Below are 144,179 nucleotides of genomic sequence, written 5' to 3'. Positions count from 1 at the left end.
TGTAATTTTCACCATAATATCAAAACAGAAACTTGATATAGCCTGTAATTTTCATTCCGCAGCTGCCTGCCTGTGCAGATGTGTGTTGTATGTTTTTCAAGCGATGAAATGCTCTGAATTTTTTTTTTGTTTTGGACAGGCTCGGTCTACACACAGGTGGTGGTGGGAGATCTCTCTCAGACCTGCGTCAGGCTGGGTGGTGTCTGACAGCAAGCTGTCTGCTTTTTGTTTTTAGCCAAATGATTGCTGTGGATTTAATTTGGGGCCTAATTGTGCCCTGACTGTTTCACCTTTCTTCCATGCATCGTTCCAAGAGGCCAATCAGTGGCTGACTGACTGTATAATCCTGGGGTTGAGTTGCATCCTCTATCTCCCTCCAATTTGGGGGCTGACCAGCTGATCTTGTACTAAGTGATGTTAAACCTCACCATGTAGATCCCAGTAAATTTGTGACTGGTTCCTCCTGCTGTAAATGAGCAGTAGTTAGCCACTTTAGATAGCAGTATTTCATGCCCTTCAGCATAGATCTAAAGTAGAGGGCCTTTCCTTCATATGGGCCACGTAACAGATGGAAACTAAACATTCCCATCAACTCCCTGGTGAATTTTGGGGCCAGAAGTCTAGCTCAGGTCCCTTTAAGCCACTTAAAAATGGCCATTAACTGCATTCGGTGCTGCTGGCTTTAATAAGGAGATCACTAATGAGAGAGACTCTGCATACTCAGCTGAATTGGTCTTCCCTGCACATGCAAAGATCGTGAAATTTGACCCAAAATCCTTTGGAAACAATGCAGCCCTGGCATTGTCTGGTTCGCACCTGTACTAAGCAGACTGCACACTGGGGAGTGTGGAATACCCAGTCTGTTCCACGCGTGAGTGACCAGGCCTTCCTCATTCACCGTACCTCACTGTATATCATCTTCTATAAATAAAAGAATGACGGATGGTGAATAATCAGATCTGTGCACTTGTCACGCTTCCAGTTGGTTTCGGGCCAGTTGTAAATCCCCAGCGGATGGTTCAAAACATTGAGCTTGACTCTAGCCCGCCCCTCACCATCTGCCTCATTACAGGCGAGGGAGGAGGATCCACACACCTCCGTGCAGGGAGCAGGAAGACGCACTGCTCTGCAAGGGTGGGGGTGAGGCAGACCACAGGAGGGAAATCCAGTTATCTCTGGGGGAGAGGCCCTGCAGTCAGGTGAAGGGAAAATGAGATGTGTGCACTATTGTCAGTCAAGCTCAGAGCATTGACTGGGGGAGGGGTGGAGCATTTTCAAGTGAACATTATGGAGTTGGGGAAGAGAATGATACCACATGGAAGCAGGACTGATAATATAACCTCAAACAATTGCCACTTTTCCTCCATTGAATGTTTGACATAAAATGAGTTTTTAAAACAATTAACCTGGATTTACATCTTTCCTGATTCTGCAGTGGTGGATTTGCAGCAATAGGACTTGCCCTGAAATCTGTTCATTTTGTTGCAGGTTGATTCACTCGGTAGCCTGGATATCGTCCGAGTGACTGCAATGTATGAGGAAGCGCTGACCCTGTTTATGACCAAACGCAACTGTTCCCTCACTGGACCCATGTTCATTGATCTCTTCAGTCGTTTCCCAGTAAGTGTGCGAGGGAGCTTGCCCTGTGCTTTAAAGCGGGTTTTAAATGAGTGGCATTACAAACAATATCAAGAAGGGAATATATGTGCATTATCTTCAGTATTTCCTCCTCCTACTCTCCTGAAACAACAGACACTCACCGGGGGTACAGTTCCACAAGTGGCAGTTACCCACCAGCATCTTGTCCGACTGCCCCTTAAGTTAGATTCGGGAGCAAGTGTCGGTGTTAGCGTCTGACCGCATCACTCCCGAGCTCACTCCTGTCCACCCTCGCACTCACATAGGCTGGTCTGTGACCAGGAGTAGGAATTCTGGCTAGTTGTTATGCCCCACCGTTGCAATGGCCTGTTCGCCTCAGTTACAGCAGCAGGTGTATTTACCAACAGGCCTACCAGGTTGCCTGGAAAGTCCACTCTTAATGTTTGAGAGTAAGCAGCAGGTATTGGCAGGCTGTTTTACCATCGGAGGCCTTGGAGCTGAGCCTGATCCTGCCCTGGCCTGGTCCAACAGTCCTTTAATGTCTGGAGTAGGAATTGTGGCTCTATTCCAAGGACATTGTGACATGTAGCCTAGCAACTGATTCAGGACAGACCACACTGAACCATACCTGCACCTTCCTGCTTTGAGTCCATTTGGTGCATTTATTGAGCCATGCACTGGACAGGGACCTGTTCATAGCTGTTGTTGGGGTCTCAGCTGGGTGGGATAACCCCTGATGCATGCTCCCCATTTTGTGGTGCAAGTAACCATTTGATCCCAGCTGTTGAGCTCTCCCTTTTCCCTACATCAACACACTTTTGAATGCCAGTCAATGTCAAAGTATTGCCTGCTTTGGCTGTGAATACTCCATGTGGTATGTGAAGTGTAAGCACATCCCACAGTGAAGCAGCTTCACGGCATGTTGCCCATCTGTGTGCTTAGGTTATACTCAGACTGCCTGTGATCATACTGTGGAGCTGACAGTCACATTGTAAATATGAACTTGAGCGTCGCCTGTGGGGAAATCCAAGTGGTGAAAATGAGCTTGCAGCAATTTTTATAGAGTGCACGGAGGGCAGGTTGGAATTGTGAATGTTTTTTACTGCAAAATGCACCCCTGCTTCCCTCGCTGCCAAATTTTTAGAACATAAATTTGAACAGTTGTACAAAATAAATGATACGTAATTATAAAACTGAGTATTGACTGTAGGATAGAAGAACCAATATCTGGGGTGTGTTATATAAAAATGTGTAAACTGCATTTTAACGTTTTTATTATTTCACCTCTGACCTCACATTCATTGTTCTGTTTTCACTTGTGATGTCACATGCCTTTTATTAAGTGCTAGCAACTCTTCTCACTGCCCATTGCCCAACCTGAACTGTGCAGTTGCCTCACTCCGGTATGATATCAGCCAGTTCCACTGTGTGTCTTGTGTAGCCTGTAGAAGATAGTTGTTTAGGAGGACTTGCAGCTGTATGTGAAACCTATAAAGTGACCCTTCCTCTCTACAACGCTCATTCTGTTCTCAGTGATTCTGCTGTGGGTGAGGTTATTAACACAGGTGATTCTCCCCATCTGTTTCAGGTCATGTGTGGTCGACTACTGCCGACTGCTATCGGGTACATCACTGGCGGAGTCCGACAGCACCAGCAGGTAAGGAACCAGACGCCATATCTGCTCATTGAACCTTTGTAGAACACGCTCTGATGCCAGCTGGCTGGTTTCATCCTGGGAAGTGGTTGGGAGGGGGAATGTTCCTCAAGGGGAGGTTGCTTTTATTGAATCATTGCATCTTGTGATGAAAAGAGGCCATTCAGCCCATTGTGCCTGTGTTGACTCTTTGTAAGAGCGATCAAATTAATCCCACTCACCCGCTCTTTTCCTGTAGCCCTGAAAATTTTTCCATTTAAAGTATTTATCCAATTTAAAAGTTACTATTGACTCAGTTTCCACCACCCTTTCAGGCAATGCATTCTTGTACTCATAACTTGCTGTGTAAAACAATTTCTCCTCATCTCTGCTATTCTTTTTCCAATTATCTTAAATCTGTGTCTTCTGGTTGCTGGCACTCCTGTGAGTGAAAACTGTTTCTCCTTAGTTACTCTATCAAAACCCCTCAATTGCAAACATCTCAAATAAATCTCCCTTGACCGTTTCTGCTCTAAGGAGAACAATCCTAGTTTTTCCAGTCTTGCCACATACCAGAAGTCCCACAATCCATGGTACCATTCTCGTAGATCTCCTCTACACCCTCTCCAAGGTTTTGATGCCCTTCCTGAAGTGTGATCAGAATTGGCTGCAGTACTACAACTGACCAGTGATGTGTAAAGGCTTAGCGTGGCTACTTTGCTTTTTTACTCAATGCGCCTATTTATAAATCCCAGGATCCTGTATGTTATTTATTAATTAATCTGTTTGAGTAAAATGATGAATATTCAGTTGAATTTTTCACTTAGCACAGTTCTCATTGCTGAGCAGCTTTCTTTGGCCCCCGCTGCATTATGGCAGCTTTCCACTGCTAACGGGATGTCACACACATGTACCATGTCTAGTTCTGCTGAGGGGTTTGATGGCTGCCAACTGGGTGACAGGAAACCCGTGCTTGTCGCAATAAGATACTCTGGTTTTGTGCCACCTGGAATGCCAGCCTTGCCCAGCATGACGCCTGCTCCCCAGAGGCCAGGATCTGGCATGTGTGGGGTTCAGGCTGTTGGCTCAGGCTTATCCACCTCTCCCTCTAGCCTGTGCTGCTCCTCGTAAATCTGGTACTGATTGTACAAACTCTGCAGGCCCCAGTTTGTGAGGACTCTCGGGCCTGTATAGTTTGTACAATCAGTGCTACAGTTTGAAGAGAAAGACTTTAATTAGTGCATAGTCCCATGTTCCAGAATGTAATCTGCACAATCATAAACAGCAATCATAGCCAAGAGTGCAATCGTTTTAAAGAGGGTACCTCCCTATCAAAGTATTATAAGAATTCCTTTCATTTCCTCTCTTCATCATTTGTCTCCTGAAGGCATTCAGCTGTAATGGGGTACAATTCCGCAAGTAACTAGTCTTCAGATGTGAGCCTAGTTAGTGAGTGGCTGCAAAATATTCAGCAGTGGTGGGCATCGTAGCTGAGTCCAATTTTACCTTTGCTTGTATACTTTCTAGCAGGAATTGGTGAGCAGTGATTGGGTACAGAAGCAGTCATCAGCACATCTGAACAACTCTTTTTTTTTTGTTGGAATAATAAATTGCCTACTAAGGAAATGAACCAGGAGTGCTGACTGCATTTAGAATAGTGTGTTTTGAGAAACGTCTGCAGTAACACTTATTAAAAATGCCATCGCCCTTCAGGATGAGACCTCAAAATGGGTTGCCATCCACTGGCTGATACAATTTGTGTTCTTTTACCCCTTAACCATTAATAGTGCTGTTGTTATCTAAGTGTGTGGCATTATTCAGTCAAGGTAATCATTTCTGCACTAATTAGCTCTGACTGAGTCTGTATGATCCAAGACCGTGCTGAGTGCATGGAAAGAGAATGCAGCTTTCTGCAACTCCATTGTCCTGATGTCTGACTGACGAGTCAGACTTTCCTACGTCACTGGTGTTTTTAATTCTCTGGTATCCCATGGTTTGAAATTGTTTGTGCGCTGTGATCGTCCTGGATTAATGAACTCGCAGCAAGAATTCAGACACTCAGCCCATGTGCAGTGCAGCTGTTGCAGTGGGTTTCAGAATGACGCCAACAAAGGAAAGCCATAGGAGATTGGGGTGGGGGAGGGGGGCCGATGCTGTATTTATTTATTTACATTGTGACAACGCTGCATCTGATCAGCTGGTCGCAAACCCTTCCATTATTCAAAGGCATCTCCACTCCTCTGCCGTAACAGAGCTAGGAAGGTTAAGCTTCATCACTTGCTGTGCAGAGTATCCATCTTTCATTGTACCTGACTGCTGTTAGTTAACCAAATGCACATCTGATAGTGACAAGGGAGGTGGACTATGTTTAACTGCATCCTTTGCTCCATGCAGCTGATGCGAGAGGGACAGCCACTTATGATACAGGGCTGTCTTCCCTGAAGAAGGTTGGAGGCTTACACCACACGACTGATGGGTCGTGCCCTGACGGAACTGAGTAGTAGAGAGAGGGCACTGTTACAATCTTGCCCAGCCCTACCTGGCTTTATTACCCGAGATCTCCCCCAACTGATGGTCATTCTAGCTACCTCATATAATGTGTTGGATAAAGATCTTTAGGCTTAATTTGTTTCTGGCACTGCAAGCTCAGTGCATGCCAAGTATTTTATAATTAACCATCCCTGGTAATTATTGGGAGGCATCACAGCTTTGATTTGTGAGCATGCTTTGCTACTGATGTACTGAAAACGTTTATTAATTTCAATTGTATCTCACGTCTCCAGCTGGGAGGAAGCCAGGTACCCTTTACCCCACACCATGCCTTCTCTTCAAATGTTTCTGTTGATCCAATCCATAAATTCAAGTTACTTTTTCCCCTCTCTGCTTGTGTCTTTAGGAACATAAGAAATAAGAGGGGGAGTAGGCCATTTGGCCCCTCAATTCTGCTCTACCATTCAATAAGATCATGGCTGATCTGATCTTGGCCTTAACTCCACTTTCCTGCCTGTTGCCCATAAACATTGGGCTCCCTTATAGTTCAAGAGGTCTTTGCTCTCCCGGAGTCAGGTGAATGGGTGGTGGATGCTGGGGGCAAGTAAACAGTCATCAGTAACAACCTTCATACGTATGTGCGAGTGTGTGTTGTTTTGTGCCCATGCTCTGATTTGTTTTAAAAAAAGAAAGATGCCTTTCACGACCACCAGACATTTCAACTCGTTTTACAGCCAATGAAGTACTTTTTTGAAGTGTATTCACTGTTGTAATGCAGGATAACTACAATACTTTAGCTCCATCATAGGTGTTAGCATATTTACCTGGTAATTATTGGAGTAATGTATAGAGTAAGAGAGGCTGTGACTCATGTTCACTAATTGTACACTGGTTATTTCTGGGTGCAGGAAGCTGTCCAGTCACGCTATATAATACCTGGCTTTGTACCTGTGTGTGGTAGTAGGGAATGCAGAGAGAATGTGTACAGTCATTAGTGGTGTGTGAACGAGCAGTGAGAGAAAAGAATGATGACTAAATTGGAAAACATTCCAGAGATATATCCAAGTTGATCTTACAGTCAGTTTAATATATATGTAACCATGGCTGGTTTGTTTGCAGAACAAAGACATGAGTTCCTCGTAGCTTAACCCTTCAATGCCTCCTTGCTGACTTGAGTCCATAGTCTAGTCTCACACTTCAGTGCGGATACCAACGTTGTGCTGCGCTGTCAGAGGTACTATCTTAGGACTTTAAACTGAGGGCTCATCTGCCTTCAGGTGTACATAAAGGATCCCAAGGTACTATTCGAAGAAGCACAGGAAAGTCTCCCAGTGTCTTGAGCAGCATTTATCTCTAGGCTAACATCACAAAAAATAAATGATCTGGCTTATCCTAAGGGGTTACCATTGACCAGAAACCAAACTGGACCAACCAAAAAATATTGTGGCTACAAAGGCAGGTCAGAGGCTGGGAATTCTGTGGCGGGTAACCCACCTCCTGCCTCCTGAAAGCCTGTCCACCATCTACAAGGCACAAGTTAGAAGTGTGAGAATATACTCTCCACTTGCCCAGTTGCATGCAGCTCCAACAACACTCAAACTTGACACCGTCCAGGACAAAGCATCCCGCTTGATTGGCACCAAATCCATCACCTTAATCATTCACTCCCTCCACCACTGGCGCACAGTGGCAACAGCGTGTACCATCTACAAAATGCATGGTAGCAACCTGCCAAGGCTTATTCCACCGCACCTTCCAAACCTGTGATCTCTACTACCTAGAAGAACAAGGGCAACAGACGCATGGGAGCACTATCACCTGCAGATTGGGGAGGGGCTTTGGTGTGGTGTTGAGAATGTCCAAGAATTGGTGCTCATTTTGGATGTTAAGCTGTACTAATTCTGAAATCCAGATCAGAACGATAAAGTCTCCCATTAAGCATCATCAGATACTGATTCTAAAATAGAAACAAAAACTGCTGGAAGTACTCAGTAAGTCAAGCAGCCACTGTGGAGAGAGAAACAGCATTAAAGTTTCATGTCTGACTGTTGATCAGAACTTATTTCTGATTAAAGGTCATCGATCTGAAACATTGACTCTGTTTCTCTCGCCACAGATGTTGCCTGACCTGCTGAGTATTTCCAGCAGTTTCTCATTTCAGATTTTCAGCATCTGCAGTATTTTGCTTTTATAATTATAAAGTAAGTTGCTTTTACATTTGCGATCCATCAATGTATGTGATGAGCCTCACAGCTCCAGCAACCTGGGTTCGATTCTTGGTATTGCCTGTGTGGAGTTTGCAAGTTCTCCCTGTGTCTGCGTGGGTTTCCTCCGGGTGCTCCGGTTTCCTCCCACAGCCAAAAGACTTGCAAGTTGATAGGTGAATTGGCCATTATATAAATTGCCACTAGTATAGGTAGGTGGTAGGGGACTATAGAGACAGGTGGGGATGTGGTAGGAATATGGTATTAGTGTAGGATTAGTATAAATGGGTGGTTAATGGTCGGAGCAGACTCGGTGGGCCGAAGGGCCTGTTTCAGTGCTGTATCTCTAAATCTAAAATCTAAACATATTCTCCCCTCCGTTCAACCTTTCTGAAGGAGCTGCCTTTTGTGGTTTCACATTTTCCTGCTACCTGTTGTGCTTAACCCAGGTTTACTTTAGAAGAAATTTTGGGAGGTGGGTAACGTTGGCAGGTCTAAATTTATTGCCCATCCCTAGTTACCCTTGAGAAAGGTGGCAGTGGACCATCTAGAATCACTGCACTCCTTGTTGTGATGGTGTGCTCTCAATTCTCCAAACGAGTAAATATTGCTTCAACACTCCCAGGTCAGGTATAGTATGGGTTGAAAACAGAGTATGGGTTGAAAACAGAGTACAACTCCCTCCGCTTCTTACAACAATGCACTTAAACCCAACCTTGATAAGATGTAAATTTATACTTTTTAACTGGCCATCCTGTAGTGCCTCATGCCAAATTGCAGGCAGCTTTATGCTGTTTGCCTGTTGTGCACTAGATTGACGCTGCTAATTTCAGTTCAAGTAGGAGGCAGGAGAGTTCACCCAATCAATCTGACCTGGATTTGAAGCCAGATCTGAGAGGTAAAAGGCCAGTGACCTGTAGAGGTAAAAGACTAGCTGGTCCACTGAGCCTGTCCTATACTTGGCACGGTGTTACTTCTGCCCAGGATCACTCCCATTGACCCTTGCCTGCGCACGCCACATAGACAATTTCCTGGAAGAGGTAAAAGAGAAAAACCTTACAGCAGTTAACCAGTCAGCTTGGAGTCTTGTTAGAAATTATATACAAGAAATTAATTGTTGACAAAATATTAATTACCATTAGTGTAGAATTAAACAGCAATAAAATAATAGCTGTTTCGTTAAGGAATGCCAAGTTTGGAATATGCTTCCTGCTTAAAGGACTAAATCAGATTAAATCGTTTGAAATGGGGTATGGGAGAAGTTTGCAGCCTTGCTTTGATATTCACAAGGTGAATTCCAGTGATCTTATGAAAATGTTCAATTTGATTGCAGACACATACAGACATGAACGTGCACATTATGCTGGCCCAGAAGTGATATGCATCATAGGATTTCTAAACCGTGTATTTTCTGTGCCCTTTCAAGGCAGTCAAGTTACATTCTACATCAGATCCCAATGGGCATGAGTTTACTGCACAAAATTCCTGCCAGTGCTGCTTGTCGCTGAATTGTAACAGTGAATGGTATTTACTCCAACTGGATATCGGAGTTTAGAAGAATTGAGGATAGATGATGTCATGCTGGGACCTTAGAGGTTTGGGATAAAGAATGTTGTTTGCATTGCATAGGTCTCTTAATTTACCATGCACTGTACCTGGTGTTAAATAGCTTCAGCACCTCAATATCTATATTTGCAATTTTGATGGACAATACACATATGACGTGCATTCTGTATCCATTAAAGGGAACGGACAGGTTTGGGCTGTTCTGCAGGAAAAAACTCTGTTTAAATTACTGCAAAAGTCAGGAAGCGAGTTACAGCTTTACATACATGGGAGTGCTGTTCACATACCTATACAAATGAACTTTTGTCACCTCGTGTGAATGCAGTATTATGAGCTGTGCATTAGTTAAGGTAGTTCACCATATTTGGTTTGCATTTTATACTGCCTTTCCAGATAGTGTTTTTTAAAACAGAAGTACCATTATACAATTAACACCTTTTGAAAAATGTGTCCAACGCTTTGCTATATTGAGCTGCTGTACTTTTACATTAAGCAAACTTTCTGAAACATTTCCATCTGTAAGTGGTTGATTATTGCCAGGCATCTCGTTGGGTATTATGATTCTCATGACAGATGTCACTCTGCCTCTGAATTGGTCTGATCATGACTAGGTACTGCAGAGGGCAGCTGGTCAGAGGCTGGGACTTAATGCAGGACCCACTAATTCAGTCTCCTGGCTGTCAGAGGTCAGTTTTAGGCTGATTTCTAGTGAGATTTAACCTATAAATTTGTATGTAAAGCTTGTATACTATTATTAGGGAGGATATGTACAGTGTTGTGATACAGGACGGGAGTTATAGCATGGGAGTTTGGGAATTTCATTTTAATGCCATTGTGCTTGTAGGCTCTTGTGTACTCTGGGTGTAATGTTGATCCATTTATTACTTCCCCACCCTTCTCTTTGAGAAGCACTTTGAGACATCCGGTGGGTGTGAAATGTGCTATATAAATGCTATTTATTTTAGTCATATAGACTCGTTTACAGCCATTTGGCCCATCGAGTCCAAGCTGGCTCTCCACGGAGTAATCAAGTTAGTCCCACTCCCCTGTTTGATCCCTGTAGCCCTGCAAGCTTATTTCAACAAAGTGCCCATCCCATTTCCTTTTGAAATTATTGATGGTCTCTGCTTTCACCAACCTCTAGGGCACCGAGTTCCAGGTCACAAAGTTCTTTCTTGTATTCCCCTGCATCTCTTGCCCAAAACCTTCGATCTGCATCCCCTAGTCCTTGTACCATCAGTTAATAAGAACAATTTTTCCTTGTTTAACTTATCTAAACCATCATAATCTTGTACACTTCCATCAAATCTCCCTTCAATCTCCTTTGCTCCAGGGGGAGCAACCCCAGCTTTTCCAACCTAACCACACACCATCCTGACTTGGAACTATATCACTGTTCCTTCACTGTTGCTGGGTCAAGATCCTGGAACTCCTTCCTAACAACACTGTGGGTGTACCTACCCCACATGGACTGCAGCGGTTCAAGAAGGCAGCTCACCACCACCTTCTCAAAAGGCAATTAGAGATGGGCAATAAATGCTGGCCCAGCCAGCGATGCCCGCATTCAGTGAATGAATTTTTAAAAACCTTGTAACTAAAATCCCCCCCCATCCCTGGAACCATTCTGGTAAATCTCTGCTGCACCCTCTAAAGGACCCTCACATCCTTCCTCAAGTGTGGTGACCAGAACTGGATGCAGTACATCAGTTGGGGCCTAACCAGAGCTTGATAAAGATTCAGCATCATTTCCCTGCTTTTGTACTCTACTTCTATTTATGAAATTTTGCTAACCACTCTCTCAATATGTCATGTCACCTTCAAAGATCAATGCATATGCACCCACCTCCCGCTCCCCCACCCCCCCAGGCCCCTCTGTTCCTGCACACTCTTTAGAACTGTGTCATTTAGTCTATTTTGCTTTTTTAAAAAATTCATTCATGGGATGTGGGCGTCGCTGGCCAGGCCAGCATTTATTGCCCATCCCTAATTGCCCTCGAAGGTGGTGGACGGCTGCCTTCTTGAACCGCTGCAGTCCATGTGAGGAAGGTACACCCACAATGCTGTTACGAAGTGAGTTCCAGGATTTTGACCCAGCGACAGTGAAGGAATGGCGATATAGTTCCAAATCAGGATGGTGTGTGACTTGGAGGGGAACTTGCAAGTGGTGGTGTTCCCATGTACTTGCTGCCCTTGTCCTTCTAGTTGGTAGAGGTCGCGGGTTTGGAAGGTGCTGTCTAAGGAGCCTTGGTGCATTGCTGCAGTGCATCTTGTAGATGGTACACACTGCTGCCACTGTGCGTCGGTGGTGGAGGGAGTGAATGTTTGTAGATAGGGTGCTGGTCAAGCAGGCTGCTTTGTCCTGGATGGTGTCGAGCTTCTTGTGTGTTGTTGGAGCTGCACCCATCCAGGCAAGTGGAGAGTATTCCATCACACTCCTGACTTGTGCCTTGTAGATGGTGGACAGGCTTTGGGGAGTCAGGCGGTGAGTTAGTCGCCTCAGGATTCCTAGCCTCTGACCTGCTGTTGTAGCCACGGTATTTATATGGCTATTCCAGTTCAGTTTCTGGTCAATGGTAGCCCCTAGGATGTTGGTAGCGGGGGATTCAGCGATGGTAATGCCGTTGAATGTCAAGGGAAGATGGTTAGATTCTCTCTTGTTGGAGATGGTCATTGCCTGGCACTTGTGTGGCATAAATGTAACTTGCCACTTATCAGCCCAAGCCTGGATATCGTCCAGGTCTTGCTGCATTTCTACACAGACTGCTTCAGTATCTGAGGAGTCACGAATGGTGCTGAACATTGTGCAATCATCAGCGAACATCCCCACTTCTGACCTTATGATTGAAGGAAGGTCATTGATGAAGCAGCTGAAGATGGTTGGACCTAGGACTCTACCCTGAGGAACTCCTGCAGTGATGTCCTGGAGCTCAGATGATTGACCTCCAACAACCACAACCATCTTCCTTTTGTGCTAGGTATGACTCCAGCCAGTGGCGGGTTTTCCCCATGATTCCCATTGATCTCAGTTTTGCTAGGGCTCCTTGATGCCATACTCGGTCAAATGCTGCCTTGATGTCAAGGGCAGTCACTCTCACCTCACCTCACCTCTTGAGTTCAGCTCTTTTGTCCTGGCGGAACCCAAACTGAGCGTCACTGAGCAGGTTATTGCTAAGCAAGTGCTGCTTGATGGCACTGTTGATGACACCTTCCATCACTTTACTGATGAGTGAGAGTAGACTGATGGGGCGGTAATTGGCCGGGTTGGACTTGTCCAGCTTTTTGTGTATAGGACATACCTGGGCAATTTTCCACATTGCAGGGTAGATGCCAGTGTTGTAGCTGTACTGGAACAGCTTGGATAGGGGCGCGGCAAGTTCTGGAGCACAGGTCTTCAGTACTATTTCCGGAATATTGTCAAGGCTCATAGCTTTTGCAGTATCCAGTGCCTTCAGTCGTTTCTTGATATCACGCAGAGTGAATTGAATTGGCTGAAATCTGGCACCTGTGATGCTGGGGACTTGAGGAGGAGGCCGAGATGGATCATCAACTCGGCACTTCTGGCTGAAGATTGTTGCAAATGCTTCAGCCTTATCTTTCGCACTGATGTGCTGGGCTCCCCCATCATTGAGGATGGGGATATTTGTGGAGCCACCACCTCCACATCCCTTCTGCCTATCCCTTCTGCCAAAATGCATTACCTCGCACGTCTCTGTATTAAATTCCATCTGCCACTTGTCTGCCCATTCTACTAGCCTATCTATGTCCTGTTGCAGATGGTTTGTATCATTCTCAGTTTGCCACTCCAAGTTTGGTATCGTCGGCAAATTTTGAAATTCTACTCTTCCTTCTATTTTACAATTCCCCCACACAGAATAGTAGATATTTTTCCACTTTAAGATTTTCTGCTTGAAACTCATATATAAAAACAGAAAATGCATGGCATGAGCACATGTCGAAGTATTAATGATATGGGGGAGTGTGAAAGACCGGACACTAACTCATTTAGCATGTGTCACTGGCAGGATTAGTTCCGGTAGCTTGAAATCTGCACTGAGGCTGCTTCTGGAATATGGACTGTGCCTTTAATTGAAGTCCGGCATATCACAGTTCAACATTCATGTGAAGTTCGTTGTTTCTGACGATCTTTGGTAGCAAAGTTTCAAATCTTCTCTAACCCTCAAACCCTCCCATTTGTAGCAACTATTAAAATGGCTGGAACTTAATTGGAAGCATTGTTAAAATAGTTTGCTGGATTGCTTGGAGGTTTATGAGCAATCGATGGTATTGAGCAGACCAGTTGGGAGTATGCCAGAAGTTAGTTTATATTTATTTTCATTTCACTAGCACACCTTGACTTCCAAATGAGGGTGAGCTGAGTCCATTTGAATTAGGGAGCTTGATGTGGAAACTAGAAGCGCACAATTATTATGTGTTTAGTGACTCATTGATACAGGAATGTGCCCTGTCATACAGTCTTAACATCAGTTGATATCCTTCCAGACCTTTCTGTCTGGTTCTTAGTTCTCATGAGTTTCCTTGCCTTGCTGTTGAACTCTTTCTTGGTTGAAGATTTTGCTGTCCCCTTTCTCTTTCTGCAGCCCCACACTGACCAGTCTCTTTCTTCCTTTCTGGGTCTTTGAGAATTCCTTACTATCAAAAGGGAGACTTGCTTTTATTTAGCACCTTTCATGACCTCGGGGTGTCCTAAAGTACTTTACAGCCAATGAAGTATCTTTGAAGTGTAGTTTCTGTTGGAATGTAGGAAAAGCAGTAGCCAATTTTTGCACAGCACACTCCCACAAACAACAATGTGATAATGACCAGATAATTGTGGGGTTTGTTTTCATGGTGGTTGAGGAATAAATATTGACCTGGACACCGCAGAGAACTTTCCTGCTCCTGTTCAAAGTAGTGCCATACGATCTTTTATGTCAATCTGAGAGGGCAGTTGGGCCATCTGTTTAGCATCTCCTCTGAAAGACCGCATCTCTGACAAGGCAGCACTCCCTCAGTACTGCACTTGAGTGTTAGCCTGGATTTTGTACTCAAGTCTTTGGACATCTATGTACCGTTGCCCAAAACCAAAGCAGTACTGTTGTGTAGTTGGTACAATCTTGCCTCCTAACACTGTTTGTTCTTGCAGAAAGGTATCAGTTTCCATAAACAGATCAGTATCACTCTTGAACTGAAACTTGTACTCCTGTGCATGACATTAACGAGATAGCCTGACAGCATCTCTGTACAAAGGTTTGGGCACCAGAGGCTCTTGTCAATGGTCCATTCCAAAGGACAGTAAATAGCTCCTTGTCCAATCGTTCCGTTGAGGCTAAATAATAATGTATTCACAAGCAATCTAATCATAGTGTCAGCAGACACATACAGCGGGAAACTTCATTGTGCAAAGGTCTGAAAAACAAAGATTGAATCAGTGCACGAATTTAAATAGCTCCTTCAGAATGTATTTCGTACACCATCCAATAGCTGTCAGCCATTTGTTTGCAGCAAGGCTGCATTTGCTGACAATGCTACCGCTAGGGGGCGCTGTTGTGGCACATACGCAAATGCAGCGTGTGCCACTAAAACGTCACAGACTGCGACTTTAGGCAGCTGCCAGGACTAAAGATGGCACTGCTCAAATAATCACACGGAGGCAACTTAACAAACACATGTTAGCACACAATGGCAGAGTGAGAGAGCGAACGAGCTGGTGGGGGGTGGAGCGGAGCGGGCCGGTGGGGAGCGGAGCGAGCCGGAGCGGGGAATGGGGGGGAGTGGAGCGGGCCTGCGGGGAGTGGAGCAGCCGGCGAGTGGGCGAGCGAACGGCCCAGTGACGGAGGGAAACGGAGCGGCCGGAGACAGCAGCGTGAGTTGGAGGGTGTGCGTTTTTCTACGCATGCGTCATAAATTTGCAACGGCAAAAGAAATACCTGCACCCGGCGAAACCAAGGTCTTCGGCCGCTCGCTCCCCACGGCTCTCTGCGGCTTCGCGCTTCCGGCCCCCTCCATCCAGCCGTTCTCTCCAGGTTCAGATCCCCCATCCAGCCGCTTTCTCCCCTACTTCTCAACTGTACTTCAAGCATTGCAGCTGTCTGGTCCCTGCCTTTTGCATCCCCCTCTTCAGGAGCTTCTGAATTTAACTCCCTCCTACTACCCACCACAACCCCTCTCTCTCTTCCCCCTCACAACCCCCTCCCCCCTCACAACCCCCCCCCCTCTCCCACCCCACCCCTTCACAACTCCCTCCCTCTTTCCCCCCCCCCCACCCCCAAGGACCACACCGCAGTTGAATATCTGCAGTTGCAAAGTCGGGAAAATAACATCAAAAACCTCAACAATTCCAGGTTTAATTATTGAGAAATTTTATTAAGTGCATTAAACATTCGAAGCACTGCTGTGCATGGATACATGAGTGTTGTGTTGCCAGCATTCCCGTGAGACAGACAGGCCGAGTCTCTGCTATGCAGAACTAAAGAGATTGTTCCTGGAGAGCCTTGTGGTGAATGAACGCGTGGCTCTCTATTCCACTACTGTATTGTCCATGTGAAGAAGGCAAAGTCACAAGAGTCTGAGCTCAGTCTATTCTTGGTGAATGTTCCCCAAACGCATCCCAATGTGCGCTCCCACTTCATCCAGAAATGCAAGGTTCCTTTCTGTATCGTGACAAGCTCCGCAGCATGATCCTGTTGCCTTCATTGCTTGGATGCTGACCTTAAGTCTCGAGGATTGTTTTCTCAAGGGCATGTTTTACGTGAAAAGAAATAAGGAAAGAACATCACTGTCAGAGCTTCCCTCCTCCAATGAAATTACTGTTGAGCATTATGTTCTGCAGTAAAGGCATGTATTGATAACACCGCCAATGAATCACTTAGTACCCAACTCAGCTGTAGGAGTCAGGATGATGTTACTGCCCCAATCTCGTGATGGTTCAATGCTGCTCTCAGGGAAAACATGAATGATGTGAGGGTGCTGGAAAAAGAAGCACATTTCTTTTGGACTATGAACATAAAGCAGGCCATTTAGCCCAGCTGTTCCCTGCTAGTGGTTATGCTACTCGTGCGCCTTCCCATCCGCTCCCATTTAATCCTGCCTACTACTATCAGCATCACCTTCCATTTCTTTCGCTCTTATCCACCTTTGCCTTCAAGCAACACTGAGGATAGAGAACGGTGTGGCTGCACTCCCACCTCACCAGTTGTGTACTCAGCAAGAGCATTCACATTTGTGCTACCACTGGACACGGCATGCTTGTTTCTTTCAGTGCTCAGTCTCTTCTTTCTGAATGTTCCCCAAGTGCTTGACCGCTTTGGATGCCCTCTCTGCTTGACGGGCAGCAGCTGGCAATTGCAGAGTCTCACAAGGCTCTGCATGGTTGTTTCAAGGGCGGATGGGGAAACGTGGCTGTGTGTCCATGTGCACGGCTCTGATGGATGCAGGAACAGAGCAACTTACAACAGGGACTGGAGCACATGTACTGCCTGCACACAGCCCCAGACAATGGAAAGGATTTTAGTGCAGTGCAGTGGACTGGAGCACATGCTGTGCCCCAGACAATGGAAATGTTTTCAGAGCAGCTTACAACAGCAGAGCAACTTACCTTGGAGGAATCTCCTCTTTCTAATAAAAATGAAGCAGACTGAAATCTCCAAAACGACTAAATAATTGCGAGAAAATGCCCGACGAAACCTCTCCTCCTTCCACTTTCAGAAACTCGCACCGAAGCTTTGACGCATGCGTGAATACCTGTTGGCATTGCATTTAGCGCATGTGCAGAGGCCGACAAGGCGCGTTGCCTGAAGAAGCACATGTCACGCGATGACGTCATCGGCGCATGCGCTAACCAGTCTTGGCAAGCCTGAACGCAGCAGGAGACCGTCTGCACATGTGCGCACCGCGGCGCAGCCTGATGATGTCAGTGGCAGGCTGCGTTGTCAGGAATCACTTTGTTGCAGCAAAGGCTACAGTATATCAGTGGGTCACTGAATAGCTAAACTATTAATTAAGCCTCATCAAAGGTACAATGAAGCTCAGGATAACATGGCATTTTCGATTCATCCCTCATCTAGACTGCGCAAACTTCAATTATGCTGCAACCACGTTCAATCAGTTAGTCCTAGGATGAAACTTTAGCATCCTGAATACCCTGCAAATTGAAATCCTTTCAAATGTCTTGTCATTGGCTTCTGTCATACAGTCAGAACTTCCATGTAACTTCCATCTTTCCAGAACAAAATATAATACAGAATGTCCCTGTCTGAAGCATGACTACTACCATCCCATTAGTAAACTCATGGACTGGCCTCTCTACAGTTTAACCCTGTCCCACTGCTTTACTGCTCTAGGTCTGTTTGAAAACTTTGAGACATAATTCGTGGTTTATGGAAAAATAAGCTCCCAGTGGCATAACACACGCAAATTTTCAGATTTACCATTTTGAGGACAAATTTCTCGAGTCATAGAGTTATACAGCACAGAAACAGGCCCTTCGGCCCACCGTGTTCGTGCCAGTCATCAAGCCTATCTATTCTAATGCCATTTTTCAGCACTTGGCCCGTAGCCTTGTGTGCTATGGTGTTTCAGGTGCTCATTTAAATACTTAAATGTTGTGAGGGTTCCTGCCTCCACCACCCCTTCAGGTAGTGTGCTCCAGATTCCAACCACTCTCTGGGTGAAAAACATTTTCCTCAAATCCCCTGTATATCTCCTGCCCCTTACCTTAAATCTATGCCCCCTGGTTATTGAAGCCACCAAATCCTATCCTGGGTTCTGTATACATGACCTGCAGTGCATACTTGGATAAAAGTCATCTATTTTGAAGACCTGGTGGTACTGTATCAATGAAGGGTAACTGTGCTTGTCATGGCCACTTTCCAAAAGGGAAACCCTTACTCTAAATATGAGCCCTGATCACAAGACGTAAGCTCATGAGTAGCTAAAACCCACATTGTGTAGGTTACGGTAATGACCTGATTTAAAGTTGGCCATTCGTCTTCAACATGTGATTGGTATTTAAATTGATAAGCAATGTTGAATGTCTGTCACTGCACAATTCACATTAGTAAGCATCAAGATCCCAGACCATTTAATTTCATAGTTAGTGGTAGTATGATGATCCATTTTCTACCTCTTTAATCTCTATTTGCAATGTTTGGGATTCATTTAATTCCATTGTTTGAAACATTGTGTAATGTTGACATTGGTCACATCTTGCACTCTACAGGTGTGTTGAGGATGAAAAAGAGGGACCATTAATAGTGACGTTTCCTTTCCGGTAGCCATACTTATCGTCAACATAGTCGCTTTTGCTAACTGGCGTAAATCTACTGAATAGATTGGATTTTACTTGAGGCATAGTTGAGGGTAATTGGAAGGAAGGATGTGTGGGATTCTTGCCATTGATGAAAGCTTTTTTTTTATCAATACCTTGTGTTGTATTAACCAATCCCATTTTCCTGTTTTGTAGGGTCAGGCCTGCTCCCTTGTCCTGAAGGCTCTGCAAACCCAGGAGTTGAGAGAGTCCTTGATAGACACCAAGGGAAAAAGTCTCATCACTCAAGTCATGGACCAGGTTAAGCAGGTGACTGACTCACTCCAAAGGTTATTACTTAAGAAAGAATGACAAATAATTCAAATTGAGATTCATGTAATACAGTGGGCCTGAATTACTGCAATATTAACGGTGTAGCTAACAGCACTCATTGCTAATGCATGAATCTGATAGTAACTTAAAGCAAGTGCAGATGTGTAGTTAAACTCAAAAATCTGGTGTTGCTGTTCAAGGTGCGCTGCTCCGCCATAATCCACATAACAACAGCATTTGGCTTTCCATTTGAATGTATTGAATGTCAAGAAGTTCCTGTCCTTGTAGCTACGGACTAAACCCGCCACTAAAAGCTACTTGTCCATTTCAATCTAAGTATCCTTTTTAATGACTTGATAAGTCTCAGTTATTGTCAAACAATTTGTCTGACACTGAAAATTAACTTTTACATGCATTGGGTCTCACTCCTTCAGATTTTAATTGTTGGAGGACTTAATGAAAAAAAATCAAATTTAGTTTACTTTGTCTTTTCCTCAATCCAATTTTTGCCTCTTTATTTTGCTTTTTTTTTTTACTTGATTTGATGTTGAATTCACTGTTCTTATACTTCCTGCTTCCGACTCCGCTGTTGGTTAACAATTCTTCAATCTGACCCTGGTCTCACAGGCCCTAAATGTTCTGCAGAGGGCACCGCACCATTTTGATTTCCCACTTGCAGCACTTTGCTGTGCAAAAGCTCATGGAAATGAAGTGGGCTGTGGCAGGCCTAGTAAAAAGGCAGGTGTAGATTGTCACTGGTCACAACAAATTCTGACGCTTTGTTCCAATTCAGCATCTTATTATTCCTCTGTGTCCCATTGAAGTTGAGGCTTTGCTCTCTCCCACTGGAAAGGATAAAATATGACTGCAGTGACCAAAAGCATGACCTAGTTCCCTGTACATAGCATGAGAAAGCAAATAGGCTATCAGCCTGTTCTCTTATAGACCTTGTACATTTTGCCTTCTCATGGACTCAACCTAGCTTATTTCATCTCCTGAGGAAATGCTCTACAATACAAGCTTTCTTGCTTCCCTTCAAAATAATTCAGGAAAGCTGCAAAATATTTATCTCTGTTCTCCCAAATATTTATCTGAACTTGGTTTTCTATTGTCAAGTAGGCTTTGAGCCCTTTCAAGTACATTGTTCAAGGATGTTTATTGCAACAATTTGAGTACAGGCAGAAAGTGCTTTAAATCATCTGAAATCTTGCCAGTTCTGGCTTTACCTTGGCTAACGTGCAGGCCTGATATGTTCCCACGTACGATCTTTGAACTTGATTGTATGGCACATACCAAACTACCTGTTCTGTGCTACCTGATTGGCTGGATTGTCACGTAGCAGTGGAACCCAGTGCTAGTTTTGCTTCATGATGCGGTTGTAATACTAGGGGAAGAGATTGGAGAAGGGGGAAAGTAGAAATGTATTTTAAATTTCTCCAATAACCTCAGTGGTCTTAAGCAATACAAAGATATCAGGAATGTCATAAGTGCACAGTTGACCTCATGATAGGAAGAGGAAGCATCAACCAGGATTCCTAAGCTTGGTTGCTTACAGGAGGCCTCTGCCGAAAAGTGCACGTATGAGAATGAGATCGTGCTCCGCTGTGTTACCTCCCGCAGTTGGATAGCCTGCTGGTGCTCATTGTTGAGTGTTGGCCTGTTGGCTAAGGTACCAGATAGCAGCCAGTGCTTGTCAAGGAGTACTCCAGCACAAGACTGGTGCTTCAGCAGTGTTGGTGGGTTTGCCAGGGCTATGTACGTGACAGAAACTGGTGCCCTTGGAACCATAAGTTGACAACAGCACCAGCAACTTGTATTTATATAGCATCTTTAATATGGTAAAACATCCCACGGTGCTTTACAAGGGCATTAGCAAACAAAATTTGACACTGAATCGCATAAGATATTAGGACAGATGGCCAAAAGCGTTGTCAAATAGCTAAATTTTAAGGAGTGTCATTAAGGATGAGAGAGAGGTCGAGGCGGCGAGATTTAAAGAGGCAATTCCAGAGCTCAAGGCCTGGTTGGTTGAAGGCGCGGCCACCAATGGTGGGATGAAGGAAGTTGGGGATGCACAGGAGGTCAGAATAGGTTGAAATGGGCTCAGATGAGGAGTGAGACCATGGAGAGATTTGAACTCAGAATACTAAAAGCAACGCATGAAGCAATGTTATCAGTAGAGGTATGGACAGATGAGGTAGCTGGTGTCATTGGTCACTAATATTCCGACACAGGAGAGTGCTTCAGCAGGGACAGGGGAGCTGAGGTATTGGAGAGCGGCTGATCCTTGTAGAACCATACCCTGGTCAAGCAGCAGAGGAAACATGTTTAGTAATCGTGTTTGGAAGGCAGAATGTTTTGTTTTCTGGATGAGTTAGAAAGTTTTATTTTGTTTCTTTTTTTCTCTTCTGCAGTGTTTGAAGTCTGTGACGCAAGTCAAACTGAAGGTGGACCAGGAAAAAGTGATAAAATGCTTGGAGCTAACACGCTTTCTTATCAAAATTGTGGCTGAACAGGTAAAAGAGGGGAAAGCAGGATACTGAAAAATGTCCTTTATGTTAATGAAAAATGGACAGCTTTCACAAAGCAGATGTACCAGAGTTTGTTTGAGTTTAATCACAGAGCCCTGTACATTATGGGCAGTGAATGGTCTGGTGGACGAAGGGAGTGTCTCATTGGAGTTGGAGTAAGTGGGCATTCGGGCCGTGTGACTTGATGTCAAAGAACCACTGAAGTAGCATTCCACTATGGGAAAGCTCAGACTTGGCCAGATTCTCCAGGTTGCTGCCATAAATCACCAGCCTCCAGTGGATGAAATGCACGTGCCAGTTACAGGTACCATAAAGTCATTTATTGTGCAGCAGGAGGCCATTCAGCCCATCGAGTCCATGCTGGCTTTCCATGGAGCTCTTCAGTCAGTCCCACTCCCCTGCTCAATCCCCGTAGCCCTGCAAGCCTATTTCCTTCAAGTGACCATCCAGTTTCCTTTTGAAATCATAGATTGTCTCCACTTCCACCACCCTTGAGGACAGCGAGTTGCAGTTCATTACCACCCACTGTGTAAAAAAGGTTCTCCCTTATAATCCCCCTAAATCTCTTGCCCAAAACCTTCAATCTGGACCCTAGTCCTTGCACCATTAGTTTTTCCTCTTCTAACTTATTTGTGCCTGTGACCACCTTGTACATTTCTATTAAATCCCCCCTCAATCTCCTTTGCTCTAAGGAGAGCAACAGTTTTTCCAACTTAACCGTGTAACTAAAATCCCCCATCCCTAGCTATACAAAAAGTACAATTAACTACATTATTCTTTGTTTTGTATGAGTAAATGACAGCAGGTATTCAGGAAATACAGGGAAAGCAGGATGTCACAAGATGGGTCAAAATAAAGTGGTCATGTGAATATCAGAAGCTGTCCCATTCCAAGTGTTCTCGTCATCCCACCTCCCTTCTGCACCTGCACAGCTACTCTAGTCAGCTGTAGAAATAGAAGAATGAAGACAAAACATTCCAATAAGTGGATAAATCGAAGATTGAGCCCTTGAATTGCCTCAGCTTTTTCCCATTTGCAGTTAACTCTCTCATCACTGAGTAAGTTGGCCGGGGTGAGTTTGGATGAGTGTAGAAAGGTTTATAGATTTGCTGACGTAGCTTTGTGAGAGCACTTTCGCTTTTGGATCAAAATTCATGGTTCAAGCCCCACTCCAGAGATTTTAGTATATAATCGAGCCTGGTAATTCTATGTATTACTGACGGAGGTGCTGTCTCTTAGATGAGACATTAAAACAAGGCCCTTTCAAATGGATGTAAACGATCCCATGGCACTATTTGAAGGAGGGTAAGTGTCCTGACCTACATTTATCCCTCAATCAACACTAAAACAGATGATCTGGTCATTATCATATTGTTGTTTATGGGACCTTACAATGTGCAAATTGGCTGTAAAGTGCTTTGGGAAGTCCTGAGGTCATGAAAGGAGGTATATAAATGCAAGTCTTTAATTCTCTTGATGGCCAGATCTTTTGCAGTGGCACAGTTTTGTAAGCACATTGCTGCTGTAGCACAGTGTGGATGTGAAGAGGTGGGATGCTGCTTTTCATTTTAAATTAAGTTGTTGGGCAGCACTAAACTAGGATGGAAATTATGATTTTTGTTTTTAGAAGCTCTTAGCATTTTGCCTGCAGTTAGTTAGTTTTGGCACAGACTAAATACACATGGCAATCTGATGAATGCATTAAGTCACTCTGGTACCTGAGAGACTGCCATGGAATCTGTAATATCTGTCTGAAACTCTAGAACAAGTAGATAAGGCTTGGCTTTAAGGTCTTATCCAAGAATATTATATCTCTGATTATGAAGTATGCCCCAGTAGTGCACTGGAGTGTGAGCCTAGGTATAGGCACAAATTTTGGAATGAAGATTCCAGCTTTTGCCACTCCAGTGAGAGTACTACATTACAACAGTGACAACATTTCAGAAGTATTTCACAGGCTGTAAATGGCTTTAAGACATCCTGAGGTAGTGAAAGGTACTTTTTCTGTTTGCTACCTGTTGAACCAAGCTGGCACTTACTCAACTTTTGGTGAGTGATGGGTCAATTCCTGTATTTAAATGGTTGTTTTTTTCCCCCTGGGTTCCCACTTTTCAAGTTCAGTTAAGGATTCTGTTAAATGTCAGCACCTGATTCCTGTGTGGGTTTTGTTCTGCAGAAGCTCAACATCTCAGTGAGCAAGCTGGCCCCTGTCCTGCAGTCACTGGGACAGCTGGAAGGGTTTGGCAAGACCTCGCAGGTGGACCATTATTACTGGCACGTGATGAAACTGCTCGGATTCAAGTAAGTACCTTGCCTCTTTCACTGGTCAGTTTCTGAAATGGGCGTCTTCCCAGTGTCAAATGGGCAACCTCCAAGACTGTAGTCAGTATCAAACGTGGTGTTTGGGCAGTTGTCAATAAGTCTGTTGCCCTACAATTTATTATATGAAGGCATATAATAGGAGCAGGTGGAAGGGGAAAGTCCATACACAAGTTTAATTGGTGTGATTAAAAGACCAACAAGGCATATGGGAACTGATACCCAAATAAAAGTCCTTTACACAAAAGCGCGTAGCATAAGTAATAAAACAGTTGAGTACAAATTCAGCTTAAAGGACATAATGTAACCATTACAAAGACCTGGCTGCAAACGAGGCATAGCTGGGAGCTAAATATTCCAGGCTTTAAGATCTTAAGGAAGGATAGAGAAATTAGGAAAGGAGGGAGAATAACAAGATTAATAAAGAGAGACAATTTCAGCAATAGAGATTTCAGTAAGGGTGAGCAGGCAGTTGAAGTAATATGGGTAGAGTTAAGGAACAACAAATGTTAGATCATGGCAGGAGTAATCCACAGATCTCCTGCTGATTAGTAACATGAATAAGTGAGCATGGAATTGGAGGTAACCTTGTAACATTGGTCAGTAATTGGTTGGGAGTTAGGGCATCGAGAATGGGAAAAAGGGACTGTTTTCTGGTGCAGTGTGACAAGTGATGTTCCCCAGGGATCTGTACTGGTCTCAGCTTTTCACTATATATTAATGACTTGGATGAAGATATAGCGAGTTGTATGTCCAAGTTTGCAGATGACACTAAGTTGAAAGGCACAATAAGTTGTGTAAAGGGGGAGCAGGAAGTTAGTGACATAAACAGGTTAAATGAGTGGGGGTATGGGAGTATGGCAGATGGAATTCAACATGGGGAAGTGAGGTCATCCACTTTGAATCATATAATGATAAATCAGAGGATGCTCTGGAGGAGCAAAGGGATTTAGGTACCATGTATGCAAGTTGCTAAAATTCTCAAGACTGAGATTGATAGATTTTTGTTAGTTAAAGTTATCAAAGAATATGGAGCAAAGACGAGCAAATTGAGTTAATGCACAGGTCAGCTATGGTCTAGTAGAATTGGGGAACAGGCTCAACGTGCTGAATGGCCTACTTCTGTGCTAATTTTTGTTTGTGTATTTCTGTACCTTGACAATGTGATGTCCATTTTTAATAGTTACTGTCATTTTCAATTGAAGTTCAGCAGTAGCAAACCTCATCCTTGCACTGGGGCCCTCTTGCCTGCCCTGGGCTTGGCAGAGGTTGACAGCTCTTGGATTCCACACTCTTGTGTCTTGTGGTGTTGTCCGACTTCTGGTTTAACGTGTTTTCTGTTCCTGCATTTTGTTGACAGGCAACCAAAGAAGACGAAGGTGAAACCGCAGGTACAAAACCCAGTGCCTGCAGAGAGAACCCTGAAGAAAAAGAAAGGCTTTCTCCCAGAAACCAAGAAGCGGAAGAACTGGAAGAAGAAGAAAGGACCGGCCCAGGATAATGAGCAGGAGGGGAAAGAAAACTCCACCGGAAAGTCTAAAGAGGTTCCGACAAGCGCAGGGGTTAGTCAGGGGAAAAAGAAAAACAAGAGGAAGAAGAAGCCAGAGAGTGGGACAGTGAGAAATCCAGGGATAAACCCAGGTCCCCTGGCTAAAAAGGCCAAAACAAATACAGCGGAGATGGGTCAAGGTGATAAGGTGGGCAAACAGGTGACTGTGAAGCGGAAAAAGCATGGAAAACAAGGAGGTGGAATGGCAGAGTAATCAGAAATGTAAACAAATGGGGGGCAGGGGGGAAGGATCATTCACCGGTTTAGATCCAGGTTATCCAGATCTCCCCTGACTCCATCGTGCGTGACAACCTGGATTACAGTAACTGGGCTGTGAATGAACTCAGTGACTGAAGGCTGTGACATTTTTTTATGAGTGAAAAGGACACACAATTATGTTATTATGCAAGTGACCCAATTATTTGGGTTGAATGGTTTGAGCCCCACAGTCCAGGAGGTGGAATCTAGCCTTTCCTGCACTTCGTCAAACTGTAGGTTTTACATCCACCCATCCCCCGATTTAAAAAGAAAACTCTTAAACTGTATCTGTTATTTTTATTGGGATCCTGTATCATAACACAATGTGCCTTTGATCATATTAGATACAGAGTGAGTCTGTACCACAGGGGTGAGGGGCATGAACTATGTTGATATTTCCCCCCAAAAGATTGTTTTGTTCATGTTGGACTTTTAAATAAAAAAAAATGGTCTGTAACTCTACTGGCTGCCAGTTTTAGGTAAGGGTGTTGGGAGATTGAGAGATAAGGAGCAAAGGTGGGTAAATGGAGTTGAGGCACAGATCAACCTCAGTCGGAGGTGGCTAGAGGGACTGAATGGCCTCCTCCTGTTCCTTTGTAAGAGGCTTGAAGGGCTGAATGGCCTCCTCCTGTTCCTATGTACATACAGCTATCCTCAAGCCTGGAGGTCTGCTGTTTTGTATCCACATTGAATGGTATCACTGGTTGGGATACATTCCCAGGAGTTGGGTCAACTACTGCCAGCACTCCACCCAGCCTGATTCTGTACTGAGACTGTTTGCCTGTGGCTTCTATAGATGACTCCTGTGGTGTAAAGGGCACTTCAGGCGATAGATCTATGTTTTAGATATTGGCGTTCCTGTTGGTTCAGAAATGACCCAAGTGAGGTTTGAATGGAGAGAAGTGTCTAAACCACACTGAATACCATGCTCTGTATATATTACTGAATATATCCCTGGTGGCCAATGATGTACAAATTATCTGATCCAACTGCAGCTGCACTGACCTTTCACGCCATTGCTGTCAGAAGCAGGGTACTTGTGCTGCAATGGTTTACTTGCTGGCCCCTAGAGGATGTTATGAGCTTGGACCTTGTTGATTCAATGATGATGGATTCAATCAACACTCAGTTTTGTGAGAATGCAGCCACAATTGAAACAGTCCTTTACAACAACGAAAATGCTGAAGAATGTCAAGTTTAATTGTATCTTTAAATCTGGTAAAGGAACCAAGTTCTGAATTACAGGCTGCAGTGCCAGTGTGCAGCGATGTGGGCCAATAATGTCAGTTGTCTTTTGCTATATGTGGAACAGCTGCAGGCCTGCCTGGAGTTCTGAGGAGGCAATTGTTATCACACAGCATGTGTGCACTGCCTCCCATTTCAATCCTAAAAGGGCACTGTCTTTGTGCAGCAAATGTTTGACACTTGTTTCTTGATAGAAAACCCATTTTGCCCTGTGACAAACCTGGGGGGAAAAAATTACATGTGTCCCTTCACATTAGCAGATAAGTATTAGTCAACTAGATACTAGTTAGTGAAGCCAGTAAGCTGTGACCTGCTTCAGGTGGAACTGAGTTGTTGAGGCTGAGGTGTCTTTACATAGCACAGAAGCAGGCCATTCGACCCAACAGGTCTATGCCAGTATTTATACTGCACAGGAACCTCCTTCATCTAAACCTATTGGCTTATCCTTTTATTAATTTCTCCATCATCTAGCTTCCCCTTAGGTTTAATGCCTGTTTGATTTTAAATGTGGTGCAATTAGGGATGCTACTGTTGGTCTCAGCACCAAACGAGCTCTGAGCCTATTTATATGGATTTCACCTGGGTTGTCACAGCTTGAGACATTCAGTCCCCTCCATATTCACTGGGATCTGCTGCCTACAGATGTGCCATAACAAAGCTACATGTCTGATTTCATCACTACTGAATGTCCCATAACTGCTGCAGTATGAATGGAATGTGTGTCCAGGTGACAGAAACTGTCACAAACACGCACTCACACATAATCTGCTTACAGCATTGATGTCCATTGCACAGCTGGAGCGTTAGGACTGTTTTCCATATGGCAACAGCTGGACCTCTTTCTTGCTGGAGTGGCGATTACCTCATGCAAGAGGTAGGTACCAGGTAACATTGATTGAGGCCAGAGTGGTCTCCTGGGTTAAGCTTTGATTGCCTAAGGAGATCGGTGAGGAATTTTCAGATTTTATCCCTTAATTGGCCTGTGTTTTATTTGGGCTGCTCTTGAAAAGTGTCTTTTCTTGGCTCCACATTTTGTGAGCACCAAGTGACATGCTGACTGATGTGCATTGCCATTTTTGGGGGTGCCCTTTGACCTGGAGGAAGTGTGCTGTGTTTTCTGAGGCAATGTTAATTATTCCAACAAAAACAAAAAGTGCTGGAAATACTCAGCAGGTCTGGCAGCATCTGTGGAGAGAGAAGCAAAATTTCAGGTCTGTGACGATGTTTTGATGAAAGGTTAACTTTGCTTCTCTCTCCACAGATGCTGCTAGACCTGCTCAGTATTTCCAGCACTTTTTGTTTTTGTTTCAGATTTCCAGCATCTGCAGTATTTTTCTTTTAATTATTCTAGCCCTTTCTGAATTTATTCTACTGTCACCTTTTTTGAAAGTATATAGTTTATCGGGTTGACGTGTTGACTCAAGTTTGTGTGGATGAGCTCTAAGCTCTGCTGGTGTTCTGGAGATTCAGGCACTGTTGACATTCAGAAGTGGCAGCTTGTGTTTTGATCAGATCCAGTTAAAAGATTCAACTGCTTATAAAGAGACTCTCCCAGGACTCAGCAGAGTCTATTATCAGAACGGCTGAAATCTTTGTCATGTTAATGTATTCCACGTTGGGCGTCGTCTTCTGCCAATTCATGTTTGACTATCTGACAACCCCACACCACTAACTTGAGCGACTGAGTTGAGGTGTTTCCTTTATCTTTCTAGGCACAGGACTCCCTGCATGTGTTTGGTGCTGATTCAGATGTAAGCCACTATAAAGTGGAGCCAGCTTCACATACACCTGCCCCTCCCACCCCAAAAAATGGTCACATCAGTGCCAGTGGTGCTTGGAACCTGTCTATCTCTCCTCACCCCTTGCCAAAAAGAACTGGGCACACACTTTGCTGTTTTCCCATTGAAGTCACTTGGCACATATCCCAGGCTGGCACCACGTCCTGCTTTGTCTCGCATCTTGTTAGTAGGAGCATTGGGCGCAGCTCGCACCGAGTTAACACAGTAGCGCTCTGAGCGGATGTCAGACCTCTAGTGCTCGCAGCATGAAAGTCTATCCAAAGATAGTCATACAGTGGCACAGGGAGTGGAGTAACCCGACAATCTAAAGGTAGATAGGAAAATCAGGCACTATTGTAAATGCTTTGCAGGTTAGTCAGCATCTGAAAGTGATGGGTAGATCACATTAAAGGTGGTGCTGTTCAGAACTAGTGATGTTTCAGTACTTTGGAGACATCGCTGTCCTAAAGTGCAGCTGAGAGGTCCGTCATATTCGTGCATACATAAGGAAAGAAGAGACAAATTTCTGAGACTTGGGGGAATCTCCCAGTCAGTTTCACCATTGCCTGGGATCCCCTGTTCACTCGTGGTGGAGCACATGATAATTCCAAACCACAGCCTAGTGTAAACAATTAATCTGATCTCAGACATGCACTCTGGCTGTGGTCCACTTCTATTTATGGAAAAGCATTTATCCTGTCTGTGTAGACACTTCCTGGTGCCCCTCTGGTGCCGTGCCAAGTTGTCCAGAACTGCAATGAAATCGAGGGCAGGGTTTTTATTTCAAGTGAAATCAGCTTTTTGCCGACATTGGGGGCGAGCTGTGAGCCAGTCTAATGGGAATTTAGCCGCTAGGTGGAGTATGAGAGTGAATGAGTGATTGTTCCACCCACCCCATACTGCTAAATGCTGTTCAAAAAAACTGAACACCAAGAACTTATTGAATTCATTTTTCATATTTGTATGTGCCTTTGGTGGCTTACAGACTTTCATTATATCTTACTGTTGAACCGTTTTGTTTGGGTAATGTAATTTGATGTTGGAGTTGAGGTACTCTGCCGACCTACCCCACTTCATTAAAAACATGCCCTCAGTTTCTGTCACTACCTTGAGCTGAGCTCCAAAACACCATGTTCACATTTATAGAATCTTATAGCACAGAAGGATGGCCACCCAGCCCATCATGCCTCTGCTAGGTCTTTACAAGAGCTGTCTAATGGCTCACTCCCCTGCTCTTTCTCCATAGCCCTGTAAATTTTTTCCATTCAAGTATACAATTCCCTTTTGAAAGTTACTATTGAATTTGCTTCCAGCACACTTCCAGGCAGTGATATCCAAATCATAACTTGCTCAGTTTTTTTTAAAAACTTCTTGATTTTGAACAGCTCTAAAAATCTCTCCTTAGCTTTGTCTGCTCTCAGGAGAACAACCTCCAGCCTCTCTCATTGGTGCACATAAAACATCAGTTTGAGTGAATGGAAACATCTCCCAGGCAGTAAGGAGCAGTGTGCTCCCCATTTCAAACACAGGCATTTAATAGTAGTGGATGCAGTTTTAATCCTGCCGGTATAACTCCGCCTCAAAATACAAACATACAGAGGTGGAGAGAGGGTCTGACGGCGCCTCTAGTTTAAACGCCAGTGCCTGTTTAGACATCTGCCAGCTTTCTTTTGGAAGGAGATGAAAAAGGCCTCCCTTAAAGAAGCTTATTAAGGGGATCTGCGTGCCTGCAGTAATCCTGCTTTTATATTGTGTAAAACTTGTGTCTGTATCCCATTTCCTACAATTGTGGGTAAAATTACCTGCTTGACCGTAAGCTGTTGAATGCAGGGTTATGGAGACTGACTCAGTAATTGCTGTTCCACACACACCATTGGAGAGTTGATTCATACAAGGGTACGATAACCTAATTATACAATTGAAGACCAGAACTATACTAAATGGCACTTCTGCTGGTTTCTTTCCAGGTTTTGAGTGGCTTTGTGATCATATTCTGCAGAATAGCCGTGTTGATGACTTTCCCAAGTGCAGTGTAGCAGCCCCTGGTCCCAACATTATTGAGGGCGATTGGTGTTTTTAGAAGAGAGAAATTAGCTTCCTGAGACATTCACAACACAAACTGGGTGACCGATGTTGCAGCAATTCCTGGTGACTTTTCAGAGTGACTTTGGGCGGCACAGTGGCACAGTGGTTAGCACCGCAGCCTCACAGCTCCAGTGACCCGGGTTCAATTCTGGGTACTGCCTGTGTGGAGTTTGCAAGTTCTCCCTGTGTTTGCGTGGGTTTCCTCCGGGTGCTCCGGTTTCCTCCCACATGCCAAAGATTTGCAGGTTGATAGGTAAATTGGCAATTAGCAATTGCCCCTAGTGTAGGTAGGTGGTAGGGAAATATAGGGACAGGTGGGGATGTGGTAGGAATATGGGATTAGTGTAGCATTAGTATAAATGGGTGGTTGATGGTCGGCACAGACTCAGTGGGCCGAAGGGCCTGTTTCAGTGCTGTATCTCTAAAAAAAAAAAGAGTGGTGTCATGGATCTCTTGCTAATGAAACATAACTGCAGTCTGCCTCGCATAGAATTGGCAGTTTCTGCTTTATCAGTAATTATGTCTTCACATTAGTGAGGTTGAATAATGAGTGAATTACTGTTTACTGCTCTTCCTCCTCAAAGTGCGAGCTCTAGCTCTAGCACCCTCAGCTCTGAGTCAGAAGGTTGTGGGTTTAAGTTCCACTCCAGGATTTCAGCACAAAAATCTAGGCTGACACTCCAGCTCAGTACTGAGGCAGTGCTGCACTGTTGGAGTGCCGTCTTTCAGATGAGAAATTGAACTGAGGCCCTATCTACCCTCTTAGGTGGACATAGAAGATCCCACAGCACTATTTTGAAGAACTGGGGTGTTATTCCCAGTGTCCTGGCCAATATTTATCCCTCAATTAATATCACCAAAACAGATTAACTGGTCATCATCACTTTGCTGTTTGTGGCAGCTTGCTGTGCACAAACTGGCTGCCATGTTTCCCACATTACAACAGTGATTACATTTCAAAAGTACTTCATTGTCTGTAGGGCTCTTTGGGATGTTCAGTCATTGTGAAAGGTGCTACATAAATGCAAGACTTTCTATTGAAGTGTTGACTCACCAGGTTCCTACCACTCATTATATGATGATGGGGATAAATTCAATATTAGAGAATTTCAGATGGACACATCCACTATTGCACAGTGTAATTTGAAATACGATGGGAGATTGATTTGGGGAATGAGCTGTTGTTGTAGAGTTAGTTTATTGAGGGGGGATGAGCTTCAACAGAGTAGATCTCAAGACCCATGTTGCTCCTTACCTTCCTCGGTCTTTGTTTCATCAATCCACAACCGTTGAAAACCAAAATCTAGAATCATCTAACCATTCATTCTTGGTTTTTCTACTTTTCAATTTTGCTAGTGCCCTGGATTGTTTTTTCAATCCATTTTGAGTAATTCACACATTTAACAAATGCTGGCATCTCAAATTGTGAAGTGCACTTGGATAAAATATTCGACTCCTGGGCAGTGGTGCTGTTTTGATGGAGTTATATAAAGAATATGAAATAACTGAACATTGCTGCATTCAAATAGTTTATTAATTTACATGACTATAGATACATTTGAGCTATAACCTTGTGTATAATTTATATACTTTGGCTTTAAACAATAAAATATACCTGAAATAATCAGATAAAATAGATTTTCTTTTTTTAAAAAAAGGGTTCTTGTTTGACAAGAAATCTCAAACACTTGAACAGTGCAGGTAGAATTTATACAGGAACAAATGCATATTACACAAAAAGTAAGATTCAACACACGACCAGGCATTGTATAGGGGTTCAGTTACTGAGAATATCAGGCAGCAGCAATTGGGAGTCTTGCAGGAGAGGGAAAAGACTGTTACTTTAAGTGAACGAACTGCTTTCGGCATCTGATGGTACTTTCAATTTACAATTTGGTAAACTCAATCATAAAAATTACATAATTCCCTATGTGGAAGGTGTGAGTAATGAGCACAAATTATGTAGGACGGAAAGAAAGCAGTCTCTGTTGAGGAAAGTCTTGTTAATAATAAACATTAACATCACACCACATAACATTTTAACCCACAACTGGGAAATTGCACTTTGATTTGATGCTTGCAATAATGGTACTGGCTATATGATTGGGTGGTTTAGATCAGTGTTGCCCAATACTTTAGACACTAGCCAGATGTGGCTAATTGCATTTTTAAAATCAGTAATTAAAACGGTCAATGATCGCAATACTTGTATTTGCATGGTATCGGCATGTGAACTTCTGGCCTTTTTGTCAATTTGTTCGGAAACGGTCAAAAAGCAGTTTTCTTGATAGTGCTCTGCTTCCTTGGTTACTGAATGGTAGTAGATGTTTAGGCAAATATCCACATGAAGTGCATTTATCTGTAAAGTGTAAAGCATTTTCTACAAAAGCTAAAGCATGTGGCTAAAACACTGTTGTCGTAGCAACATCTGTAGGTTAGTCAGCAATTTCTATTGGACACCACCAGTTTTGATTATACCACCTAATCTCATGCCTGTATTTTCCTGCATCTACAATCAGTTGATGGGCCACTGTGATATATGGTAGGACATGAATCTTTTGGGTGGGTTCTGAAGCTGTTTTGTTGGTGAGGCGTGTCATATCCTTTCAACTATTAACTTATCCCTACTCTCAAGAATTCCTCAGCACCATGGACCTTGAGTTACCTGCCTGTAGTATAATAACTTTCTTGAATGCCTAAGGCTAAATTCAATGCAAGTTATATGTCTCTCAACTTCCATATATATTTAAATATAATCACTTTTAGCTCTGAGTGCAAGCGATGGATTGACAGGTGCCTCCTCTCCACAATCTCACACAGTACCAGGTTTCATTGCCAAAGCGGCTTGATTCCGCTCAACTGCAAAACCCTCGAGTGGTAGACTGTTTTCCTGATGCATTTTGAAAATTAGTTAAACTTTCACATAATGTGTTGAGGAAGGAATATCAAAAGATTTGGTCAATTTTACCTTCAGAGATGTATTTTAATTTAAGCTCTTGGTGTTGCTGAACCAAGGCACAGGGTGGGATGAGGCCTAATAGGCCGGCCGCTCAGGTTAGTTAAGAAACTAGGCTGAGTATTGAGGAGATTAGGGGCAGCTGTTGGAGAGAGGACCTTTTCATAAATCAGCCTGGTGGACTCTCATTTCTGCCATCTTTGTTAATTTTAGTGAGTGGATGCCATTGCTATGGTATGTGTAAGTGTACGGGAAGAGGCTTGTGCTGAAGCAGGATTGTGCACTAGGCATTCGGTGCATGAGAAACAACTACAGTCATGTGAACAGCACATTCCAGAGAGGCAGGTTTTGCTAGAAAATTATTCTGGTGATCTATTTATTTCTTGTATGCATTTGGTTAATTTGCAGATATTACAGTTGGTGACCAAATACACATGTGCAACTGCACCTGTACATGTCTGAACCACTGCGTATTCACTGCAGCAGCATCAACACTCATGGAGACAGTGGGAGATGGTCAACAGAAGACACTTCAGAAGTGGAAGGAAGAACTGGGAGGCAACTGGAAACTTTAAAAAAAAACTAACAGCTGCTTGAATAAGGGAAATTGGTTGATTCTAATATGGGTGTCAGTAAGTTTGCAAAACAGTGCAAACACACTTGGATTTTGCAGTTTTTAAGCTACAGTTGCTATAATTTTTAGGTATAGAAACTAATATATTTACTTCTAATTGTTTTAAATTAGGCTTTTATCTGAACCAGGATATAAACAGACCTATCCCAATATTGTTAATCCATTGCAGTGAAACAGTAGATGGTGCAATATTCAGCCACACAGCCTGGGAGATCCCAGGTTTGATCTGCTGCATTGGCTGATCTCAAACTGAGTGGCATTCGACCTAGTCCAAGTGACCTCAGTCTCCCCAGGCTAGGGAAGAGGAAAATCAGCCCGGATATAATGATACTTCATGGGACAGTAGAGGTAGCAAACACTGGGAGAGGACTTGGTTGTGATGTTCGCTCCAGTGGAAATAGATTGCTAATGGGAACCTGATGGACAGCTGCTTGAGCAAAGATGCCTGAGAGAAATGGAGAGGAAATTGTGGGGAGATGCACAATCCAGTTGCTGTGATGGGATTCATCGCTTGCACGTTGAGAGTTGAGGACTGGGAGAAATTACTTAATGGAACCCGTCTTAGAGAGAGCAACGAAAACGAGACCAGCAGGTCGAAATGGTTGCTGCAATTACAAGGTCAGACATCACATACTGCCTACCGCCCTCCCCCCCCCCCCCCCCCCACCCCTTGACAATTTCATCTTTCCAACGGCCTCAATGCAATATAACTTTAGAAAAGTAGGTGGGGAAGGCAGTTGTTAAATATTGCTTAAAGTATCTCGATTCACTTCAGGGGATTTTTAGTGCATATTCATTAACTAGTGGTTGCATTGTTATCATGGGGCATTGGTACAAAAATCACAGAATCCAATACACCTTAAAGCTGTCTGATACTCTTAATTCGTTGGCTCACATTATTCCTACTACTGCCACCTCTGCAAACAACAGGTGTGTCAGCATCACTTCATCCTAGTGTATACAGCTCAAAGTGCTCTTTCATTTAAGGGAAATATATACACTATTAGGTGTTCCTGTGCAGTTGGCTCATCCCACTGGGTTTTAACTCATCCCCAATGACAACTCTGTACTGGAACAATATAACTAATGTCTCAGACACTGACTGGAGTGCTTGCCTTATTTTGATCACACATAGCCCCACAGCACTGAAACAGAATTCCTTGTTTGGAGCTGAAGCATGACTCCAAACCCTGAGGGCAGATCTTGATACACAAGTGTGTAACCTCATGGGAAGAAAAACGAAAAACAGAGACAAACACAAAGTTTAAGACTTTGCTCTTGCGTAGAGGTTTCCATAATAAAAAAAGAGAATTGAAAGTTCCTTCCCTTAAGAGGAGGGGTTCCTTATAGTTGAGCCCCATTTTGAAGTTGTGCCATTCCCTATGTTCTTTGCATGATTCACCGCTTCTTCAGCATTCGGATAGTCCCATTATGCGGCGATGATAAACTGCATTGCTGTTCGAAGGCAAAAGTAGCTGATTTGTGAGTCATTTTTCACCTGCTCCAACCATTTCTGTGGGGGAGAAAGACATAGGGCTGCATTCAGTCCTGAGGAAGCTAGATAGGTACATGAGAGAGAAAGGAATAGAAGGTCATGCTGTTAGGGTGAGATGAAGTAAGATCGGAGAAGGAGACTCGTGTGGATCATAAACACCGATTATAAGCTGGTTGGAAACGCTACGTGAGCGATGACCTCACTGCACGACACGAGCATTTTCAACACCGAGCAACTCTCAAGGTGTTTGTAGCTCCGCGCTTTTCCTTGAGTAACATTGCCAAAATTGGCCGTCTACAAATTCCCAGAGAAAACAATTGTGTTGCTCACAAGAGAACATTAATCTGAGAGTGAGAATGACAGAAATTACCTCTGTGTACATCCCAGATAGGCATTTTTAAATAATCAACCCCTGATATATTACTATTTACAGGCTAGGTAGCAGCATCCAGGCTATTCTGTCAGCGACCAGGATACAATCAATACCATAGTGGACTCCAGCCACACATTTCATCTCCTTCCACAGTCCCTTTACACTCTAACCTTTTACTTTAGTAGCACTCCACCCACCACCTCACACATTCACCCCCTCCACCACCGCTGCACAATGGCAGCAGTGGATACCATATACAAGATGCACTGCAGCAACTCGCCAAACCTCCAATAAATGCTGGCCTGGCCAGCGACTCTCCTATCCCATGAAAGAATAAAAAAACAAAAGACTATGTCCATTTAATCACCTGAAGGGAAGTTCTGTACAAATGCTGCCCAATAACCAAAGACAATTAAGCAAAATATAACAATATTTATCCATTTTTGCATTGAATCATAAGGCACCGCATGAGGCTTTCTAGCCCATCTTTCCTGTCCTGGCTCTTTGAAAGAGCTATCCAGTTAGTTCCACTCCCCTGCTCTTTCCTCACAGCGCTGCCAATTTTTCTTTTCAAGTATTTGTCTAATTCCTTTTTGAATGTTAATATTGAATCTGCTTCTGCACTCTTTCAAGCAGTGCATTCCAGATCATCATCATATCACAGCCATCTAATCCTGGTCTGACACCCTTCGGTAAGTTTGTTGGAAACCCAGCTTATTCTTACAATATTCAAAACTGTACCTAATCAGATACTTATCCTTCTCTTTCTCTCTGAGTTAATTGATGCAGCATTTCAGCTCACAGTCCACCAATCAGAATATATAGGATGGAACAGACTGCATCTGGCTGGTCACAATACTAATGGTTCACAGTCATCTGCTCCACCAACTATCTATCCCATTCTCCCTTAACGTTTTCCACACTAAGTGCCTCCCTAACCTGTTCATGCATTTTGCCCTGTCCTCAGGAGCAGGTCCTAACTCAAGTCTCACATGTGAGATTCTTGAGCCTCTTGCTGGAGCTGAGATGATCTCCTGTTGTCTTCATCATGGTTTTTCACTAAGGCATACCTTTTCCTATGAGAGTTCCAAACAAAGCTAAGGAGCCCCATCTACCCTTCATCATGTGGCAGGGGGAGTGTACCACTTACAACTATCAGACATGAATACCCCTGTTAGACATCAACCCACCATTCAGAACTGTTAGGTCATTTTCCAAAACCATCGGGAGTGAGGCCTGACTCCAAACCTCTGACTCAAAAGTAGCAATACCACTACTGAGCCAGCGGTCACTCTTATCTAGTACATGATGGATGTCAACCCAGTATTTAGGGACCATATTCTAGCCTCCAATTGCTGAGGCTGTCCACAATGGGGTTTAAACCCTTCTCCTGTCTCCAATGGGGGAAAGCTACCACTAAACCAAAGGCTGTCTCCCGATCACTAATGTGTATTGAAAACTTTCTGCTGTCTCACTTGTTGATTATGGAATCTGTGTCTTGCTGTTATACACTAACAATTCAAGCTAAATCTGGGGAGCAATGTAGTTTATCATTTGCAGGCAGCTGATACATGCCGGTGATGCCCCGCATTGAGCTCTCTTGACTGTAGTGTGAGGAATAAGACATGCTGTACAGGGACAAATGTGTTTTCAATACAAGATGTGACCTGTATTTTAGGGACATTGCCTGACGTGTGATGTGTTTACCCTAGTTTGCCCTAGAGAGGAGTTTCCTCATCTCCGTACTGCACTTGAATTGAAGTTTTTCTTTTAAATTTGTCCAAATCGGAATCAGGCCAACTTTTCTCAAAACACTGCTAATAAATCAGTCCAAATACAGGAAAACCACTGCTGTCCTGATTATTCATGTAGAAAGAGTGAGCTGGTGTCAAATACGTATATTTCTTTAATGTTCCACTTTGCCAAGGGTGTGCTCTTGCACCTACCAGACATATATTTCCACTGACCCGACCGGACTCCACAGTGACAGAGGCTAATAAGGGCTTGTGTTCAGGAAGAGGCTGGCAGAGGTCCAGCACTGGAATTACTGCCACTACCAAACTCTGCCCACAAAACAGGCCTGGAACTGCAGGCAGTGGCAGTAAACAACTTGTTTCTCTCGTGTGTCAGATGACCCTCTGTTGGGGTCGTGTATAGTCATTAAGCTTAGGGAAACTGGCTGTTTGTGCTGACCTACACGCCATTTGATTTCATGGTTCCAGTGTTTGAAGCTCTGCTTGGCTTTCTTCCACATGTTGCTGGTACACCCACAATACAAACCATCCCTTAATTGAGAGGACAGACACGTAACCAATAGCCAGCTCCATCCACAGAAACTAATTCTCTGGTAGGACAGTCAAGAACAATAGTGCATAATCTTAAAATTACAACTAGGCCATTTAGGAGAGACATGAGGAAGCATTTTTTCATGCAAAGGGTATTGGAAATCTCGAGCTCTCTTCCTCCAAAAGGCTGTGGATCAATTGAAGCTTTCAAGACCGAGATTGAGATTTTTTGTTGGGTAAGGATATAAAGGGATATGGAGTTGAAGTACAGATCAGCCATGATCTAACTGAACGGTGGTACAGGCTCGAGGGGTTGAATGGTCTCCTCCAGTTCCTGTAAAGTGTATAAGATTTGTTTGGGATAGTTCGGCTGCTTCTCATTCCTCAGCCTTTGCATTTTGCCTCCTCCTGCCAACCCGGCTGAGATGAGGAACTTGACAGATTCCCTGCAGCCATTATGCTCTAGTACAGTCTGTTGATATCTAAAGCTCTTACAGGTGCCCAGTTTGGACGAGCCACTGGGAGTCGAAGTTAGCTCAGTTACAGGTTTCACACTATAAGCCAATAATGTAGGGATTGCACTGTCGCAAGGGGAAGCAGGTTTGAGGGGGAAAAGAACTTTCTAAGTAGACACTGCAGGCAGCTTGAAAACTTCTCCTGTGCAAGCCAAAGGGAAAATCATGAGTAACCTTAGGATCACCATCTCCCCAACTGAAATGAAATGGCAAGCTTGTACCATCATTCACATTCTATCACACTCTAAATCTTTCGTGAAATGCAGGCCACAGTGACACTGAACTACAGGAGCAAAACAACATCACAGAAATGAACTTCTCAGATCTGAAGGGGCCTGTTTCCGACTCATCTTTCTGCTGCACTCCCTTTGTCCAAACCCCAGTGATAAATCTCAGTCCTGGTCACTGCCTTGGAAATTTGTTTCCTGTCAGTCAAACCCCTGTGACCTCCTCATCAAAGAAAGTTACTAAATAAAAGGAAATCAGTACAAATCACATCTCGGGCACTGCTCCAAAGCTCTGTTGTTTTTAACAACTGCACGTTTCATTAAAATGCCGTGCTCAACAATAATGTGGATCTGATTATTTGTTTTATTTCTTTGCTTACCTTATCAAACTTTCACAGAAACCAGCTTCATCTCTTCCACCCTGCAGAGAAAGGAAATAAATTCAAGCAGTCAGACAGCAGAAGCAAAAGTGTTTACTATCTCGGGGATGGGTAAAATGGCATCTGTGGGCATCACCACATCCACCAGGGCACTATTGCACTGTGCCAGCTTCCCAGGTGCTGTCCTGTCTGCTTTGACCCTGCCCCCCTCCCCCAACCCCCTCCCCCAAAGTAAGATGCCCCCTCGGTCACTGCACCTCCCCTCCGCAGGTCTGTGCTCCACGGCACCTGACTGGTTAGTAAATTGCAATGTTGGTGGCACTCACAGGACAGCTTACTCATTATACTGAAAACATCCCCAAGATATAATAGTTTCCAGTTGGTGCAATGGATCACCCGTGAACCTTTATCAACTTGGCTTCATACTGGACATGCGACAATACTACAGCAAGTGCAATGCTGCACAATTCTTCTCACTCACGATGGTGTCACATCTTATCCCACATTACACAGTTCATACTGTGACAAAAGCAAGAGTGCTGCTCATACGTCAAATCAACTCATCTAAACTGACCTCCGTCACGCCACGCATTAGTCTTCCACTGTTTGTGGCTCCCTCATTAATGAACAAAAAGGCTCCCATGAACACAGAACAAAGAATGACCAGGGAATGAAGTGTACCTGCATATGACTGAAGCTAATTATGTGTAGGAATGGTTCAGCCACCAGAGGACAGACAAACCCAAAAATCAAGACATCTCCCTACATATCTGTAATTCAATCCCAATTAGAATCTTACTCGGGGAGGCCATTTCGCCCATCATACCTGTGATGGCTCTTTGAAAGCATTATTCAGTTAGTCCTACGTCCCTGCTTTATCCTCACAGCCCTGAAGATTTTTCCTTCTCAAATATATTTGCAGTGCATTTAAAGTTTTCTATTGAATCTGCTTCCTTTCAGGTAGTGCACTCCAGATCATAATCTAGAATGGTGACAGCACAAAAGGAAGCCATTCGACCCGTCCTGGCTATGTCGGCTCTCTGCATGTACAATTCAGCTAGTCCAACTGTCCCGCCCTTTCCCCATAGCCCTGCAAGTTTTCTCTCTTCAGGTCCTTATCCAATTCCCTCTTGAAAACCCCTTTGAATCTGCCATGCCAAACTTTAAGGCAGTGCATTCCAGATAGGGTAGGCGGTGGCGTCGATATAGAGTTATACAGCACAGAAACAGGCCCTTCGGCCCATCGTATCTGTGCCAGCCATCAAGCACCTAACGATTCTAATTCCATCTTCCAGCACTTGGCCCATTGACTTGTATGCTATGGTGTTTCAAGTGCTCATCTAAATACTTGTTAAACGTTGTGAGGGTCCCTGCCTCTACCACCTCTTCAGGCAGTGCGTTCCAGATTCCAACCACCCTCTGAGTGAAAAAATGTTTCCTCAAATCCCCTCTAAACCTCCTGTACCTTACCTTAAATCTATGCCCCTGGTTATTGACCCCTCCGCTAAGGGAAAAAGTTTCTTCCTATCTAACCTATCAATGCCCCTCATAATTTTGCACACCTCAATCATGTCCCCCCTCAGCCTTCTCTGCTCTAAGGAAAACAACCCTAACTTTTTCAGTCTCTCTTCATAGCAGAAATGCTCCAGCCCAGGCAACATCCTGGTGAATCTCCACTGCACCCTCTCCAGTGCAATCACATCCTTCCTATAGTGTGGCAACCAGAACTGTACACAGTACTCCAGCTGTGGCCTAACTAGTGTTTTATACAGCTCCATCATAACCTCCCTGCTCTGTAGTGGTAATGTCATTGGACTAGTAATCCAGAGGCCCAGGCTAGTGCTCTGGGGTCATGGGTTTGAATCCCACCGTGGCAAATGGTGAAGTTTGAATTCAATTAATAAATCTGGAATTACAAAGCTAGTCTAATGGCAACCATGACACCATGTCGATTGTTGTAAGAACCCATCTGGTTCACTAATGTCCATCAGGGAAGGAAATCTCTGCTGTCCTTACCTGGTCTGGCCTACATGTGACTCCAGACCCACAACAATGTGGTTGACTCTTAAATGCCCCTAGGTGTCTTTGTTCCTGCACCTCCTCTAGAATTGCACCCTTTAGTTTATATTGCCTCTCCTCATTCCTCCTACCAAAATGTACCACTGCACACTTCTCTGCATTAAATTTCATCTGCCATGTGTCCGCCCATCCAACCAGCCCATCTATGTCTGTGGCAGCAGTTTTGCTGGCCTTGGGGTCTACAGCTCTTTGCTTTTATGGCCCGTTTGTCTGCAGCAGCCTGCTAAGCAAAACCGCAACCCACACAGACGTTATCAACGGGCGAATGTGGTATCTGGAGTATGCATTAACTTAAGAAAAATAATAGCTTGTTATGTACAGCCTTATGCGAAGCTGACCTCGGATTCTACATGCTTTATAGTCACGAAGGCCGTCCTGTGTCTATCTCGTAGTTCTGTAACTAATTGGGAAACTGTCAGCTCGGCATCTGTTGTACTATATACATCCGTGGCGCTTTGGAGTAGCACCGGACCGTGATTAGGAAAGGTGTGCTCCCCATGATATCATGCAATAAAATTTGTCAATGCTCAAAGTCTGAGTCCGGAGAATTTCTTTGACAATCAAATTTCTTCAACAATGTCCTCTTGAAGTTTATCACTATCCTCCTCACAATTCACAATACTTACAAGTTTTATGTCATCCACAAATTTTGAAATTGTGCCCTGCACACCCAAGTCTAGGTCATTAATATAGATCAAGAAAAGCAGTGGTCCAAATACTGACCCCTAGGAAACCCAATTGTATCCCTTTCTCCAGTCTGAAAAACAGCCATTCACCACAATCTGTTTCCTGTCGCTCAGATAACTTTGTATCCATGCGGCCAGTGTCCCTTTTATTCCATGGGCTTTAACTTTGTTGAAAAGCCTGTTATATTGCACTTTATCAAACACCTTTTCGAAGTCCATATACACCACATCAACCAAATTAGCCTGATCAACCCACTCTGTTACCTCGTCAAAAAACTTGCCATGTAACATAAATTCTCGTCAACTCCCCTTCGGTTCTTTTGCAAATGATCTTCAATCTGTGTCCTGTGTTTGTCAGTGGAGACAGTTTCTTCTTTAATATTGCGATTTGTATACAATGACAAGTCAGTGAGATTGCCATGTTAGTGCCTATCTGTTTCAAATTGTGGACAACATTACTATATGTGTCCAGACCCCATAGAAAGCTGGTTCAAAGGCTCCGCTTTATTGCATGCAAGATGTTAACAGCTACCAGACCAGAAAGTCTATTATGCTACTAGCTGGCAATCTCTCAAAGTGACAGAATGCACTGCCTGAAAGGGTGCTGGAAACAGATTCAATAGTAACTTTTATAAGGGAACTGGAAACTACTTGTAAAGGAAGAATTTGCAGGGCTGTAAAATAGCCTCAATTTTCCAAGGCAGCAGGGATCCTGTGATTGCGGGGGATAGAACCAGTACTGGAAGCAGTATAAAGAAGGGCTTTCTGTTTGTTATCACACTTTAAAGGAAATAGGGGTAGATGGCTAAAAGTAGAATGAAAAAAGGGTAAATCTTCGCTGGAGAAGCCAGTTTCAGCAGGCCATGTTGTTGCACCCACTTCAAATGGGTGGAGTTTACATAGTGGCCAAACCACAACATTTGGTGTGGGATCATTTTCTATTGTAATTAAATGACGATGTGCATCACCCATTGGAAAATCAGGCACCTGCCAATTGATCGTGGCAAATTGGCACCTAACTTTTCAAACCTTGGCCACGTCCTGTGAAGCCTGAGCCACTACCAGGTCCTCTAAAATCAGAGGCAAGTGTCAGTTTAGCTCAGCAGTAGTACATCTGCCTCTGCGTTAGAAGATTGTGGGTTCAAGTCTTGAGCCCATAATCCAGAGTGACACTCCAGTGCAGTACTGAAGGAGTGCTGCACTGTCAGTGGTGGCGTCTTTCTGATATGACATTAGACCAAATTCCCATCTGCCCTCTCAGGTAGATGTAAAAGATCCCACAGTGATAGTCGAAGAAGACCTACATCACGAAAACTGATTAACTACTCATTAACACATTGTTTGTGGGATCTTGCCGTGTGCAGTTTGGACACTACTTTTCCTATATTACACTGCAAAGCATTTTGAGATACCCTGAGATTGCTATAGAAATGTAAGTCTTCCTGCATGAGCTGGATCCTAATCTGCATTGCTATGACTAGTGCTGTTATCCCAAAAAATCCCATTAAAAATGATTAATTTGTACACCCATGGAAGTGAATAAATAATTAACTTAATTACAATGTAAATAGTTATTGTAATATCTTAGTTACATCGCAGTTTCACCAACACTGTAATTAAAGTGTCTATTACTGTGTAATTACATCATGATCCATGGAATTTAAGTGAAATGTTACCAAGTAATTACAGTTAACCAGAGCATATTAGCAAGAAAGTATCATACTCACTTAGGGTGCCCTGGCCAGCAATGGCATAGCTATAGATCATTAGAACCCTACTACCAGGGTCAATGCAACCTGTAATTATATGCCAAGTGATCTTTGCTTCTCAGAATTTCAAGACAATCTTTTAAAAGAGCGCGCTTTCTGAGTAAAAGAAATTGATACAGGCGCTTGAAATTATAATCGGACAGAGTTGACAGACTCCAGTGTTTGAGGAGATCTGGAATGAGGGGCTCATTGATAAATAAGATTAAATACAAGAGCTTGAGGAAAGAGAGCAGGAGAATTTTTTTTGTTTAAACACAAGGTTGTGAATGCAGGACTAGAGATTGAAGCAGAGACCATTAAGAATAGGTTGGATAGACAGCTTGAAGGAAAGAAGGATGAAGAGATATGAGATCAGGGAGAAGGCCTGCTGCCCGTGTTGAGGATAAACACAAGCATGGACTGGGTTACCCACTTCCTAGTTGTAATTTCAATGTGACCTCAGCTGAGGTTTGTCAACTTTTGTTGCAGTAAAGCGGTCTTACATTCAGAGCAGCAGTGTCTAATCCAGGTCTCCAAATTTAGGTCCACTTACAGTTAGCTACCTCACTGTCCACTCTTTGCTCTAGCCATAGTCCCAAAGGACCATAGGCATCTCTCCCCATTAAAGAGATAGTTGGTGATGTATAGCTTGAGGGTCACCACTCCACAAGCATGGGGCGAGGTGAGGGGGCGAGCTTCCATGAACTACCACAGCCAGTACAGGAACCTGTACTGTTGACATCTTTCTGTATCATACACTAGCCATCTGGCCAACTGAGCTAATTATTAAGGGTGCATTTACACTGTGATCAGTAACAGTGGTTATAGTGTAAATGTGGCCTGAATCCAGACTGGGAACCTGACCTGACCAGGAGTGAAGAGAAGATTCCACCTGCTGCCATTATCTCCAGTCCTCGACATTCAATTCACTCTCCACAAGTTTTGTGTTGGGACAAAGGTAAAACATCATCTCATCAACACAACTTGGGCTGTGAACGTACTGTAAAAAAGGCAACTAATGAGTGGCTTTCTTCGATCCTCATTTGTTCAGCAGTTCAGCAAAGTTATTCACCTCCCAGTCTCTGCTATACATTCAAAGGGAAGGTAGTGTGTCCATTTTATATAATGTACATGGGTATTATGTTTCTATATTTATAATATACACTATTGGGTTTGGATATTACAACCAAGCTCATTCTGGTTCTCACGTGCTACTGCACAATGGTGTCATTGCATAGCAACCCCCGCAGGAACCTTGGCTCATTCATCCTCTCCCTGGAGTGTAAAGCCAATTGCAACACCCCGACTGCCACTCAGGCTGAGGTCAGACTAGAGAATTGAACCTGGGACCTGATCAGGCATGTTTGGAGCCAGTGCCCATATATCTCATCCAGGCATTAAAAGGATTGACAGAACTTGAACTAGTGTGTGCAAGTGGAAATTGATGGGTGCTTGGCATTTATCAGGGCGGGGGGGATGTAAAGGGAAAAACCACTAGCTGTCACTCAAAAGCTTCCAGACCATAATTCAGTTATTCTATTGACAGAAATCCCTTTCCTGAAGAACCTACTAAGAGCCACAGTTATGAAGGTGTCTGGCCACATGAAAACATGTATTTCCTCAACAGCCATTGTTGCTCCCTTATCTGGTGCTGGCTTCACAATAATGTATTCCACTCATTGTGTCAGCACTTCCTGCCATTTCAAAATGCAAATTATGTTTTTAGGAAACCTTGACATTCCAGAGATTTCTTCAGGCTTCGTCTGAACAAACGATTTGTCGTCCAGCCCTCCGAACAATAAAAACACCACCGCTCTTCACTAGGAAGTTCATTTAACTTGTTTTGCAATGAATCTTTTCATCAACTTGCCAAGAATAATATTCAGTTTTTGTCAGGTGAAAACAGCCCTCAGAGTTATTTACTATCTTGGCTCGAGCCTTGTCTCTGCTTTCTCCGCTTCCAGTAAAAAAACTTGCTTTTATATAGCCCCTCTCCCAATCACCAGACGTCTCAAAGAGCTTTACAGCCAATGAGGTGTAGTCATTGTTTAACAACAATCTGACAGCTTTGTGGCCATTCCTGAGTGCTAGCCCTCACATTATCAGATTTAATGAATTCAATTTCACTTCTTGCCCTTGGTGGCATTTGATCATGTGACTTCTGGATTGCTCGTCCAGTAGAACTGCTGCACAACTATACACTGAACTAGGTGCCAGCTGTGGCTCAGTTGGTAGCAATCCTGAGTCCAGAAGGTTGTAGGTTCAAGCCCCATTCCAGAGACTTAAACACAAAGTTTAGGTTGGCACTCCAATGCAGTACTAAGGGAGTGCTGTGCTGCCTTTTGGATGAGAGTTAAACTGAGGTCCCATCTGTCCTTTCAGGTGGATGTAAAAGATCCCATGGCCACTATTTTGAAGAAAGAGCAGGGGACTTCTCCCTGGCCAATATTTATCTCTCAATCAAAATCAGGAAAACTATTTCATTGTTTATTGTCACGTTACTGTTCGTGGGTGTGTGCAAATTGTCTGCCATGTTTCCTACATTACTACAGTGACTACACTTCAAAAAGTACTTCATTGGTTGTAAAGCACTTTTCGATATTCTGAGTTCATGAAAGGCGCGATTTAAATGCAAGTCTGTCTTTCTTACAGATCCATTGATGCTGACAGTCCCCCAATATGTCACACAAGTGGCCATGCTTCACGAATGAGCCTGGAGAGCAAATAACTCCAGGCTGTTTGCTTATGGAAGGATTTGCAGATGTGTCCAAGCACATTCCAACAGGAGCCACTCTGCAGCAATCAGAAGTATAAACCTGAGCTCAGGGTGCAGACACCAGCTGAGGCACTTCTACTGGTGCCTGTCTGAGATCAGATAACTCAGCATTGACCAGGAATGAAAGCCCAGATCTCCTGCCATGTATGGCTCAGTAGTACACTCCACGGTGCATTCACAGACACCGTGCCACTGTTAACAGTAATCTCTGGCCTCACCCTCTGTTATGCCATTCTAACATACAGAAGGTGCAGGCATTCGGAGTAGGCAGTGGACTGTTCTGTACTTTTTTTAAATTTCCAAAATATACTTTATTCATAAAAATCTGTAAAAAATACATTACCAAACCGTTCCAAACAGCACCAAGTCAAAAAATACAAAGAGTGCAAAGGAGGTCAGTTTCCTTCAATACAGGAGTGAGTTGCCTCACAACCCTTCCATTTCATTTTTCATGCCATACACATTCTACAGCAAACAAATATTTTCCAGTACAGTTCGAGGGGTTTTCCATGGATCCAGCCTCTCAGTTCAGCTTGGTGGGGGGACCTTACACAGTGGTCTTTCCCCATTGAGCCTTTGCTGCAGCTGCCCCAAGCTTTAGTGCGTCCCTCAGCACGTAGTCCTGGACCTTGGAATGTGCCAATCTGCAACATTCGTCGTGGACAACTCTGCGCTGGAAGACCAGCAAGTTTCGGGCAGATCAAGGGGTGTCTTTCACCGAATTGATAGTCCTCCAGCAGCAGTTGATGCTTGTCTTGGTGTGCGTCCCTGGGAACAGCCCGTAGAGCACAGACTCCTGTGTTACAGAGCTGCTTGGGATGAACCTCGACAAAAACCACTGCATCTCTTTCCACACCTGCTTTGCAAAGACACATTCCAGAAGGAGGTGGGCAACCGTCTCTTCCCCACCACAGCCACCTCGAGGGCATTGTGCGGAGGGGGTGAGACTTCGGGTGTGTAGGAAGGATCTGACAGGGAGGGCTCTTCTCACCACCAGCCAAGCTACATCTTGGTGCTTGTTTGAAAGTTCTGGTGATGAGGCATTCCGCCAAATGGCTTTGGCAGTCTGCTCGGGGAACCATCCGACAAGATCCACCATCTCCTTTTCCCGAAGGGCCTTGAGGACATTCCGTGCAGACCACTGCCTGATGGATTGGTGGTCAAAGGTGTTTTCCCGCAGTAACTTTTCCACAAAGGATAGGTGGTATGGCACAGTCCAACTGGATGGAGCGTTCTGCGGCAATGTGACCAGGCCCATATCTTCGCAACACCGGGGACAGATAGAACCTCAGCACATAGTGACACTTGGAGTTTGCGTACTGGAGGTCTACACACAGCTTGATGCAGCCACACACGAAGGTGGTCAACAGGATGAGGGTGACATTGGGTACATTTTTCCCGCCCTTATCCAGAGGTTTGAACATTATGTTCCTCCGGACCCGGTCCATTTTGGATCCCCAGATGAAGCGGAAAATGGCTCGGGTGACTGCCACAGCGCAGGAGTGGGGTATGGGCCAGACCTGCGCCACGTAGAGCAACAACGTGAGCGCCTCGCACCTGATGACCAGGTTCTTACCCACAATGGAGAGAGATCGCTGCTCTCACATGCCCAACTTTTGTCGTACCTTGGCTACTCGCTCCTTCCAGGTTTTGGTGCACGCCCCGGCCCTTCCGAACCATATCCCCAGCACCTTCAGGTAGTCTGACCTAACGATGAAGGGCACAAAGGATCGGTCAGCCCAGTTCCCAAAGAACATGGCCTTGTTCTTGCCGTGGTTAACTTTGGCTCCCGAGGCCAGTTCGAACTGGTCGCAGATTCTCCTCAGTCTGCGCACAGACAGCGGGTCCGAGCAGAAGACGGCGACGTCATCCATGTACGGGGAGGTTTTAACCTGAGTGCCTCTGCTGCCTGGGATTGTCACCCTTCTTATGCTCGCATCCTTCCTAATACACTCAGCAAAGGGTTCAATACAACAAACGAACAAGACCGGGGAGAGAGGACAGCCCTGTCTGACTCCAGATTGGATCGGGAAACCTTCCGATTCCCACCCATTGATTGAGACTGCGCTACTGATGTTTGTGTCGAGCAGTTTGATCCAATTGCAGATTCCCTCCCCAAACCCCATTTTGGAGAACACGTCCATCATGTAGGTGTGCGATATCCTGTCAAAAGCCTTCTCCTGGTCCAGGCTGATGAGGCAGGTGTCCACTCTCCTGTCCCGTACATAGGTGATCATATCCCTGAATAGCGCGAGACTATCAGAGATCTTCCTGCCGGGTACAGTGCAGGTCTGATCGGGGTGGATCACCAACTCCAGAGCAGACTTGACTCAACTGGCTATGACTTTGGACAGAATCTTGTAGTCAACACTAAGCAGTGAGATTGGCCGCCAATTTCTGATTTCTGCCCTCTCTCCCTTCCGCTTGTAGATGAGGGTGATGATGCCTTTCCTCATGGATTCTGACATGCTGCAGGCCAGGAGTATACTCTCGTATACTTCCAGCAGGTCCAGGCCGACCCAGTCCCACAGGGCCGAATACAACTCAACCGGTAAGCCATCGCTTCTGGGAGTTTTACTCGTCTCAAAGGACTTGACGGCCTTTGTCAGCTCGTCCAGAGTTAGCGGCTTGTCCAATCTCTCCCTCATGCTGTCATCTAAGACCTCTGTAATAGATGACAGGAAGGACTGGGAGGCTCTGCTGTCTGTGGGCTTCACGTCATAAAAGGATTTGCTGATCCTTAGTATGTCAGACTGTGAAGATGTTACTGAGCCATCCTCTTCCTTCAGGCTGCTGATAACAGAGCTTTCTCTGTGTACCTTTTGGAAGAAGTAACACAAGCACGTCTCATCCTGCTCAATGGAGCGGACTTTGGACCGGAAGATGATCTTGGAGGCCTCCGTGGCAAACAGCGAGGCCTGCTGGCTCTTCACCTCATGGAGGTCCTCCTTGACCTTGACCCCCATTGACTGCAGCCAGAGCAGATTTTGCATACTTTTCTGGAGTCAGGACATTTCGCTCTGTCTCTCTCTTGCCCTCTGAACACCTTTGAAGATAAAGAACCTCTTGATATTCTCCTTGATAGCCTCCCACCAGTGAACTGGAGACTCAAAGAGGGGTTTCACAGTTCTCCAACCTTTGTAATCCCTTTTGAGTTCCTCAACGTTCTCTGGGGTCAGCAGTGTAGCATTGAGCTTCCATGTCCCCCTGCCAACCCGCTGGTCGTCCTGTAAGTGACAGTCAGCCAGTAAGAGGCAGTGGTAAGAGAAGAACACCGGCTTGACGTCGGTGGATCCGACCGTGACATCACGGGACACAAACAGGAAGTCAATCCTGGAACGGGCAGACCCGTCCGATCTTGACCAGGTGTATCTACGCTGCGCTCCGTCTGCAGGTTTGCTGAAGACGTCGTGCAGTTTGGCATCTTTAACTGTTTTTATTAGGAATCTGGATGTAGTGTCCAGTTTGCTGTCGTCACTGCCGGATCGTCCAGCCGCATCAATGATGCAGTTGAAGTCACCGCCTAGGATGACCGGCCTGGACATCGCCAGCAGCAGTGGGAGCTGCTGGAAGACGGTCAGCCACTTGCTGCATTGAACTGGGGCATACACGTTGATCAACCGGAGTGGAGCATTGTTGTACATTACGTCTGCTACGAGGAGGCGACCGCCCACCACCTCCTTAACTTCGGAGATGGTAAAGTTACCTCCCCGCAGCAGAATACCCAGGCCGGAGGAATGGGAATCATTACCCTCTGACCAGATCGATGTCCTGTGGGACCACCATCGCAATCATTGCCTGTAGGTGCTGAGGTGTGGTATTCCACACTCCTGCAGAAACAGTAGGTCGGCTTTGACCTTGGCAAGGTAATCCAAGGTTGAAACACATCACGCAGTCGATTTAATGTTACGCACATTAATTGAAGCAATCCTTATACCCATTTTTTAAGTTAGTTGTTGCTTCCCATACCATTTGTCCTTGCTAGTCCCAGTCCTTCGCTATGTTCCTGCATACCCATCGTGTGCACAAGCTGTTTCATGTTCGTTGGGCTCAGAAACCAAAAGACTTGCAGGTTGATAGGTAAATTGGCCATTATAAATTGCCCCTAGGGTAGGTACGTGGTATATAGGAACAGGTGGGGATGTGGTAGGAATATGGGATTAGCGTAGGGTTAGTATAAATGGGTGGTTGATGGTTGGCACAGACTCGGTGGGCCGAAGGGCCTGTTTCAGTGCTGCATCTCTAAATAAAATAATAAATAAAACCCCTCTTGGTTTTTCATGCAGGGTTTGTTCCGCTGGGGTGACACTGGGGGGGTCTTGTAGGCAGCAAGGATTGGGTTGTCCTCTGCTGCTTCCCTCTGTTCCTCCTCGAAAATCACTGCTCCCGGCTTCCCGGAGCTGAGGTGCGCCAGACGTGCCTTTGCTTTCGGTGTCCCGGAGCTGGGATGCGCTAGTCATGTTGCTAGGTTTGGTGCTTTGGGGTTGGGGTGCTCTGGGCCCATCACAACTTCCAGTGCCCGGGGGCTGGAGGGGCTTTATCTTCCATCTCCTTTGAGTTCTACCGCCTCTTTTGAAGGTGCCATCATTCCGGCACTTTCTCGTCCAGTGATGAGGAGCTGCTGTAGTCTGTCTCAGACGGTAGCCTTCTCTTGCCACTGGTTTGGGTGGTGGCCTGTTCCGCTTTTGGAGGCTTTTTCTTTGTGGTTTTCCTTTGTACCACTTGCCATTGACCAGTTTGTCCATCTGCTGCCTCCTCCTCCATTGATTCTGTCTGTGGAGGAGGGGTTTCCGGGCGCGGGGTAGGTGCTGGGTTGCTGGTTTCAGCTGCCTCCCCTTTCTTCTCCTTCTCAGGTAGCCTTTCCTTGCTGCGCAGAAGGTTGCTTGTCTCCTTTCCAGCACCAGACGCCTTCGTTGTTCCTTCTCCCGGCTTTTTCTTGGACCTTGCTGCCTAAGCATAACTGAGGCAGCGTTTTGGGCAGGTTTTGTCGAGGTGGCCTGCTGCACCGCACAAGTTGCAACACTTACTCTGCTTACAGTTCTTGGTTTGATGGCCTTCCTTCTTGCAGTTCTTGCAGACAACCGTGCTGCAAATAGCTACCACGTGACCAGATTTGCCACAGGTGCGACAAACTCTGGGCTGCCCAGCGTAGACTTCCCCCGATAGCGAAGCTGGAGGGAGGGTGGAGGATGGTGCCATTGGTATCGACCTTCAAGGTCACCTTGACCTGCCGCTTGCTGGTCCAGATCCCAAATGGGTCCTTGACATCAGTGTTACTGCCGTCCACCTCGACATACCCGGCGAGGATGGTGAGTACATCCACGACAGGAACGTGGGGGTTGTAGAGGTGAATTGTCACCACCCGGTCACGGCAGCATGAAGAGTGGCTCCGCTTTGAGGATGGACAGCGGTGCCAGGTTTCCCTTTCTCCTTGAACACCTTCAGGAACTTGATGCATCCCGCCACATTCTTAAACGTCACGTTGAAATATCCACTGCTGGGGAAGTCCTGCAGGCAGAAGATGTCCGTAGCTTGGAATCCACAGCAATCGATGAGGATTTTCTTGATGAAGAAGGTACGGTCAACCGGTGCATCTCCTTCCATGTCCTTCACCACCACCCGAACGGTGTTACGCACTCCCTGGCCTGAAACTCGAAGATTGGTTATAGCCATTTTACTCAAAGCATACCCAGGACAGGATCAAAGGCCACTTGATCATGGTTTCTCCCCTGCCAGGTAAGTATCTGTGCCCAGTAATGGGTACTGCCTTTCACTCCTCACAAAGGGATTACAGTGCAGGTTAATTTCCTTTGGGTCTCTCCCTCCCCATCACAGTAACTACAACCAGAGTTTGGTAATGGTCTTTCCAACAAACTCACCGCAGAGGGAGTCTTTAGTATGTCCTATGCAGTTCCATTGGTGAAAAATCCCACTGTGGTACATACACACATGAATACACCCACATGTGCATGAACACATACACGCACTCACACACAGGGAGTGGGAGCAATAAACACAGGAGTGAGTCGTATGGCTGTTATGAAGCAGAGGTATGTAGCTGACAGACTGTGGGAATGATTTGTGAATGTCACCTGAACTGCTCGGATTCAATTACAGCCTGCAGCTCACTGCCAGAACAGCACCATTAAAAACACAAACCCATTTTATGTCTTTAAAATAATGTCATTTTCTTATGCGGTGGGTAAACTGAGCTAGCCTGCTTGGGTTTGAGGGGTGTAATGCAGGATAGCGCTGCTGATTGCAGTCTAGGACCCAATGGTGTACAGTGTCATTACAAATATATCTCATATAATAAGCGAGTGCACTGTACCCACCCACAGGAAGGTTCTCCCAGTCTCAGTTGGTGGCACATGGGCCAAGCTGATAAAAAGGTCACAGGTTTGGATCCTGGTCTGTGTTACAGAGATTGTAACTAGCTTCAGCCTTTGGGGCTCAGCCTTAGGGGCATGTACAGCTGCCGATCCCTGGCAGTCTGGGCCTCCAAGCCCAGCTCAATCAGTCCGATCAGTGCCTATTCTTCATATTGGCTGGAGCTGAGGAACTGGGAAGGGCTGGGCAATGCTGTTACTTCATTCGTGGATACATTCTAAATTGTAACTCCGGCACAGACGCAAGTGGCCTCTTTCTGTGCCTTAAACTTTCTATTCTATGATTCTAAATCTAAATATTGGCAACTTGAGATATATACAGATTAATCAGAAAAACTAGAATTTATTTGCTCAGGTGGAGGGTAAACACTAACACAGACTGGTTGGGCTGAAAGGCCTGTTTTTGTGTTGTAACATCTATGTATTTCTATGTATATATTGCCTTTTCAAAAGCTCAGGACATTCCTAACCAGTTTACATCCAATGAAGTATTGTATTCACTGTCATAATGTAGGAAATGCAGCAGCCAATTTTCTCACAGCAATGTGATAATGACCAGATGATCATAAGGATAATGTTAACTTTTATTGGCAGGCAATAGGTGAGAAGGAATCGAGTGCTCAATTTACACCTCATCTCATTCTCTTTTCCATCGATCCTGTCTGTATGTTCACATAGGCAAGGTAGAGGGGGGAAAAAAATCAAAACTGTGATTTCAAAAAGCTCTCTTGCCCTTGAGAAAATGCTAATTCGAGAGTTTATGTTCCACATCATTGCCCAGTACGTCCTCCCGGGAACTACAGGCGAGCACAAGATCGGTCATCAGTTGTGATGCCCCCCCCCATGGTCAGATAGCCTCATCACCCCATCCCCACACTCCTCCCCCACGCTGTTCAACCACTTGGGCAGGTCACTGAAACCCTAACCAGGAGGCCAGGCTAAGCCAGCACCTTTAGGAAATATAAAATTGAAGCAGACTGCACCCATTGAGGATAATTGCAGGAAACAGTGAGTCACAGGACGAGTAAGTCAAATTGAACTCACATTAGCACGTCTTCGAGACAGAGGTCTGACCTTTAACCTTTGGGAAATACATTGCTTTTAAAAACCTCAAGGTAGAAAATGCCTCAGCAATGTTATCATCCAAACAGTGAATGCGCTGAGAACAGATTCTCTCTCTCATATTTTACAGAGGCGTTGGCTTGTTTGCTTTGCACTACAAAGGGGATTGGTACCAGTTTTTAAAGCTATTTTCTATTCTATTGCCATTTGCTAGTATCAGCAATGAGTAGTAGAAGGAGTGCCATGTAGTTTAAAGGTACAGAAAGATGATCATGTCAAGCTAACTCAAAAGCTCATTGGCATAACTGCACCATGTGACTTGGTACTGAGGCTTGTAGACTCGAAGGTCCTAGCTTCAGTCACTGACATGTAGAATTAATTGACCTCAAGTAGGGTCAGCATTGGAGTGATCCAAAAGCCCTTGGGATGTCCGAAGCAGGGAGAGGAAACAAAATCAATCTGATTTCTCACGCCAGTCACTTGACCCATGCTGTAGAGCACACAGGAGTATATCAGGTTAGGGCAGAATTGGATTAAAGTGTGAATCCCCCTCTAGATAGAGTAGCATGCTGATCTCCAGCATCTGGGCTGCAAGTTCAGGGGGATACAACAGTGGGCTGCCACAAAGCACAACATCAGTGGAGGTCAGAGCTCTCATGAGAGGTTGGTGATGTGAACAAAACAGAAGTGTATGAAATGCTAAACATTTAGTCTCTAGTGATGGTCAGGGGGGAGGTTGTCAGCGTCAGGTTACAAGACAATCCATCGTTCAACAGTAACAACTTTCACTGATATAACGTCTTTCCTGTAGAAAGAGCACGTCACAGAGGTGAAATCAGACAAAACAGATGCTGGGATAAAAGAGATATTAGGTGGGGTGGCCATATTTAGTCAGAGTTGAGCTTTAGGGTGGAGAAGTAGGCAAAAGGTGAGGGGGGCCGTTCGGGAGCGAATTCCAAAGTATGCGCTAGACAGTTTAGGTCACGGCCAATGATGAGGCGAAGGAAGACAGCAGGCGTGGGGTGGGTGGTGTTCAAAAGGCCAGAGGAATGGAGAGTTGGGGGGAGGGGGTTGGTTGCAGGGTTGGAGGAGTCCCAGCGATAGGGAGGGCTAAGACCAGGAGGGATTTAACGATGAGAATGAGAATTTTAGATTGGTGGATTTCTGTAATATTTGAGGTGCAGGCAACTTAGAAATGAAACAAATGTTTTTGGAATGCAAAGATCTTTCGAGGATTAAGTGAACCATATCTTATGGGTTGGTTCTTCCAGTGAAACAGGGGCAGCACTTATTACTAACCACAAAACTGGTTCTGTGTTGATGAGACAATACAGAGCACTTGTGTAACGCATTCCATTAATGGAATGCATTATAAAGACACCTCCATAACCCATAAATACTTTGCCAATCTATGTGGCTGAGAATAGGGTTAGCCCATTCCCTTATTCACTGCCATTGTGGTGTCACACACACCCATTGTGGGACACCTGAAACACCTCCAGCCATTGGTATTTAGGGGTGAGTATGATGGTTTTAAAGTTGAGATGCAGCAGAAACTTTTAGACTTTAAATGTTTCTGCACTCTCTGGAAGCTTGGAGATGACAGCACCTTCAACAAATAAACATTAGAATTGCTTAATGAGAAAAGACCAAAGTCCATCTAGTTCATTGTTTACCATTCCTGTAGTCACATGATACAACGATAATGGATTTGTTGACTAATCATAGTAATCAATCTCTATCCACTAGTCTATAACAGACAATCCCAGGACAATGCACGGCCAACCCTAGTGATGGGGAGTTTTGGAAACCATAGCTCCAAAGTCACCTGTTCCTCCCAGGCGTACTACATTTAGCTATGGCTTAATTAGTAGCGTTCTCATCTTGCAGTCAAATGGTTGTGGGTTCAAGAAAATCTAGGCTGACACTCCAGTGCAGTGCTGAGGGAGAGCTGCACTGTTGGAGGTGCCGTCTTTTGGATGAGACGTTAAACTGAGGCACCACCTGCCCTCTAAGGCGGACGCAAAAGATTTCATGGCACTATTTCGAAGATGAGCATGGGAGTTATCCCTGGTGTCCTGGCCAATATTTATTCCTCAACCAACATAACTGAAAAACAGATGATCTAGTCATTATCACATTGATGTTTGTGGGAGCTTGCTGTGCACAAACTGTTTCTTACATTACAACAGTGACCTAACTTCAAATGTACTTCACTGACTGTGACGTGAATTGGGACATCCTGAGCTTGTGAAAGGTGCTATATGAATGCAAGTCTTTCTTTCTCAAATTATAGGCAGACTGCATCCCGAAATGTTATTTTCTGAAAGAAATCTAGCAAATTTGCATTTGAGTGAATCAATACTAACTGCTTCCACCATCTCCCCTGAGAATTATTCCAGAGATTGACCACTCAGTCACTGAAATAGTAGTTCTGCAACATCAGTTTTAAATTTAACCTCCCTTCAAGTGCAGGCTGTGTCCTCTGGTTCTGCTCCTTTAGACAAGGGGAACTCTTTAGCATTCTAAAACACCAATCACATCACCACTTAGCCTTCCCTCTTCCAGTGAGAGCAGGTTTAGTGTACATAGTTGCTCCTTATGATCCAATCCTTCCACCCCCTCAGTCATTCTGGTTTCTCTTTTCCACATTCTTTCAACAGCTGCTGTGGTGACCAGAACTGCACACAGTATTCTAAGAGTGGTCGCATGAATGATTTAGAAAATGGCAGGGTTGACTCACTATTTCAGCCCAATATTGAACGGATATAATTCTTTTCCACTTGAGGTTCACTGGTTTTTACATTGTTGGGGACTGACTCTGCAATCCAGCCGTCCCCAGAGCAAGTGCAATTTCCTGACATGCGTTCTCCCTTGGACCACTGGATTGTGGAATTGCTCACCTAAAAGTTAACGACCTCCTCTCACGAATAAATTTGTCAATGATCATGCAGAAAACACTACTGAGGCCAGAACCTTTTTGCCTTTTATAAACTGACGGTCGGCTCCCCTGAGGCACATTTATACAACAGGTACTTTCAGACCAACCCAAGCTCTTCACCTGCAATTAAATTGCCACCACTTTCACGAAACACAGCAGCCACTTTGTGCACAGCAGGACTCCACAAACAGCAATGAGGTGACGAATGCTATTTTTTGGTGGTTGAGGTGCGGAATTTTGGCCAGGATACCAGGAGAACTTTCCTGGTCTTCTTCAAATAATTATCATGGCATCATTTAGCATTCATCTGAATCACTGGAAGAGGTAGAAAGGATCGCAGCTCAATGTCTTATCTATAGGACAAGACCTACGATATTAACACGCCCTCAGTATTGAACCAAAGTATTGGTCTCACCCTGAAGCAGCTCACAAAGCCACAGACTTCATACTCCAGGTGAGAGTTCCACTAAAAGAGTTGAGCCTGACAGTCCAGAGAGCCCAGGTCCCAATCACTGAACTGTGCCAAGTTAGCTGACCTCGGTCAAGGCAATGGGGGTTTCGGAAAAACTGGATCTACAAAGAAGAAAATAAATCCTCCCCACTGGAATAAATCAGGGGGTCATTTTGACTGTGGGCAATCGTGTAAAACAAGTGATTGCTCAGCTGCATGTTGTACACCTCTGCTGATTTTACTTTCCATTGCCTTCAAATCAGGAATATTGGCAGCTTATCCAGTAGTGCCTGCTTTACGCTATTGCCCAAAGTAAAACTGACCCCCTTGGTGTGTGAATATCAGACAAGAGCAGGTTCAGCCTCAGCTGTGACGCCCACTGCAGTCAAATATTCTCCTGACGCTCACCAGCTCATCTTGCATCTGAAGAGCAGCTGCTTGGGTGAAGTATGAGAAAGCAGCCATGGAAACCACATGCTGGTACCATGTTTCAGGAGAAGGAGAGGAACAACGGAAGGGGAGACAAATAGCCGACACTACTCAGCGGACGGTTATAGTCGGGTGGGTTCAAAGTTCATTAAGAAAACTGAATCATTTTTCTATCAGGTTGAAGATTGAGAATCAAATTTTTCACACTCACTGTTGATGCGCTCTGTTTCGGTCCTGCACAATGTAATGGGCAGTAGCCAGGAAGAAGGTGCCTCCCAACACAATGATAAACGGGCACAGCATGAGAGCGTAGCCCAGACTGAGGAACTCCCACAGATCCAAATCGGGCTTACTCTGTCTAATCACATCTGAGATCTGAGGAAGAACAAGAAAAAGCAAACTTAATTCATGGTTTTTCAAACATGTTTAGAAAAAAACTACTAAAATCGAGACTTACTGGTGAAATAAGTAACATCTTTAAAAGAATGTGGTGGCAAAGTGAAAGGCCGCAAGGTTGAAAATCAAGCAAACAGCAGAGTTTTAGTGATTGTAACAATGGAACACAGTGGCCGGGATGGAGTACAAACACAGGCCTACTGCACTGTGGACACGGGAACATTTAATAGCGTCAATGCTCTGCACTTCTCCAACTCTGGCCTCTTGTACATCCCCAACCCCTTCACCCACTGTTGACAACAGTACCTTCAGCTGCCTAGGCCCAAAGCTCTGGAATTCCCTTCCAAAACCTCTTCGCTTCTCTAACACCTTTAAGATGCTCCTTAAAGCAAACCTCATTCCTGTGAAATGCTTTGAGACATTTTATTACTTGGAACGCACTATTTAAATGTATGTTGTTATTGCTGTTGTTGAGAAGGGACAGTTGGATGATGCAGACAATCTTAGGTCTCCGTGGCGACACTATTCATCAAGCTGGAGGTGCCAAGGAATTGCACGGCAGTGTTTGAAGGGTCTGTAGTTCCTTTCAACACTTCCCTCCCTTCACACGTCACTGCATTAAATTTCATCTGCCATGTGTCTGCCCGTTCCACCAGCCTGTCTATGTCTTCTTGAAGTCTATCGCTATCCTCTCACAGTTCACAATACTTAAAAGTTATGTGCCACCTGCAAATTATGAAATTGTGCCCTGCACACCCAAGTCTAGGTCGTTAATCTGGATTAAGAAAAGCAGTGCTCCTAACACTGACCCTTGGGGAACCCCACTCTATACCTTCAGCACTACTTGCTGTTTCCTGTCACTCAGTCAACTTCGTATCAATGCTGCCACTGTCATTTTTATTCCATGGGCTGTAACTTTGCTGATAAGCCTGTTATATAGCACTTAGCTTTCCCACCATCCAGGTTAAACTGACTGCTCTCTAGTTGCTGGGTTAATCCTTACACCCTCTCTTGAACAAAGGTCTAACATTCTCAGATTCCTCAGATTATGCATCAAACTCCCAATCAAGGAGTTAAAAGGGCCAGAGTCCTGATCATAGGCCTCTACCAATTCCAGTGCTGCTCCTTAATCTCCTGCAAGGTGCCTGCAATCATTGCATGAACTTCCTTCCACCACCCTATGCCACATCCTCTAACCTCCTGCAGTCAAGGCGGCACAGTGGTTAGCACCGCAGCCTCACAGCTCCAGGGACCCGGGTTCAATTCTGGGTACTGCCTGTGCGGAGTTTGCAAGTTCTCCCTGTGACCGTGTGGGTTTTCGCCGGGTGCTCCGGTTTCCTCCCACCGCCAAAAACTTGCCGGTGATGGGTAAATTGGCCATTGTAAATTGCCCCTAGTGTAGGTAGGTGGTAGGGAATATGGGATTACTGTAGGGTTAGTATAAATGGGTGGTTCTTGGTCAGCACAGACTCGGTGGGCTGAAGGGCCTGTTTCAGTGCTGTATTTCTAAAAAAAAGGCGGACATCAGCTGACCTGCTCCCAAGCTTCCACCAGTGTGTACCTGAACCAGCCACTAGGTGGTGCATGGCTGCACCTCTGGGAACAACTCTCCTGACCTTCCCCTTTATCCGTGGATAGGTTCCCAGAACAGCACAGCTATGATGGGGCAGGGTATCAATCAAATCTTTGGCCCTGTAGTCTGTTGTGCCAACAGACTGCATACCGTCAGTCATTAATTTGATCTTTGATCCTAAATAAATGTCAAACACAAATTGTACTTACAACACCAATTAAATAGGGGCTGCCCGCATCTCCAAGCAAGTGAGAGGTGAAACTCTGCAAGGCCACAGCTGTTGAACGACGGGTCGGAATAACAACATACTGGGAATAAAGAGAGAGAATTATTTGAGTGAAGCATCACTCAGTGTAAAACTTTTAACAGTAAAATCCACGAGGATTTCATTACTCTTCAAACTAAAAAAAAAGATATAGCTCAGAAAATTAGATCTCCACCACACACACACACAGTCTCAGAGGCCAATTCTCAATGGAATAATTAGCTGCTTTATAAATTAAAGTCCTCCATTACTCCTGTGTTTTCAAACAGAAGCAGGCATTTTGGGGTCATGAAAGATTCCTTCCAGTGACAACAACAACTTGTATTTATATCGTACCTTTAACATAGTAAATCATCCCAAGGAACATAATCAAACAAAAAATTGACACCGAGAGAAAGGAGAGATTAGGACAGGTGACTCAAAGAGTTAGCATTTAAAACGTGCCTTAAATGAAGAGAGAGAGCAATAGAGGGGCAGAAAGGTTTAGGGACAGAATTCCAGAGCTTAGAGCTGAGATGGCTGAAGGCAATATGGAGTAAAGGAAGTCGGGGATAAACAAGAGTCAGAATTAGAGGAGTGCAGATATCGCAAAGCATGTAGTTGTGGAGGAGATTATAGAGATAGGGAAGGGTGAGGACATGGAGGGTCTCGAACACAAGAGTGAGAATTTTAAAATCAAGGAATTGATGGGCTTACACATATTGCATCTTGCACACTGTCCTGCAGCGCTGTTGTAAGAATGGTGATAGATTCACTTAATTTTGCTTTATGTTTTCCCAAGCACTCCATCAATTGCCCGCTGAGGACAGTACTGGGCAGGTGACCAGTGCTTCTGTCTAGCCAGCTGCCAGGAGGTGTGCAGCATCACTTCAGTAGGTTGCTCTTGATTCTCCTCCAACCTTGTGGGGAGTCACCCAGCCCATGCTGAGCTATCTATCCTCAAGGCACACTGGGTGGGATTAACATGACAGTGAGTCTGAACATCCTTGGCCTATGGAAGGGAAATATTGCAGACCATTGCCTGGCAACACTTGCTGGACAATGTGGGGGGAATAGCTCACTGGCTCTCTCTTCGGGATCATACATGGTTAGTCTTGGGATTTTGCACTGCTGGCGAGGCTGGCATTTATTGCCTATCCCTAGTTGCCCTGAGGTGGTGGTGATGGGCCTTTTCTAGTAGTTTGATATGACTGATTAACTTGTTAGGCCACTTCAGAGGGCAGTTAAGAGTCAATCACATTAATGTGGGAGTGGAGTCACATATAGGCGAGACTGGATAAGAATTACAGGTTTCCTTCTCTTAAGGACATTAGTGAACCATTTGGGATTTTACAACAATTCAACAACTTTCTGGTCTTTTACGGATACCAGTTCTTTATTTCCAGATTTTTAAAAAAAATTTCAAATTCTCAAACTGCCACGGTTGGATTCAAACTCGTTCTCTGGATTATTCATCCAGTAACATAACCATGACACTATGATACCTTTGTATGGCCACTTGGGCAAAGTACAAGTTGGCCAGTGGCACCTCAGGAACACTTCATCATGAATTAGCACCATCAGGAGATGAACAGTGGGTGGAGAGAACAGAGAGAAGCAAGTTTCCCAAATGACCACTCCAGCGTTAGTTTGTTTGGAAATACTAATAGTGAGTGTACCTCTAGGACTGCTCACAAAATTCATTTCCTGTGGGGGGGAAAGAAGTTGAACTTTACAACTCTGTATCTAACACCTACCATGAGGATGTCTGCTGTGATGGCCCAGTTCAAAAAGAGGAGCGTTTCTCCGATAAATATACACATCTGCCCAAAGAGAGAAAGGTGCAGATTAGAACCTAAATGTCAATAAACAGAGATTGTGTTGTATGAAACTGATTAAACTCTTATATCAATAATCACTGGAGGCCCAGTGACATTTAAATGCCTGGCACTGGGAGCTGAGAGTTTTAAACCCATCGAAACTTATTGATGAGTTTGCCCAAACTGGGAGAGGGGTTGAGGGCAGAGTGAATGGCAGGGCTTAGCCTGGCCAGGCGGAGACCACAAGTTCCTGTTCATTGGTTCAGCAGCCAAATCTAATCTCATCAGGAAAAGGAAGAAGGTTCCCAAAAGGAGTGAGGGATAGGATGTGGGAAGTCTGTCTCCGCACAACTAATTCATTTTCACCTCCAACAAAGACACGTAATATTCATCAATTAAAAGTTACTGTCCTAAAATGTTGACAACAAACTTCCTTTTGAAATTAGTGTTCACTCCAGTCCAGTAAATATTGCACTTCTGGATAAAGAGGCAAAGTTAATCTACAACTTTGCTGCAAACTATAGATTTCATTGTTAGTTATTTACGAGTTGTCCCAGGATACGGAGCGATCACTTGTTCTTAAAAGAACTAGACATCAGGTACTGATTGTAAATGTAGGTGGAAGCTGAACCCACAGTAGCCTTTAAAAGGAAAGTGGATAATTATTTGAAAACTTCAAAGTTATAAGCGAATGGGGAAGGGGCAGAGGTGATGGGATGAAATGGTACTCTTCCAGAGAATCAGTAGGGGCGTGATTGGCTGATTGGTCAAATTCTGTGCTGTAAAATTCTCCAATTCTATTATAAGGTTGGAAAATTCACCAAAAGGGACCTTCCAAATGCATTCTCAAAATGGTTACAATGGTAAGATGTCCAAGAAAAGACACATACACCTTGGGGAAGGGGGACCCTGTCCATGAAGTCCTGGTGGTACTGAATGTCCAGGGGCAACATGAGCTCCACTCCAGGAACCTAAGAATAATTGGGAAATCCTTTACCCAACAACACCGAATATCTGTAATTACTGACGTGTAGTCAGTTTTGCATTCAGGCACTGAGTCATAGTTTCACTCAGTTGGGAAACAAAGACTGGTTAAAGTATAGAGCTCTTTCTTTCCTATTATTTAATCTAAATATGGTTCTTTAGCTAGAATTGATATGAAGGAATTCATATGGCCAGTTAGGGAGTATGGACCTTCAAACTGCAATCTCTGAATTTCAATTGAAAGAATATATGAACATACGAATTAGGAGGAGTAGGCCACTCGGCCCCTCGAGCCTGCTCCGCTGTTCAATAAGATCATGGTTGATCTGATTGTAACCTCAACTCCACATTCCCACCTACCCCTGATCACCTTTCACCCCCTTGCTTATCAAGAATCTATCTACCTCTGCCTTAAAAATAGTTAAAGACTCTGCTTCCACTGTCTTTTGAGGAACAGAGTTCCAAAGACTCATCTCTGTCTTAAATGGGTAACCCATTATTTTTAAATACTGATCCTTAGTTCTAGATTCTTCCACAAGGGGAAACATCCTTTCCACATCCACCCTGTCAAGACCCTTCAGGATCTCATATATTTCAGTCAAGTCGCCTCTTACACTTCTGAATTCCAGTGGATACAAGCCTAACCTGTCCAACCTTTCCTCGTTTTTTTTTTTGTCCTTTTGTCTTTTTTTTAATTATAGAGCAATACGGTACAAATAATTTTAGATTCTTGGAGCCCTGAAGGCCATTCCTACCGAAGGCTGTGTGACCTGCAGATTGGACAAGCTGCCAAAGTCCAGCAACTTCAGCATCTCCTTAGTATCTGGGTCCACCTCAATCATCTCCTGATCCAGGGCAGAGACCTCTGGGACATAGTTGTCCCTCCTCTCTCGCTCTTCTTCTTGCAGTTTGATGGAGATGCCTCTGACAGGCCCACGCTGGATACGCTTCATTAAGTGCGTCACGTACCCTGCAATCTTGTTCCGGAGTTTCTTGCTGGGGATGATGGCGATCTCCTCGCAAACCCTCTTGTTTGTGTGGAAGTCATTGCCAAGGCGGGTGTAGTATTTCTCAACGATCACTCGAGCGGCTTTCTTGACCGTCTTAGTCCGGACACGACCCATCTTGGATTCCGGCGGCAACCCGCCCATTCCAGTTATTAGTCTCGCAAACATTCTCTGAACTGCTTCCAATGCATTTACATCCTTCCTTAAATAAGGAGACCAGTTCTGTACACAGTACTCGAGATGTGGTCTCACCAATGCCCTGTATAGCTGAAGCATAACCTCCCTACTTTTGTATTCAATTCCCCTCGTGATAAACGATAACATTCCATTAGCTTTCCTAATTACTTGCTGTACCTGCATACTAACCTTCATGCACTAGGACACCCAGATCCTTCTGCATCTCAGAGCTCTGCAATCTCTCACCATTTAGATAATATGCTTCTCTTTTATTCTTCCTGCCAAAGTGGACAATTTCACATTTTCCCACATTATACTTCATTTGCCAGATATTTGCCCAGTCACTTAACCTTTGTATCCCCCTTAAGTCCTCTTCACAACTTATTTTCTTTGTGTCATCAGCAAATTTAGCGACCATACCTTCGATCCCTTCATTCAAGTCATTATATAAATTGTAAAAAGTTGAGGTCTCAGCACTGATCCCTGTGGCACACCACTCGTAACATCTTGCCAACTAGAAAATGACCCATTTATGCCTAATCTCCATCTCCTGTTAGCTAGCTAATCTTCTGTCCATGCCAACATGTTACCCCCTACACCATGAGCTTTTATTTCCCACAATAACCTTTGATGTGGCACCTTATCAAATGCCTTCTGGAAATCTAAGTACAGTACATCCACCGGTTCCCCTTTATCCACAGCACAGTTACAAGGATGGTACCAGAATTGAGATGGGTGTGGATGTGGAGAAACTGTTTTCACTTATGACGGTGTCCAGAGCAAGGGGATATAAATAGAAGATAACCAACATGAAATAAAGAATCTAGGAGGACCCTTTTTGCACAGAGAGTGGTGAGAATGGGAAGAGTTTCACTGGTATAGACCAGACCAGTGGAAGGGCTTGTAGATTCTGTGCTATAGATTATTATGTAATATTAGCACTCATGTAATTTACTCAAGTTTGTGTTTTGCCCGGCAATTACATAGAATGGATTACATTTCCCCTGTTACATCTTCATTTAATGATAAAAAAGAGAGATAGTGGCTTCACACAATCTTCGTGCACAGGAACTGGGGAACACAGCTCCCAATCCCTATGCAAGATTTCAACAGAGGTTATTTACTCGCAAGAATCAAAGGTGCTTTTTTTCTGCAAATAAATTCCTCAATGCACTCTTTTCCCGTCTCAGGTAAATTCCTCCTCTGTGTCCCGATGAAGAGCGTAAGTCACCTCCAAAGAGATCTGGGTGGCGGAGAGGATCGGAACACATTGCTTTCATCTCCAGTGCTTTGCTTTTGAATCCAGGCCAGACAAATGAGATGGAAATCTCTCCGACACATTTCTCAGAAGTCCCCAGTCAAACTAGTTCTCCACAGGCAGGGGAACCTAACTCAAATTGGCACGTTATCAAATACAATTGGTAATAATTGACCGGGAGCCTCAAAGGTAGGTGGTATGGGAAATGGAAATGTCACATGGCTGGAAGCAATCGCCTTTAAACATCCTGAAGCATTATTAACAAGCAACTCCTAAAGGTTGTTGCTCCATCTCAGACCTGGCAGCAAACAATAACCAGCTTCACCTTTGTCCACTTGTGATACTTCTAGGAAGTTTAATAAAAACAGCCTCATAAATCTCTGGATGGCTCATTTAATCTCAACACAGTTTAGAAAGTTTAATATCAGTTCACCATTATTTTTCAGAAACAAGAACAGAGAATGCTGGAAACAATGAGCAGGTCAGTCAGTATCAGTGGAGAGGGCAGGCAAATTGACATTCCAAGAGTAGATTCTTCATCAGAACAAAGGGAAGGGGTGCAGAAACATACACACATAAAAGAAATAAAAAGCCTGCATTTATACACTGTATTTCATGAGCTTAGGACTTTCCAAAGTGCTTTATAGTCAATGAAATACTTTTTGTCACTGTTGTAATGTAGGAAATGCAGCAGCTAATTTGCGCACAGCAAGCTCCCATAAACAGCAATATGATAATGACCAGATAATCTGATGGTTGAAGGATAAATATTGACCAGGATACTGGGGGAACTCTCCCATTCTTCTTCAAAATAGCGCCATGGGATCTTTTACCTTTTAACGTCTCATCTGAAAGACGGCACCTCCCACTGTACAGAACTTCTTCAGTGCTGCACTGGAACTGTCAGCTTAGATTTTGTGCTGAAGTCTCTGGAGTGGGTATTGAACCCACAACCTTTGGACTCAAGCAAGAGTGCGACCACTGTTCCACAGCTGACAGAAGAAATGGTAACGGCCTGCAAAGCACTACTTTTTTTTGATGATTATTGGCTATAAAAATATCAGAAATGGCAACTAAAAGCTGTTTGACTTGGTGGGGAATAGAGTCCTAGAGTCAATTATGGCAGAGAAGGAGGCCATTCAGCCCATCGAGTCCATGCCAGCTCTCCATGGAGCTATGCAGTCAGTCCCACTCCTCGGTTCCATCCCCCTAGCCCTGCAAGTCTATTTCTCTCAGGTGGCCATACAACTTCCTCTTGAAGTCATTGATCGTCTCCACTTCCACCACCCTTGTGGGCAGCGAGTTCCAGGTCATTACCACCCGCTATGTACAAAGAGTGCTTCCTCATATTCCCCTGTGTCTGTAGCCCAAATCTTTCAATCTGTGTCCCCTAGTCCTTGTACCATTTGTTAATAGGAACACGTTTTCCTTGTCTAACTTATATAAGCCTATCATAACATAATCTTGTACACGTCTATTAAATCTCCCCTCAATCCCCTTTGTTCTAAGATGTTGGAGGTGATGTGACAAAACCCCCCAGGAACATGTCCAATCAGAGTTGATGATCTTATAAGTGCCTCATGAGAAATGTTTGACCCAGCTGTGTGCAGCTGACCTTGGATACTGCAGGGGGAACTCCTATCTGTAGGAAGTCTTTCCTTACTGTGTCTATTAGACAGGTCCCTGTAACAGATGAAATGAAAGTGTCTGTATGGCCCCAGGTTATTCCCATTAGGCTGTCTTACTTTAGGATAGAATTTCTACTTGCTGTTACAGAGTGCCTCTCAAGTGTCTAGCAAATTCTGACACTATTTTATGTATCATTCTCCAGGAAATACAGGGTAATAGGCAAGGTTATTTCCACTGCAGTCCAACAGTCAACTTATCTCAGGATGTCTTTTATTTACAATTACAATAAGATAGCTGAAAGGGAGGTGGATTTACAGTGGCTGCACTCTCGGAAAAAAATAAATCCTGAATGAAATCTTTGGGTCGTCATTCTTGGGCTGGATATAATTTGCACATTCGATTACGAGAATTAAGAGCCTTTTAAATTTTACTGAAGGAGGTATTAATCTGAAAACCTCAGTAAAACGCTGCACCTTGGTAAAACTACTCCAGCAATCCAGAAGTAGGGTCAGGACTGCAGCCATCAGAGTGTAGCACCACCTTATTAAAAGAGGCCTCAGCACGTGCAGTGTGGGGGCCAGGGCTGACAACTCTGTTTGGAGGTTTCACCACATGACTTCCTGCCTGCAACCGCCCCACCTGGTTGAATGGGCTTTTTCCTCCATTTCCAATATTTCTACAACTGCTATACCAAAGCATTCAAAGAATATTAATTTCCCAATGATTTTCCTCCCAGGTTGCCCAGATTAATCCTGGTACAGCCTCCATAATTATGCACCTGGAGAGATTCCCAAGAGAAAGAAAGGAAAAGAAAGACCCTGCATTTCTAAAGCACCTTTCACTATTTCCCAAAGCACATTACTGCTAATGAAGTGAGTAATGGGTATGGTGACCATGAAATTACTGGATTATCATAAAAATCTGGTTCAAAAATGCCATTCAGGGAAGGAAATCCGCTGTCCTTACCTGGTCTGGCCTACATGTGCCTCCAAATGCACAGCAATGTGGTTGGTACTTAATTGCCCTCTGAAATGGCCTAGCAAGCCACTCAGTTGTAATCAGGAAAGCCACTAGGTAGGCGAGTGGAGACATATAGGGGCAGTTTGATGATGTGACAGAGGGACTGCTGCTATATATTGAAAGTATGAGCTTGCTGGGCTGAATGGCCTCCCCGATCTCTATGTAATTTTATGTTTGTTCAGTTTTTCACCCTCAAATTGCTCTTGCCTATTTCCCATTGGCATTTAGTAGGATTTTTCCAGTTAAAAATAATCCCAGGTGGGACACATTATCCAGGGTAGTGGGTTGCAATTAAATAATCCTTTGATTAAATGCATCCCATCTGGTGTCATATTTGAAACATGAAACATGAAACATGCCTGAAGTGGAGCCAACAAACAGAAAGACAGCAAGAGGGCACTTTCTGCACAATGGAGGAACATAGTCAGATAGCTGGATCTCTGGAGAATGTGACTGCATCCAGATCAAAGACTGGGCAGAGAATTCTGTCTGTCGGATTATTAAAACATATCGTACTCTGATCGAGTTGAGTTCTACTTTGCAAAAATGATAATCATACATTCAAAGGGAGCAGGCCAGAAGAAGCCCTTCCCAGCTTGGGTGGAAATGGCTCAACTCCAGCTTCAACTGAATCCTGAAATACATCAGGGCTCCTGCTTTCAGACAAAGATTATAGTGTGTGAATCCGAAATGTTCCAATCCCTCAATCCTCACTTTCCTTTTTGATTCAAATAAACCCTAGGTGACCCACAGTACAGGACACCAAGCTTAAAAAGCAGGAGGAGTGAAAAGCGGGATAAAATGAAGATGTCAGTACACCAAGCTTTGTGTTTGAAAAGCCTGAAGATTGTAGGCAAGAAGTAAGGCTAACTGATAGAAAGAGCAAGGTAAAATTGGACCTGTTGTTTAGTCTTTGATCTTATTGCCATGCAATTGGAGGAAGAGTGTGTAGCTTTGGAAGAACTAGAGAAGTTTGAAGAAGCTTTGATCATGGTGGTATGAATTATATGGTGGGATAAGAAAGAGTGTGACAGAGAAAGAGGCTGTGCTTTTCTGTTTTTTTTAACGTCAGTCATGGCTCTGTGGTAGCACTCTCACCTGTGTCAGAAGGTTGTGGGTTCAAGTCCCATTCCAGAGGCTTGAGCACAAAAATCTAGGCTTCAGTGTAGTACTGAGGGAGCGCTGCACTGTCAGAGGTGCTACCTTTCAGGTGAGTTGTTAAACCAAGGGCCTGTCTGCCCTCTCAGTTGGAGCAAGGGAGTTCAGCCTGGTATCCTGGCCAATATTTATCCCTCAACATTAAAAAAAACAGGTTATCCAGTCATTATTGTGAGAACTTGCTGCGCACACTTTGGCTGTAAAGTGATTGAGGGAATCCTGATGTTGTGAAAGGCGCTATATAAATGCAAATTCTTTTTTTTCCTATTCATTCTGGTGAGGTGGGTGTCGCCGGAAAGGCCGGCATTTGTTGCACATCCCTGGATGCCCTTGAGAAGGTGGTGGTGAGCCTTCTTTGCTATATCATGTCATCTGGTTTATTCTAGCAGTTTCTTCACCTCACCAGCTCAAACCTTATTTCTGCCAAATGTTTATTTTTTTTAAAAAAGATTATTTCTAATAAATTTCATAGAAAGACTGTTTGGTGAGTAACATTCATTCAAGGAGACTTCGGTAAAATCATTTGCCCAAATAGCAAACAAGTGCGTGAAGCATTTGAACAGCGCTGGGGTTTGTTGTGAGACAGAGATAGACATGATTTATACTCACATATGCTCCCACGATGTTGAACCGGGCAAACACAAAGATCAGGCTGATGAATATGGACGAGCTGAGCATTCCAAACGCACAGACCAACGGATCAGCCCGTGGGCTTTTGGTGCGGTACCATCTCGTCGCTGCTACACCGACAATCAGTCCGAGGAACCCGGTGACACAAGTAATTGCTCCAAATATCAAACTGGAAGAGATTGAGAGATGGTTAACCCACGTCCCACATCAGAAATGCGTTAACTACAATTCACAGCAGAAGTGGTAAATTCCACGAATTCAATTTCTTTTGAACAGAGGCAAAAGAATATCATCATCTACATCCAGTTCAGACCACTTAAAGGGCCAGGCCCTCCTGAACAAGTTAGGTTTATCAAAGACTGACGTTGATACGTTGCGATAATTTCCTCTTCAGGACTGAATTCTAGTGGGGCAGGACTTAGTTAGGATCCAACAAGGGACCTTAAAAGGGCCCTAAAATTTACTGGAGTTCTCCCCACTTATAGTTTCAGCTGGGGCTAACTGCAGGGAAAGGAGGCCACTAAAACACCCTGTCCTTCTATAGATGGCACCTCAGAACCTACTGACACATTCCCCACAGCAACCCCAGGAGTATATGGACCAATTTATTTATTTATTTTATTTAGAGATGCAGCACTGAAACAGGCCCTTTGGCCCACCGAGTCTGTGCTGACCAACAACCACCCATTTATACTAATCCGACATTAACTCCATATTCCCTACCACATCCCCACCATTCTCCTACCTATACTAGGGCAACTTACAATGGCCAATTTACCTATCAACCTGCAAGTCTTTGGCTGTGGGAGGAAACCAGAGCACCCAGTGGTCACAGGGAGAACTTGCAAACTCCACACAGGCACTACCCAGAACTGAACCCGGGTCGCTGGAGCTATGAGGCTGCGGTGCTAACCGCTGTGCCACTGTGCCGCCCCTACAATGCAAGGAAAATCTACTGAGGACCCAGGTCCTGCCACCCTCACCGATTCAGAGAAGCAGTGAACAGTGGGAGCCTCACTGGGGTTGGGGGCGGGGAATCCTGGGCGGATGATGAGGTGGAAACATTGAGAGAAACTCTGCCCCGTCCCTTCCAAATCTTGGCTCGAGTGGCGCTGCCGGCTGTCACAGTTCGCTTGGTTTCTCTGGGCTGTTGTCTGCTTTCACCTCTGTGCCCACATTTACCAGGAGTTTACCAGGAGAGTTGGAGTGCCACTGAGCTTCAGCCAAAGCAAAAGAAAACAACAAACCTAAACCTTTCCCAGCAGTTCAGTTGTGTTGAAGCACCCGCGCTCGAATATTTACAATATCCAGGCTCCCACACGGAGAATGGGCATGTGGATGTGGCATTAGGTGGCACCCAAGCTCCTATCAGTGCCATTGGTGAATTTGGGGTGGTAAATCGATGGATGTGGCCTGCAGCTTTTAAGAATCCAGTCGCTCAATCCTGCCTGACTAAGGAGCCTCTAAGTGAGTGGCCCCATCATGGGAACTCTACCTGTCTCTGCCACTGCAGGGCTCCACAGTACAGGGCTCGATGTTCTTCTGTACGACCTCTGCACGGAACAGGTACAATGGGATCCACACCCCCAGCACACCAGTCGCAAAAGACACAGAGGCCGAGGCCAGAGTGGAGAACATGAAGCTTGGACTGTGAGAGAGAAATGGGAGAACATTAGAAATTAAATAGCAAAGCATTGTGGTGACATTTTTCTATTTGCAGTATGGAATCCAAATCAGGAATAAACCTGCTTTTATATAGAGCCTTCGTCAACCTCAGAAATAAACAGTAGCAGACTTCCTGCTCCTGGAATGCAAACGTGTGGAAACCGCATGATCAGGATCTGATGTGGTATCCCACATTGTCAAATAGCCTGCCAATGCTTCAGGATAGATTTTCAGCTTGCTGCCTAGGATGTGAATGGCAGTGCAATTTGGATGGTGTCTATAACAGGGAAGGGGTGGGGGGAGGTTGATCCATAACCAGTTAGGCTGACACACGAAGGACAGTGACTCCGATTTAGTACTGGAGAACAATGGTACTACTTGAGCCAGGCCCCAGCGACAGTCACTGCCTTCACATGAAGGACTAAAATTGAATAAAAAAGTTGCTGTGAGTTGCCTTTTTAATGGGTGTGAGGAAATCAAAAAAGCCCAAGTACGCCACCCGTAGTTTCCAATTAAGGATAAAAGTTGCGGTATTATTGATTACCTTGAGCACATTTACTAGTGGCTGCGGGTGATTTATAACCAGACCAGTGAACACTTACAGGGAGTTTGTGGCCTGGTGCAGCCAGATTGCGGACAATGTTTTTCACTACTACACAAAGAGTGTGTTTCCGACAAAGCTGCTCAGAGCCGAGGATCTGGTGCCACATCATATAAAAGCAGCAGGATCAAACCCCCAGCGCAGGATCCACTGACGTCACCCCCCCACTCCTCCACCACCCCCACTGACTCCGGTGGGGACCGCACCATCTCAGCCCATGGGCAGGCACACAGTGTTGGCAACAGCACAGAACGATACCACCAGTAGGACTAGGCCTGGCTTGATGTGACTGCTCAAAATCAGGTATAAAACAGGAACATGTGCTCAGCCCCGTACTTACAGTACAGAATGGAGACATGCATTGTGTGGGAGTGACGGGCGGTGGGGAGGTTCAGATGATGTTCTGTGAGTGGTGGATGGGGGGAGTTCAGGTGACATTGCGATCACTACTGTGAGCAGTCTCCCAGCACTCTGTGTATGAGTAATGTTGAGTGACTCTCCTAATTTCTCTCTCCTGGGCTCCACTCACTGTCTCCAGCACAGCTGTAGCCGAGAGCCACTGTGTAAGGAACCACAGGAGAGACCTGTGACCTACCATCCAAAAGAACAGAGTTCAGGAGCCATTCCATACATACCCCTCACCATACTAATATTCCCTGGCATCCACAACTTCTTTTAGGGGTGGGACTGAGTGCTCATCCAGGAACTGAAAGAAATCAGTCTTAGTAGAGAAATGGTGTTGGGGAAATTGATGGGATTGAAGGCCGATAAATCCCCAGGGCCTAATGGTATGCATCCCAGAGTACTTAAGGAAGTGGCCCTAGAAATAGTGGATGCATTGGTGGTCATCTTCCAAGATTCTATAGACTCTGGAACAGTTCCTACAGATTGCAGGATAGCTAATGTAACCCCACTATTTAAAAAGGGAGATAGAGAGAAAGCAGGGAATTATAGACCAGTCAGCCTGACGTCGGTAGTGGGAAAAATTCTAGAGGCCATTATCAAAGATTTTATAACAGAGCATTTAGAGAACAGTGGTAGAATTGGGCAGAGTCAGTATGGATTTACAAAAGGGAAATCATGCTTGACAAATCTACGAGAATTCTTCGAGAATGTAACAAGTAGAGTTGATGAGGGGGAGCCAGTGGATGTGGTTTATTTGGACTTTCAGAAGGCTTTCGACAAAGTCCCACATAAGAGATTAGCATGTAAAATTAAAACGCATGGGATTGGGGGTAGTGTATTCCGATGGATAGAAAATTGGTTGGCAGACAGGAAACGAAGAGTAAGGATAAATGGGTCTTTTTCCAAATGGCAGGCAGTGACTAGTGGGGTACCACAGGGATCGGTGCTCAGACCCCAGCTATTCACAATATGTATTAATGATTTAGATGAGGGAACTAAATGTAATATCTCCAAATTTGCAGATGACACAAAACTGGGTGGGAGGGTGAGTTGTGAGGAGGATGCAGAGAGGCTTCAGGGTGATTTGGACAAGTTGAGTGGGTGGGCTAATGCATGGCAGATGCAGCATAATGTGGAAAAATGTGAGTTATCCACTTTGGTAGCAAAAACAGGGAGGCAGATTATTATCTGAACGGCTATAAACTGAGAGAGGGGACTATGCAGCAAGACCTGGGTGTTCTCGTACAGCAGTCGCTGAAGGTAAGCATGCAGGTCCAACAGGCGGTAAAAAAGGCAAATGATATGTTGGCCTTCATCGCGAGTGGATTCGAGTACAGGAGCAAGGATGTCTTGCTGCAATTATACAGGGCCTTGGTGAGGCCACACCTGGAATATTGTGCAGTTTTGGTCTCCTTATCTGAGGAAGGATGTTCTTGCTACAGAGGGACTGCAGTTAAGGTTTACCAGACTGATTCCTGGGATGGCGGGACTGTTGTATGAGGAGAGATTGAGTCGGTTAGGATTATATTCGCTAGAGTACATAAGAGTGAGGTGGGATCTTATAGAAACCTAGAAAATTCTAACAGGACTTGACAGGGTAGATGCAGGAAGGATGTTCCTGATGCTGGAGGAGTCCAGAACCAAGGGTCATAGTCTAAGGATACGGGGTAAACTTTTCAGGACTGAGATGAGGAGAAATTACTTCACCCGGAGAGTGGTGCGCCTGTGGAATTCGCTACCACAGAAAGCAGTTGAGGCCAAAACATTGTATGTTTTCCAGAAGGAGTTAGATATAGCTCTTGGGGTCTAAAGGGATCAAAGGATATGGGGCGAAAGTGGGAACAGGTTACTGAGTTGGATGATCAGCCATGATCAATAATGAATGGTGGAGCAGGCTCGAAGGGCCGAATGGCCTACTCCTGCTCCTACTTTCTATGTTTCTATGTTTCTCACACAAGCACAATCTCTTACATCTTAATCACGGCCTTCATATCTTTGCTCCATGATGTACTGGCCCGAAGTTGCACCATGTGTTGTTCTGCTGCCCCTCTCTTAGGCTCTGGTACAAGTAAGATGATGAGGGTCCCTGCTGCAAAGCCAATGGCTGGAGTCACCTGTTTGTACCAGAGAAATATTTCAATTTAAACAAGAGGCAGGAACAGTAAAGAACAAGCAGAAGCAAACAGGACTAAGTGTAGAACACACGATGCCTTTACACAGCCCCACCCTGCAGGACTGACTCCAAGTCCTTGTGTTACCTCCATCATTCACAGGAGCTTTTAACACTGGTGAACGGTCAGGAGACCAAACAGTGCTGACAGCGGGATGCAGCATCCATAGAGACACATAGCCTAGCACTTGACTGTTGACCAGTTTTAATTAAACCCCAGTATGGCCTTCGAACCACTAAGGGCTTCCCATGAAAATAGTTCTTTTAAGCTTCTAAAATTATGCATAAGTTGGTTGTCATGGATATAACATGTACCACAGTATGGTTTTTACTTTCTATGGGGTAGGTTATTGTCTCCAGAATCAGAGGGGCAGATCGACCAAGTTCTTATAGAATCCAGCATCCAGGGCACGAAAGGGAAAGGCTAGCCCTGTCATTGCCTTTAACATGTACTTAAGTTCAGGATTTACTGCACCACAGGCAGACACAAGAATGCCTTTCACATCCTTAGGACATTCCAAGGCACTTTACAGCCACTGAAATACTATTTGAAGTGTAGTCGCTGCTGTAATATAGGGAAATGTGGCAGCCAATTTGCGCATAGCAAACTCCCACAAACAGCTTGAGATAAATGACCAAATAATTTGTTTTAGTGATATTGGTTGATGGATGAACATTGGCCAGGAACTATGGGCTGCCTTTAAAGATGAGATGGTTCGGGTACAGTCGAAATACATTTCCATGAAGGGGAAAGGTACAGCAAGCAAAGCCAGAGCTCCCTGGATGACGAAAGAGATAGAGAGTAAGATGAAGCAGAATAAGGGGGCACATGACAGATGTTAGGTTGAAAATACAAATGAGAACCAGGCTGAATATAGAGAGTTCAAAGGGGAAGTGGAAAAGGAAATAAGAGAGGCAAAGAGAGTGTGTGAGAAGAGCTAACATAAAGGGAAATCTAAAAGGCATATAAATAGTAAAAAGGGAAATAAGAGGAGGGGTGAGGCTGATTAGGGACCAAAAGAGGATCCAAGCATGGAGGCAGAGCGCATGGCTGAGGTACTAAATGAGTATTCTGCATCTGTCTTTACCAAAGAAGAAGGTGCTGCCAAAGTCATAGTGAAGGAAAAGATAATTGAGATACTGGATGGGCAAAAAATTGATAAAGAAGAGGTATTCGAAAGGCTGGCTGTATTTAAAGTTGATAAGTCACCAGGACCAGATGGGAGGCATCCGATGATGCTGAGGGAAGTAAGAGTAGAAATTGCAGAGGCACTGGCCATAATCTTCCAATCCTCCTTAGATACAGGAGTGATGCCACAGGACTGGAGAATTGCAAATGTTACACCCTTGTTCAAAAAAAAAGCTAAACTCAGCAACTACAAGCCAATCAGTTTAACCTTGGTGGTGGGAAAGCTCTTAGAAATGATAATTTGGGACAAAATTAACAGTCACTTGAACAAGAGTGGATTAATTAAGGAAAGACAGCAGGGATTTGTTAAATTGTGTTTTAAGTAACTTGATTGAGTTTTTTGATGAGGTAACAGAGAGGATTTATGAAGGTAATGTGGTTGATGTAGTGTATATGGGCTTCCAAAAGGTGTTTGATAAGATAAAGTTTTCTAGCAGAGTTGAAGCCCATGGAATAAAGGGACAGTGGAAGCATGGATACAAAGTTGGCTGAGTGACAGGAAACAGAGTGCAGTGGTGAAGGGTTGTTTTTTGGACGGAGGAAGGTATACATGGGGTTCTAGGACCACTGCTTTTCTTGACATATTAATGACCTCAACTTGGGGTGTGCAGGGCACAACTTCAAAACTGGCAGATGCCACAAAACTTGAAAGTATTGTGAACTGTGAGGAGGATATAGGCTGGTGGAATGGACGGATATGTGGCAGATGAAATTTAATGTAGAGAAATGTGAAGTTATACATTTTGTTGGGAAGAATGAGGAGAGGCAATATAAAACAAAGGACACAATTCTAAAGGGGTGCAGGATCAGAGGCACTTGGGGGGGGGTCTATGTACACAAATCATTGAAGATGGCAGGGCAGGTTGAGAAGGTTGTTAAAGCATATGGGATCTTGGGCTTTACAAATCGAGGCATAAAGTAGGGAAGTTATGATGAACCTTTATAAAACTCTGGTGCAGCCTCAACTGGAGTATTGTGTTCAATTCTGGGCACCAGAGTTTAGAAAGTATGTAAAGGCTCTACAGAGTGTGCAGAAAAGACTTCAGAGAATGGTTCCAGGGATGCAGAAGTTCAGTTATGATTGGAAAAGCTGGGGTTGTTCTCTTTAGAGGAGAAGGCTGAGAGGAGATTTGATAGTGTTCAAAATCATGAGGAGTCTGGACAGAGTAGATAGGGAGAAACTGTTCCCATTGGCAGAGGGATCAAGTGCCAGAGGACATGGATTTAAGGTGATTGGCAAAATCACCAAAGGCGACATGAGAAAACATTTTTTTATGCAGCGTATGGTTAGGATCTGGAATGCACTGCCTGAGAGTGTGGTGGAGGCAGATTGAAATGGGGTTCTCAAAAGGGAATTGGATATGCACCTGAAGATAAAAATTTGCAGGGCTACCAAGACAGGGTGGGGGAGTGGAACTAGCTGAATTGTTCTTGCAGAGAGCCACCACAGACTCGACAGGCTGAATGGCCTCTGTGCTGTAACCATTCTATGACTCTAGGTCACCGGGGGAACTCCTCTGCTCTTCCTTGAAATAGTCCGCTTTCCTGAAAGGGCTGACTCGCGCTGCGTTCCAACTTCATAGCTGCCTTTATGTTGCATGAAGACTCATTAGTGTTGGGATTTTCCCAGCCACTATCCCAGTGAATTCCACTAGCTTTACTGTTGTGTTGCATGAGGTCTAGCTGTTGATATCAGTGGTACAGGTCTTAGGGCATCATAAAATCTGCTCAATTGTTCCCCTCTGTGCCTTGCTGAAGTAATTATTCTTCATTGGTGAGTCTACGCAGTGAATGGCTAAGGGATATTCATTCAACTGCTGGGGAGGGGCACCACATCCATGACCATTCCTGATTTCACCCTAGATCTCCCTCTCACGCTGTGTAGCATGGGCCACCAGACAGTGACTGGCAGCGAGACCCAGAGCTGATATTTTCCCCTTTCTAGCTCAGGGATGGGGTAGTGGGTGGGGCAATACTGCACTCTATTGTACTGCCCGCACAGGTTATTTTTCTGGCTGAGACCAGATAATGCAACACAGACTGGAGAAATTCACGCGCTGGGGGTTGATTTTAATTTGGTGTGATAATGTAAATCAGGTCTTTCAATGTAGATTCCAACTTTTAGAAGGAGCTCCCCTGACATTAGAGAGAGTAGAAATAAAGACACATTTCTGCAAAGACACATCTTCAGCTCGACCTACATTCCACCAATATAGGTCACAGCAAATGCACAGACTCTGAGCAAGAAAATGTCCCAAATTCAAAATGAAATATTGCACAAATGTAAACCATAAGAACATTATAGAAAGAGGTGAACTCTCACCCGAAGGGCCCAGTGCCAGTCTCCAGACGCCTGTGTCACACAGGATCCCAGAATGTAACCAAGTCCACTGCAAGGAAGGGACAGAAAGGATTATTACAGCATAGTTACTCCACACAGCCCAAATCCTCAGGCTACATCATCTTACAACATGGGGGAGTGAGGATCCTCATTCACGGGGGGTGGGGGTAGAGTTCCCAACCCTCCTGGAACAAATGGGAGTTTCCTGGGATTCCTCCCCCGAGCACTGCCTCCAGCAGCAGGGGAGCTGAGCGATTTAAATACCCCGCCACGGTGCACCCCACTTCCCCTGCACTCACCTGCCCCACACTCCAACTCAGTAACATCACCCAGCCATTGTCGCAGGGGGCTGCAGCAGGATGTAGTGCTGTCTGGAGGGGGAACAGCCGAGCTGCGAATCAGTAGAGGCTCAGCATTTAGGAGATCTCAACATTTAGGGGCACTTTGCATTTATGAAGGCCTTCTGTGAAATGGGGCTGTTCTCTGAATTGGGGGTTTAATTACGACAATCAAGAGGGACCAGCGGAATGGCTTCTTAGACAATTCCCTAATTTAGAAATAAAATATTGGTATCATTAAAGGTGACAGTGAAGCTGTTGGATTGTCCCAAAAACCCAACCGGTTCACTAATATTGTAACCTGGTCTGGCTTCCAGGTGACTTCAGTTCCACACCCATCGCCGTTGACCCTTAACTGCCCTCTGACCTAGCCAGATGCTCAGTTGCTGCTAAAAAAATCTTCTACGAGCACTTAGAGCACATGGGGCAGACGTGGTTCAAGAAGATGGCACATCACCATTTTCTGAAGGGCATCTAGGAATGGACAATAAATGCCAGCCTTGCCAAGTGACGTCGACATCTCGAGAATGAATTCTGGAGCATTTCCATTTGCAAGCACTACTGCTAACTGAGAAGGCTGAGACATGCATTGATACCTTCCCAGTGGAATGGCAAAGTAGAAGAAGGACAGCATACAGGTCCTGGTGTCTTTGGCGAACATGTCAGCAATGATGGTGGGAGCAATTGTGGAGTAACTGGCTTCACCAAAACCCACCAAACCTCTCGAAATGAGAAACAGCCAGAAGTTCTGAAAAGAAAACAGAACACATAACATGAAGGTGACGCAGTGATCAAATATTTCCTTTTATTCAAATCATACAATGCAAATCTGACTGCAGCTGGAATTTTCCCATCAGAGTCTGCCAAACCAGGGCTCCAGCATTCCATCACTGTCGGCTCTACAGAGGTACTGAAATTACTGATGTTAACGCCTTTTTCCTCAGGGTTTGCAGCCTTTTTACTGTTTGCTTGTGCAAAGATGGGAATATCGACCAAAGAGCTTGAAGAATTTGGCCTGTTTTTTTACGTTAAGGTGCTGAGTAAATGCAATTGATTGTTGGTTGTAACTAATGAGCATATAGTGGGGATGGGTGGCATGCTTTTTAGTGAACTTACTGAATTGACCTATGTAGCTTTGAAGACAAAGGCACCATTTGTCCGCCCACTCTGCAATGTAGTTTGAAGTTACTCGCTCGGCACTTTCCCTTCCGTTTGGGACCTGGTTGCTCTGCATGAGGTCATGCTATCAGCAGAGAATGATGCCTCTCAATGAAGTTGTCCACTAAGTCATTGATTAGGAGCTAGAAACTGAGGGGAGCCATTAGGCCTGCCTTATAGTGGACCTGTGCAATAGGGAGGCAAATGGTCAGTCATAACTCTTCTGAAGGAGTTTGGCAATCCAACTCATGCTTCGTGGGCAATTGTGGTCTGAAGTGCAGATGATTCAGATGCTGCCATGGATACTCAATGGGCTGAGCTCTGCAATCTAGAGGTGCCCTTATTTTGCATGTGCTAGGGAGCTGGGAGCGCTGTGGCGGAGCTCACCAAATGCAACATGTTACCCTGAGGTCACTGTGGCTGCGGGAGATCTGTGTCAGGAGCTAGCATCCCATGCGCCCACCTTAAAACCTACCTCTCCTGGTCACCTGTCCTCATGTCTTTATGTGGCTCGATGTCACATTTTGTCTGATAATGCTCCTGTGAAGTGCCCTGGGGCATTTGACTATATTAAAGGTGCTATATAAATGCAAGTTTTTGTTGTTGTTGTTGTAAGGCTGGAACACAATGGGGAAGAAGTTAATGTTTTCAGTTGTATAGAGCCTTGGTCAAGCCCATCTGCAGTAATGTGTTCAGTTTTGGGCTCCACATCTCAGGAAAGATATAGTGGCCATGGAGAGGGTGCAGCACAGGTGCACAAGAATGATCCTGGAGTTAAGAGGATTAAATGATGAGGACAGCTTGGATAGATTAGGTTTGTATTGCCTTGAGTAAGAAAGATTAAGGAGTGATTTCATCAAGGGTACTGAAAATGATAAAAGGATTTGATAGGCTACATCCTGAGAAACTATTTGCTCTGCTGGGGGGAATCCAGACCAAGTGATCCTAATCTTGAAAATAGAGCTAGGCCATTCAGGAATGAGTTCGGGAAGCACTTATTGACTCAAAAGGTAGTGAACACCCGGAATTCTCTCCCCCAAAAGCCTGTGGATGTTGGTCAATTGAAATTTTCATGATTGAGATGGGTAGATTTTTGTTAGGTAAGGAGCAAAGGCCGATAAATGAGATAGAGATCAGACATGATCTAATAGAATGGCGGAACAGGCGTGAGGGGCTGAATGACCTCCTTCTGTTCCTATGTTCCTATTCTTGAATCATCTATCCTCCTCACCGGGCTTCAGTCATGACTCTCCAGCAGAACTGAAATTTTCCACTTCTTTTAAGAGAATACAACTCGTGGGCCAAACCCACACTGTCTAGTTTTGCTTGGATTCAACTAAAACCAGGAATTAGAAATACTTTTGCATAAATTGCATGCCTTTGTGCCAATTTCTCTACAGTGTTTTTTTTTGTTTGATGTCCTAATCTCTTGGTATCCCTGGCCTGGTTTTTGAAGGCGTCTAGTGACAGACTTCTGAGTTTTAGAATTTAGATTTTCTTGTATCCGGATAAACTGGGACTAGATAAAGAAAAATCGTTTCCACTGGCAGAAGGATCAGTAACAAAAGCACATAGGTTTAAGAATGTTAGCAAAAGAAGCAAAGGTGAAATGTGTAGAACATATTATTCAGTGAATTATGATGATCTGGAATGAACTGCCTGAAAGAGTGGTGGAAGCAGATTCAATAGTAACTTTCTAAAGGGAGTTGGAAATATACTTGAAAAAGATTTACAAAGCGATGGGGAAATCGGGGAGAGGGACTAACTGAATAATTCTTTCAAAGAGTCAACATAGGCATGATGGGATGAATGGACTCCTGTGCTCTATGATTCTATGATAGCAGCCAAGAAATTATGTGTAGTTATGAGATTCAGTTTCATTATTAATATGATGACAAAATCAATCAATGGACTTAGTCCCAGCATCATTAATGATCATTTCTCTGGTGGGATAAAATCCCCACAGATGACGTTAACTTCTAATTAGATTCACTTGGCTAGATTTTCATGTGTCAGGAACATTCCTGCTTGTATAATTTTGTATGAAAGAAGAGCCAGGGGGTAGCGTGCAGTTTAATTTTTTTTAAAGGGGCACCGTCCTTATAGGGGGACATGGGTGGGTGGCGGGAGCGTTGTTTTCATTACAATTTATGTGTACATATGTGACATGATTTTTGATGTGACACACGGTGTCATATTTCAACCCAAACTGCACTCTTATGCGGTTTAGTTCAAGGTCTGTCAAACACTCTGCCCTTTAATGGTGACAATAGTGTCAGTTAAGTATCAAACTCCCAGAATTTGGGGCTGAAGATTCTACGGGCTCCATTTTGCCCTGCCCTAAATCCCAACACTACCGACAAACCATACAGCAGCAGCCACACAGTTCAAGTTTATTTAGTAACGTGACGTGACTGAATAATGGAACTGTGACTTTAATCAGTTTCTAGTGCTTCCCCCAATTCAAGGATGAGAAAAAGACCATTCAGCCCATTACGTCTATCCCCTTACAGGTGAATGCAATGGGGAAATTCAATTAGCTGCCCCAACTTTTGGGGGATCTACTGCCAAAGTTACATCAGCCATTCAGTTCCATAGGGGATAACACAGATGGAGTTAGTTACAAAGTATTGAGATATTCATCTGACATAAACTACTACAACAACAACAAGTTGCATTAGTACAGCACCGTTAACATAGTAAAATGTTTCAAAGCACTTCACAGAAGCATTATCAGACAAAATTTGACACCAAATCACAAAGAAATATTAGGACAGATAACCAAAAGCTTGGTCAAAAAGGTAGGTTTTAAGGAGAAATTTAGATGAGGGAAGAGAGGCAGAAAGCAGAGAGGTTTAGGGAGGGAATTCCAGAGCTTAGGGCCTAGGTAGCTGAAGGCACAGCTGTCAATGGTGAAGTGATTAAAATCAGGGATGCTCAATAGGCCAGAATTGCGGGAGCGCAGAGATCTCAGAGGGGTGTAGGGTTGGACAAGGTCACAGAGATAGGGAGGGAAGAGGCCATGGAGAGATTTGAAACCAAGGATGAGAATTTTTAAATCAAAGTCTTGGCAGACAAGGAGGTTAGCAAGCACAGGAGTGAATGTTAACTGACGTTATCCAGTCCTCAAGATGTAAAACAATGCAGAGTGTGTGACAACCTGGAATAACCTGTACAATACTTGCAGGTTAAGTTCATGGAGCAGAAATGGAGTTTCCTTTTCTACGTGTTTGGATTTGTTTGCTAACATTGGACGTCAGGACTCAGACACTAGATCATGATTTGAAGTGAGGTGCCTTTGGGTATTATTTTGTGAGTGCCTCGGAGACCAGAACAGCCAACACACATTAACCACTAATGGCTCAGCCTGACCCAGAGCCAGCCAGGAGCAGGAACAGAGCACAAACCCATCTCGACAGTAAGGCAATTTGAAAATAAGACAATATATTAGACAAAGGAAAAATTCTAATATTTAGTTCTATCCCGATTCAGAGTCCTGACTGATTTCATATTATTAAGCAATTTGGCAAAATGCCACGAATATTTGAAAGGCTTCAGAAATAAAATGGAAATTTGAAGTTTGCATGGCAGTCTTCCAAGAAAGGATGGGTTTATGATTTATTTATGACTGAACTTACCATTTAATGTACACACCATATCATTAAAATAGGCACCCAGGTTGAAGAGAATCATTGTGCAAGTTTAGGGGCTTAATATACAGATTGGTAATTTGAGACTGGTTCCAGGGATAAGGAACTTCAGCATTGTGGATGATTGGAGAAGCTGGGGCTGTTCTCCATAGAGAAGGTTGAGAGGAGATTTGAAAGAGATGTTCAAAATCATGAGGGATCTAGACAGGGTAGATAAGGAAAAACTTTCATTGTTGGAAGGGTCAAGAACCGATATAAGGCGAATAGCAAAAGAACCAACAGTGACATGAGGAAAACGCAGCAAGTGGTTAGGATCTGGAATGCAATGCCTGATAGCGTAGTGGAGGCAGATTCAATTCTGGCTTTCAAAGGGGAATTGGATAATTATCTGAAAAGATTTGCAGGGCTATGTGGAAGGGCTGGGGAGTGGGACTAGCTAATTTGCTCTTACAGAGAGCCAAATGGACATGATGGGCCGAATGGTCTTGCGTTGTAACCGTTCCATGACAAGGAAAGTAGCTTGTAAAGAATAATCCCTGATTACCCCCTCTGCACTGCCAACTACAGGTAGATGATGCCTACTACACTGGGGACATCCCAAATATCAGAAGCATCCACCCTCCTCAATCCCAAAATTCCAGATCCCTTCACACGTAACGTGCCTAAAATTCTCCACAGGAGCACACATTTCAATTAATTTCTGCATCTGCCAATTATTTTTGCTCTCCAATGCTCCCTCTCCTCCTGAAGGTACCTCATGCACAGCCACCATCCAGTCCCTTATCATAAAGGTCAATGTTAGCCAGGGTTTCTTACTCATGTGCTCACCATCCCATGAGTTTCCCTACATTTATTTAATGGACAGGAAAATCGCAGGCTGGCAAACGCACAAAGCTCTGAACCCATGTATCGTCATCCTCAGCACTAACCGTCAGCAAGCTATTTGACTGTGGGGGCTGGTCCCACAGAATTGAGCCAGGTCCTCCCCTCCCCTGTAACCTGGGCCTGGGCACTCACAGGTCACTTCTTTTTGCTACTCAGACAACCAGATGCTTTAACCCTCCTGAGTCACATAACTACTAACTTGAGCCATCGAGGGAGTGTTACCTGGAGCACTTTCCATTGAAGCCAAATGAATCCTGGCCTAAGAATGGTGGAAAGGGGCATCTTTGTAGGATCCCTCCTCATTTCCTCTTCAACACTTAATTAGTGTCAAATGACTACACGTCAAAAATGCTTCATTGGCTGTAAAGTGCTTTGGGATGTTGTGAAAGGTGCTATATAAATGCAAGACTTCCTTCCTTAACAATGTTGTTAACTGTCAGTCCTATACAGAATGTGACTCCAGACTAGCATTTAATCACTGGGTTGATTGAGCGACAGACTTGCATGTTAAGCCATGGGCTTGTTACATAGCTTGAAGGCAAAGCTTGCAGTAAGGTTTCTAACTCTCCCAGATTGTCCCGGAGTTGCCCAGAATTAAAGAGTAATCTCTCTGACTCTGCTGCGAGCAACCCAGCAGAAAAATCCTCGGGGCAATAAAAAAAAGCGAGATGGGAGAAAAAAGGCCGTTTGACTAAGAGTCAAGATCCATCCAATCGGGTAGCAATTTATTCGCTGGGGAAGGCGATGCTCTGCGATGATGGACATGTCAGGTGACCAATGGTGGGGCAGTTGGAAGTGGAAGGTCATGTATGGCAACCTCCAGGAATATGTCCGACCAGGTGGACTCATTGGGCCAAAGGGCCTGTTTTGGTGCTGTATCTCTCTATGCCTCTATGAGAATTGGCAATTCTTTAAGGAATACAGAACAGGGGTAGGCCATTCAGCCCCTCGAGCCTGCTGCACCATTCAATGAGATCATGGCTCATCTGTACCTCAACTCTATTTACCCGTCTTAGCTCCACATCCCTTTGATACCTTTACCTACAGCAAGTGGGATTAATGGTGTGCATGTTGGGGAGCAAGAAGACAGGGGACTAGAACCATTATCATTACCCAGAATAGAGGAATTTGCCTGGATACCGACACACAGCGCTGTCCCAATTGGCTTGCTTGGACAGGGGACTAGATTGAAGCAGATGTCTCAAAATAATGGTCTATAGAATTGAAAACTCTCTCATCCTGAAGACACACACAATGAGCAGAAATGTTGGGAATATACTAAATCATAACAGAATCTGACTCCAACATTCCCTCCCTGAGAAAATGAGTGTCTCTTATCTGTGTTGGGATGGTATTAGCCTACATTCTGTTTATTGAGACGTTCTGGGTGGCTTGTGATATTAAAGGGAGGAGGAGCTCATCATTAAATGCCTTTTCAAGATTCAAACACAGTATATTCTTCAAATGCAGGAAGGCCTTGTTAATGTCTGAAAATAATTTCAAAGCTCAAAGCCGTTCCAACAAACGAGCCCTTTATCTTTAATGAAAATCAAAGAGGAGACAGGGATTTGTGAAACTGAGACTGATATCTTAAACCTTCAGCCCCTCCTCTCCCATGTCCCCACCCCCACTGAGCCTTCTCCTTGATCATTCCATTTCCTGTGTAATTAGTTAACCCTATTCAAGCTGAGGCACCTCACCTCCATAATGAAACACTGGAATGCCAGCAGATACAATCACTCGATGTTCATTTTTGTGGTTTTGCTAAAAAAATATGATTTGTAACAGTTTGTGGTTTAGTTCAAATGTACACAGAGCAAAGCAAGCTTTCCGTTTCAGGGAAGAATTATCGTTTGAAAATTTATTGGTGGAAAACAAAAGGACTAGCATTTCTCATCCCTGCTCTCAGAGATGTCTCTCTGAGTTAGGTGCACTGGGGGAGGTTTTGACTATTGGGCGGCTGACCGATGGAGCCCTCCGATTGGTGGTTCTTTCCAGTGGCCAAGAGGCACCTGCCAACTTGAGGCCACGGCCTCCCTTCAACCTCCTGCTCCTTCAGGCCCGCCATAATAATTCAAGATTTTCTTTTAGCAGGGCATCTTTGGTCCAATCTCCCGTGAAACGGGTCACAGTGTATACTGTGCAGGATGTGACCAATCCAGACCTGTAATGGTGATTGAAGTCCCATGCACATTGTCGGACCTTGATTTCCAAATTAAAATGAGCCTATCACATGAATCAGGCAGACATTTGACACCCGACGATAGGCCCTCTGAAAATGGAGTTGGCTGCATTGCCGTTGACTCCATTTCGAGGCCTTTAATGGCAGGCGAAAACAGTGAAAACTGACCCCAATGAGTTGAAATCCGGCGGCTAGTGTTATGTGGTTAAACATGGCAGCCATTCTGCGTAGAGGAAAATCCCACAGATATCAATGAAATGAATGAGCAAGCTAATCTCTGTGAATTGAGGGAGGAATGTTGGCTGAGACATTCGTGAGAACACCCTGCTTGTCTCCAACAGTTGCTTTAATATCCATCTGAGCCAACGTCTTATCTGAAAGATGGTACCTCTGACTGTGCAGCACTCGCTTAGTACTGTGCTGAAGTGTCAGCCTGGATCATGTACTCCAGTCTCAGAAATGGGGTTTAAACCCAGGACCTTCAGACTGAGAGGTGAAGAGTATAGTCAAAATCAGCCAAGTGCCATCCGCTAATTTTTACTCTGAACATTATCTGTTATAAAGTAGAAAACAGCAGCAACATATTTCTTAAAGAGGCAGTGTTATTTGTTACTGTGTATTGCTTTAACTGCAGTGTGAGTGCAGACGTGTGTGTATTAACACGATCGCTGATTGAGAGAGGCATACTTTTAAAAATTCTTTCACAGGATGTGGGCATTGCTGACCAGGCCAGCATTTATTGCCCATCTCTAACTGCCCTTGGGAAGGTGGTGGTGAGACACCTTCTTGAACCACTGCAGTCCATGGGGTATAGGTACACCCACAGTGCTGTTCGGGCGGGAGTTCCAGAATTTTGACTCAGCGATAGTGATTAATGCCAAGATTCAGCAGTGACCCCACCCCCACTGCAAGTACATGAATGTGGCATCAGGGAGGGCAGGTCAGTGATGCCCCTCCTCCATGGTTGAATAGTCAAGGCTCACAAATATATAATGGCCGCTGGAGCAAGCTAACAGATAGATTCTGGGACCCATGGGACAAGGAGTCAACACCTTCACGAGAAGGGGGGTGGGGGGAGGTGATGAGGGGAGAAAAAGAAGGATTCACCAGCTCTGCAAGAGATGATGTCCTATTCCAATACAAAAAGGCCCCCGTCCTTTAACCGGGAGGCGTGGCACCGTAACGCCATAACTCACCGGCTTGGTGATGAAGGAGCTGATCAGGGTGACGGCTGACGTGAAAAATATCCCACAGCTCAGGATGAACCTTCTGTTGAAGCGGTCGCCCAGGAAACCAAAGATCGGGGTGGCCACCATGAAACTGCAGATGAAAACTTGAAGAGAAAGAGAAAATATATTTTAATACGGAAGTTTCACTCAGTTATTGTCCATAAATAGTTTTCAAACTCCACACCAATTTTCAGTCTCCGTATCACCGCTAATATATCGAATTTGCGAAGGATGTCATATGCTCCTTATTTGGGCCTCAGCATTCTGGAGCACAGTCACCAATCGCTAGCCGGAGCTTCTTCAGCTACTGATCTCCACACCTATTCCTGACAGCATCACCAATGTTAAACCAAAGCCCCGCCTACCTTTTCAGATGGATGAGCAAGATCCCACACACTATCTGAGGAATGGCAGGGGAGTTCTCTCTGGTATCCTGGCCAATATTTATCCCACAACCAACATCACTAAGACAGATTATGTCCAGCTGAGAGGGCAGGCACTGGCCTTGGTTATAACATCTCATCCAAAAGACGGCACCTCTGACAGTGCAGCACACCTTCAGTACTGCGCTGAAGTGTTAGCTGAGATTTTGTGCTCAAGTCTGTGGAACCCACAACCTCTGGCTACTGAGAGGATGTTTCCCCTTATGAGAGAGCCTAGAACCAGGGGACACAGGTTTAAAAATAAGGGGTCTCCCATTTAAGACGGAGATAAGGAGAAATATTTCCTCTCAGAGAGAGTCATTAGTCTGTGGAATTCTCTTCCCCAGACAGCAGTGGAGGCAGGGTCATTGAATATTGTTAGGGCTGAGTTAGATAGATTCTTGATTGATCAAAGAGTCAAAGGGTGCAGCAGGCAGGCAGGAAAGTGGAGTTGAGGCCACAATATAATCTTATCAAATGGCGCAGCAGGCTCGAGGGGACGAATGGCCTACTCCTGTTCCAAATTCGTATGTATGTATACACTGATGTCGAGTACTAACTACTTAGTCATAGCTGATATCTAGAGAGTCCAAACACTCCCTGTCGCAGTTCAGTGGAGGCACAGGCCACTGTCACCGTCTCACTGTCCTACCTATTCGACGTAGTCGGGTGGAAAATGATAATTAAAGGGTAATCGGGTATGTCAGTCCTCAAGGGGTTAAACCAATCATTGCCTGAGTTTACTTTCAGAAGGAATGTTGCAGGTTTTTCTCAATGAGAGTTAATGATTTTTTTTTTACTTCACAGTCCCTGGGGCTCTGGATCCCAGAATGAGATTGTGCTGTAACAGCCTGCCTATTTTGCAAAAACAGCTTCATTTGGCAGTTTGAAGCTGCCAATTTAAAATTAAAAAGATTAAAGAAACTGAAAACACCATCAATACTTTGAGAATTAACATTCGTATTAACATCCCTTCAGGGGTCACCTTTCTTGTACTCTACACTGTCAAAATGCTGAGTGATGATATCATGAGGGGAATGAGGGGATTCAGTTTGGAGGAATTACTGGTCCAGGAAAGCTGAGAGAATGAAGTAACCTTGATGTAAAACAGCAGTGATCACATTTTGGGTGTTTGTGTGAGTGAGAGAGAGAGAGAGGGAGAGAGAAAGGGAGGGTGTGTGTGTTAGCGAGTTTGTGTGACTGAGGGAGTGTGAGTGTGTATATAAGAGAGCAGTGTATGTGTAAGAGACACGGGTGGAGGGGAGGGGGGGGGGCGTGAATTTTATGCTCTCCACCGCAGTGTCCTTGGAGGCGGGGAGAGCATATACTCGGGTGGGATGGTGCTGGGTGGGGGATCCCATCACCTTCCCGCCTCCACCCAAATTAAATCCAGGGCAGGAAGGCCCATGAACGGCCTTCCCCCCCAACCCCAGCCCCCACCCTGCAGCCAATTGAGGTAGTGAGGTGAGTGAGTGGGGGAGAGAGTGAGTGAGAGAGTGAGTGAGGTCAGGTGACGTAGTGAGGTGAGTGTGCAGTTGCTGAATGAGCTGCAGGGGATGAATTAAAAGTGCTCATATTGCAGTCTGACTTTAAATAGTTTGAAAGCTCTAAAAATAAAAAGGATAGATTTTCTGACACCTCACCCACAAAATCTCAGAAGGGAATGATAATTCTTTGTAGCAGGTCGATTTGGCTTTCTACTGACAACACAATTTAAAAATGCTATTGGAGGCTCCCACTGACGTGCAGTGAAGTCAATCCCAGAATAGATGCCTGGGTCTGACAGGGCAGTAACCCAGTTTGACTTCCATGGTTGGAATACAGCGGCATGTCATTCAGCCAAAAGAAATCTCTAAAAATGGAACCCAGCTCCTGATCTCCAAGTGTGTATAGAGTGTTCTTCCAGAGAGAAGGATGTCTCATTTATAACACTGGAAAACTGCTTCACCTTACAGCTTTAGGAAAAACAAACTTTCATTTATATAGCACCTTTCATGATCTCAGAATGTCCCAATCAAGTACTTTTGAAGTGTAGTCACTGTTGTAATGTGGGAATCATGCCAGCCAATTTGTGCACAGCAAGCTCCCACAAACAGCCATGAGAAAAATGATAAGGTAATCTGTTTTAGTCAGTACTGTTGCTTGAGAGATAAATAGTGGCGAGGACACTGGGAGAACTCCGCTGCTCTTCTTCGTAATAGTGTCATGGGATCATTGGCGTGACAGATGGGGCCTCAGCTTAATGTCCCATTGAAAGGTTGCATCTCCGACAGTGCAGCACTCCTTCAGTATTGCATTAGAGTGTCAACATGGAGTATGAGCTCAGGTCTCTTCGGTGGAACTCAAACCCACCACCTTCTGATTGAAGCGATAGTACTCAGGCCATTATAACATTTAAAAGAAAATGTATAAAATATTTTGAAAAGGAACAAAATAACTGGATGTGGAGAAGCAGCAGCATTGTGGGATTAGAGTAGAGTAGATAGCCCCAATTGAAGAGCTAGCAGCAACCTAAGTACAATTATGCTGAAAGACCCCTCTCTGTGTTTGTATGGCACTACAGGTGATGGTAAGTAAACACAGGAACATGAGGAGGCCATTCAGCTCCTTCAACTTGTTCCACTATTCAATTACATCATGGCTGATCTATATCTTAACACCATTTATCTACTTTCGTTCCATAACTCTTAATGTCCTTTGCCTAACAAAAATCTACCAATCTCAGTTTTGAAACTTTCCATTGACCTCCAGCCTCAACAGATTTGCAGGGATAGAGTTCTAGATTTCCGCTGCTCTTTGTATGAAGAAGTGCTTCCTGACATCACCCCTGAATGGCCCAGCTCGTGCCCCTTGTTCTGGACTCCTCCAGAAGAGAAAATAGTTTTTCTCTATATACCCTATCAAATCCTCTAATCATCCTAAACATTTCAATTCGATCACCCATTAATCTTCTGTACTCAGGGGAATACAAGTCAAATGGAGGCTGGTAAATCTACAGGACTAGTTTGACTGTAGCCCTTTTAGCTGCTGTGATGGTAACTCTGACTCCTAATAACAATCCCCTGCCTCCTCTTAGTGAATGAGTCACAGTGGATAGAGGGCAACAGCATGTAGTGTTGTATGATTGCCTTTGAGAGTGATATCCCTTTAAGATCTTAGTATGTTAATGAGCTAAGTACCAGGATGTAGTCATGTGACTCAAAGCCAGAATCACTCTGCAACTGTAACACCTAGAGGAAGGTTCTGTAAATAGTTTGCTGTTTACTGTATATAATAGTCTAGCTGTTAATAAACCTGTTTGAGATCTTCAGCATAACTGGATTCCACGCATCTCATTTATGTTGCACCAGACAACATAAAGAACTCGTGACATGGAGAAATAGATCTGATGCTTCCAGGACTCGAGCCTCAGGCACATGTGAAGTAAGAAGCCTGTTTGAAGGGAGGGAGGGAGGGCACAACTGGTCCTGATGTAGTGTTAGCTGTATTACTGCCTTTAACCAACCTGGAATCTACACCTTCCGATATCACACATCCAGGTAGAAACTACCCACTGACATGTAGACTGTTTGCTACGTGATGCTGGGAGCATTAAATTCACAAGTAAAACAAAAAGGAGGCAGTCGGGGTGATGGACTAGGAAGCACGTACGTGGTACATGGTACGTGACGGTTTGGTGTCGGTTATGTTCATGAGCGACACAGCCTTGACCCATTAACCATCCATTATTCTGCACACAGCTTAACTGGAACAGAGTTGAAGGGAGAGATCTGTTATAGCACGATAAAGAATTGTTCCTTTAAATCCGTCAGTTAAACGATCAGATCCTGCTCCCGATATATAATGAGGCAGTGGTGTTGGTTGAAAACAGGAAGTGTACTCTGTAACTTTCGCCGAGGTTTCCTTCCCATGTTTACTCTGTGCTGGCATTCCAGAACAGTTTACAGGAAGGTAACAAGATTAACAGCAGACACCACTGAGTAAAGTCTGACTGTTACCATGGTGTCGTTTCAATTTGCTAGCGCACAATAATAATCAAAATGTGAGCAACCTTCCATTGTGACTGTACTTTAATCTCCTGCAGAAAATCTGTGTGGTTGCTTAACACCCTGGCCCCATCAGTCTGCCTCACCATGTCTACTACATCTGTTTTGGTTACTGGGAATTAGGTGCACAGGTGATTTACTGGACTGGTGCTGGGGTGAGGGAATTCATTTACAAGGAGAAAATGGAGACGCTAAGAGTGTTCTCCTCAGAACATAGAAGGCTAAAAGATTTAACAGAGGTGTTCAAAATGATGAGGGGTTTCAATGGAGTAGAGAAAGTGTTCCCACTGGCAGGAAGGTCGATAACCCGAGTACACAGATTTAAAATAATTGGCAAAAGAAAGAACCAGACAGGAGGAGAACAGAAATAGATTTTTACACAGCGAGTTGTTGTGGTCTGGAATGAACTGGCTGAAAGAGTGGTGGGAGCAAATTCAATAGTAACTTTCAAAAGAGAATTTGATAAATACTTGAAAAAGGAAAATGTTCAGAAATTTGAGAGACAAAGAGAGGAGGACTAATTGGATAGTTCTTTCAAACAGCCAGCACAAGGACAATGGTCCAAATGGCCTCCTCCAAGATTGTAGGATTCTATTCTATAAAGGGTCCAGTGCCAAAGTATAGGACAAGACAGAAGTGTTTCAAAGAGGCGAGATGGAGTGGTTGGGTTTGGGTGGCTTGATTTAAAGGACTGCAGATTGGGTAACACACAGAGTTTAAATGGGCATTGCCACGATGCAAAGGTTATCTATAAATCTTTCCAAATGGATAAACAATACAGTGACTGAGCCAGCGGAGAGGGGGTGGGTCATATAAGGTCATGGCCCCTATCCTAGTCATTCTGAGGTCAGCCAACATGGCTTTGGAGGACCCTGGGCCCCCAGGTTGGGCCTGCGAGTCTACAAGGTTGTCAGCTCGGCCTACAGACTGGGTAGCTCACTATTCCCTAGTTCCCAGCTCACTCGCCTTCCTGCGGAGGCAGCCAAATCTTGAGTTTGATGCCCAGTCCCTTTCCCTAAGTCAGTTCAGCCTGGCCCTGCCGGTGAACACACACTAGTGTCACATGACTCACAAACACGGCATCACGTGAGAAACCCGTTACTCGGCAATTTTGAAATAGTTGCTGTACACCTCCGATCACTGTTCCCCCATAAAGTAACAAGGGTTCCCCTGAAGAACAAATGGTTATACGATGATTTAATTTTATTGTGACTTCAGGCTGCTAATTTTGAAATTAAAATGAAACTCCCAACAAAGCTATTCTAATTTAATTGGTTAGTAATTTACTGTAATCCCATTGTGTCAGCGTCAGTCTTGGCCCAGTGATCACACTCCCGCCTCTGAGTTAGAAGCTTGTTGGTTCAAGTGCCACTTCAGAGACTCGGGCACATAATCCAGCCTCACACTCCAGTGCAGTACTGAGGGAGTGCTGCACTGTTAGAGGTGCCATCTTTCAGATGCGACGTTAAACCGAGGCCCCATCTGTCCTCTCAGGTGGAAGTAAAAGATCCCAGGGGATTATTTCCAAGAAAAGCAGTGAGGTTCTCCCATATGTCCCGACAATATTTATCCCTCAACCAACATTGACTACAAATAGATGATTTGGTCATTTATTGCATTGTTTGTTGGAACTTACTGTATACAAATTAGCAATCACATTTTGTACATTACAACAGTGCCTATATTTCAAAAGTACTTCATTGTCTGTGAAGTGTTTGAGACGTCACAAGGTGGTGAAAGGTGCTGTATATGTCACAGCATTGACGTGCCTGTGCTCAATGTGTGGGAAAACCTGAAGCATTTCATTAAAGCAGGTCGCGCATTGGGAGCCTCTGTTGCTGGTGTGACAGCTACATCACTTCTCTAGGCAGTTTCGTGCTCCTTCACCGCACTGATTTATTTCTAGGTGGCTGTGACCTGCGCTCTGCACTGCTGGGCTCTGCTCAGTGACTGACGACAACTACCTTCTTCGCGCTATTTATGCTGATTCTGCAGCCCTCATTGAGGTCAGGAACAACTCAGTTGTGTGCACATGTTCCTTTCAAACCAACAGGGAACGCGGGGTTCAGAAGCACAATGAGGGCACCAGCCAACCTGAGGAAGATTCTAGAACGGGAGGGCAGGGGAGGGGTGGGGGAAGGGGGGGTGGGGGGGGGGGGAATCCATACAAGTACTGACTTTGTGAAACTTACCTACGCCCAAATCCTTCCAACTCTAGGCCAGCTTTTCAGCTGTGTTTCAGGAAGTGTAAATCCCAAGCTGGAGGATGTGGCCATTATTCCCAATGAAATGCCAGGCATTTTCTTGAGACAAATAACATCCTATTTTTTTACTGGAATGTGTCGGCTGTCATCAAAAAATAATAAAAATGTAACATTAAATGTTCTATCATTGTTAATCTATTATCACTCATTCTGTGAATATGTTTGGACTGCCACACTGGGGCAGTGCTTTATATTTAAGGTAATTCTGTAGGGCGAGGTCTAAAAATGGGCCTTAGTCTTAACTGTTCATGTTTAAATTGCTCCTACTGCCTTCTGATTGGTGGCCTTTTACCCGCTCCTTTATGGTGTTTCTAGGTTTTAGTGCTGGATGGGCATCATGCTGGGTTATTTCTTAACACGAGACACAACATGGGCTTCAGAAAGTTTACTGTCCCACTCCTCTCACCCCCCCCACACTGTGTTCTCAGGACATACCACAGACGTGTGGACAACCTGCTCCTCGAGCCATGTTGCTGCTACTCAGGACTGGTCACCTGAGGTCATTCCCACAGGCGGCTCGCCTCTTAGTTTAACGTGGTGGAGGTTAGGAATACCAAAGGAGTGTCCAGTCCCTTCTTGATGCCACCTGTTTTAAACCAGAAGGAAGTCCCTTCAGGCTGAGATGAGCTTTTCCCTTCACTGGCAATTTTTAGTTCCAAGAAGTGAGATTCCCCCGTCACTGTTTTGTGCAGCTGGGATTACTCTCCCTTTGCTGCAGAGAAGATGAACGGACAGCAAGCTCCCAGATCCTTCCCCTTCCTCCTGCAGCTGGTGCTATGGAGTACATGTTTTTCTCCAAGCTGGAGAACCCTGGCTGGGAATCACTACTGCTGGGGAAAGGCTCTTGGCCTTTGTGGTGGTGGTGGCAAAACGGGTGCCCTCCCACACCACAGCTTCAACAGTTGACAATGCCATTAACTAACCATTTAATATGCCATGGAGGCAGTGAGAACAAGACTTCCTTTTCAAGCAGGATGAGGCATCAATGGAAATGCTAAGTAAGAACTGTGGAAAGAGCAGATACAGTAAACAGTGAAAACTAAAGGGATGTGATTTGCTGTACCAACATAATAAAGGCAGGTGAAGGCAAAGGGAACAAAATAGAGAGATGGCAATGTGGAAAGAACACAGCAGGTGAGAATAGGTTACACCTGCAGTTATATAGCACCTTTTACATTGTCCAGATATCTCCAAGGACTTCACAGCCAATGAAATGTAGTCATTGCTGTTATATAGGCAAATCTGTACACAGCAAGATATCACAAACAGGAAAGTGATAAATCATAATTTGGTTTTAGTGATGCTGAATGCATGCTGAATATTGACCAGGACACAAGGGATAACCCCCACCGCTGTTCGTCAAAATAGTGCCGTGGGATCTTTAACATCTACCTGAGAGGGCAGACAGGCCCTTGCTTTATTGTCGCATCTGAAAGTCAGCATCTCCGACGGTGCAGCACTCCCTCAGTACTGCACTGGAGACAGCCTGACCTGTGGGCTCAATTCCTTGGCGATCAGAAGTATATTAAATGGGCTTTTTCATAAACTTTAACACCAAGCCTTCCATATTCATGCTGTGTGGGGAAAAAGCCGACAAGTTTTTATAATTAATTCAGCTCAAGGGCCTGCAGCCAAAATAAAGATTTTTATCTTCCAACAGTGAATAGGATCAGCTGCATAAAATGAATTAAAATTCTACAACCATGACTGGATTAGGATCAATTGTGACAGCAAATGGGGTGACGCTGTATTTAAAATCAGCGAGCAGGTGGTGCGGGAAGTTTAAATGCTGCACATATACACGTGACATCACCCCTGGGACCTAGCTTCGTCTCCAACCCAAACATCTCCAACGACTGTTACGTGTCACTAGGGTCCCTGGGCAGCATCTGCACAACAGAAATGTCCTATTGAACCCTGACAGTTAATGCAAGTGACTGTGGAATCCCAGGATAGAAGGAGAACTCCCTGAGGGGTGGTGGGGGAGGCAACACAGCACCTCAGTGCACCCGATTTTTGGGTGCGAAACAGGAAACGCAAGATGATCCTATTTCAAGGCGCTCTGTCCCGTGCCCCAAGAGTGCCTGCGACATGTCCGACAATGTACTATGTTTGTATTTCAGCTTTCTTACATTTGTGTTTTTTTTTTTAAATGCAACTATTTCAAGCCAAGTTATAAAGCTTTGTTAAGTAAATGTCATGAAGTCAATTGTGGAATTGCAGACAACATAATACTGAGGGAGTGCTGCACAGTCAGTGGTGCCGTATTTAGGGCGAGACCTTAAACCGAGGCCCCATCTGCCCTCTCAGGTGGATGTAAAAGATCCCACGGCATTATTCGAAGTCCTGGCCAAGATTAATCTCGCAACCAGAATCACTAAAATGGACTCATTTGGTCATTTACCACATTGCTGTTTGTGGGATCTTGCTGTGTACAAATTGGCTGCCATATCTCCTACGTTGCAACAGTGACTGCACGTCACAAGAGACTTTATTGGCTGTGAAGCACTTTGGGATTTCCTGAAGTCATGAAAAGCGCTATATAAATGCAAGATCTTTCTTCTCAGAGCAGATAAGCAAAGGAAAGAATGCTTTAAAAAAGTGGTGATGAATCTTCTCAGGCTTGAAGAAACTGCTCTTCAATAATTGAGGAGAAAGCAGGAACAAATTCACATCTGTCTGAGCTAGTAATCTGCAATCATTTGAGCCTTTACTCAAACACTGCTGAGTAATTACAATCTGACCAGTTTAATTCAAACTGGCCTGTGTTTGGGTGAGATCAGGAATATGGTAAGGAGTGGGAGAGTTCAAAAGACAAGGTCAAGCTGGAATCTGTCAAAGTATTAGATTTATGATAAAGATGACTGCGACAGGGCTGGCCTTTACTGCAGGTTGAATACAAACATCACATCGACTCAGGAACCCTGAAACGGATGGGGAAGGGAATAAACAATTTGCTGGGGGCGGGGATGGGGGGCACTCAGTGTGATGGCACCAGTAGAATGAAAGGGACTCGCTGCAAACAAACTGCCTCCTTTTGCCAGGCCTGGTAAGATGGGAACTCCAATCCACGAGTGAACGAAGAGCTTTCTCACCAGTAGTGCAGAGGAAACCTCTCACAAGGAGAGCTCTTTGAGAACAGGGGCATGGCTGACAAGCAAGCAGCTTCTCTGGTCCTCTTGTAGGTACAGGTGACTTCCTACCTGCAGCAATTTTTACCCCAGTAACTGCTAATTACTGCTATTATTGTTTGTGCTGAGGGATTCTCCTGTTAATGGATGAGTGTGTGAGAGGCGTTCCCTGGCTCTGATCCATGGCATTTGATTTAAGATTATCAGTTTGGTCACGGAAGCCTGAAGGTTTCAGTGCTCTGTTGGAGAAGTAGATAAACAAACAGTCACGCACGTTTACAAGATGCAGAGTGATCACGCTGCTCTCGTCCTGCTCACAGTGGGAAATAGGCCATTCCCAGCCTTTCACGTTGTGTCCAACCTTTTATGGATATGAATTTATGGGATGGGAGTGCGCAAATTCCTGAGTGCACACCGTCCTGACAGTTCTCTTCTTCTGACTGGCAGTTCTGAGTGTTCCTGGGTGAGTAAGACCGGACAATCTCAGGTCTGATCGAGCGTGGCTCGGCAATGTAGAAGTGCCTGTAATTCAGCATCGATTTTCCCTGCTCTCATCCAGGCTGGTTGGTGCAGGAAACACAAACCGTCGCACTGATGATGTAAAATGGGCTCCTCCGAAGCTGAATCTTTTAAGTACATTATTGGATGGCGTGAACATGGGAATAGGAGGAGGCCATTCAGCCCCTCAAGCCTGCTGTGTCATGGCTGATCTGTACCTCAACTTCATTCACCCATCTTTGTCCCATGTCTCTCTTTCCCCTTACCTCACCAAAATCTATCAATCTCCCGACTGAACATTTCAATTGACCCCCAGTATCTATAACCATCTTGGCAAATATGTTCCAGGTTTCTACTACCCTTTGTTTGAAGAAGTGCTTCCTGATTTCACTCCCGAATGCCAAGTTCTAATGTTCTGGATTCCTCCACGAGAGGAAATAGTTTCTCTCTATCTACCCTGTAAACTCCCTTTATTATCTTAAAGATCTTAATTAGATCAACCTTCAACCTTCTCAACTCAAGGAAATACGAGCCAAGGTTATTCAGTATTCAGTAGTGGGGAAAATGCTAGAGTCCATTATACAAGATGTAATAGCAGAGCACTTGGAAAACAATGATAGGATCGGACAAAGTCAACATGGATTGACGAAAGGGAAATCATGCTTGACAAATCTACTGGAATTTTTTGACGGTGTAACCAGTAAAATAGATAAGGGAGAACCAGTGGATGTGGTGTATTTGGACTTTCAGAAGCCTTTTGATAAGGTCCCACATAAGAGATTAGCATGCAAAATAATAGCACGTGGGATTGGGGGTAAGGTACTGACATGGATAGAGAACTGGTTGGCAGACAGGAAACAAAGAGTAGGAATAAACGGGTATTTTTCTGAGTGGCAGGCCCTGACTAGTGGGGTACCGCAGAGATCAGTGTTAGGGCCCCAGCTATTCACAATATATATTAATGATATAGATGAGGGAATTAAATGTAATATATACAAGTTTGCAGATGACACAAAGCTAGGTGGGAGTGTGAGCTGTGAGGAGGATGCAGAGAAGCTCCAGTGTGATTTGGACAGGTTGAGTGAGTGGGCAAATACATGGCAGATGCAGTATAATGTGGATAAATGTGAGGTTATCCACTTTGGTAGCAACAACAGAAAGGCAGGTTATTATCTGAACGGCGATAGATTGGGAAAGGGGGAGGTGCAGCGAGACTTGGGTGTCCTTGTGCACCAGTCGCTGAAAGTAAGCATGCAGGTGCAGCAGGCGGTTAAGAAAGCAAATAGTATGTTGGCCTTCATAGCGAGAGGATTCGAGTACAGGGGTAAGGATGTCTTGCTGCAATTGTACAAGGCCTTGGTGAGACCACATCTGGAGTATTGTGAGCAGTTTTGGTCTTCTTATCTGAGGAAGGATGTTCTTGCTATGGAGGGAGTGCAGTGAAGGCTTGCCAGACTGATTCCTGGGATGGCAGGACTGACGTATGAAGAGAGGTTGGGTTGATTAGGCTTGTATTCGCTAGAGTTTGGAAAAATGAGAGGGGATCTCATAGAAACCTACAAAATTCTAACAGGACTGGACAGACTAGATGCAGGAAGGATGTTCCCGATGGTGGGGGTGTCCAGGACCAGGGGTCACAGTCTAAGGAGAAGGGGTAAGCCATTTAGGACTGAGATGAGGAGAGATTTCTTCACCCAGAGAGTGGTGAACCTGTGGAATTCTCTACCACGGAAAGCAGTTGAGGCCAAATCGTTAAATATATTCAAGAAAGAGTTAGATATAGTTCTTAAGGCTAATGGGATCAAGGGATACGGGGAGAAGGCGGGATCAGGTTACTGAGTTTGGATGATCAACCATGATCGTATTGAATGGCGGAGCAGGCTCGAAGGGCCGAATGGCCTACTCCTGCCCCTACTTTTCTATGTTTCTATGTTTCTAATCTGTCCTGGTACTTTAACCCTCTAAGGAGGAGCTTTACACTGAACATAGCTGTGCACAAGGTGGCCAAAGTAAAAAGCATTCAACTCCCACAAGTGTCATTAATCCCTTCAATCAGCATAAAAATCAGTAACAATACAGATCTTTATATAAGAGAACCAATATTAATGGAGGACTTTTAACAGCGAATGCAAGATTGTTTTCATAAGCAAAGCATTTGGGTTTCTGACATTGGGGAAACAGCTGTTCTCCCATGCTGTCACACATGTCGCTACATCACCGCACTATAGCACAGTCCCCTCCACCTTAGGGAGCAATCAGTATGGACACTGTCAACGGAGGAAGCTGGGCTCCATCTTAATAAAGCAAAAAAATCTCTTGGTTGAAATGTAGAATTGACAATTTCACAATTTGAATCCTCAAACCATTCATGATGGCCAATTGCCTGCAACCTTGTAGAAAGCTACAGCTGACAAATGGGCCCAGTGCATACAGTCAGACTGGAAATATCAACCAACAAGGCCATTCAAACTCAACGCTGCTCAAATTTCACTCCGTGCCCTGAGTCAGGGAGCAACCTTTTAAATGTTTAACCATTTTTGTTGAGCTCTGGGAATCCCAACACTACCTTTAGCATGTCACCTCTCTCTTTCAATTTACCATCACTGCCCTTTGGGGAAGGGAGCCTGCCTTTGCTACCTGGCCTACCTTACACATGACTATCATCCCACACTATAAATTGTTGACCCAGGTCAATGAGCGCTGCCTCACCAGTGTCACCCAAGAGCAAACACAAAGCCATACCAAACATGCCAGCCTAGCAAGAACAGGACTAACAACTTCAAAAAAAAACCTGACAGCCACAAAAACTAACAATTCCAGGAAGGCCTGTGATAAATGATCATTTAGTTATATCCAGCACGCTTTCAGTTGCATTGGCGGGAAAGAAAAACAAATGCACAATTCCCTGAGGGGACAACCCAAGAGTTAAAGGCACAACATTGTTAACGGGGTGTGCGCAGTGGAAAGTTCCCACGGAAAGTTTAGAATTTTTGAATTAAGAATGATGCATTCTGATTAATTTTGTGCACTTTCATACTTTACAACTGCTAGAGTTTTAAAACTTAAAGAAAAGGAAAAATAATGTGACACTTAGGATTTTCAACAGAACACCCAGAGTATCACTTCCCTTTAGTTACTCCTCGCCACTGCACCACCCCATTCAGAGACTTTTTACCATTTCACAGTCACTCTCTCCTCCTCCTCCTCCTGAAACCCTCCCGCTTCATACTGCCACTTCTCTCCCGCTCCACCGTCAAATCACTCGAATACCTTTCCTTCCTCCCAATTCATGCTGGAACTCTCTTCCCCCTCCGCCTTTAATACTGACACTCTTTCCCCCCCAACCCCTTCAATACTGGTGGTCTTTTGCCCCTCCTCCACAGTTAATATTAGCACTCTCCTCTTCACTTCCCGACCTCAGGTAATTTTTTAAATATATTCGTACATGGGATGTGGGCGTGGCTGGCTAGGCCAGCATTTATTGCTCATCCCTAATTGTCCTCGAACTGAGTGGCTTGCTAGGCTGTTTCAGAGGGCATTTAAGAATCAACCACATTGCTGTGGGTCTGGAGTCACATGTAGGCCAGACCAGGTAAGGACAGCAGATTTCCTTCCCTAGAGGACATTAGTGAACCAGATGGGTTTTTACGACAATCAATAATGGTTTCAATGGTGTCATGGTCGCCATTAGACTAGCTTTTGAATAATAATACTGACACTCCGTTTCCCCATCTCCAAAGCCTCACTCCTGTCTTCCGACCTTTCACCTTCCATTTCCCTCTTCCTTCTGCCCCCTCCCCTCAATGTCGTCCTTATCTCAGTACTGCAACTGTTTGAGGTTCTCACAAGAAGTCCTGGCAACTACGTGCAGAAGCCAGAACAACTTCTACTAGTGATGGGAGCAGGACTCAGGAGAGAGGGGCCGTTCCCTATTCAATTCGGTCAGGGCCAATGCTGGCACTTGTACTGGACCCCTCGGAATACTAACCGTCAGCGAGAAACCGATCAGTTTACATATCTTATCCAGATGGATTCGGCAGCAAGGGCTTGTGGCAGTGCAAGTTGTATCGGTAACATCACTCAGCTAATTTCTGTAAGTTATGGGATATTTCTCCGACAGAATAAATATGAAGAGTCACAGCAATGACTGCAAGTTAAGTCACACATACCCCCAGTCATCAACATACACACAGCACCACAACAAGGAAACTGTATGAAGTACCCAGTGAGGAGAATGAGGCCAACAAAATACACTGGAAAACTGCCTTTTTTCCCCAAATATTGTAAGCCCAGGCAATTGTGTCTCATTAACGTCAGAGACTTGAGATGAAACCTTGCCCAAAGATAGTGATGGTCACTTCTCGCTTTGCACAGCCAATTAAATTTCCACATATCTGCAATTCATTGAGCACCTGTGTTCAGCATCTGATTCAAGGTTTCTGACCTTTCTGTGGGAAGCTCGCTGTCTTTATTCTAATAAGCCATTATGCGTGTGGTATTACAGCTGCCAATAACACTCTGGGTCCCTCCTTTATGAGAAAGCCACCAGGCTTTTCTTTCCTTTAATAATTTTGAACACAGCAAAAAGAAAAGTAAACTAAATAATAATATTATAGTATTATTTCTGACATCCACTACACACTCCAGTCCCGGAGGTGCCCACCAGTCGTGGAAGGCCGTGAGCAGGGCCAGCCAGTCATGGACAAGGCCAGAAAGAGAGGCAGGCAGCCAGGGGGACCACCTCCCTCCACCAGGCCGCTTCCATCCTGGGCCTGTAGTTGCCCACCTTGGCCAGGAGCAGACCCAGTAGAAGGTCCTCCAACTTGCCTGGCCTATCCCACCCCCAACACCAGTTGTTTTTTTAGGTTTAGGCCCTGCTTTTGCTGAGGTACCATAACATCCATCAAGGGAGCCCTGAAGTAAGTAGACCACCCGGCAAACTGGACCCAAGAGCAGCTGAGATTTTGGAGCTAATTAAACTCACCGAGTATCCATTCAGCAAATCAATATGATTTATTTGGCACCAGCAGGGTGGGAGAGGGGGAGAGGCTGTTCTGGTGTACTTTGGAAAAGCAGACATTAACCTCCAGAATGGCTCAATTGGTAAAATTGCAGCCTAAAGTGCCCCCGAGTCTCAGACAGTCCAGGAATGTCATAGGGTTCATGCTCAGTTTGTGCTCCATGATCTCATTCAGGGTCAGCAGCTGAGTTGCCACATTTGTCCACCAAGTCCCCTGACTAGGGAGTTGGGGGAGGGGTGAGGGGAGAGGGGAGAACATTAGCCAGGGCCGACTGCTGAATCACTATCAAATGCCTTCACTAGCAAAGTTTGTGCTTGTGAAAGTCAGGTAGGGATCGGAATTGGCGAGGCCCCCACTGGTCAAATAGCTTACTGCTGCCAGGTTTCACACATGAAGATTGGCCGGTTGGTGCTCCAGTTACTGCAAGGTCAGCAATCCTCACTGCCTATTGGAGGGAGGGCGGCCATCTTGCCATCATCATTCACTTTAGACATTAAACGATGAACAGTTTTATATTGTCACTAGATGGTGAAGAGAATCATGGCGCTTTTAGCTGCTGACAGAATACAGAGTTCTGTGAAAAAGTCTACATCTGGAAACATGTTGCTACAGTCTGCCACGAGGCTTGTGTCCTGTCTTTGGTGAAGGGCAGTTTAATTGGCATGTGACAGCATTTAAAAGATCAATTATGATCACTTGCCTACCAATTGCTCTCAGCTATTTGGCAGACAGCCCAGTCTAAGAAAAAGAAGGAACTGAAAGACATTTTTGCAAGTTATAGAACATTGAAGGATGCTCTTGTAATGAGGGGTTCAGAGGATCAGTTTCTCAGTAAACAGCTCACACACACTCAAAACAGCCCAAGGCTGCAATGGGCCCTGCAGGCCTGTTACCAGAGGCAACAAATTGCAGTCCTCTGATTTACAGCCAATCTCCTCCAGACCGATCTTTAACCCTTTACCACTGAAAATCCTTTTAGTTCACAATACATCATGACTGAGAGAATCCTGGTACGCATCAAACACAGGATATCTTGCAGTGTGGAGTGGACAATATATTGATACTGGTGTCATTGGGGAGAGGCCTGGTGGATTCACTTTGGTCCATATTGCCAGTCCTGCATTGTTGCAATCGAGACTCAGAGCTACAGAGCCCCAGTATATTACAAGAGGCACTGTTCTGCTAATCTTTACTTCAAGGACATGTACAGGTGAGAGCATTTACAGATTCTCCAACCCCACCGTCTCATAAATCAAGAGACAAACTATTAAAAATCAAGAGATTTGGTACAAAAATCTATTTCTTTCAAACATAAACCAATAGAGATTGACAGTTGTTTTATAAGCGTCATTAGTGGGTTATTTAATCTTGAACAGGTCAGAGCTCTTTACAAAAACTATAGGCAGGATTTTGAGCCCCCATCAGGGCCGGGAACACAAGCAGGCAGGAACTAAAAATAGCCCCTGCATGTCGCTTCCCCAACTCCATCCCGTCTCTGGGCCATTTTTGCAGAGGTGATATGGAGTGGGGGGGAGGGAGTGGCAGAGCTACCTGCCCACACACAGCGGCTAGCCGACATGGCTCATTAACAGCCTATTGAAGCCAATTAAAGGAGGCCGACTGGGATTTTCCAATCCGTCTCCAGGTTCCCGCAGGCGGCGGGGGCCAGTTTAGGTGTTTGGAGGCAACCTCCCAGCGGCAGACCAGGAGCCCAGTGCTCCAAGCAGGCCTAGAGGCCCTCCCTGTCTGCCTGGGTGCAGGAGCAGCCACAGGCTGCCCTGTAGAGGAGCTCCCCCCTCCCGCAGTGATGGCTTGGTTTCACAATCCTTTTCTGAATTTAAGATTTAGAAAGTTGGAGACAAGCCTCCATCTTGAAATGCCCTCTCCCTTACTTACTCTCTATTGCAGCCTGCTGCTCCATTCAAACTGGAAGGCCTCTGATTGGCCCTTCAGCTTCAAAAGCCCACCTACCGTCCTTAATTGGATGGCAAGAGAGAGTGAGGGACACACAGAGATGGAGTGAGAGAGACAGAGAGCAAGACAGAGATAGACAGTGAGACAGAGAGAGTGAGACAGAGTAGAAGAGAGAGAGACAGAAAGAGACAGAGAGGGTCAGAGTGAGAGAGACAGAGAGAGGCACAGACAGAGAGACAGAAAGAGAGAGAGAGAGACAGAGAGAGACAGAGTGAGAGAGACAGAGAGAGGCAGAGACAGAGATAGACAGACAGACACAGAGAGACAGAGAGAGACAGAGTGAGAGAGACAGAGTGAGAGAGACAGAGAGACAGACACAGAGAGAGAGAGAGAAAGAAAGAGAGAGAGAGAGACGCATGGAAAGACAGAAAAATCAGAGATAACTGCCTTTGTCGTGCATTGTGCAGGCAATGAGAGAGCGATGCTGGACAAGTTTTCAGATATGGGAACATGATTCAAATACTGGACAGAATTGGGCTTTACAGAGAATGAAGCAATGAGCAACACTTGGGCACAAAAGGGGAAGAGAGATAGCCAGGGGGAGTGCGGAGGGAGGGGCAGGGAGTCAATTGGTAGCACTCTCACCTCTGAGTCACAAGATTCCGGGTTCAAGTCCCACTCTAGGGCTTCAGCACAAAAATTTAGGCTGACACTCCAGTGCAGTACTGAGGGAGTGCTGCACTGTTGGAGGTGCCGTCTTTCAGATGAGATGTTAAACTGAGGCCCCATCTGCCTTCTCAGGTGGATGTAATGATCCCATGGCGCTATTTCGAAGAGGAGCAGGGGAGTTCTCCCAAACGTCCTGGTCAATATTTACCCCTAAATCAACATCACAAAAACAGATTGTCTGGTCATTATCACATTGCTGTTTGTGGGAGTTTGCTGTGTGCAAATTGGCTGTCATGTAATGTAGGAAACAACAGTGACTACACTTCATTGACTGTGAATTGCTTTGAGACATCTGGTGGTCATGAAAGACGCTATACAAATACAAGTCTTTCTTTTTCTCCATTATAGGACTGGGTTCTTCTGTCTGAAGTCGACGAGCCAATGACTTCTCTGCTGGAATGCTGCTGCATGTGCACAGAAGCACTGGTATAAGAAATCATGAAGGTTTTGGAATGCAAAAGAAAACTCCTGAGATTTCAGAGCCCTTCTGTGAGATCGTGAGACTTAACTTTACTGAAAAACTGCGTCTCTCATGATAAACCCACGGGAGATGTTACGTCCGCATTTGAGTGTGAGCCTAAGCCGTGCCCACATCAGTGGTGAGACACGCACACATGCATGTGCACTAAAACAGGGGTTCAGAGTTACCTGTACTAGGCTTTAGACTGGGTTTTTATTGCAAGAGCTATATAGTGTGCATGGATTCCATCATCTCCATTCTTCCCCACAACAGAATGAAGGGCTTAGGTGGAAACTGGTAATAGTAGATACACACGTGTACATCAGTTGTGTATACAGAGGGAGAAAGGCAGAAGGCAAATGAATAGAATTAATCCAGTTGTTTACAAATCTAAACTTCATCAATATTGAACTCAACAATTGCTCATGAGAAACCCCTCAGCTGCAGAATTCAATAGATGGCTCTAAGTAAATAGATTCTCTCCAATTATACTTGACTAGCTGCATTAACCTGGCTTTATCCCTTCAAATATAGAAATATATCAAAATTACAAGATGGAGACAGGTCATTCGGCCCAACCAGGCCAAGTCAGTGTTTATGCACAAGCAAGTTTCTTTTAATTTGTTTGTGAGATATGGGCGTCGCTGGATAAGCCAGCATTTATTGCCCATCCCTAACTGCCATTGCTAGGCCATTTCAGAGTCAACCACATTGCTGTGGGTCTGGAGTCACATGTAGGCCAGACCGGGTAAGGACGGCAGATTTCCTTCCCTAAAGGACGTTTGTGAACCAGACGGTTTTTACAACAATCGACAATGGTCACCACGAGACTAGTTTTTAAATTCCAGATTTATTAATTGGAATTCAAATTCCACCATCTGCCGTGGTTAGATTCAAACCCATGTCCCCAAAGCATAAGCCTGGGACTCTGGGTTACTAGTCCAGTAACATTACCACTACACCACCACTTGCCCTAGTCCTAATCACACTGACCCTCCCCTGTTCCCATATCCCTTTATCCCATTTCGTTCATCCATCTCCAGTAATTCCATTAAAAGCAATCAGATTGGGCATCTTTGAATGGGTCTTAAATTCTTAAAATAACTGACCCTTATCCTGTGGAGCACTGACACACATCCTCAACCTCCCATCTACTGACACCAGCTTTCCTGGAGAGCTGCCAACACCAATACTATTTTTACAAAAAGGGGATTCAGCACAGTCCATGAGCTCCTGACCAGTATCACTATTGCCTGTCGCCTCAAGTGAAAATAAAAAGGGCACCAGCATCATTTCCTCTCTGTAAGCTTCAGTCCCGACTCCACATACAAACCACCTCTTTGCCTCCTACTGGGGCTTTCCACTGTGGCAACTTCATGGCTTCAGAGACCAGTGGGTTTGTTGAGAACAAAAAAAATCGACTGTCACAATCAGATGGGACCTTCTGCAGGTTTCTGAAGATTGGTGATCTCCCCTGATGTTGTCCAGAGGGTCAGGATAAATTGACTTTCCCTCAGAGCGCATTAGGAATACAGTTAATTTTAAATTCTCATCCTCGTATTCAAATCCTTCCAAGGCCTTGGCACTCCCTATCTCTATAAACTCATCCAGACCTACAAACCTTCCGAGATCTCTGTGCCCCTCCAACTCTGGCATCTTGTCCATCCCCCACTGTCTCATCTAATGGTAGAAGCATGCGTCAGCAGACATGATGATGCAACAGGTCACTTTATAATGGGAAGATCTCACTGAGAAGCCACATGGAGGCAAGAGAGAATGGTGATGCTTAAATAAGGAGTGCACAGCATACATGACGTATTCTAGGTGATTTGCCCTTCTAACCTGAAGGCAATGAGCAAATGTGAGGATAGAATTACACAGTCCTCTAGTACCTTACCAAAAGAAAAAACCCTTGTGTATCTACCTGGATCACAGTGCACCCATGGGTGAGCTCCGAGCTGTCTAATGAATCCAATCCAGCAGTGGTCCTGGATGGCATCAGGAGTGAGAACCTGAGCTGATCTTTCTCATTCTCAGCTTGGTGGTGCTCAGGGCAGATACAGCAGCTCCGCCGTTGCCCCCAGTTGGGAACAACCGACTCAACATTAAGTAGGGACCAAAGGTTGGGCCATCCTGTCCTTTATGATAACCCACAATGTTCTCACCCATTCAACATTGAGGGGAACACCTTTTAAAAAAAGTGCTAAAAAAAACCCACTCCTCCCCTACCAATCATAATTAAGAGTATGCTTTGACTAGCCAGCTGGTCATGATATTAGGTGGCCATGACGTTAGGTGCTCACAAATATTATTCCTCGTGTTCTAGCCTGAGAGGTTGCGTATGTTTATGGGAGATTTTCTGTTTACTTGTCAAGTGCAAACTGCATATCTTGCTTGGGCATTTAAAGGACTTGATCCACTGTCTTCTGCAGTTCTTGGCTAATCGGATTTCCTGGAACAGTCAATCTCAAGTCGCAGCCTGTGCCAGGTTTGATGGGGGGGGATGAGTTTGCAGATTCGAATTCTACTGAATCATGGACTCAATGTGCTTTCTTTTTATCAATTAGTTCCAGATGAGGGCTACCAGCTCTGTCTGGTGTGTTCATCGCATGATCTCCCATCTCCAACCGACCTGCCCCGCACTCTCGCCATTGGTCACCTAGCATGTCCATCCTTACAGGGCACCGCCTTACCACAGCCAATTGGAAACCAAACAGTCTCTGTTACCTGATTGGATGATTCTTGACTGTCAGTCAAACACTCTTCCACCACCAATATTTTTATAACTAATAAACAGAAGTGTTCAAAGATAATGACAAAAACACACAATTTTTTTTAAAACACCCTAATATTTTTCTTCTGGGTTGCCAGTGTCTAGGCGTTTAGTCTTCAATTCCTGGAGAGTTGGCTGTGCTTGTTTCCTTTGAGGGAGCCTTCGCTCCCCTTCTCTTCGTTTTCCTCAGGCCTCCCTTCTCCATGCACCATCCTCTGGACAAGTAAATAGGTGGACAACCTGCCCCTGGACCTCCTCTAGTGCTACTCTGAAGCATCTGCACAAAAGCAGGCCCTGGGTGACTCCTTCCTCCCTCTTTGTGCAGAAGTATCTGACCTCTGTTCAACATCATCCCATGGTGGTTTGGATAAGATCGGGCACACACAGCACACAGCACGTCCCACTACCCTAGCAAGCTTACATCTCCTCCACCATTGCCATAAAACATGCTGTAGTGTCTTGAAAGGGTTAAATGGCAGTGCCCAGCCCATGCATCCCATACAGTTAACAATATGGCATTGCCATTTTCCAATTGTTCCCTTTCATGGCACTAGCACAAGTTTGGGAATAAAGCCTGGCACTAATATACCCAGCACAGGTAACACGTGGAATTGTAGTGATACATAAATATAGGGGGAACATTGTCACACTGAGTGTCAATCTTCTCAAAATATATTCATTTTATTGATAAAATGAGAGGACTTGCATTCATATAGCGCCTTCCCTGACCTCAGTGCATCCCAAAGCCACTGAAGTACTTTTGAGTGTAGTCACTGTTGCAATGTACGCAACACAGCAACCAATTTGGGCACAGCAAGCTCCCCCAAAAAAAGCAATGTGATAATAACCAGGTAATCTGCTTTCGTGACTTTGGTCAAGAGATAAATATTGGTCAGGACACTGGGGAGAACACCCCTGCTCTTCTTTGAATAGTGCCATGGGATCTTTCTACATTCACCTGAGAGGGCACATAGGGTGTCTCTTTAATGCCTCATCTGAAAGACAGCACCTCCAACTGTGCAACACTCCCTCAGTATTGGAATGTCAGTCTAGATTATATGCTCGAGTCTCTGGAATGGGACTCGAAACCACAACCGGCTGACTCAGAGGTGGTTTATTTATTATTAAAATGAACAAAGCTGACATTTGAAGCAATGATTCCCGCACCTTGGGTTTCAGCCAGACTTCGCCAGGCTGGTGCATTAGCAATGAGTTTAGGACAATTACATCAGGTGTAGGATTGGTGGATGTTCTAAGCCCTGGACTCAGCCCTCATTAATGGGAGTTACATTCCCCTCTAACAAGGTTGTTCCACCAGCTCTAAGGATAAGCACCACCTGTGACAGCGAAAATACTGCTTCCTTCACTGCACTGGGTGGAACCCTTTTGACTATTTGAACTCCTTCCAAGAATGACTTCATAGTGCAGTAGGCTAGAAGCTGTTCCAAATGCACTTGTGTCCTTTTTATTTTATTTTTATTTTATTTTAATAGTTTATTTCTAACAGAAGAAAATCCTGGGTGAGGTGTCTCTTCACTGCTGCACTGCATTGACTCACTGGTTGGACTGAGTCATCACCTGCCCATTAGTTATATCATCAGAAATAAATGCAGTAGAGCTGTCAACCCTCCAGGGGTCTCCAGGAATTCAAGATTAATCTCCCAGAGACTACTGCGAACAAATCCCGGGAGAACAAAAAAAAAGTCAGAGAGGCATTGATACAAATTGTGTCTTTCCTTGTTTATTACTTGCAAAAATATCAAGAGATGGAGAAAATGGCTGTTAGACCAAACAGGGCAGTTGGAGGCAGGAGGTCACGTGATGAAACCTTCAGGAATACCTCGAACCAGTGTTGGCGACCCTAAAGTGGAGAGCTTGGGAGCCTCGATCCAGCAAATGTGCAATATGGTGAGGGGCTTCGAAAGATCGGTGACAATTTTCAATGTGGTCTGGGGTGTGCAAGACGAAAACAAGCAGCTTTGAAACTCTTCCCGCCAATAATTTTTATCAAAAAAAAGCTCCATGATTATGGAAAAAAGGAAAGTCCTAAAATATGTTTCTGGTAAAATTGCAAAGGCTATAATTTGCATTTATATAGTCGCTTTTGAAGTGGAAAGCATCCTGGGGGTGTGGGACAGTAAGGTTGGGGGTGGGGTGTAGTGGGGAAGAAAGTTAGATACAAGCAATGGACAATGAGCAATGATGGGAGAGCTGGGAGGTGACTGAAAGCTTAATCAAAATGATGGACTTTGAGCAAGTTTTCAAAATACATCAAAGTTACAGCACAGAGACAGGCCATTTGGCCCAAACAGCTCCTGCTGGGATTTACCCACGCTCTCTCCCAACCCCACAACCTCCTCATGAGCAACTAGTCCAAATCACATTCACCCACAACACTCCCATATCCTTTCTCCTTCACCCCTTTCTCAAATCTGTCTTTGGGATGAGCTTTTAAACTGAGGTCCTCAGTTTGTCTGCTCTCTCAGGTGGATGTAAAGGATCCCAGACACTATTCAAATGGGAACTTTCCTGGTGTTCTGATCAATTTTTAATCCCTCAACTCACATTCACTAAAACAGAATATCTGATCATTTGTCTCATTCTTGTTTGTGGGAGCTTGCTGTGCATAAATTGGCTGCTGCTTTTCCTACATCACAGTAGCTACACTTCAGAAGTACTTAATTGGCTGTAACGTGCATTGGGATATCCTGAAGCAGTGAAAGGTGCTACATAAATACAAGTCTTTCTGTTAAATGACTAATTAGATGCAGGGACAGAGGGATTTAATGATGGAGGTCCAGGGAGAAAGGACACAGTGGCTGGAGGCCCGCTATCAATGGTGGTGTGAAGGGAGTGGGGAGGGTAGATGATAGGTCACAGGCAGAGAAGTACTCATAGGAAGACTTTCTGCCGCAAGGTGTGATAAGTAATGAGGCTGCACAACAGTGGATAATCATATTACAGAGAAGCTTGGTGCAAAGGGTTCACCAAGAGCAAGGCGAACCACTTGAGAATTTAAAATCTGTGGCAGATAAGCACAGGCTGTACCAGCAAGGAAATGAAACAAAATCTTTCCATCCATCTCTCCCTTCCCCTCACCCCATCCCCACTCACTGCACGGGAAACATCCCATTCCCAAAGACATTTCTGCATTTCCCAGATAGTTCCTGTTTGTTGGGACAAAGGAAAACGCTCTCATCAGAGCAAGCCAAAACAATTGGCAGGAAATAGGCGACATGACCATGACGTGTTGAAGTCCATCTGTAATCGCTTTCTGAGCATCTATACTGAGAAGGAAAGCCTGACCATAATTGCCGGAAACTGGTCCTCCACCAATCGGGCACATTATCCCAACGATCAGGATCAATATCCCACCAATTAGGAACAAAGTCCTACTAATTGGGAAACAATGTCCCACCAATCAGGCTCAATATCCCACCGATCAAGATCACTATCCCACCAATCGAGATCAATATCCCACCAATCGAGATCAATATCCCACCAATCAGCCTCAATATCCAATTGATCGGGATCAAAACCTCACCAATTGGGATCACTACCCCACCGATCAGGATAATTATTCAACTTATCGGGATCAATACCCCAACGTTTGGCATCACTATCCGACCAATCGGGATCAATATCCCACTGATCCGGATCATTATTCAACTGATTGGGATCAATATCCCATCAATCAGGATCAATGTCACACCAATTAGAATCGATATCCCACCAATCGGAATCAATATCCCACAGCCCTCTTTGCTTCATTGTTCACACATTGAAAGCGAGTCTTCTACCAACCCCAGGTCCTGCTCGAAGTTTCCCACTACTGTTTCAGTCCCCGTTCACTGTATAATTGTGCGCATTCTTTCAGACACTCAGCATTTGCTGTTTGCCTGCCAGTTGCATCAATCTCGAACAGTTTAACTGCATCCTCTGTCTCTACTGGTCTTCTGTTGATAAGTTGACATTCTTTTTCAATATGCAGCAATTTATACAGATTAGAGAAGTTGGGCTCAAAATACTAACCTCTGCTAAACCTCCTTAACATCTGCCAACCACAGCTTGACACTTCGCCCCCTACAAGTGCTTTCCATTTCCTTTTTTTAAAAATTGACTTTCTTGTCCAGTTCCACATTGGGTTTCTGATTCCTGTGGTTTTTAGTTTAATTAGAAATCTTTCATGCAAAATGTTGTCAAGGACATTCTGAAAGTCTGCACAAACTAGACCAGAGAGAGACCTCCACTGGATACTGTTATATCATTAAGGAGGTTCACTTGAAAGGCTTGAAAGGGTGCTTCCCCTTCTCATGCCATGTGGTGGCTTTCTGACAAACATTCCTCCAGCCCAGCCCTCAAAACAATCTCCACCCTACTACCTGGAATTGGCATTAGGCTGAAGGATGTTTAGTTGCCTGCGTCCAAATTGTTGCCCAGTTTTTTAAAGTGCTCTGTATTTTTGCTTCTAATCCCATGGGATCCCGGTGGTGCCCAGCTATTCTCCCATGATGACAGCCAGTCTCTTGAAAATATCCTGCCCGTTCTCCATCAGAACCCTGGCCCAGGGGATTTGTTAGTCTGTGAAGGGCCTTGGAATGTTTTTCTACTTAAGGGTGTCATATCAACGCACAATATTGTTTTGAAAGTTGTACTGTCCTGTAACTTGGTGCTGCCAACCTCCACCTGACCATCACTACACTGATATGAATGGACTAAATGTTTAGTGTTTTGCACACCTCGCTCTTCTCGGCACCTTTTCTCCTTTTAACTTAAATAACTGCCAAGTTTCGCTCAAAATTTGCTTGGCTATTGGGTGAACCACAGAGATCGAAGATGAAACTGGCCCATGGTGTTTTGGAGGGTATATACGAGAAAATGTTCATTTCAAATTTTAACCAGCTTAGTTTTCAGTTTGAGTGTCACTTTTACCTTTTTAGGACTTTGACTCCCTCACTACCTGCTCTGTTGCTTTTGGGAAACTGGAAGATGGGAGGCAGGTCAGAAGATTGGACAGAATATAAAAAACAGCAAAGAATGACTAAAAGATTGATAAGGAAGGTAAAATTATTAGCTAGAAATATAAAGACAGATAGTAAGAGTTTCTATAGATATTTTAAAAAGATGAGTTAACAAAGTGAGCATTGGTCCTATAGAAAGTGAGTCTGGGGAATTAACAATGGATAATAAGGAGATGGCAGATGAATTGAACAGATATTTTGCATTGGCCTTCACTATTGAGGATACAAGCAAACTCCCAGTATTAGCTGTAAGTCAGGAAATGGAAGGGAGGGAGAACAAAGAACAAAGAACAGTACAGCACAGGAACAGGCCATTCGGCCCTCCAAGCCTGCACCGATCTTGATGCCTGCCTAAACTAACACCTTCTGCACTTCCGGGGCCCATATCCCTCTATTCCCTTCCTATTCATGTATATGGAGGAACTCAAGAAAATTACAATCACCAGGGAAATGGTGCTGAACAAATTGTTGGAGCTGCGGGATGACAAGTCCTCGGGTCCTGATGGACTTCATCCTAGGGTGGTAAAAGAAGTGGCGAGTGAGATAGTTGATGCATTAGTTGTAATTTTCAAAAATTCCCTAGATTCTGGGAAGGTTCCATTAGATTGGAAAATAGCGAATGTAACTCCTTTATTCAAAAAGGGAGGGACAGAAAGCAGGAAACTACAGGCCAGTTAGCTTAACATCTGACTTAGAGGAAATGTTAGAAGCTATTATTAAAGACGTTCTAGCAGGGCATTTAGAAAAACTTCAAGGTAACCAGGCAGAGTCAACATGGTTTTGTGAAAGGGAAATCATGTTTAACCAAATTATTGGAGTTCTTTGAGGGAGTTACATGTGCTGTGGATAAAGGGGAACAGGTGGATGTATTGTACTTAGATTTCCAGAAGGCATTTGATAAGGTGCCACATCAAAGGTCATTGCAGAAAATAAAAGCTCATGGTGTATGGGGTAACATATTGGCATGGATAGAAGACTGGCTAGCTAGCAGGAAACAGAGAGTAGGCATAAATGGGTCATTTTCTGGTTGGAAAGATGTAATGAGTGGTGTGCCACAGGGATTGGTGCTGGGGCCTCAACTTTATAGAATTTATATAAATGACTTAGATGAAGGGACCGAAGGTATGGTTGCTAAATTTGCTGATGACACAAAGATAGGTAGGTAAGTAACTTGTGAAGAGGACATAAGGGATATAGATAGGTTATGTGAATGGGAAACGACCTGGCAAATGGAGTATAATGTGGGAAAGTGGGAAATTGTCCATTTTGGCAGGAAGAATTAAAAAGAAGCATAGTATCTAAATGGTGAGAGATTGCAGAGCTCTGAGGTGCAGAGAGATCTGGGTGTCCTAGTGCATGAATTGCAAAAGGTTAGTATGCAGGTACAGCAAGTAATTAGGAAAGCTAATAGAATGTTATTGTTTATCGCGAGGGGAAATGAATACAAAAGTAGGGAGGTTATGCTTCAGCTATACAGAGCATTGGTGAGACCACATCTGGAGTAGTGTGTACAGTACTGGTCTCCTTATTTAAAGGAAGGATGTAAATGCGTTGGAGGCAGTACAGAGAAGGTTTACTAGACTAATGCCTGGAATGGGCGGGCTGTCTTATGAGGAAAGATTGGACAGGTTAGGCTTTTATCCGCTGGAATTTAGAAGAGTAAGAGGCGACTTGATTGAAACACAAGATCCTGAGGGGTCTTGACAGGGTGGATGTGGAAAGGATGTTTCCCCTTGTGGGAGAATCTAGAACTAGGGGTCACTGTTTAAAAATAAGGGGTCGCCCATTTAAGACAGAGATGAGGAGAAATTTTTTCTCTCAGAGGGTCCTGAGTCTTTGGAACTCTCTTCCTCAAAAGGCAGTGGAAGCAGAGTCTTTGAATATTTTTAAGGCAGAGGTGGATAGATTCTTGATAAGCAAGGGGGTGGAAAGTTATCAGGGGTAGGTGGAAATGTGGAGTAATCAGTTCAGCCATGAATTTACTGAATGGTGGAGCAGACTCGAGGGGCCGAGTGGCCTCTATCTGCTCCTATTTCTTGTGTTTGTAAGACTATTTTCATGTTGCGTTTGGCAGCTTTTGAGCTTAGCATGCGCACAGAGTGGGAAAAATGGCCCCTCTGTTTTGGGCGAGGGTTGGTAGAATGCCGTTAATTAGGCGGCAATAACAGTTTCTAATTTGACTGCGTTGCCCCTTTAAGAAGCAAACCCACTTGATCAATCTGCCCAATTTGTTTCTCGCCCAAATAAGGTGAGCAGTGGACAGAAGGCTTATTCAAATGGAGATGCCTCACTGTGCTTCCATCTCTTTGTGTGAACACAGCCTGCAGTCTTGTGAAAGGTTAGGGCAGGCTACAGCAAAGCTATGGCCAAGAGGCATCAATTTATTATAACCCAGCCTGTGCATCACTGCGGAAGACGGGCAAGAGTGAATCAGCAGGAACCTTGACTCCCAGGCCAACAGCAATGTCAGGGACAGGCATGTGCCTTGCCACTCTCTGTGCCTAATAAAAGGACTGTCAGTGACCCTGCACTGGTGCTTGGGCCTGATTATATGTTAATGATCTGGCCCTAAACTCATAAAAAGATCTACAATAATTAAGAGATTGACAATCATAGAAAGTGAGGCTTCCTCCACAACTATAAAGCTGCTGAAATTCCAGTCAACCAACATTTAGACATTTAACACATGATTCTACAACCACACACCCTGTCACTTACACCTGTGTAACCTCACGATACTGCCTTTTAAGGTTATAGTTCAGGACTGTTGGTGTTAAACTTCCAATTGGCTGCATGGCCAATGCCAAGCAACAGATCTATGGTCAAAATTTCCCCCCACAGTTTCATCAGCTCCTCATTAAAATAACCTACTTCAATGGAGTGAAAGATAATGACACTCATTGTAAGATTACAAGATGGGAAGATGAAGACGTTTTACTACTTTAAAGGTGCTACAGAAATACAAGTTGTTGTTGTTATAGTGTAGTGCCTTTCATGACTTCAGGGATGTCCCAAAAAGCACTTTACAGCCTCTGAGGGTCATTTTGACTTTGGCCGGTAGTGTAAATGGATGATATCAGACCAACTGCCCAACATACATCATCTCTCCCAATGCTAGTCACCAAAAATGAAAATGGTTGATCTGGTATCCGGAGTGGCTGCCAGTCGTGTGATGATGGCTCGTGGAACACACCCCAACCACATTTGGCGACCCTACATGACACACGGCAGCACTTGGACAAACCAGAATGATCAACTCCAGTGTATTGAGCCGACACACTGCAGATTTTAACATTACCTCCTCACACGGCTGGAATCAGCAGGCAGCTGCAGCATTTCTTGGGCAGACTATCTGCCATAATGTATGCCTCCGTGTTTAATAGGTTATTATGTAAAACTACTCCCCGAATGTCCAATTGAGTTGCAAATCCAGAGAAATTCATCACGACCCTGTCAGCACTGCAGACAAATCCGTACCATTCAGTCCTTGAAATGGGAGCGTGCTCACTTTCAACCCAGCTAAATAACAGGATGATTGTGGGTGTCATTTTACATATATGGGCTGCTTTTTAATCTATATATTATATATAAAATACTGCCAGAGATGTACGCAGACAGCTGGTTTAAAGGTTCCTTCACTAATAGGCTTGCAAACATTGATGTGTCTTTCAGGACAGCAGCTTGGAAGCAAATCTCAAACACGGTTCGGCAGAATTACTTGTGCCACACATAAACCACACTTGTAACCAAATTAAACAAATGTTCCGGCCTTCAACACATCCATCATTCTCAGTAAAGCCAACAAGGGAGTTTGGGGAGGGAAAGGGGCCAACTTAGCTCGATGAACTGCTGTCGTAACACTTCCCACAGACTGAGCTGCAGTCTCTGTTTAAGGCCAGTGAAATGCCGACAAAAAAAATGGTGGTTTCAATGATGCTCGTTTTGACTTAGTCAAACTGCACTAAACAGGGTGGCAATAAACAGCGGCAGTAAACCTGCACCAATCAAAGGGCTCTGGTGAGATTGCAAAACGTGACAGCAAAGCTTGGAATCTCAGCATCATTGGAGCTCCTGAGCTTTGCTCCAGTCATTTATAGCACCATTGCCTGTGAGTAATTCTGGCTTTATATCAATGCCAGCCATTTCTTATCTTGATAGTCTGTAGAAAATGGTTTATGTTTACTGTTTGATCTCTGCCTCAATCACTCCCTGCAGCAAAATATTTCAGAATTCACTATTCCCAATTCCTTCTCTCCACAGCTGTGTTATGACTTCATTTTTTTGTACTTCAATAAAATCAGGAATTCGGCAGGAGCTGTGACACCCACCTCCTCCCACAAATTTGTTTAATTAGTTTTCCTTCTGTGAATAATCCAAGGCAGGTGCAAAATCCAACATGGCTGCCCTGTGTGTATTTTGTGTGAATATGATTGGTCCATGGTGGTGTGTTAACCATGACCCCTGTTAGAATCTGGTTGGTTTGTGTTGATACCTGGGGAGGATGGAATGTTACAGGCTCTAACACTAATATAGATTTGGAGTGCTGATTACTAGTACTTGGAACCATTTTAGAATATATAATCCTTCAACTACCGGGAATGTAGTTTGTAAATGATTTATGTGACAGCAAATTCTAGATAAGTGCAATACTGGATCTGAAAAGGCATTTCATCAAGTGGCTAGCAATACCCAGTTGATCTAACCAGTAGTATAATTCCACAATTTTGTTTCTTAACTTTAGTTACCTTTTTCAGCAAAAAATGAAATGCAGATAATCTGAGTTCAGACTTTGTGTTGTTCAACAGAATGGCTATTTGCAGGTGTACAGTGGGACGGGGTGAGCCACCAGCTGATTCCCCCTGTTGAACAACCCCTCCCCCCACCCCATCTCATGCAGCCACTTGGCCTCCTCCCCCTCCTCTTCCCTCTCCGCTCCCCTGACCCCAGCTGAAATTGGGATTTTTCTGTGGGAGGAATGAACACAAATCCCACCGTTTTAAACTGGCTCCCTGATATATTATTGCAACTTTGGCCGTGGGAGGGAAACATGCAGTTTTTATCTGGAGGGCTACCCACAGTGTCTGGGGAGTTTCCTGCAGTCATCAGTGTTTCAGTATCTGAGGCATTTACCTGTCGATTATTAACTGTATTTATAACAGGCCTGAAGCTTAAATGTGAGAGGAAAGGAAAACATTTCTCTACTTCCAAAAACAAAATGCAATCTTTATTTCTGCTTCTTCCCTGCATTTTTTCCTCCATTAAAGTCTCATTTCCTCCTCAGAGTTTACAGCTGCAAAATCACTGTCCCTGTCTTTTATTTCCTCCTCTGTAATCCTTTCACGCAAACATTGAGCTTGTGATGTAAAGTCCCAGTGCAGGGCTATTTGCATTGAAGTGACTTAGCAGCACACTGCAGCTGCTATTTGGCATAAAGGACTAATTCTCTCTTTTTTTAAAAACAGAGGAGCAGGTTTGTCCCCAACCTTTAACTGCCAGTCTATTTTCAAACATATAACACCCAGGGAAATAATCTCAGTTTCATTCCCCGCAGACTGGATTATTTTATCCTTTCATTATTATTTGATTTTTTCTTACTTTTTCTGCATGGAGCCAAATGTTCATTATGTTAAAATTGGTGACTTGAATGTTTTGCATTATCTACATAGCTCCAAAAATTGGGGAGATGGGACGGGGAGAAGGGAGAGGGGAGACGGGAGGGGGGGGAGACAGTGGTGGGGGGGAGATGGAAGGGGGAGAAGAGATGGTGGGGGGAAGACGGGGGAGATGGGCGGTGAGACGGGGTGGGGAGAGGGAGACATATTGCCCTATATGAGCACAAGTTGTCAAATGTTACAGTGAGCTGGTGTTCTCAATGAGTTTTGATGTTCCTCCAAATGACAAGTAGGAATTGAGAGAACCCAGAGAGCTTTCCAAAACTCAAATCAATCTTCACAATGATGAAGTTAGCTACCCTTGTGAGGTCTAAAACCTAGTGACAGACCCCCCTCGCAGTCAGATCTCCTAATTCTCAATGCTGCAGTTTCCATCCTCACTTGAATTTCCACGACAAATTTTACTCTTAAATCAGGTCTAGGCCATGATCAGATTCAGTTGTTTAAAGGCATTGCATCTTAAATCACTTATACGCCACAGGGCTCAGCTACTCACTGCTGGGCTATTGGAGAGCCAAGGCCAGGCCTTTGTAGGTGGAACCTGGTGTTGCCAAAACTAATTGGTTAGCGGCTGGTCACTAACCTGTAGGCAACAATCCGGATTTGCTGTCGCTGACTCCAAAGTGCCTCTGGATGTCCGCCAGTACACCTGAGAATAAGTAAGAAAGGAAATTAGAGAGAAAGTAAATGAGAGCAAAAGTAATAGAAACTGATTAATGCATGCTGAATCATTTCTCCGACTCGTTAACAGTAATGAATTCAATTGATGGAACAACACAGTCATGGTTGATAGCCTCGCTGGTACAAAAAGATTCTGCTCATTATAAGGAGATCAGGGAATGGGGCATAAAAGGATTTCAAACACGCTCTGGGATAAGGTGGTCTGTTCTTAATAAGTGGGGCTGAGTTCATGATGAATCATTCGACCTGACCTTCTGTCATCTATTAAGGAGGGCACAGCACTATCAACAATCACTGATGATAGCCATGCCAGTGGTCAACACATCTCATCTCCTCAGCTCCATAAGCAGCAAGTCTGCCAGCAGTCTTTCCTGAGAGTAACTTACAACAGCAATGAGACCACCAGTGTCTACTCATGAATTAATTGTGAAACATTTTCAATGTTGAGGGAGCTTTCAAAGCTCGACTTTTCAGTTCTGTTGCAAAAGCCAATGCGGATCATTGCTCCCCGTCAGACAATAAACTTGTGCCAATAATCCTCTGAGTAAAAGTGTTCCTCCTCAATCTAGTTGGGCTACTATTATAAGTGGCAGTCACAACGTGGAACAAATTCTGATTGATTTGATCCAGCTCCTGTACAAACTTCATAAAGAGCATTAAACCATTCGAGGTTGGAGAATTAGAGAATAAAACAAGGAAACCTGACAGAACAAATGCATAATTAATATATTATATAAATTATAAATGGTTGTAAATTACTTTATCGGGGAAGTGGAGAATCAATGGATGGAAAATTTCTTTAGAGAACCAGAATATAAAGACAGAATTTTCTGCTTAGCATTTTAAAATTACTTTCATTTCTCTCCTTCAAAATTGAAGCTCTAAATTTAACTTGAGAACAGGTGTTGGGCCTTCTCCTTGAACTGCTTTTTCTGCTTTTTAAAAATTTTATTTTTCTCTCCTCCAGGTTCCTCTTTCTTCCTACACCATTCTCAGCGTAAAAGACCAGAGGCTACGACGTGTACTATCTACAAGATGCACTGCAGCAACTTGCCAAGACTTCTTGGGCAAAACATCCCAAATCCATGACCTCTGCCACCAAAGGAATAGGTGAGTGGGAACATCATCACCTGCAAATTCCCCTTGATCTCACCCACCATCCCGACTTGGAAATATATTGCCATTCCTTCATTGTTGGTGGATCAACATCCAGCAACTCCCTAACCAACAGCACTGTGGGAATCCTTAGGAACATAGGACCAGGAATAGGCCATTTAGCTCCTCGACCCTGTTCCCCTATTCAATGAGAGCATGCTTAATCTGTGACCTATTTCCATGCCCCATATCCCTGAATACCTTTGGTTAACAAAAATCAATCTCAGATTTAAAATTAACAATTGACCCACCATCAATTGCCATTTGTCGAAGAGAGTTCCAAACTTCTCCCACACCTTGTGTGTAGAGGTGTTTCTTAATTTCACTCCTGAAAGGTCTGGCTCTAATTTTTAGGCTATGCCCCCTAGTCCTAGACTCCCCAACCAGTGGAAATAGTTTCTCTCTATCTACCCTATCTGTTCCCCATAGCATCTTGAAAAATTCCAGGAATACAACCCTAATTTGCTTAATCTCTCCTCATAATTTAACCCTTGGAGTCCAGGTATCATTCTGGTAAATCTATGCTGCACTCCCTCTTAGGCCAATATATCGTTCCTAAGATGTGGTGCCCAGAACTGCTCATAGTACTCCAGGTGTGGTCTAACCAGGGCTTTGTGTAGCTGCAGCATGATTCCTACCTCCTTATATTCTACTCCTCTAGGCCAGCATTCCATTAGCCTTTTTGACTATTTTCTCTACCTGTTCATGACATTTTAATGATTTATGTAAATCTCTTTGGACTTCCACAATTTCTAACTTTTTACCCTGTTCTGTCCTTCCTTGTTAGGCCTAAAGTGGATTACCTGACATTTGCCTACACTGAATTCCAATTACCACACTTTTCCCATTCACTTAATCTACGAACATCTCTGTAATTTTATGCTTCCATCTACACTGCTTACAATGCCGCCTATCTCGATGCCAGTTGTAAACTTGGATATGTGACTTTCTATTCCATCATCTAAGTCGTTAATAAATATGGTGAATAGCTGAGACCCCAACATAGATCCTGGCAGGACAGCACTAGTCAATTAAAGTACCTGCTCATTATCCCGACTTTCTGTCGGCCAATTTCCTAACTAGGTCAATAATTTGCCTTCAATTCCACAAACTTCAATTTTATCTAACTCTTGTTTATGAGGGACTTTATCAAATGCCTTCTGGAAGTCCATGTAAACAACATTCATAGACATTCCCCTGTCCATTACTTTAGTCACCTCACCAAAGTATTCAATCAGGTTCGTCAGCCATGACCTACTCTTTACAAATCCATGCTGGCTCACTCTGATTCGTTTCAACTTTTCAAGGTCATGCTATCCTTAATTATGGACTCTTGTAATTTCCTGATGACAGATGTTAAGCTAACTGGTACATAATTCCTTGGTTTCCCTCTTTCACCTTTCTTAAACAGTGGAATGACATGTGCAATTTTCCAATCTAAAGGAATGGTTCCTGAATCAAGAGAGATTTGGAACTTTAGAATTGAGGCACCGTACCACAAGGACCACGCGGACTACAGGGGTTCAAGGAGAAGGCCCACCACTACCTTCTCAAGGGTAACTAGGGAGGGACAATAAATTTCTAGCGATGCCCATATCCCGAGAATGAGTAAGTTAAAAGATTCCTTGTTCCTAGGCCTCTGTCAATACCGTTCTACAACGCTGTGCCTGAGGTGCTCTGGTTGACTTGCTCACCAACTTGGCCTCCACCCCTGTGGTAACATGCCACACTTCCTCATGGTCTGACCAATATCTGGAACTCACCATGTAGAGAATCTTTAAGTTACAAACCCTTTGAATAGGCCACACCATGCTGCACGGCCATCAAGGACTCAGGTTCCTTTTGGTAATTATGCACCTCACAAGCAAAATACCCTAATCCCGCATCACTTTGACACCTCAAAGCCCAGTACCCCATTACTATTTCTATTTGATTGACTGGAGTCCAGTTCCAAGGATCTAATTTCAGCCAATTAAATTGAAACAAACCTAAACAGCGACAGCATCATATCGAACAAGAGGTCTTGGCAGATTAGTATATTTACCAGTAGCCCTCCTCCCCAGAGTGTGCCCAGGCTCGTAATCTCATCAGTATCCCACAGAGGAGTATGAGTGTAGTCGTGTTGTGATGTAGGAAATGTGGCAACTATTTTGTACACAGCAAGATCCCACAAACAGCAATGAGATAATGAGCAGATAATCTGTTTTTTTTAAAAATTGATATTGGTGCCATGTTCCCTCTAAGCTGCGCAGGGGCACAGCCACGCAGCAACTGGGAAAGTACCGCGCAGGGGACAAACAGGCCGTGCACAAGCAGTGGTCCCTTTAAGACGCGCGCGTGCACAGCCGCTGCCAATCTGAAAGGGACCACGCAGTGCAACAAACGGGCTGCGGACAGCGAAGGGAAATTAGTGGGAACATTGGTTGTGTGGTCAAACCAGGTTCCCTCACAGCCAGGGCACAGACACAGTTCTGTAGCTGGAAATTGCCACGATCGACAAGGATCTGTGGTAGGAAGTGTGGCTAAAAAAGGAGTGCCAACAAAAATAAAAATCTGTTGACAGGAAATATCTTTGGAGTGGTTGAAAATAATGAACGAATTTTGCACTGAGTTTCTAAATTTGGAAGAATCAGCACCTTTGCTGATTCCTGAAAGGGAAATTTGAGTGTGTTTATAGAGCTATCTGATCTAGTTGATATTGCTACGTTGCACCTCCATTACAATGGAACTGTCACTCACAGTGGGATTGCATCTTGTGAACATTTCCCCTTCTGTTATAATGTGGTCTTGAGTGTAATTCCAAAGCATAAGTCAAATCAGACAGGCACACTTAGGAAAAACACTTACTGAAATTATTTGGTGGCTTTATTGCTTATCAAACTAGAGGACACAGCTTTAAGTTAATTGGCAAGAGAACCAGAGGGAGAAGAAATCTTTTTACACAGTGAGTTGTTATGATCTGGAATGCACTGCCTGAAAGGGCGACAGAAGCAGATTCAATAGTAACTTACAAAAGGGAATTGGGTAAATACTTGAAAAGGAAAAACATTTTCAGGGCTATGGGGAAAGAATTGGGGACTGGGTCTTATGAGATAGTTCTGACAGGATGGGTCAAATGGCCTCCTTCTGTGCTGTAAGATTCTATAAGTTGAGGAATGTTAGGACTGAGAAATTAAACATTTTCTCATTTCAGTTATCACTGTCAACACAAAGAACTTCCAGGTCAGGTATATCATGGTTAAATCACATCCCTCTGTCCCAACAATACCCTTTAACCCTTGAACCTCCTTTATTTCCCCTCCCACCAAACTCCACATTAGCCATTCCGATGGCCTCTCAGAACAAGGATGTCAATTTATACCAAATTCAGGGAAACTTTATATTGTGAGCCTATGTCCAGCAAAAGCTGGATGCAGAGGTGGAATGCAAGGGCCGAGGGAGCCTGTGCCCAGAGGGCCCAGCTAAATATAGGGTTCATTCTAGTAAAACTCACCATAATGCATAAAACCACATACAACCATTGGAAAAGTGTCTTTTAAGCACAGTATATAGAGATATGTTTTGCTTTGTTATGAATCCATGTGTGAACCTTCTTTGGGCCTAGTTTTTCATGTGTTTTTGCACACGTTCGTATTTTAATGGATTGGGCAGATGAGGGGCTGTAAGGAGTGTGAAGGGGCAAGGAGGCCATTCAGCCCATCGTGCCTGCGTCGGCTGAAAAAAAATACTAGCCGCCCAATCTAATCCAAAATATGATTAAACAAATTCTGACTGTATGGAGGCTACCGAATGCCATCTCTCACAGGGCCCAACAGCCAGGAGCGAGATAAGATTTTTATCATATCAGAACAGAAGTCCAAGAAGTGAAAGGATTGAGCTAACTCAATGTGCTACACAATAAACAAATCAATTTGTGTCAGTGATTTTGCCCAAGAGAAAATCTTGGCACTGCCACATAATCTGGGTCAGGGAAAGATGTGAGGAGTAATTAAAGAGCAGCTCCTACTGCATATACTGATACAGGGCAAGAAATACATTGCATTTATGTAGCACCGTTCACAACCTCAGTGTCCCAATGTGTAGTCATGTAATGTAGGAAACATAACAGACCAAGTTGCACGCACCACCAACTGCAACGAGATAAATGAGCAGATAATCTGGTTTTAGAAACGTTGGCTGAGGCATAAATTGTTGGCCAGAAAATTGGGAGACTTCCCCTGCTCTCTCAAATAGTGACATGGGATCTTTTACATCCACCGGAGAGGGCAGACAGGGCTTCCCTGAATATCTCATTCAAAAAACAGAACCTCTGAAAGTGCAGCACTCCCTCAGTACTACACTGGAGTGTCAACCTGGCTTATGTGCTCAAGACTCTGGAGTGGGGCTTGAACCCATAAGCCTCAGAGTCAGGGGGAGAGTGCTACCACTGAGCCACAGCTGGCACTGGCAGAAGGTGGGCATATCAACAAATCCTGCGGCTGGGTGTAGTGTACTATCTTTGGCTCTTCCCAGAGTAAATTCACCTCCAAGGTGAAGGCAGATTTATGTGGGGATTGATTCCAAGTACAGAATTGGGAGAACTCACACCATCAGAAGTGCATTGGAACCAGATGTTCAGTTGTCACCACTCAACAGTATAAAGTGTTCAAACATCATCTGGGAAGATTGGCTATTGGGTTTTACTGATCTCGCGGGCACTCAACATCAGACTGGGCAGCTCATCAGCAATTTCCTTCAGATCTCAAGGAAGATCTGCCTGAGGAGATAGATGCAGAGACTAGGCTGTACTCTGACTGACATAAGCTGGCCCTATTGATCAAGTTTATCATCTCATGGTTCCTACATTACAACAGTGACTGCACTTCATTGACTATAAAGTGGATGTCCTGAGCTCATGAGAGCTGCTATCGATATTCCTTTCTTTCTTTAGGTAGTCTGCTCAATTCCAGAAGGTCAGCTGATTAGGGCTGTATTTATGTTAACTGTGGAGTCTGTAGGAAAGCAGTTTTACTGTGACTGCACCCAAGCACCAGTGCTGAGGTCTGGTGTCAGTCACTATATTGGAATGGGATTGTGATGTCTGTGGAACACCTTCCACCTAAGTGATCAAATTCATCATTTCACTTTTGGCGGATGCTTTCAGATGGTTTTTGGCTTTGGTCAGGAATTTCTGAACATCCACCCCAATACCTATTGACAGAATCCTGGGGAAATCCCAAGCACCAGGAAGGTGTTTTAGACCCATAAACTGCCCTGCAATGAGGCAGAGAAAAACCTACAGTGAAGAGGAGACTTAGTGTGTGTATACCTGTGACTGTGCAGTCTGACTGAGATTCAGAGTCAATGCAAGTATGGAATCTAAAGCCTATGCTGTTCCAATGAGTAAATAACTAACTGGGAATTATAGGGATTGTTATCCCCTAATATTAAAAACAGGAAAGCTATGATCATAGGATTCCAGTAAAACTACCAGTTAAAAGACTTGCTATAAAAATCTTGGCCATGTGTGATCCTTTTGTTCAAGGATTCCCTTGGGCTTTGTTTCAATTGAAATGTTGAAATGAATGGGGTGGAAGGTTTGGTGGGGCTGTTAGACAGAGGCTGCCTGACATACTCTGTGGCTCAAACAGTAAGCAGAACAGGGAGAGGGAAACCCCAAAAGTGGCATCTGGAAAGCTCAGTGATGGGAAACACTATGACTCAGGTTCCTGCAGCTGCACAGGACAGTACATGACCATTAACATCATCCATGTACACTGCGTGTTGGATAACATAGAAATACTCACGTAAAATATTGGCAGGTATATTAGCTCCTGGAGAAATGAGTTATAAACGCACAGGAAATCGACACACCTTCTTAATACCTGGTAAAGCGCTTTAATAGAAGGCAATTAATGAGAGTTTACATATTGTCTGGGATCGGTCAGTCAATTTGAACTTACTGTTGTAATTTACAATTCATTTATTTAGTACAATATCTGGCTATAGAAAATGAAAACACAGTCTGGCCTACTCTGGTGATATAAAAATATCCTGTGGTACTATTCAGAGAAGAGCAAGGGTCAAGGTTCATATTTATCTATCAACCTCCACCTGAAACAGATTATCTGGTAATTATCACATTACTGTTTATGGGATATCAAAGTTCTTCATAGCCAATTAAGTTGTAATGTAGGAATTGCAGCAATTAATTTGCACACAGCAAGATCCCACAAAATGTAATGAAATAAAATGACCAGAATATCTGTTTTGGTGATGTAGATTGTGGGATAAATATTGGCCAGGCCACAGGGGAGAACTCCTCTGTTCTTCTGGAAAGTGTGCCATGGGATCTTTTGCTTACACCCAAGAAGGCAGATGGGTTCTTAGTTTAATGCCTCATGTGAAAGGTGCCTCCTCTGACAGTGCAGGGCTCCCTCAGTACTGCACTGGAGTGTCAACCTAGATTATGTGCTCAAATCCCTGGCATGGGACTCAAACCCACAACCTTCTGACTCGGAAGGGGGAAGTTTACCTGCTGAGCCACAGCGAGTTAGTCTCTAGCTCTATAGCACACTGGGTTTGGGCAAGTGCAGCTCATCTGTTAGTGGCTTTTTAACCCAGCCACTGCATCACCATATGATTTCTGGGTTTCCCGACCAATTAGGTTGATCGGGCGTGATGACAACCCAGGCATGAGTCGATTTGAACTCCAGGATTGAAAGTGATACTGCAAACATGAAATTTGATGGATTCTGGATTCAACAGCTGCCCTTGTTTTAGTGATGCCCGTCCTGATGAGATGCTGAGGGCTGTAAGGAGCTGCAGGGAGATACTGTTTCCCACTGATGGGAGGAAGACGTCCTGCCAATGAAACCAAAAAGGTGTGGCTGGAGATAGCGGATGAGATCAGCAGCAGGAGTGTGGTGTCACGCTCCTGGATTCAATGCCCAAAGTGGTTTAATGACATAAGCAGGTCAGGAAAGGTAAGTACAGTGGCACATTCACCTACATCCTGATGTGTGTATCACACCAACCCTCTCACTATGCCTTCTCAAATCTATTCCAGCACATCATTTCTCACACCAACTCACCTTGTAGGTTCATTCAATTTTCTTGGTCTGTGCATTTCACTCACATCCAAAGGTGTCTATCAACCACCGGCATTGACCATCATCCTTATGCAGTGTTATGCCTCTCCCTCATAGTCACCCTCAGTAGATGGTCTCCATTCTTCAATTCAGCCCATGTCATTACTCTCACTCATAGGTCTCTTCCTTCCTTGTAGAAGAGATTACAGAACACCAGGGAGAGGCAGAAAACCAGAGGTAGCCTTCCAGCCATCTCCCTACTGGCAGCTGCAGAGTAGGAGATGGCAGCTCTAATTCATGTCCCCCAGGAGATGGTGCAGAAGGATGATGACTCCTCAGTGGAGGTCACTCACTCTGAGGTTGCACCATCACGGGACTTGTGCAGACCATTCAGCAGCTCAGGTACTCACATCTCAGCGGCACTAGTAAGCAAGATAGCTAGGTTTTCACCTGGTGACTCACACATTACAGGTGAGTAGGAGCAGGTTTTGGAGACAGGGACAGCAGTGGAGAGTCCCCATCAGAGGTACCACAGGACATTCCAAGCTCTTGCAGAGAGACTGGAGAAGTCCATTTCATCATGTCGCAGGCCTTGGCCTTGTCCATGGAAAGAGTGGCCACCTACCTGAAGCATCAAACGCAGCAATGAGAGTCATTGCAGGCCTTCGCCAATGGCTTTCACACTATGAACACCACATTAACCAGGATTGTCTTGGGTGCTCATCGCCCCAATAGCCTGCAGCAAAACAATCTCCAGCTCACTGCTAGCAGGGAAATGCAGCTAGGCTATGAGATGGATGATGGTGAAAGAGGACATGGAAGTGGGGACTCCACTCAAAGTGCTTCCACTTCTTACCCTTTGCCCCCACCACCCCTAGTCAGAGCCCCACATGCTGCCTTGTGTCCTGATGGCAGAGCCTGCCACTGTACAGGGATAGGTGGGGCAGTCTTTGGAGGGGCCTTCACAGGCTCCAAAACCCAGAGGACGTTGGTCAAGAGCAGTTCAGTAGTCAGAGCAGGGGTCAGAGTAGCCTGCCTCTACCTCTGCTGAAGTCACAGGGGTTACACTCAGTGTAGGGAAAGGAAGGGTAAAGATTTGTAATTGTACAAGGGTATGTACGTGGTATCCTCCTGCAGGTCCAAACCTCACTGCAGCGCAATGTGCAGAGTGCAATACACCATGGCCATTCTGGAGCCCCTGGCTGGTGCATAGTGAAGGAGGCCTCCAGATCTGTCCGGGCACCTGGAGCACATCTTCAGCATGCTGATGTCTTGTTCAGTGGCACATCTGGTTGTCATATGGCTTTTAATATTTCACTCCTGGGTCTGACTGGTTGGGTTCCTCAAGCGCGTCACCAGCCATGTTTAAGTGGATATCCCTCGTCTTCAAGCAGCCAACCGGTAATTCTGCTGCAAGGTGCAAAGAGATTAGGCAGGGAGCTGCCTGGGAATCTCACCTGCATAGAGATCTCTTCGTGGGTGCACACAAGCCACACACTGACAGAGTGGAAACCCTGTGGTTGATGAATACTCCCAGATGATCTGGGGTGCCATAATTACCATATGTGTGTAGTCCATGATGCCCTGCAGCTGTGGGAAGACAGCCAGAGCCGCAAACCCGAGCGTCTGCTCTCGCTGACTGGCATCAATGGTGGCAAAGTTGACATAATTGTCTGCCCTGGCAAACAAGCCATCGGTTGGTTACCTGTCTTATGCATTTCTGTGCTGCTGACTGCAAGATCCTGCAAATGTCTCTGGCAGAGCCCTGGAAGGAGCCAAAGAAGTTGAGGGTGGTGGTGATTTCGATAGCCACTGATCAAACGTGGCCGCCAGATCCGTTTGGTGGCAAGTCTTTTCCCAGCAGGCTGCAAATGTCTGTCGTCAGCTGATGTGAGACCCTGAGCCTCCTTAGACACTGGTGTTCAGACACCTCGAGGCAGCTTATCCTCTACCTGTCCAGCCTGTGTTGCGATATTGCCTCCTGCGAACTGCCCTTCCGCTCTCCTGCATAGCAGCAGATCTGCGAGGAGCAGGCAGTTGCTGCTCCTGCTGCTCCTTCAGTTGATGCTGCAGGTCATCTTAGTCCTCGTCTGAGGTCCCAAGTAAAACAGCACTGTCAATTTCAACACTATTAAGTTCGCCTCCTCCTCCCACACACCCCCCCCCTCCCCACCCCCCCCCCCCGTCCTCGCTGTCAAACATACGCGCTCCTGCACATTAAAATTCATCCAGTGAGGGAGGAGTTGAATTCCTATGGTGTACCTTGTTAATAAGCACTAAAAATGGGTATTTTTATTCCACTTATGGGAAAAAAATTCTCGCCTCATTTGCATTATTTATGCAGGTATTGGGACCAACTCGTTCCCCATTCAGCCTTGAAATCAGTAATGATCTGGTAACAGTATACCCAACGGCTCGTTAGTTGTGCAAATAGAAACACATTTAAAAATAACAACTCAGGGAAAAGCCAAAGTGCAGAATATCTTTTCTGTAAATCAACAGTTTCAGGATAGGCCAAGTATTGGCAATGCTTACATTTACATTTAATTATGTAATATTCAGAGTGCCACTAAGGTGTATTATATTCCTAATAGAGTTGCCAACTCTGGTTGGACATATTCCTGGAGGTTTCATCACATGACCTTCCACTTTCAACTGTCCCAGCCCCGGCACTGGTCACCCAACATGTCTATCATCGCTGCGTACCGCCTTGGCTACCCAACTGAATGAATCCTGAATGGCCTACTCCTGTTCCTATCTTTCCTGTTTGGGTTTCTGTACTGAACAGCACTACAGACAGTGTCTCCCAGAAACTGAGTGTTATGTGCAGGAGGAAATGTCATGCTCTCTCAAGACAGGAACGGATAAGCTGTGAAGTACAAAACTGACACCATAAATATGCCTTGTGGAAATTCACTCTGCAGCAGTAGGAGGTGCTGTATTGAGTTGAGATTAAGGGGCACATTGTTGAGACTGTATAGCTAAAGCTTTATTTTATCCCTAGCCTCAACTGTAACTGTTCCAGTAAATCTCCACACTACCAGCGGGTGCCCAAAATAGAAGTGTTTAATTCCTCACCTTAGAGATAGAGAGTCTAAAAATTCACCCCCAAAAATACATGAAACAATCTGACAGTAACATGCAGTAAAACTAAAGATCTTTGCACCCTGTGCGTTTACACATTCCAGCTATTTTTACTGCTCGTCACATTAGACACAACAGAAAAATGCTTAATTGGAGAGAGTCACTCTGGACTGCCTCAAGAACAAGCTTTTTTAAGTGGTCAATTAGGTGGATTAATTGTGAAAAATGTGAATTTACACTTCACAATAACTGAAGTAGAGCAGACCGGAAATGCACCAATATTCAAAATGTCCAAAGTCTTAGAGGCACACAACGTAGGTCCAAACTACTGACAGGTAAACACTCTGCTGGGAGCCCAGCTGGGGTAATGGCACTACACTGCACAGGGTATCCTTAAGATGGACAACAATTCAGTTGCTTCACATTGTCATTTCAAATAGTGGAACAAAATGTAATTTTGATACAGTATTAATCTTGCTTTAGTATTGGGGGGAATTGTTCGATAGCCTCTAGCTGTGGAAAAACAACTTTAATTTTGCTCTCTCTTAAACTGCAATCAAACAATGGTAGGAGGTGCAGTCATGTAGCTGTTGACACTGGACTAATAATTACAGAAAACACAAGTTCCAATCCTACCATGGCAGTTTGAGAATTTGAATTCAGTTTTTTTTAAAAACTTGTTTCAGTAAAAGGGAGCACGAAGTTTGTTATAAAAACCCAACTGGTTCACTAATGCCCTTTAGGGAAAGAAACCTGCTGTCCTTACCTGGCCTGGGGCTATAGGTGACTCCAGTCACACACCAAAAATGGTGACTCTTAACTACTGTCTGAAGTGGCCTAAGAAGCCGCAGAGTTGTATCTAACTGTTCAAGGAGAACCACCACCATCCTCGCAGGGCAACTAGGGATGGGTAATAAATGCCAGCCTTACCAGCGACACCTACATCCCTGGGATGAATTAAAAAGGAAACGATTTGTAAATGGAGTTTGAGGAGGCATCACACTGAATAAGGTGTTGCCTTTTCAAGTATCACAGACAATATTCCTTTCTTTGATGAGTACATAATTATTTATTCACAAGAAAAAAAAATCAGTTTGTGTTATCCTAAGGAGTTAAGGGGCATTTTATGGTTCCCTGTGATTGGTTTTGAATATTGTATTGGCTGCGAATGTACTACATTCTTTAGCGTCAGTATAGAGCCCACACAGCTCAGGCAAGCTGCACATTTCAGCTCCCAATATAACCTGGCAAACTGGCTCGAACACCTGCTACTGCACAGGTTTAACACCACCACTGGTGTCCTTCAGGCTTCTCACACTGAGGCAGGTCCTTCTAATATTAGGTTATGGGTAGTTTTGTGCCAGAGACTTTGAACTGGGCATCTCTGTCAGCTGGAACAAGTCCAAAGAACAGAAGTGGCATTCCAGTGCTCTCTCCCCTCTCTATATCCTCATGCCACTAAGACTAGAAGTAATTGTTACTTGACAAAAAGGTATCTGCAAATACCCAAAGAGCATTTAGTAACCAAATCGTTAAAAAGACCTGTGAAGGCTTTAACTTAACATTTAAAAACATAAATACAAGGACAACCAGCCTGAAAGCCATCTAAAATGGATGGACAATCTGACAAGTCCAGGACTAGAAGAGGCCATTTATTCTTCAACAGATTTGTCGAGCTGAGGAATTAGAATTGGTCTTAATGTTCGAGGATAGAGACTGAATGTAATCACCCAGTTTCCCGTGCCCCATCACTGTCTAATGAACCCCTGCTGGAGCTTTAAGTGTGTGGTTGCTGGTCAAGAACAGAATTGGCTGTGATGCCCTTCATGGTGGAATATCTTGCCAACACTCACTCCTTAGAATTGAACAAGAGAGCTACTCAGCGAGGTGTTACACAACTGCGGATACACAGTAAGAGAGGAGGGAAAAAAAATTAACAAGTCTAGAGATACCCCAGTAAAGATGGATCAACTGTGTTCAAGATCATTTATATACAGAGAACGAGTACAGAACCAGTTATATGTAGCAAACATCTGCTTATAAAGCTACCCATCGCAACTATCTGTGGACAGATCACTTAAGCATCTGAGTTGGTTGTTGCTGAGATGTTTGATTGCAGCTAAGAATGGAAGTATAAAATATTCCAAAACTTGTAAAATGTATTTAAATCAGAAGCATCTTCTTGCACATCACACGTCAGGTGGATGACCTGTCAAAAGGTACCCTGACCTACATTTCTCAATCTGGCCTAGCCTGTTGTCACTTTTGTTCATTGCCTGATGCCCTGCTGGGATAGTTTGTGTCATAGTTTGCTGAGAAAGCAATGATTGAAGGCTAAGTGGTCTTCAGTTCTACTGGAGTTATCTCGTGGCTCCCGTCAATGTCCTAGTGAACAATTACAGATAGAGTCCTAGAAGCAGGTTACATGTCCCCTCCCTACTAGAGCACCATGTATGATTTGGGGGGACATGAAGAGGCAAAGGGCAAATAATGTAAAACAAATTAAGGAATTTAGCTAGCACACGGGGATTTAGTGTCTCTTCCCACCTGTGTCTTTGATTTAAACCCAACCCACATTACTGGAATAGAATGGAAAATAACATTCTGGAATTCAGTATATGAGTCATTTGAGACATGACAAATGGTAATGGATAGAGATTGGATTGCTCCGATTGGTTAACAACTCCAATATTATTGTATGATGCAATTCCAGTTTGTAGAAGTTGACGAGACGGATTTTGGTCTTTTTTGTCCGGTAATTCATATGTTCCTATTGAATCTATTCTTCAATGCATCTCAGATCCTAAGTGAAATGATTTGACCAACACAATGAGCACAAGACCACATCACAGAACTGGCCATAAGATTAGCAGTAATTGTCAACCTCACAGAGAAAACACAGAATTAATTGATACTGGAGAAATATATACTGTCACAGTAGGACATGCTCTTCTGAGTTTGTTTCTAAGGTTGGGACAGAGTCAATGGAGTTTTACTGCGCATTTATGTACCTCTCTAGCAGTGGTAACACCACAAAAACAGATTAGATGGTTATTTATCTCATTGCTGTTTGTGGGACCTTGCTGTGCACAAATTGGCTCTTACATCAGTGACTACATTTCAAAAGTACCTTATTGGCTGGAAAGCACTTCAGGATGTTCTGAGTGTTAACTGTATATTAATTGTTTAATTGTATTCAGGTGGTGGGCATTAACTGGGGATTCACTTGTGCTCCTATGTATAGGAGCAGACTGAAACTGTGGTTGTTGGGTTTGGAGGTGCATGTCTGTAATATGTGTCTCTGTAAATAACAGCTTATAAGTGTGTAAAGATTAGGCTCCAGTTTTATCCTTCAGCACCTAGTTATCTGAAATTGAACACTGAAGTCATGAAAAACTATAGAAATTGAAGTCAACTCTGGGTACCAAAGCTGGTTCACTTTTCAAGGTTAACATCCTTAGTCTTGTTAATGAAAGACTTGCATTTATATAACACCTTTCACAACCACAGGATGTCTCAAAACACTTTACAATCAATGAAGTACTTTTGAAGTGTAGTCACCTTTGTAAAATAGGAAATGCAGCAGCCAATTTGTGCATAGCAAGCTCCCACAAACAGCAATGTGATAATGACCAAATTATCTCTTTTTGTGATGTTGGTTGAGTCAGAAATATTGGCCAGGAGACCTCACCTGCTCTTCTTTGAAATAGTGGTCATGGGATCTTTTATGTCCACCTGCGAGGGCAGATGGGGCCTTGGTTAAGCATCTCACCTGAAAGAGAGCATTTCCAACAGTGCAGAAATCCCTCAGTACTGGAGCGGGATTTTAACCCACAATGTTCTGACTCAGAGATGAGAGTGCTACCCACTGAGCCACAGATATCACATAAACACAAAACTATCTCTTTCCTTCTCTCTTTCTCTTCACAAGTAACAGGTTAATCTTGAGCAGTAATTCCATTTTCTCTCAACAATAACCTACTTCCTTACTCGTCCATGTAACAATTCAGTGCAAGGCCCACATGACGATTGTGTGGCTGGAATGCAGGAACTGCTTCTGAAATTACTCATTCTTCTCACAATCGCACGCTCACTTACGTATCAAACTCACTTACTGCTGCCACAGTCCAGTCTGCACGCCTGGCATCATCCAGAGGGCAGAGGCCAAAGACAACAACAGGAACATCACTCATTGTTGAAAAATGTATTCACTTCACAGGGTTCACTTATCTTTATTGCCCTAATCTACTTATTGACCTCCTGCTCAATATCAGGTTTAGTACCTAAATGTAACTGATTGATTCAAAATGAAGAAGTGATGAACAGATCAGTGCGATCATCATTAATGGTCATTTTGAGTAGCGCTTTCCCATTACTTCTCTTCCAATTGCATCCTTTCACCTCGGACACAGGGCTCCCGCAGAACACAATCCAGGTGATAATTTTTCATGGATGAAGTTTGACAGCAGCCCCATTTCTGCCCCCATCACATCAACTTTCCAGGACAGTAATCAGAAGTGGCTGATTTCCCCCTCCCGGCCTAGAGACTGAACCCATTTGTGGCCACTCCAGATGACGTCAACTAATTCACTATAAACCAGGCATCAAATTGGGCCCTTGCTGATTTGTACAGTTCAGTTCCACACTGGGTTGTGTATTTAACCAACGGACTCAGCCACTGAATCAAGATCACCTCAAGCAGCTTTCAATTAAATGAATAGGGGAGAAATGTCTAAAAACTTATTTTGCCTACAGCTACTGAATCTATTGCAGCTACAGGACAATCCAAAAAAATCATACACATCTTCTCACTCACATGTAAATGTTCACACTAGAACTGTCAGTCCCACACACACTCACAAACACACACACGCTGACAGATAACCTCACACTCACATACAAGCATATATACTCACACACATTCACCAGCCTATCAGTGAATGATTACTGCCCCTGCAATGACGTTCTTCACAGGTTTATTCAGCAATGGTTCCATATATCACTTAGCTTAAAAAGACAAAGAATTAGAACCATTCTCTGTGTCCAACTGCTCTGCTTTCAAACCTGAACAACTGAAAGCTCGACTCAGCTTGCTCTTTACAATCAATGCATTGTTAGAAAGAGCTGGTTTTTCACCTGCACTCATATTGTAATAACATTGTTTCAGAACAAACTACTAACATAGCTCAACTAACACTGGAGAGGGATCTACATTTACCCCTCTCCCCACCAGTGAAATAAACAGTTACCCCACTCCCCACCTGTGAAATATACAATTACCCCCTCCCCACCTGTGAAATATACAATTACCCCTCTCCCCACCAATGAAATACACAATTAACCCCCTCCCCACCTGTAAAATACACAATTACCCCTCTTCCCACCTGTGAAATATACAATTACCCCTCTCCCCACCAATGAAATACACAATTAACCCCCTCCCCACCAGTGAAATACACAATTACCCCCTCCCCACATGTAAACTAAACAATTACCCCCTCTCCCCACCTGTAAAATATACAATTACCCCCCTCCCCACCTGTACAATACACAATTACCCCCTCCCCACCTGTAAAATACACAATTACCCCCCTCCCCACCAGTGAAATATACAATTATCCCCCTCCCCACCAGTGAAATATACAATTACCCCCTCCCCACCTGTAAAATACACAATTACCCCCCTCCCCACCTGTAAAATATACAATTACCCCCCTCCCCACCAGTGAAATATACAATTACCCTCTCCCCACCTGTAAAATACACAATTACCCCCCTCCCCACCTGTAAAATATACAATTACCCCCCTCCCCACCAGTGAAATATACAATTACCCCCTCCCCACCTGTACAATACACAATTACCCCCTCCCCACCTGTAAAATATACAATTACCCCTCTCCCCACCTGTAAAATATACAATTACCCCCCTCCCCACCAGTGAAATATACAATTACCCCCCTCCCCACCTGTACAATACACAATTACCCCCTCCCCACCTGTAAAATACACAATTACCCCCTCCCCACCTGTACAATACACAATTACCCCCCTCCCCACCAGTGAAATATACAATTACCCTCTCCCCACCTGTGAAATAAACAATTACCCTTTTCCCACCTGTGAAATATACAATTACCCCCTCCCCACCTGTAAAATACACAATTACCCCCTCCCCACCTGTACAATACACAATTACCCCCTCCCCACCTGTAAAATACACAATTACCCCCTCCCCACCTGTACAATACACAATTACCCCCTCCCCACCTGTAAAATACACAATTACCCCCTCCCCACCTGTCCAATACACAATTACCCCCTCCCCACCTGTAAAATACACAATTACCCCCTCCCCACCTGTACAATACACAATTACCCCCCTCCCCACCTGTGAAATATACAATTACCCTTTTCCCACCTGTGAAATATACAATTACCCCCTCCCCACCTGTGAAATATACAATTACCTCCTCTCCTCAGCTATGAAATATCTAATTGCGTGAACACCATGGGTACATTATACATTTACACAACCGCTCATCTTTTAAGAGCCTGTAACTATGGTGCTTGGTAATGGAAATTAGAACAGCTGTTTTCAGCTTGTACCACTTTGGGACATGGATGCATTTTCATCTATAAACTTCTCTTCCTGCTTGAAAATATTTATTTTATGAAGATATCGATTTTTAAGTTAATGAATAATATTCCTCATCCCCAAGCTACTCATTTAACAACCTTTGCAGACCAATTCACAATGATCCACCCCTTCAAAGATCTTGATGATGATGAAGATTTGACTGGATACCCAATTCAGCCAATTTAAACAAACAATTTTATGATACATTTTGTCTGTGGTTTAATTGCTTGAACAATGCTTCAGATATCTCGCACATTAGTATATTTACATGTGCACGATGTACTGCCTTGACCCTGAAGCCAGCGTATATCCACAATGCATTTTGACGTGCTTGCTTTAAGACACTTGGGCCACCCGACAGAAGCAAACCCTCTGTTAAGTTGTTCAAACAGACTTGGTCACTGTGGATGCAGCGCCTGCACTGAATCTATACAACCTACAGACCCTGTCATACACCTGATAGTCTGTGCCTACCAAACACCTCATAAAGTGTCTATGCCAGTTTTGAGAGAGACCATAACACAACAAGCACAGTAAAGGCAAGATATAGACCTAGGTTTTGCTGGAGCAGATCATATCATGACATACACCATTAGCTACACTTTTTCCTTCAACCTTCAGTTCAAAAAAGCTTTGCCCTGTAAAATTCTGGAAGTGTGAGCTGATAACAGCACAGCGAGGGCAACTGGAAGCTTAGTGAATGATGGACCCTACAGTCTATCTCCTTAACCAATGAGATCCAAGGATAGGGAAAGAATTAGAGGAATGACAGGGAAGGAATTGGAGTGAAATTGGGTACAGAAAAAGAAATAAAGTGAGGGGAAGAAAAGATTGGATTAAGAGGGATAAAACAGAAAGGAAAAGGAAAATATTTTTGCAATTAAACTTTTAAAACGTTTAGGAACAATTTACTGCCTGTAGGAATGAACCGTCACGGTTTCAGTTGTTCCCTTTCAGGGCTGGAGAGGGTCAATGAGATTACAGGAAAATAAATCTCCTCCTTAAAAAGATCCTTACGCTGTCAGTTCCAATCCTAACTTTCTGCGGCAAGTTCAATTGTCAATTAAGATACAAATTTAGCAACTCAAAACTCACAGGGAGGTTGAGGGTGAGCTGCTGTATTGACAAGGCAAACATAAATTGGTCAGCAAATTGTGCCGATTTTGCAATTCCCGAGGTATCTCATCCTCGCCACAAGTTACTGGACGATTTACTCATTAATAATGGTGTGCCCATTAAACTCGCTGTTTGTTTGGCAGCAATATAGCGTTTAGGATAGTTATATGGTGCCAGTCGATCCCTTTAAACAGGTTCAGAACTGGACCCCGGCACATCCTGTAATAAGGGCACAAAGAAACTGGTCTTAAAAGGGATGGTAGCTCAGGTTTAATAATTAATGAGGGAATACAAACAATGTCCAGTGTTTTCACCCAGTGATGGTAGTTTACAGTTAATGCTGGCAGTTTACAGCTAGTGATGGCACTGTATTTAAATGACTTCTCAAAGGTCCCTGTATATCTTCCATTTCAGTGTCTATGATGAATCAGGATGATATTAAGATGGGGAATCCAACTAGAATTCATCCACTTGTCAATATTAACCCTGAGTAACCAATCGTCTGACACAGCAATCACCAGCTCCTTTTCCCCTCGAGGTTGAGTTTCTGTAAAATGTAAACACTTGGACGGAGACTGAACTAAAACAAACAAAAAAATTCACCCAGCCCATCGGATTTATGGAATACCTGTTGGGCTCCTCGGAGCTGTTTGTAAATAAGGATACACTGAAAATTAGTGATTGAAAAGAGAAATAACAGTCGTATCGCTGGTACTGAGCATCCACTGGCCAGGCCATAATATTCACCCTCCTCCTGTAATAACCACATGTTTGTCACCAGCAAGTTAGTAGCGAATTAACGCTGCAGACTTGGCCATGTTGAAGTCTGGTTTATTGTTACTGGGTGAGGGGGTAGCTGATGTTAACTGGAGACTGGAAGCAGGTAATTCTTACAGGAGGTGGTACCTCAATTGGTGCTTTTAGAAAACCTGATCCAGACACGGACTAAAATCGGTTCCAAAGGAGCATTTTGGGCCAGTTTTATTTACACGTCGTGTGGTGACTTGACAGGTCTTTGCATCAATGTAAGATGCCTGGTACAACCTGGGGGTGAGTCGCTCTCAGCTGCTCAGGGAACTGGGGAGGGGGACATGGTGAACTGGTTACTCCTTGCATTGGCACTGCCTGTGGGCACCTGTTGTGTGACTGTGCCCCTGACCACCCCGTTTGGCTGGATTCAGGGATCAAGCTGAAGCGACTGGCACCGAGGAGGGGCTGATCCAGAGATCCCGGCGGGGGAGCCACATGCAGCCCTCAGCATGAAGACATGAAGCACAAGGGCAACTTGGAGCCCCGAATGGGGGGAAAACATCCCCGGAGTGTGGAAACGCAGACATTTCCAGTGTGTGTGTGTTTTTTAAAGGCACACTCCAGCTTTAAATGAGAAGGAGCTGCTGAGCTGCCAGCACACGGGACGTTGCCTGTTTAAGAGCAGGTGCACAAGTTCTCCTTGGCAGTGCCAGGGAATCTCTCCGTCTCTGCCTTACCTGCCACCGTGTAGCGGTCCATGTAATTCACCACATAGCCCAAGCTCAGCGCCCCCGCCGCCATGTGAGGGCGCAACCTGGACAGAGCCCGGAATTTCTCCGCCGGACTGGACGGCGCATCGGCGGCGCTGCGGGTGGCGGTGCCGTTCAGAGTGTGGATCTCCTGGGAGGAGCCGGAGCCGGAGCCGGAGAGCGGGCACTCCGAGGTCTCCTTCTCCACACACATCTCACCAGCGGGCGGGGGCTGCACCGGAGCAGGAGCCGCTGAACCGGCCTGGAGATTTCAGTGGAAGTGAGGCGGAGAGTCCGAGACACTGAGGCAGATACAGAGGGTGTGGAGAGAAAACTGCAACAAGCCCCTCCTTCAAAAGGCAGCGTGTGGCTGTCCCCAGAAACACTGCACACATTGACATTCACAGCAGCTCCTTCACACACCAACTCCCCCTCCAATGAGGATCCAACACCTTTTTACTGCCCCCCTCCCATTAGAACCCAGACACAGCGAGAAGCTTTTGACTTCTTTAAAATGGTCTTGCCCTGGATTGCCTCCCCGCTCCAGCCTGGATTCTGTCTCGGCAACAGGGATTTCGGCTTGTTGGTGGGCCCCACCAAGTCTTAAATAAGCCCTAAATACGGTTGTGAAATAAAGATAAGGAACATGAAGATCGCCTTATCCCGCGATCTGGAAGATGTGGATATAAAATCTACACAGAAGCATCTGCGCAAGATTCCTTTCGAAATCTCCCTCGCACCGATTCCGCATTCTCTCATCTTTAATTTAAAATGGTAAATAATCCAGTTTATTCGGCGCTCAGGCTGTCTCAGTTATCTGATCTCATTCAATTCGTTAGCAATTCTTAATGTACATAGTTTGTAAAAAAAAAACACACATAGAAAGGGCGCACAATATAAATATTGTGCGATTTCCGATTTTTAGAATTAGTTTTCCTCATTTTCTAAGAGCACTTGTGAGTTTCGGGGTGGAGGGGGTGGAAGTTGCTGAAATAACATTGCTTTTCCCGTGAGAAACTGAGGCTAAAGGTTCAGTTTCACCCCGAAGGGCGGAGACCCAGAAATTATTCAGAAATACTGAAAGGAGAAATTCGAGTTAAGTTCATGTGAAGATGGTAGTGATTATCAAAGTTTAAAAAAAAAATCGTTTCCCAAAGATCGACATTTTTTACATAAGGGTAGCACTCTTGAGTCAGAAAGCTGAGCTCAAGCCAAGCCCCATCCAGAGATTTGAGCATATTATCGAGGTTGACACTTCCGTGCAGTACTGAGGGAATGCTGCACCGTCCGAGGTGCCTTTTAGATCAGATGTTAAACTGAGGTCCCAACTGCAGAGGAGGTAAAAGATCCAGTGGAATTATTTGAATGGGCGTTGTCCCTGGTGTTCTGGTCAATATTCATCCCTCAATCAATATTACTAAAAGAAATTATTTGGTCATTTATCTCATTGCTGTTTGTGGGAGCTTGCTATGCACTAATCGGCTGTTATCTTTCCTACATTACAACAGTGAGTACACTTCATACAGTACTTCATTGGCTTTGAAGCACTTTGGAACATCCTGAGATGCTACATAAATGCAACTTTTTTCTCACTTCTTTTTGCTGTACTTTGGGGCAGACACAGCACAAGCTACAGGTGTTCAGCAGTTGTAACTGTGCTCCTCACTCATCACAGTTGGTTGGAGTTCATATTTCCATTCATCATACTCACTTGTCCAGCACTGATGAAGATATGGATATAAATCTATAATCTGTACACAGCAGTATCTGCAAAAGGGATCTTTAAAAATCTCCCTTGCACTGAATATGCTTCCTTTAATCGTTAATTGGAAATAGTAAATAACCTAACTGCAGAAGATTAAACGTTTCTTGTTTTATTTCTGTTTGTATCCTGTATCAGCATTAAACACTCCCAGGTCAGTACAACCTGTTCCAGGAATGTCTCTTTACTACAGCACCAAGATGACATTTTCATTTCCCTGACTGAGATCACTGATTTCTGTCAAATCATTGGCAGTTTTATGTTATCAGCTGGCACTCACTTGAGTTTGACATGCTTCTGACTCATTTAATTTGGACTCCTACATCCAGCAGAGACAACAAATTTCCATCCCAATTGCCTGGGCTGAATTTAAACCCAGGTGTCAGAGATTAAAGGGCAGTGTGTTAACCCACATTACCCAAAATCTTATATCTGTGTGCATTTCCTGTTTACAAAACTTTGCTTTCTTTGACCTCTTTTGTCAGATCTTTGTGTCAAACTTTTCCCTTATAAATTTCATTGTCCACATTTATAATGCAAATTGCCTATGTAAACATGTCACGCTGTAATTATACCCTCCCGCTATTGGTGGAACTGTAGTGTAACACTTCTGTGTCTTGCAATTCTCAGCTTATTGCAGAGGAACTGGCTCTTTTCCGCTTACCAAATATAAATAGCAATATTAAATCAAAATGATATAAAATTAAGGACTAAATGTCTGATTGCAAAATAAGGACGGAATCTCACCTGCGTGCCTGGTTTCAATTATCCTCTGCATCCTCACACTTCCGCTGAAAACTGTAGTTGGTCAATTTGAGATCCAGCAGTAGTGTATAAATATTTTAAACAGTTTAAAATTGATTTCTCAGTGTGCCCTTAGCCCTGTGAAATTCCTCCATACAGACTAACTGAAGTGTGTGTCTCAATAGAGCTTACAGGACCTCAAGCTGGCTCAGGATCTGAGGGCTTAGGTAAAAGGTGGATGGGAGCTGTTATAATCAGGTGAGAAAGGTGTCTAGGGGTCTTTCTCAGCCTTCACCTGGTCTTATTGTAACAGGGTTTTGTTTTAAACACATTGTGTTTGAGCTCCCCCTTCGTGAATCCTTGTTCACTGCTTTCTAATTATAAGGCAAAGAAATGAGCACAAACAGGCTCTCTTATGTTTAAAGAAGAAAAATGACATTTATTAAAACTTAAACTTAAACTCTAATTCGATTAACACCTGCCGATATAAGCCGTGCCCCACGCGAGCA

The 144,179-nt window shown here is 44.4% G+C and overlaps 3 protein-coding genes across 4 annotated transcripts in view; 1 reads left to right on the top strand and 2 right to left on the bottom strand.

The window, feature by feature from the left end:
- Positions 1 to 26,183, top strand: part of mybbp1a (MYB binding protein (P160) 1a) — a 130,035-nt gene extending 103,852 nt beyond the window's left edge. Inside the window, exons 22-27 of the mRNA XM_068010081.1 lie at positions 1,489 to 1,620; positions 3,188 to 3,256; positions 18,953 to 19,066; positions 21,484 to 21,585; positions 23,777 to 23,901; positions 25,280 to 26,183. Of these exons, the coding sequence (XP_067866182.1) occupies positions 1,489 to 1,620; positions 3,188 to 3,256; positions 18,953 to 19,066; positions 21,484 to 21,585; positions 23,777 to 23,901; positions 25,280 to 25,682 (945 nt within the window). The 3' untranslated portion in view covers positions 25,683 to 26,183. The remainder of the gene's footprint in view (positions 1 to 1,488; positions 1,621 to 3,187; positions 3,257 to 18,952; positions 19,067 to 21,483; positions 21,586 to 23,776; positions 23,902 to 25,279) is intronic.
- Positions 26,184 to 35,079: 8,896 nt separating this feature from the next.
- LOC137346569 (sphingosine-1-phosphate transporter SPNS2-like) lies at positions 35,080 to 141,489 on the bottom strand. 2 transcript variants are annotated; one of them, XM_068010083.1, is made up of 13 exons: positions 141,153 to 141,489; positions 120,504 to 120,569; positions 87,937 to 88,073; positions 79,462 to 79,613; positions 78,510 to 78,576; positions 74,799 to 74,941; positions 71,652 to 71,804; positions 70,136 to 70,325; positions 62,231 to 62,296; positions 60,439 to 60,537; positions 58,472 to 58,635; positions 39,700 to 39,740; positions 35,080 to 35,981 (listed from the first exon to the last, which is right to left on the bottom strand). In XM_068010083.1, exons 1-12 carry the CDS (start codon positions 141,376 to 141,378, stop codon positions 39,704 to 39,706), a joined length of 1,500 nt encoding a protein of 499 aa, XP_067866184.1. In that variant the 5' UTR covers positions 141,379 to 141,489; the 3' UTR covers positions 35,080 to 35,981; positions 39,700 to 39,703. The 2 variants fall into 2 exon arrangements, with proteins under 2 accessions (XP_067866184.1, XP_067866183.1); XM_068010082.1 differs by having other exon boundaries at positions 35,080 to 35,937.
- On the bottom strand, positions 63,946 to 64,411 carry LOC137346573 (small ribosomal subunit protein eS17-like). The gene has a single exon (XM_068010087.1). The coding sequence runs from the start codon at positions 64,399 to 64,401 to the stop codon at positions 64,000 to 64,002; it is 402 nt and encodes a 133-aa protein (XP_067866188.1). The 5' UTR covers positions 64,402 to 64,411; the 3' UTR covers positions 63,946 to 63,999.
- Positions 141,490 to 144,179: the final 2,690 nt, after the last annotated feature.

This window comes from Heterodontus francisci, chromosome 30 (assembly GCF_036365525.1).
Source record: "Heterodontus francisci isolate sHetFra1 chromosome 30, sHetFra1.hap1, whole genome shotgun sequence".
Lineage (NCBI taxonomy): Eukaryota > Metazoa > Chordata > Chondrichthyes > Heterodontiformes > Heterodontidae > Heterodontus > Heterodontus francisci.
The sequence above is the reverse complement of the archived record's forward strand: the minus strand, read 5'-3'. Positions and strand labels throughout refer to the sequence as shown.

What these genes read in the sequence shown, in the direction of transcription:
- LOC137346573 (XM_068010087.1), bottom strand. Translation starts at nt 64,401, where the DNA reads ATGGGTCGTGTCCGGACTAAGACGGTCAAGAAAGCCGCTCGAGTGATC.
- LOC137346569 (XM_068010083.1), bottom strand. Translation starts at nt 141,378, where the DNA reads ATGTGTGTGGAGAAGGAGACCTCGGAGTGCCCGCTCTCCGGCTCCGGC. An exon ending in ACTGGCACTGGGCCCTTCGG is followed by an intron (nt 74,942 to 78,509) that starts GTGAGAGTTCAC and finishes TGGTACAAACAG; the next exon opens with GTGACTCCAGCCATTGGCTT. An exon ending in ATGAAGGCCGTGATTAAGAT is followed by an intron (nt 71,805 to 74,798) that starts GTAAGAGATTGT and finishes TCTCTCTCACAG; the next exon opens with TCCAAGCTTCATGTTCTCCA.